At 40.8% G+C, this 144179-nt stretch overlaps 1 protein-coding gene across 1 annotated transcript; it reads right to left on the minus strand.

Annotated features, from left to right (window-relative positions):
- Nucleotides 1-8888: 8888 nt before the first annotated feature.
- On the minus strand, nt 8889-109706 carry CHRNA7 (cholinergic receptor nicotinic alpha 7 subunit). The gene is made up of 10 exons (XM_063091365.1): nt 109652-109706; nt 109289-109428; nt 61265-61309; nt 52347-52456; nt 23149-23228; nt 19883-20050; nt 19075-19269; nt 18056-18142; nt 14085-14194; nt 8889-9407 (listed from the first exon to the last, which is right to left on the minus strand). The coding sequence occupies exons 1-10, from the start codon at nt 109704-109706 to the stop codon at nt 8889-8891; spliced, it is 1509 nt and encodes a 502-aa protein (XP_062947435.1).
- Between the last annotated feature and the right edge of the window lie 34473 nt (nt 109707-144179).

Here is a 144179-nt window from a genome sequence, read left to right on the forward strand (position 1 = left end):
ATATTTTATCTTTTCCCTGTCCTGACTGGGGTTGGATCTAATGACAGGGGCTGCCGAATGCTGCCGGGGAGAAAAGGTTAAAATGGGCGGGAAAAAACACCAATCAACAAAGTCCCCAGATTTTCATGCTGAATCAAGGGATGAGTGATAACGCAGGTGTCTTCCCAGGTATCATCTACCACATTATGGGCACTGGACAGACCAAGGACGGCAGCAACAAGGCAGAGTCTTGGCCCAGGTCCTCCATTCCAGGGCTGACCTCCTGCTCAGAACCTGGCCTAAAAGACCAGGAGGAAGACGGTCAGAGACTTTCCTTTTTAGAGGAAATTGAAGGATCCACACAGAGCTGCCTAAGTTAACTAAGAAAAGATGAAAATGAATGGCAAGGCGTTTGTGCAAGCACGCTACAGGGGGACAGAAAACAAAGAGGGTATGGTGGCATTGTAGAGAGTCAAAGATTCCATCCTGCAGAGAACTGTACCTTAATTAACAGAAGAAAACCTCCAGAATATTTTCTCAGAAGCTAATGAGAAATTGATTTCAGTAAGACAAGAGCTAAAAGAAAAAAAAAAAAAGTAAATTACAGGGCTTTGGAAGACCAAAACCCACCATTTCAGAACAGGTTAAAAAACTGGAAACAGTGGGAAACAGAATAGACAACGCAAAAAAAAAAAAAAAAAATAGTTACCTACAAGAGAAAAGTTTTACATTTGTGTGGGGAAGACGGATAAGAAGAATGAGACACATCACTACACACACAAACCAAAATGAGGGGGAGCAGAAAATTCACTTGCATATATAAATACACCATGTAAATGATGGCAGGAAATTAATTTACAGAAGATAAATGTTATAACTCATGATGTTGTAAAAATAACAAAGATAATTATATTATCAAAATTAGGGAAGACCACATGCAAAATAAATTTTCATATCATTTTCAACATCTTTCAATTTGCTGTCAATGCAAATTGAAATGTCAATAGTAAGCAGATACTATCCCAAATTGATAAATATTAAAGCATGCCGTGTAAAGTTATATATGAAAACTACAGAAGGACTTTAAACAAAAAGATAACTAATAATGTGCTCGGGTTTGAGATGAGAAATGGAGAATTAATAGATACTGTCACGTTGATAAATCATGAAGTATAGGTTCAATTATATTATACAGAATTATATAGGTACCCGTTTAAACACATAGAAAAAAATCAATATTCCATTTTAACTACAGAAATACACATACACTAAAAGGAGAAAAAAGAAAGAAAACTCAAAATGGGATGCAAAAGAAATATTAATTCAAAAATTAAGAAAAAATATTAAAACCAAATATCTCAGTTATATTTAAAATATAAATGCATATCCAAGATAAACCTAAAACAAAGTGACTCAAGTTTAAAAATAAAAAGAGGTATTAAGTAATAAGAAATTGTATATAGATAGATTGATAGATAGACAGACAGACAGACAGATAGATAGATAGATAGATAGACAGATAGATAGATACAAGAACTGGAGGCAGAAATCTATCTATATACACAGGCTCCTAAAACCCTTGTAATTCGTAAGCAATGCTAAGGGGTGCTAGGAGCATCTTTTGTTCTAATATTTGGTCCTTGACACAGCTCTCGGCACAGAACTCCTAACCGCTTGAGATTTCCTACAATAGGAATGTCTTTTTTTCTAACGAGGGGATTCTTGGTGGGCACCTGGGTGAGAACTGGTCACCAGGAAGACCAAGCCATGATTACAAGCAGGGGGTCCCCCATCCTCCGGGTGGCGGGGAGGAGCAGGGAATTGAGTCAGTAATCTATCATGGCTACATGATGAAGCCTCCATAAAAATTCCTAAGGTACAGGTTCAGGGAGCCCCAAGTCACTGAAGCTCCATGCCACACTCTCCCCCAAACCTCTCCCTGTGCATCTCCTATCTGGCTGTCCCTGAGTTGTAAGTAAAGGAGTAATTAAGTAAATGTAAAACTAAGTAAACGTAAAATTAAGTAAAAAGTAAGTAAATGTCATTGAAATGCCCCCAGAATTCTATAAGCTGCTCTACCAAATGACTGGCCCTGAGGGGGCCATGGGAACCTCCAATTTGCAGCTAGGCTGGACACAAGAGTGGGTAGCCTGGGAACCCACCACTCTCATATGGCATCTGAAGTGGGGCAGTCGCGTGGGGTGAGCCTTTCAACTGTGGGGACTGTCCCAACACCAGCTAGTGTTAGAATTTAACAGAATTGTAGGACACCCAGCTGGTGTCAGAGAATTTGTGGGTGTGGGGAAAAACCCCACACATCTGGAGACCAGAAGTATTGTATAAATTAATAGAAGAAAAGCTGTTTTTCTAATACAACAGATTAAGGACATAGGAGGCATCTGGTCCAAAAAAGACATCTGTGGGCCTGATTTTAAAAGTGAAATATGAATTCAAAATAAATATTCAAAATAGAATCAAAATCTTACAGTAACCATTAAATATTACATAGGAAATAGAAGGACAATTAAAAGAGAAGCCCTGCTGACAGGGAGCGCAGCCCTCCTGCCAGGCTCTGACAGGCCAGCGGACAAGGTGGTGAGGACAGGGGCTCCCAGACGAGGTCAGGTCATGCTCAGAGAAGGCCCCGTCTACATAAACTGATTGTATTCAAAAAAACCTCAATCAATTATAAATGTTATAAATACTAGAAATAGTACAGAATACATTATGCTCAAAGCACAATGGGATAAATCTAGAAGTTAATTATAATTTTAAAAAATGTGGACATTTTAAAACTCTCAAAAAAGCTTGGTTCAAAGAAGGTATCAATATCGAATTTATAGAATATCTGGGAAGTAAAGATAATAAAAACACAACATATCAAAACATATGGATTGCTGCCAAAGTTTTGATCAGAATAAAATTTGGAGCCAAAAGTACGTACATGATTAAACAAGAATAAATGGAAATATTAGAATTATGTGTCTACTGAGTAAGTTAGAAAAACAGCCACAGAATACCATAAAAGTGGGAGAGAAGCTACCGCATGATGGACCTGGAGGACGTTATGCTGAGTGAAAGAAGCCAGTCACAACAAGACAAATGCCACATGATCCCATTTGAGTACCCCGAATCTTCAAACATCTTAAAGAACATAGGATGCTGCCTGCCAGGGCCTGGGGGAGGGGAGAACGGGGAAGTGTTGTTTGATGGGGACAGTTTCAGTTTGAGATGAAAAGAGTCCTGGAGATGGAGGTGGTGATGGGTGCACAACAATGTGAATGCCACCCAACTGCACACTTAAAAATGGTTAAAATGGTAAATTTTATGATATATATATTTTACAATAAAAACATGAAAACTTTTAAAAAGTAAAAGAGAAGGACTGAAATGTTAAAAATAAGAAATTCAGAAATTACAAGACATAACAGGAGCATTTGCTGATGGGCGGCAACCGTGGGAAGCTGAATTCTAACGCGGCAGGGAAGGGAGTGGTGACAGGTTGTGAGCAGAAAGTACTAGGAAAGAGTAAACTTTCCAGTGAGACAGTGGAAAGACAGACAGGAAAAGGAGAAGAACTGGGGGACACAACTTTCCCTTTCCTGTGTTTCACTTTCCTGTGATTCCGAAAGTGGATGTGCTGAGGACACAGTGAAAGCTTAACCAAAAAGAGCTGCATAAAGCCTGAAGCTGCAGATGGCATTCCCGAGGTGCTGCAATTCTGGGCCCTCCCCAACTCATGGTAAGCTATGATATCAGAGGGTTCAGCCATACGCAAATGAAGTCAACAGTAATCAGAAAGGGGGCCATGAGTGTGGTAAGGTCAGCATCATTTTGACGAAGGTAAAGGGAGAACTGGGGAGGGTTTGCTCCAGAAAAAAAGGAAGGAATGAGAGAAAGTTAACTTATGTAAGAAAGGGTTACTTCCTGATGCCCACACCTCAAGATGGCTTCAGGTTCAAGCTTTTGTTGGTTTTTCCTTCAACTAACTGTGTCACGGCAAGTGAAGTGACCACTGGTTCCAGCGCCAAGGGAAAAGCAGCAGCCATGTCCCAGGCCCTCCTGGGCCCTGGATCCAGGCTGGAGAAGCCAGCGCCTCCAACGGCCTGTGCTGCCCACCTGCTGCTGTTGCCAGGAAGGTCTGGGTTAGCTCAGGGGTCAACAGGAGTCTGCAGCCGGTTTCCCAAACTGATGAATAAATCAAAGGATCTCGTGTCTAAACACATAAAAAAATTAAACATTTGGTGAGCCAAACACACACACACACACACAAACACACACGAAAGAAATGTACACATTAGAAATGGTGAAATAACCACAAATACAGAGGAAGTGAAAGATCCTAAGTGCCAGTATTGCAAAACCATGCAACTATGTTAAAAAAGGGATAAAATTAATCTTATTTTTAAAAGTAACTAAAATTGACCGCAAATGTGCTTGAGGGCCTAACCTGCGCAATGGGAGAAATCCAGTAATATATTAGAGCTGGCCCAGGCAGCTCCCTGGTAGTTCTTTTACACATAAAGTAACCCGGTAATTGTTGTAGAATATAAAGGTTTTTGTTTTGTAATGTTTCTTTTTTTGAAGTCAGTATAAAATTAAATCAAATCTGGAAAAATATACAAAAGTGAGCTGTATAATGATTAATCTTAATTATAGATACTGATAGCAAAAATCATAAGACCAAGTGGGACCATCTCAGGAATATAATAATGAATTGATTTTAAGGATTCTATCAACATAACAAAACCTACTATTTGAGCAAAGGGAAAAACCTTCTGATTACCTCCACCGATACTGAGAAGGCTTTGACCAAAATCTAATATCTACATTTTCCCATAGAGCCTTAATAGCTTGAGAATACATGGACACTTTTTTTATTGTGACAAGGAAAACACATGTCCTTATACATGTTAAATAGTGAGACTTCATAACATTCCATTAATGTCAAGACAGACGAGTATGCCACCTGCATTGCTGTTACTTAACACTGTTCTCAAAAGCAATTGGACAACAGAAAAATATAATGGAAATATTGGAAAGGCGGAGACAAAATAAATCTTAGAAACAAGAAGAAATCACAGTTATGATGTTGATTATGATATTATTATACAAAACCCAACTATGTTCCATATATCCAGTTATAAAATTAAATGGAATAAATAATTTCACAGAAAAATGGTAGCCAAATGATAGAACATCTAAAAATAAATAATAAATTAAGAGGATCTGTCTGAACAAAACCACAGAATTCTATTGAGTGACATAAAATTAGACCTGAACACAAACCTAGATTACAGTGTCCTTGAATAGGGAAACTCAACTAATTCATAAATTCATTGTGACCTCAATTTAAAAAAAGAGGTGCACATCTCATGATACATATGAGAGAGAAAGTTGAGGAGAACATTAACTTGAAAATATCAGTATTAGCACGAATAAAGCTTTAGAAAGTTAAGGCACTCAGAGAGAGATAAATCAATAGACCAGAAATAGGAGGGGTCTTCAAAAAGTTTGTGGAAAAATCAAATTAGAAAATAGTATGAATCCTTCCATAAACTTTTTGAAGACCACTCATAAACCCAAATTCTCACAGAAACTTAGTTTACAAATAAGGCTGCATTTTTTGAACAAGTTGGGAAAAGATTATAATTGTATTACAGGAATGCATTATTATATATTTTGTTGGCACAACTGACCACCATTGGAAGGAAAAAAATGGATCTCTACCACCACTTCCTACAATAAATAAATTCTAGGAGTTAAAAGATGTAAAGGTAAACAAATGAAACCATAAAGTTTTAGAAGAAAATATGAGTAAGTTTATTTAAAATCTCAGATTGGGAAGGCCTTTTAAAATTGGAAGCAAATCTCTGGATCTACAAAGGAAAATACAAGTAAATTGACAACATAAAAATTTAAACTTTCTCTATGCTAATAAATAAGCAAATCAATAAATAACATCAAAAGACAAATGTAAACAAACAAAAATATTTTCAAGACATAACACAGAAAAGGTCTGAGCAAATCAATTGAGAAAAAGCCAAATAACCCAATTAAAAACTGTGAAAAAGAAATAAATTTACAATTGAAGTTACCAAAAAAAAAAAAAAAAAAACATTTGAAAAGATGTCCAACTTCACTCATAACAAAATGAACTAAAATCAGAATAATATTGCAACATCATTTTTCACCAGATTGGAAAAAAAAAATTTGTAAATACCCAGTGCTAGAGAGCAGAGAAACCAACCCTTTTATGGTACTCTTGGTGGGGGTATCCATTGATTAATTTTTGGAGGATAACCTTGCAATACTTATGAAAATTTTAAATACACATAGCCTTAAATTAAGCAATTCCATTTCAAAGTTGTAATTTATACCAAGATATAGACACAAAAGTATGCCAAGATATACGTACAAGGATGCTAATTATAGATCTGTATATAAATATAAAAACTGGGAATATCTATATGTTCACCAATAAAAGACTAAATCAAATAAATCATAGCCCACTGAGACAATGGAACGCTAAGCAGCTATCAGGAGGAATGAGGTAGCTCTTTATATGTTATTACAGGAAGATCTCTAAGACAAAACACTAAGTGAAGAAAGCAAGCTGCAGAGCTCTTCGCATAGCATATGTGCTGGAAGAGGAATGTCTCTTTCTGAGCTCTCCTGTCTCCGTCTTCACCCCCTTCCTTCCTTCCTTCACCCCTAGAAGCTCATCAGTGGTCCCCTGTGGGGAGAGAGAAGGGGATTGTGGGAGGCTGTGGGAGGCTGTTGTTTTTAACCATTCACTTGTCTAACTATGTGCACATCTATTCCTTATTATTACTTTGTGAAAAAACAAAGTAGTTAGTTGAGTGGTCATAATATGAACTACTTCTATTTTCTTTTTGTTTTTCTGCATAAAATACAAAAAGAAAGGTTTTCTTTATAAAGCAAAAATGCGGTAGGCGTCAATTTTTGGATAACAAAAATAAGGAATTTTTTTATACATTAAAACACTTCTGTCTGTTTCTAAAGACACTTTAACAGGAAAAAATTATTGTGTGTCTCATCCATACCATGTACAATGGGTGAACTCTGAGGATGACCTTGATTTATCAAACTTCTTGTTGTAAATGAGGTCTCCTCTCGTAGTCACAAACACTGGCAGCATGCACACACCAGCACACACCAGCACACACACACACACACACACACCACACACACACACACACACACACACACACACACACACACACACACACACCCCACACACACACCACACACAAGCCCCCATCTTCCTTCAGTGCAAACAAATTCACATGCATTACCCAGAATTGAGTGAAATGGATGGCTGGAAAAATGTGTGAGACTTTTTTTTGCTCTGAAAATCTAATCTTCCCCCATGATAAGCCTATCTCAAGGGTTAGAAGCAAATTAAGCATCTCTAGAGATCAAGAGCCTTCTGCAGTTTTGAGCTCTCATCAGTTACTGGATGATTCTTAGTGAATCACCCTATGATCTCATTAAAAATAAGAATGAGAAGAGGCAAAGTGAGTACTGTCAACTAGATAGTCTAAGCGGACTGTGTCACCAATTAGTTTTAAAAATGAAAATTGGTCTTGTCTTCAAAAACACACATATTCAGTGAATCCACCTACTGACCCTGAGCCAGCTTTCTGGGCTGAAGATGGTGAACCAGCTATGGAGAGGCAGATTCCCCAAAGCCCGAACAAGGGGTGACTGTGCAGCCACTGATGGTCTGCCTGCTCCTTTCTGCTGACTGCCACAGGCCACACATCCAGGAAAGCCATCAGCCACACCGTCTACTCCCCAGCTCCTGCCACACAGGGGGCCAGAAGAGGTCCCAGCCCCTGGCCCCGGCTCTGACACTTTATGTTATGCATTTGTGCGGATGCCCACACCTAAGACTACTCAGCTCTAGTACTCATATGCATGAAGCACCTAATGGATTATTCAAAAACACACATACACATAAGCGGGTTCATTTAGCTTTAGCTAGGCCTTTGGGCTGGTAATTCTAACAGAACTCTGTTTATACTTTGTGTTTTGCAGAATAGAATAGACCTGCCCAACTCCTCAGTGTCCGGGGGCAGCACACAGTTTGCACGCCATCTGAGATCTACAGGAGGCCCCCGGCTTGACTGGGTTTGGTCCTAGTTCGGTCTCCACACAAACCTGTGTCCCTCTAATTCCCTTGACAGGCAGGTTTGCAGAAATTAGTCATGCTAGTAAAAACATAGTTTACAAGATCAACTACATGCCCCTCCCATATATATATACACACACATACATTTTTAAATGTAGAAACAGTGTTAAACTGTTTCTCACTACCAACTGTCTTTGATAGAGAAAAAAAAAAACAGTTGAATTTCAGAAAGAAAAAAAAAAAAAAACAGCAGATAGGTGTTTAGTTTTAGGTTTCTTTTCACCAATTGTTTGTATGGATTTAGCGAGTTGGGTTTATTAGTATTATTAGTTTTAATCTTGGTTTGTACACAGGTAAAAGCATATGCTGAATTTTCATGTAGGCCTTCATGGAAAGTGACATGCAGGCATGCAAAGCCAACTAAACAGATGTCCCCTGGATGTCCGGAGCTACTGGGGCCACTCTGAAGGGCTCTCTGGGAAGCGGGTGGATGGACAGAATGACCTCTCAGTGGCCCTGCTGACGTTAAGGATGTGCAAGGGTATGGATTAGCCCACCAGAGAGGATTAAACAAAAAGGTGCTCAGATCCCACTACCGAATGTAACGAGGGAACCGTGACCGACACTGCTGATGGCCCTCAGAGTACATCGGGTTGTCACGTTCAATGCTGCCGTGGGATTCGCACCCGAATTCTCACCCGCCGACGCCTCTGCCCCTCCACGCGTTTCCACTGCGCATAGCCTGATGCTGTCACGCGAAGTCTTTGGACACGGCCTCCACGAAGTTGGGCGCCGACATGAGGATGCCGATGGTGCAGATGATGGTGAAGACGGAGAAGGCCATGAGGCACAGGCGGTCCACCACGCAGGCGGCGAACTTCCACTCGCTGCACACCGCCTCGCTCTCGTCCTGGCCGCGGAAGCGCCGGGCAATGTAGCGCACCTCCTCCAGGATCTGGGCCAGCTCCGGGTCCCCTTCAGGGGGCTGGCCGCCGCGCAGGAGGTGCTCGTCGTGCGCGGGCGAGCAGGCCAAGCGGCCGCACACCACGCCCGAGTCTGGCGTCGGCGCGCAGTGCACGGCATCCAGGCCGCGGAAGCCGATGTACAGCAGATTCCCGTTGCCGGCAGGAGGCGCCGCCACCGCGCTCATCTCCACGCTGGCCAGGCTGCAGCGGCGCGCCCTGTGCTGGCAGGCCGGCCGCACTTTGTCCTCCCCGGGGCGCTTCATGCGCAGGAACCACGCGCACCAGTTCAGGAGGACGACTCGCGTCTGGGGAGACAACGGGACGGTGAGAGAGTGGGCAGGGCTGATCCCACAGCCACGTGGCCCCACCAGCAAGCCCTCCTTTGCTCCTGGGGGACAGGCCCCACTGCCTCCCAGATGGTTTTACCCAGGCAAGCAGGGTCTGCGTATTACAAAGGTAAACCCCTGCAGAAAATCACCCTGGGAACCAGCTGATTTTGTCTCCGCCACAGGCACACTGTAATCTCAGGGAAGACAGTCTTGTGGAAGCAGAAAGCTGTCTTGGTAAGAAAACCCCTGAGCTTTGTAAACAGGGAAAGTCACTTTCCCTCTCTGATCCTCATCTGTAACCAGGAAACCATGAGACCTGACAACCTGGCTCCCACACGGTGTGTAAGGAGCCCTGGAATGGCACAGTAAACTCACAGGGGCACCGGGGGGATTTTAAATTTTCAAAAGCAACCCGATGACATCTGTCAGACACCACGTGGACCGCTGGCTGGAAGTAGTGCAGGCTTCCAACATTAGCTCTCCACATCTCTCCTGATGACCTCGTATCTTTGCTAACCTGATTTGCAAAGTTGCCCTGATAAAAAGCAAGTACCAAGGAAGTTACCATGAAACAGAAAATGAGAGTACTGGTCTCCACTCCGATCCCAAGATTGGAGAGGATGTGCTGGGCTCCGCAAGTGCAGTGTTGCTCGGGCATAAGTACTTATTAAATTGTTATGACCTATTTAATAAACAGACTGTTAGGTATTATTTCTCATGGCCTAGGAGCTCTGTAAAAAAATTCCTGAGACACTAAAGTCCTGTGAACCATAGAAGTTTAAGAACCTCTAACCTAACATCAGGCTGTAATGAAAACCAAATAAGGTAATATCTGGGAAAGAGCTTTGGAAAGTCAAAAGCAGGGGTTGGCAAACTTTCTGTAAAGGACCAGATAGCAAGTATGATAGCTCTGCGGTCCATAGTCTCTGTTGCAACCGCTCAATTCTGAAGAAGCACACACACAATGCCTGCAAGTAGATGGGTGTGGCTGTTTCTAAAAAAAAATTATTTACAAAAACAGCTCATGAGCTAGATTTGGCCACCAGAGCCACAGTTTGCCAACATCTGGTGTAAAGTACTTTGTAATTGTATGGTGCCTGTATGACTGGAAGAAGCAGGAGAAAAATCACCTGAGATTTGACACTGTTTTGGCCTCTCATGGAAAGAATGGAGACATCTAAAGCCTTCATCCAGGTAAGAAAGCACTTCCACAAGCCTAATCAGGTAAGTGTGTGGAAAGTGGGTCCTTTCCCTGAAATTATCCACATACTGATTTCATTTTCATATTGTTTCATGATTATGGGAAAATTCCATCAACAACCTAGCAGATATATAAACCATCTGTAGGTACAGATAGTAAGCTGTGAAGTTCACGTGTGCAGGGCTTTCTTTCTTGGTCATCATTTTTATGGCACCTTATCAAAGGTAACTGCAGCAACAGGTCTGGAGACAGACGATGAAAAGAACAGGAAAGCATAAGACCAATTTCACTTCAGCTGTAAAGACAATCCTTTGTTTCACAGTGTACTCTACACAGCAGTGGCACAGTGTAAATCCTGGGAAGGCCAACCCTGGAGGGTTTTTCAAGATCAGTAGGGAGCAGGGACACATGGCCCCATATGAATCTTCCGGTGAGTCTGGCCCTCCCCGGAAGGCTCATGAGACATGTCATGTCACTTGGTCCTTTCAGGACTCTGTGTGGTGAGTATAATTTCCCCATTTTACAGACAAACTGAGGCTCAAAACCTAATAGGTTGGCTCAAGGCCACACAGTATTCAGTGGTTAAGTCACTTAACTAAGGTGTTTAGACTTCCCAAGCCACATCTGTAAAAGGTCTACAAGGTTGTCTTCAAAACTGCTGTGACTTTAGGCCAACCCCCTCTCTGAAGGCACCAGAAAGCCTGAGGCAGATCAGATCTCCAGGGAAGCTGTTGGGTGGTGAGTGCATCCGAATCCAGGGGCAACTGTGGGCACCAGCACCAGGCTCTTCCCTCCACGTGGGGGTGGGGATCTGCGCATCCCCTGGGGCGCATCTCACTCTAATACAATCCACGCTGCCAAGTCTATTTTGAATTCCCTGCCTGAACCATTAGCTTTCAAGTTCGAAGCCTCTCAAAAGATGAAATTATCCTCTTGGCACTTATCAAACTGTGCTTGTGACCTCTTTTGTTAAGCTACAGTTTTGTTTCTGGCTGTGCAAATGTCACATAATGCCACTGCACCCAGCAGTATCTTCTTCGTAGCAACAGATCATAATAAAAGTCCCTTGGAGGCTGTTTATGTTTCAAAGACACATTGAACAGAAGAAAAATACAGTGTGCTATATAAAGTGAGAAAGATGTATATGCTTCATATTTCATTTGCAGCCTATTAGTTTTAATAAGTTCTTATGCTGAGAGGTGAGAAATTAGCATATACTCTTAATTAAGATTTTTCTGGAACAGTAAAGGGCTACCAGTTCATTAAAAATGTCTCCAGATCTTAGCCTTCATCTTCCCATCAGTCAAAATACTTATAAGAAATAAGTGTTTATATTTTTGTATCTACATAAATAAACACTGGAAGGAAAAAGATGGAATTCATTAAAATTATTATCAACATTTGTGGTAGAAACAGGATGAGGGTTAGAGATGGAAGAAGGATTTCCTCACGCAGAATTTTAATTGTTTTCATTACCTGCTTCAAACAGACAGAAGGACAGACAGAAAGACACACCAATAAGCAAGGCCCCACTCTCACACCTGGCTTGGCATCTCACCTAAGTGTGTCAGGTTATAAGGAAGTCGGTTAGAAGGCAGGTGAATATGTGCACATGTATCCCAGCTTTTTAATGGGTGGCGGGGGTAGGGGGGGAGGCGTCTCAAAACCAGCATCGGGGGCCACAGAGATGTGACCTGTGTGTGAGATGTCACCATTTAGGCTGATCTCATGCTTTTGCTGGCATCATGAGCTATAAGGGAGTCTTTCTTTAAAATTTGATAAAGATTTTATACCAACTTTAGACATTTCTTTTGAAGACTGGAAACATTTCCCTGTAATTTAACAGTGCTATAATGCAAGAAAAAGTTATAGTTATCAGGCCCATATGTAATGCAAATTCTCTGAAGATGATTTGCAAAGTGGTGAAAAACATAAAAAGAGAAAATATCATCATGGGCTTTTTGTCATTTCTTTGGTTGTCCAGTGTCTAACTCCTCTCTTTGTATGGGAGAAATCCTTTATTGTTTATCATGAAGGTGAGATGTGACTCTGCTTCCTATGATGAAAGCCTAGGTGGGGGGGGACATCTCTCTTCTTTTTTTTTTTAATATTCTTTTTTATAAGCATATTATTATTACAAATCATATTTTCTCTTTATACCCTTTACCTATCCCTCCCCAAACCACCACCACCCCTGCCTCACCCCCATCTTTAGTATTCTAAAAGTTCAAGAAATTGCTTAGGTCTTTTCTTTCTTTCTTAGCACCCAGTTATGAGTGAGAACATGAGGTATTTCTCTTTCCTTGTCTGGCTTATTTCACTTAACATAATTTTTTCCAAACTTATCCATGTTGCTGCAAATGGCAGAATTTCATTCTTTTTTACAGCTGAGTAGTGTTCCATTGTGTACATATATCATATTTTCCCCTTCTTAAACTGTAGCTCTTCTGCAGCCAGAAGCAGGTCATCTGATCTTGGCTTTGCCAGTGAGATACTCCTGCCCAGGACTCTACTCCAGGCAGACAGGGAATCTTTATTAAGTGTTCTGGGAATGTGCCATGGAAAAGAATCTGAGGGGAAACTAACTTTGTAGGGCTATTTTTTTTAAAAGTAATCTTTCCTAAGTTAACTTTTGGGTAACTGTAAATTATTGCACATTGAATGTTTTTAGGAAGTCCAGAAACTCCCTGTTCCTGGAGGGTAACTAAATGCAGAGCCCAGGCTCTGGCTGGACCCTAATCAAAGTTTCCTGACTGTCAGATGAGGGAGGTATAGAGCTTCAGACACTGCCTCCACAGAGGCATGTCTCGTGGGCAGAAGAGCGTCAGTGGACGTGGCCAGAGCACAGTGCATGGCAGAAGCTGGGGGCTGGGGGCAAGGGGTATGTGAGGGTGCTGGCCTGGGCTACAATGACAGGCTGTGGGATTCAGCCCTTTATTTTTTCATCCATTTCCTTTTATCCCCCTTCCCTTCCCCACTGGCGACTACTGACCTTCATTTGAGAGGCTGTGGTGAGAACGTGTTACCATAAGCACTGGATGCCTGTATATTTACACAGCACATACTGTTTCTTACTCTTCATGTTCCTCGCTCTCTCGTGAAACTCCACCCATGTTGCTATGTGTCTAGCTTGTCTGTTGCTTCCAACTGCGGCACAGTACTCCACAGTGTACATGCAATAAAAGTAGTTTTCAGAAACACTGTGCTTGCAAAATGCCTCTGAAAATTGCTCTGGAATGTCATTAAAAAACATTGCCATGGGATACTAAGGATCCCACTCCCAGTAACTATATTCTCTGCAAAGACCTGCAGATAGGTGAAGTCAGACAAAAAATAAAGCTCTTTGTTTAGAAGTGCCGGTTTTGTATGTGATTTTTAAAACAGATAAGCCATACCAGGAGCCTCCTTTAGGGATGGGCTCTGACTCCATCTTAGGGCTGAGAGGAACATACCCACTTGGGCATCTTGCCACCGTCGGGGTCGTGGTGGTGGTACTGCAGCACAATCACCGTCACCACCACCGAGAGGCCCACGATGATCATGGTGCTGGCAAAGTACTGGGCTGCAGAGAGAACAGACGCAGGTGAGATGGCAACATGGCACTGCATGCCACAGGACGGCTGCACCCTGATGTGTGCTCCCAGTGTCAGGGCCTCAGGGTACAGCCCTGCAACTGTGGGACAGAGCTGCCTCCTGCCAGCCAGGCCAGGCCCACAGCCTGCAGCGCACATTCCAGGTAGCCAGAGACCTGACTTCCTACCCACAGAGTGGCCTCGCCTACTCATTCTGCTTCCTTGCACTCTGTAGTCCTCGTCCGTGGATTAGAGTGGATAGTGCCTGGCAGGATGGCGATAAAGCTGTTCCCACAAAAACACATTGGACAGTGAGGGTATAGTCACCATCATGACTGCAAGGCTTGATGTGCTCCAGGGTGGCACGAGGGCAAATCTGGACACCACCTGGCTGCTTATCAGCGCTGGACACTTAGGGTATTAGTTTGGAGAAAGAGGCAGGCTCCATCTCCTGAAAGACCTGGGCCGTGGTGCCAGCTGTCCAGCCTGAGGAAGAGGCCAGTGGAGTGGCAGCTCTGGCCCCAATGGACCAAGGGTGTGTTTCCACACTTCAGCTCAGGTGAGAAGAAGCGGGGGACATCTGAAGGAGCTCCAGCCTCGTCCACCAGCTGCCATCCATGGGTTTCGACAGGTTACTCATCTTCGCTGACCTCAGGTTTGTCAATAGCAAAACAGGGATGGTGCAAAGGACTGAATGTTTGAGTCCCTAGAAAATTCCTTTGTTAAAACTCGTGAACAAATGTGATGGTATTTGGAGGTGGGGCCACTGGAAGATGTGATATTGTGATTTATAATAAGAACACATATTTGGTGTTCCTCCATTTCCTAGCACACAGCTCCCAAAACACTTAAATCTTTGAAGTCATAAGTGCCTTTTTGTATCTAATGAGATGACCCATGACTGGGAGTTCCTGGATAGCATCAGGATGGGGCTGGTTGCCAGGGAAACCAACCATACAGTTACAGAGTTGGAACTTTCAGCCCTACTGTTGACCTCTGTGGAGGGGACAGGGGCTGAAGGTTGAGTTGATCACAATGGTCAATGATGTAATCAATCACACCTATGTAAGGAGACCTCCATAAAAACCCTAAGGTCGGAGTTTAGAGTTTCCTGATAGCTGAGCATGTGGAGGTGCCTAGGTGTGATGCTCTGGGAGAAGGCATGGGAGCTCCTTCCCATATATATTGCCCTAGACATCTGTTCCATCTGGCTGTTCATTTGTATCCTTTATGATATCCTTTATAATAAACTAGTAAACATAGGTGCCTTCCTGAGTTCTGTGAGTCACTCCAGTAAATGAATGAACCCAACGATGTGGTTTGGGGGACTCCCTGACATACAGCCAGTCGGTCAGGAGCAAGGGAGGCCAGTACTTGTGATGGCAACTGGAGTGAGGGCAGACTTGTGGGACAGCGCCCTTAACCTGTGGGGTCTGCACTAACTCAAGGTAGACAGTGTCAGAGTGGAAGTGGATTGTAGCTGGTGTCGGAGAACTGGAGGGTGTGGGAGAAAATCTGCCCATCTGGTGTCAGGAGTGTTGTGTAAGCAGAGAAACAGTGTTTTTCTCAGAGGAGATAATGAGGTCCTGATGGTGCAGCCCTTGTGAATGGGATTAGTGTCCTTTATGAGAAGAGGCCAGAGAGCTAATTAGCTCTCTCTCCTCAGTGTGAAGTCACAGTGAGAAGACAACCATCTATAAACCAGGTAATTGACCCTCACCAAAACCCAACCTTGCTTAAAATCTCATCATAGACTTGCAGATTCCACAACCATGAGGAATAATTGCCTGTCATTTAAGCCACAGAGTTCATTGCAATTTGTTACAACAGTCCTAATTAAGACAGACGAAAACCCATTCCTTGCAGGGTTAATGCAAGCATTAGCAGTTACATAGGCCAAGATGCAGGAGAAAGCCTGGTACAGAGGAGGCATTCTTCCACTGGCAACCCTGATTATTAAACTTTCTCTGTGGCCATTTGTGAAGGGGGCTGAGGTCTGGGTGGAAACCATCCCGGTACAGGAGGCTAAGAGTACAGCCCACATGCCTGGCAGAGAACACCACCCGCCAACCCGCCACGAAGGCACTCCCTGCCTTCCTACAGAGACCAAGGGGCCCCAGGGGTGGAGGGACTTAAAGTCAGCACGAGGGCCCTACAAAAAGGAGGAGAGTGGACCAAACCAGGACTGTTATGGGCTAAATTGTGAATTTTGTCCCCCCCAAATTCATATGTTGAAGTCCTAACCCCTCATACCTAAGAATGTAACTGTATTTGGAGACAGGGTCTTTAAAGAGGTAATTAAGGTAAAATGAGGTCATTAGAGTACTCCCTAATCCAATCTTACTGGTGTCCTTACAATAAGGAGGAAATAAGTATACTAAAGAGGCACTGGGGGTTCCTATGCACAGAGGGATGCCTTGAGAGGACAAAGCATCATGAAGACAACCATCTATAAGCCAAGGAGAAGAAATCAAACCTGCTGACACCTTGGTCTCAGAATTCTAGCTCCCACAGCTGTGAGAAAGAAAATGTCTGCTATTTAAGCCCTGCAGTGTGTGGTGTTCTGTTGTGGTGGCCTGAACACACTAATACTAGGATCTGGGGAGGGATCCAGGACCAAAGGATCACAGAATGAAATCCCACCAACATCAGGCAGCAAAGCTGGTGTCCCTGAGGCTAACTGCCCCATCCCATCCTTCTAGACTCCGGCTATGTGTCCACCAAGCTATTCCCGAGGGCTCATCTGTCAGGGCAGGGCCTGCCTCTTGCCCTTTGAGGGAGGCTCGTTTTGCAAGTCTCTACCGAAAGCCGTGTGTTGGAGGGTAGAATGAACAGTATCAGACCCACATTGAAAGGTGGTTCCTCACTGTCTGGATGGTACCGAGAGAATTAGGACACTCACAAACGCTTTTAATACTAACAGTTTCTTTGGCCAAAATATTGTATCTACAAAGAAGGGCCTTGGCTGCTTGCTTTGGTAAGCCTGGGGCATTTGTGTAAGGCTCTCCCACTCCTACACACCCTAGTTAGCAACACAGGATGGGCCCTTGGGTAGCAGGGACCACAGGCATAATCACAGACTTATTTCCTGTTTCTGACCTCCACCACCAAATGGAAGAGGAGACACTCATATTATACCTAATAGCCCCCGGCAAAATGTTTGCTTCCTGTCCCCACAACTGCCTTGGAGATCTTGGCTGCCTGACCAGGAGCAGAAGCCCGGCTGCAGTGCTGAGGGTACCAGACCCCAAACACTAGAGCTGTGAACCTCCCTTCACATGCTCCCATTCATCCCAATCCAGGAAGGTACACAGCAATGGTGATGCCATCTCCTGCTTCTGTAGTCCCTCCCTGGGCAGAAGGTCATGCCTTATTCCTGCCCTGGGCAAGACATATTTCCCCATTCATATTTCCCCAAACATATGTATTTTAGACAGAGACATGGAGCTATCTCAGGAAATAATGGCTAAGAGTTAAAGTGTGTGCTTTTCTCATTTTAACAAAGGTGTGTGGAAAAATGACGTCTCCGCTATAACAGCAAATCTCTAATGGTAAAATCTTTGGTTCCAAAGCAAGTATGAGGGGAGAAATTATGGGAAGAAGGGGGGTTTCTGCAATTTAAAGCCAAGCCATAAAGCTGGATGCCCCCTTCTCCTTACTTGGGCCCAGGTGAGCAGAGGCCATGTGTCATTCTGAATAGTTACCGCAAGTCACTTCCTCACAGCAGAAAATAGGAGCAGTACAGCTCTCCACAGCCATGAGGACACATTTCTGATCACTGCATCTGCTAGAAATCCTAGGCACTCTCCCACCTGCATCTTAAATAGATTGGAGCCCAACTCGTGCCTTACCTATCAACGGCACTGAATCGGATGTTGCCGGCATGATCTCAGCCACAAGCAGCATGAAGACAGTGAGAGAGAGTAAAACCGTGATCCCTAAAACAGAACACATGGCAGGTTTTCAGACAAAAAAGGCAATGAGGCCCAAATTCTCTCTCACAGGGGTTCCAAGCTGAGTTTCAAAGAACCAGAAGGTGCTGGGAGATCACAGGATGCACGGTTTCTGTGCACAGGGCATGTGCACTTTCCTGGGGATAGTGCCTGTCACTTACTAGAGTCCCAAAGGAGTCCCTGGCAGAGACAAGTTTTGGAATGAGAATTATGGAAGAATCAACAGAAAATGGGTAATTTAATTAACATGATTATCTCTCGTTTTCTTTAGTTCATTATTATTAGTGGGTAGTTTCATGTAGCAGGAAAAAGAAAACATGCAGTCCCAAAACCTGGTTAAGGTCTTGATTTTGCTACTTACTAGCTGTGTGACCTTGGGTAAATCACCTAACATTTCTGAGCCCCACAGTCAGAAGATACAGGTTCGAGACTGATTTCTACCATATACTACATGTGCGCTCCAGTAACTCTCAAATATTGAGAAATTTATTTCACCATCTGAAATCTTAGTTTTCTTATCTTGATATGGGTGCAATGGTAAGGAATCACACTGTGCAAAGCAACACACAGATGGAAACTGATGTCAAGCTAAACTGTTCACTGTGCACAGAGAATGCTGATCGGTTGCCATCTAGGGACGGGTAGGGGTGGTAGCAGAGGAGAAAGTCCAGGATCCTCAGAGCAGAATGGAGCTAGTCCCTCCCTGGGGGGCTCCATCCTCTACGTAGGATCTGAGGATCCTAAGTATTCTTGGGAGGGAACAGCTATCCAACACAGAGCCCAAATCAGGAGGCTCTGTGTCCTGAAGCCAGCCTGAGCTAGAGACCTTGATGGGACCCTGTACCGTGCTGTGCACAGTGAGCCCTTCAGAGCTGACCTCAAGAAAGGGCCTCCAGTCTCAGATTCCAGGCACTTACCAAGGGAGATTTTCTCCCCAGAGTCTGCAGGGAGCAGGAACACTAGCAGGGCTAGGGCTGAGATGAGCACACAGGGGATGAGCAGGTTGAGGCCATAGTAGAGGGTCCTGCGGCGCATGGTCACTGTGAAGGTGACATCTGGGTAAGGCTCTTTGCAGCACTCATAAAACCTCTCGCTCCTCTTGCCCGGGATTCCTTCATGGGATGAGAAGAAAAGGAACCATCGTGAAAGAACAATAAACGACTCTGATTATTTCAATGCATATGTCACACACAAGCATAACCCTGGAGTTTGCTAAGTGCTAAAATATTCGGTAATTAGTGTCTGAATAAACCCTTGCTGCCTTATTACAGAATTGTTTAAGAGTATCTTAGTGATAATTGAGCAAATTGGTAGATATTCCTTTGATGGACTGGAAATATAAAAGTTTAAATAATACATCATTAATTTTAAATCATTATAAATGTAATTATTGTTTTTCAATTTAAAATAATCAAATACCGGTTCCCATCAACCAAAGTTTGCCATCTAACGTGAGATTAGGAATGGAGTGGACACAAGCAATGTAGGGTGCTGCACAGTCCTGACTTGTTTAAATGTGTCTTCACCACAGCTGCAAGTTCCTCCTGGAAAGCACTGCATTTTCAGATTGTTTTCTGTTTCTCAGTAAATTATGGATAATGCTGCAGAGTTTAATAAATGCTTACACTGAAAAAGGACAGTGGAAAATCCCAAATTTTTTAAGCTCACACAAGAATAAAGCCACTTTTTTTCAGGCTGCTAGTCTCGTGTCTTTGCAGGGCTTACCCACGAGGTCCCATTCTCCATTCGGGATATAGCCACTGATGTCTGCCTCCTGCATCTGCAGATCCAAGGACCACCCTCCGTAAGACCAGGACCCAAACTTCAGTTTGCACTGCTGCACATCAAAGGGGAACCAGCGTACATCGATGTAGCAGGAGCTCTTGAATATGCCTATGTGGGTGATGGAAACAGAAGACCAAAAGGAAGCTAAGATGTGCTCAAAATACACAGCAGACACTTCAGCTGGTCCTGCCCCTCCAAACTGCAGCTAAACCTAAACCTATCCAGAACAAACTGGATCTTTCTCTCTCTTTTTTTTTTTTTTTGCAAAACTTCTAGAAAAGAAGCTCAGCTAAAGCATCACTGTCTTTTAAAATTCAAACACAACCCAGACACCCTCTGTTTAAGAAGACTGTTCTGAGGACTTTCTATGCAAAGAATTAGCTCCATAAACTTGCATTTACCATGAGCATTTTCAGACCCTTAACAATAACAGAACAGTAAAGAATGTGAAAAACTCAGAGTTGATAAAAATGATAAAGGGGTTAGAAATAGAATTAGAAACTTGTATGTGTGTTTGGTGAGAAGGGTGAGCATTTCTTTAGGTTAAAAATTGGGGAAACACTTGGTTATCTAGGAATAAAATTATCTAGAAGATAATTTAACTAGTTCATATTCTAGATCAAAAACAGAATGAGAACTGATAGGTTTAGGTTGAGGAGACAGTGCTTAGATACAAGGAAGAGTTTCCATTGAAAAGAGCAATTCCTGGCTGGGACAAGTTGGAAGTGAACTTCCCAGAAGGTCACAGAGAGGAGACCGGAAAAGGCCACTCCAGTTACTTATGCTCATGTGCTCTCCCCTGCCCAGGGAAAGACAGGACCATACTGGAAGGCATGAATAGCCAGTGTCCCAATGCTGGTGGGAAAGAACAGACACTCTGTGAATGTCTGTTACTGAATTAAAGAAGAATGAACAGAGGAAGGGACTCAGCCTTGCAAACACAGACCCTCCCACCCACAGCCAAGCTGGAAAAAGATGGTGAACTTTTTGTCCCCTCAAGTTCCTCTAAATATGATTTACAGCGTTACATTAAGTGTTCCTAAGAATCTGGAAGTCATTAGGACACTCCCACACTCCCCTCCCATTATTAATGGGCTGGATCCCCCATAACCCACATTGTTTACAAGTTAGAAAACTCTATAACTGTATGATTCTATTTCTATGAAATGGCCCAAGAAAGAGAATCCCAAGAGACAGAAAACAGATGTGGGGGTTGCCTGGGGCTGGCTCTGGGAGTGGGGATTAACTGAAGATAGGCAAAAGAGATCATTGTGCAGCGATGGAATTGCTCCAAAACTGGATTGTGGTAGTGGCTGTGCAACTCTGTAAATCTGCTAAAAAATGTTGGATCATGCACTTAAAATGTATGATATGTAAATTCTACCTTAATTAAGCTGAGAGAAAGTAAACACGTGAAATGGGGGTTGGGGGAGGTATGTCATAATCAAGTCTCTATTCTAAAGCTTGCAACCAAAACACTCTATTTTACTCATGTCTCATTAGGCACAGCTGAGCAGCATCCCAGAACCAGTCCCACACAACCCCAAGGCCAGGCAGCTCTGAACTTCTCCTGCCAGTGTAAGGGAAACTCCCACAGTAACAGCACAATGTGTCCTGTCCTGACCAGGATCCCAGGACCACTGAGGTGGGGGCGCAGGGATGGAACCCAGAGGGGGTTGCTGCACACAGGGCATCTGAGGGTCAGGAATGCTTCTCCTATAGCTGAAAATAGCCCCAGCCTTCAAAACAATCTGTAGCACCATTCTTCTACATTGATGAAAGCTGTTTTTTCTAAAATAGCCTTCATAATAGAAGCTGCAACTTACAGTCCTGGTGAAAAGAATGTAGATGTGATGGAAGTCATACCAGGACCCCAGTCTGCAGGGCCCGCTGTTTCGAGCAGATGCATGGGAGTGGTAGCTGGGGGGAGTAGCAGGAAAGAAGATGCTTTAAGATAGAAAACCTGCAGGCTGGACTTCTTTAATCTGTATGGACAGTATTAGAAGGAATCTAGCCTTGACAGGTGCTAAATCATTCATTTATGATGGGCTCTGAGGTGAGCATACACAGTTCTCCCCTAGGATTCTCATCACCTGGGGACAGCAAGTGCAGGTGAGCAACCACCCAGAAGGCCACGCTGGCTTTGCTGTCTGCTGTGAGGGAACCAGGACGCATGAGAGAGCTCACTGCTGGGGGCAGGAGTGAGTGTAAGAGTGATTGTATGTGTATGTGAATGTCCATGAATGTGTCAGATGTGTGTGGTTCTGTGAGTCTCTGCATGTGTGCATGTATGCATGTGTGCTGTGTTTGGCGTGTGTATGAGTGTGTGTGCAAATGTGTGTAAGTGAATGTGCCTCAATGTGTCAGGTGTGTGATTCTGAGTGTGTGCATGTGTGTGTGGTGCCTGTGTGAGTACTAGTGTGGTGTGTGAGTGTGCATTATGAGTGTGTGTGCACATGTGTGCATGTGGGTGTGTGAGAGTGTGTGGGTGTGTGCACGTGTGAGAGCGTGTGGGATGTGATGTGTTTGTGTGTGAGTGGTGGCAGCGAGGCTGGGGGGTAGCTGCAGATCGCCTGAGAGCAGGAAGTTACACAAGCCAACAGCTGCAGTGGGGGAGGTAATCCTGAAAAAGAATATGTAAGAAATCTTCTAAATGATCCCACCCAACTGCCAGCGCCCCTCTCCGTATGCTGAACACCCCAGTGATCCCGCTTCCAGGCTGAGGATTGCTCACTGAGCAGCCAGGCCTGTGAGTGCCGCCCCACCGCAGCGAGGGGCGGTGGGAAAGGAACTGGCCTGGGAGCCGCGGGTGAGCGCGCTCCTGGCGTCTGCCCCTGGGCTCTGCGACCCTCTCCCCCGCAGTCCGGGCCCCACCGCCCTGCGGCACCCGCCCTGCCAAGGACAATGGCCTGGAAAACTGGCCGGCGGGTAGGAGAGGCAGAGGGTACCCGACAGAAGAGACGGCTCTGAGTGTGGGTTAACCTTAAGGAGCCCGGGCAGAAAACAGGCACACAGGACAAGGCCGCGGAGACCGCGTGGGCCGCGATTCCGAGGACAGGAGGGTGGCGTCCTCCCTCGGGGTGAGGGAGAAAGTGGCAGCGCGGGAGAGCAGAAAGGGAGGGTGGACACGCGGAGGGCCCCGCAGGGACCTAGCCCCAGCTCGCCGCCGTGTCCAACCGGAAAAAGACAAAGAAGGCGGATCTTACCTGGAGGGAGGTACTGGCAATGCCCCGAAGAATTCACCAGAACGTTGGTGTGGAAGGTGGCATCAAACCGCTCGTCGGCACTAGGGAGAGGAAAAGGGCTTGGTGAGCCGGCTCCGGCAGGGCTCCGTGTGCGGGACTCGGTGCGCGGCTGCAGGGCTCCTGCCTGTGCTCGGGCCACCGCTCCGGGGGCGCCGCTGGGAGCCGCTGGAGACTCAGAGCGCAGCTTCTGAGGGTCCAAGGTCTACCCCATTTCAAGTCAACTGTTTCCTTTTTCATAATGTACACGAAACAAAGTTTTCAACCAACAGGCAACCTGCAAACAATCTAAGAGGACGTCAGTCCTTCACAGGTGTGAAATGTCACTATATCTGTAGGAGATGGGGGGTGGGGGCGCACTGCACCCTGTCAGCCCCAGGGCAGGGGTTTAACCTGCTGTAGCCAGAGCGCTAGTCCCAGCCTCTTGAGTGGGGCTTAACAAATATATCTTGAATGACTGAAACTGCAGGTGCAGGAGGGAGCTGGGCACCAGCAGAGCCCCAGAGAGGTTCTAGGCTCCAAAATTAGCCATGACAAGAAAAGGGTGGGGAAGAGAAAAATTAAGTGCGAGTTTTAGATGAGTGCACTCCCTGCCCTGCTCAAACCTCCTGCAGCCAGGAGGTACCAACTTGGATAAAGGAAACACATGCCCACATGTGCACGCACACACACACCCCAAAAGAGGAAGGGACAACAATGAAGTGAGCAGCCTGTATGAAACAGGTCTCGTATTTCCTGGATGCTGATGCTTTGACATCTGGGGCCTCGTTGGCCCTGGAGGGACAGCCCTTCCCAGGGTTAGTCAATTCCTAGTGATAGAAAACAACTCGTTTATGAAATCACTTGTCAAATCTATCGACCTAGAGCTCATACCCCCAGCCACCTCCTTTATCAGGCTCCCAGACCCAGGGTCATTATCCACTTGCCCGAATCACCCCAGAGCCTGGTATCACCTAACTAGGGACAATCCCCAGGCCCCAGAGACTGCTGAAATTATTCCAGCTAGCCAATTTTAAGCCTGCTTACCCCACCTTGCCCCTTCTTTCCTGCAGAAACCACAATAAAGGCCCTTATTCAGGTTTTCCTCTGCTCCTGCTATCTCCTGACCTACCCAGTGCTTCCCTGAGTGGCCCTTCGTGTGTGCAGGGCCTCCTGCTTCTAGAGAACTCTGAGCAAAAACTTCCTCCTACAGGAGTCATTTCTGCATCTTCGTGTCTTACCACAGCTGATGAAAACAAACTCTGGGTACCTTTCAAACACAGCTCTACGTGTAAATAAAAATAAACTTCCTCAAGAAAACACAGGCAGCCAGTCAAGGCACCTGCACCACAGAGTAAAGTCTCCTTCATTTTGGCAACCGGGGAACCTAGTAAGGGATGCCCACACCACAGAGCCTTGGCATCCTTTCTGTGTCTGAGGTCCCCTCAGTGGAAAACTCAGAATCACTAGATATTTGAGGATGGTTTTTAGCATGAAACACACAATCAAGGATAGACACAAGAAATGACCCAAAAAGAAACAGTTAATAAAACCAGTGAAAACTTCTCTCTTAAAAAGATATCCTCACAAAAACTCAAGAGGCTATTGCAATTAGAAAAGCAAAGCAATATGGAAATTAAAGATATGGTTTATTAGTTTTTGTTTTTTTTTAAATAAATGGGTGGGAGGTTTGGCTGATAAAAATCACAGAGATGAAATGCAGAACAGAAACAATGAATGCCACAGAGGACAAGCCAGGGGAAGTCAATATCATAAGTTCCATCAGGAGACAATAGAGACAGTGGGAGGGGGAATCACCAAAGAAATAACACGGAGCGCTTTCCTAGACCAGAAAGAAATCACCCAAGCACGAAGGAAAAGAAAGGTGCTTTTGAGAACATTAAGGCCACAGAGGGCTCGGTTACAGAAAAAATGAGGGTGAAAACCGAGAAAGAAGAAATAAACTTTTAGAGTAACCTGGAAATAAAGAAAAGGGATTTCCACAAAAAGCTGTGCAACAGGCCTAGAAAAGGGTGGGTCCAAATTTGAGCAAGATGGTAGGGGTCTCTGAGGAGAGAATGGTTTGGATTCAGATAAGAAATAACAAGCTGGAAAATATCATGGATTTGATTAAGGACACGTTAAAAACAACAATGATTGTAATAAGAAAAAAGACAACCAGAAACTTTAGGAAAAATCAGTACAAGGAGGTCATGATTTGAAAATGAAACGAACAAAATATGATGAAGTTAAAGAAGGAAGAAAAGGAGGGAGGAAGAATAAGCTGTCATCAAGTAGTCCCTTGAGATCAGAAAGGACACACCGCCCCCTACTTCCAAACACGCATAGGGAAGGACAGAGGAGGACGAAGGATCCAGATGTAGATATATTTTGCTGACTGTAGTCTGACTGTGCTAATGAGTCACATTATAAACAATGACTGGGCACACAGAAGCTGAACATGTGGACCTTCACAAACTCACCCTGATAGTACCATGATTTCCAAACTAGATTCTCTAGAACCCTGAGACCTGGTGGAATTGCTTCACAGTTTCTGCAAATGTTTAATTCCAATATTTCCTTTTCTTTGTATTTGAAAGTGGTTAAAAAAAAATCAACACCCTTAAATGACTGCTTACAGAGTCTTAACTTCACACACTGCCAATGTACTCATTTATGTGGTCCATGCAACTCTTTTTTGGGTGGAAGTTAAACGAAAGCTTTTCTTGCGATGAATGTGCATGTATTTGAATCTTTCATGAATGAGTCAACACTTGAGATTTCAGCTTTGCGTGGCTCTTTAAAAAAAAAATTCAAGTGTGTACCTATAGTTACACTGCTGTGTTCCTGCATGGACTTGGTGTGCATCCTCAGCGATCATCACCGGCAGCAACAACAGAAAGCATGGTGTCATGCATGCTGCAGGATACAAAGTTCTGCTTTTTTTAAGCTTGGGTTTCTTCCCGTCTGATTTTTATATTTATAACAAGACTGTGCGCATCTGTTAGGTCAGCGATTCAACTCTGGAAAGAAAAAAACAGTTCCTACAAGCTTTTCCTCCAAACATTTGGATCAATTTAATTGAAGAGACTCTGGAGATCACAGGCGAATGGGTAAAAACAAGATTAAAAAACTGTTGCCATTAGTAACAGCTTACCTGTGTGACTCAGTGACTTCTGAGTATCATTCATCCAAATAGAACACTCAGATACATGGAATTGCAACTCTGTAATTATTATCAAAATTCAGATCTTAATATTTCTGATGGCAGTTTAATGGTACTTTCCCACAGGCAAATTGATTTCATAAGTAAATAATATAAAAGTAAATTTCGTAATAGATTTGTGCTAATACCACTTTATCTGTTTTGAATGTGGCGGTCGGAGATAAGACTTGAGTTTGCAAGCAGCTCTCCAGGGCAGGAAATGAAGCCCCTCTGAAGCGTGAGTGGCCAGAACCACACAAGGCCCACGGTGGCTACAGCAGTAGCACAGTTCACCCCACGGCCTGGAAATGTGCACATGGGGATGGCCATGGAAGCCAGAAAGTGACCACAGGCCACGTGAGAATGTAGCCCTGCAGCTGGCAGATGCTGACAACTGTGGAGTGGGGAGGGCTTCACAGGGATTCATCCACTCCTCTCTCTGCTTTTGGGTGTGTTTGAAATTTTCTGTATTGAACAAAAATGGTCATTTTTTTTTTCTTGACTACTAGAAGACAATAAATCCACAGAGTTCTTGAAGAAGTCCTTGGCCCCTGAGTCCTTCAAAAGTGGCCTTTCCCCATGGCCTGTGTCCTCCCCCAGCTAGCAAGGACCGGAGCCCACTGTTGGTGTGAGAACTGTGCACCCCAACCCAGAGGGGAAGACCAGGGCAACTCTAACTCAGGTACCAGGATGCAGGCTCTCTGGTCAGAGGACAGGCATCTGACAGGGTCTAAAGACGGGCAGGACTTCTGCAGGTAGACTGAAGGTGTGCTCACCCCTGGCAGAGAGGGTGGTGGCCTGATCACACACCTGGAGAAAAACTGGAGTGAGGGAGGCTTCAAGAAGATCAGGTTTGCTTGGGCCTTGGCATGAGTGACATGTTGCCCCGGGCAGTGAAGCTGGAAAGGGTCTTGGGAGCAAGTCCGCAGCAGCTATGCCTGGCAGGGCTCAGGTGTCCAATACTTATGGGATTAATCCTAAGGCAAGAAAGGGGAAAGTGACCATGCCATCCACAGAGAAGGCATCATCTGACCCAGGAGTCCAGCTGCAGTGCCCTGAGAGAAAAAGACAGGGTGGCCCAGCCATCAAGGAAGCCCAGCAAGATCAATCCCCACCACGGCGTGTGTCCACCAGAATGAGACTGTGTCCAGGTAAAAATGAAGAATTAGGGGGAAAAAAAAAAAAAGAAAGAAAGAGAGAGAGAGAGAAAGAAAGAAAGAAAAGAAAGAAATCCAGGTACATTATACTGCTGCAAAGAGGACATTAAGTGAGGGCTCAAGATGACCCTAATTAATAAGATGTCATGTGAAATCAGTCCCATTGCCTCTGATCTCTCATCATCCCCTAAAGACTGAGAAGGAAAAGAAGAAAAGATGAAAATGGAATCTAACTAAAAAAGTAAGGAGAGGAAGGAGGAGCCTATCTATCTCAGAAGACAGTGGATCTAAACTGCCCTTTATTTTAAATCTCTTAAGAAAGAAAAAAAAAAAAAAACACTACCAATTACACGTGAAGTCACAATGTTAAAATACCACTGATGTAAGATATGCTCAGATTTCATAAAGAAAGCAAATCTTCTTAGAATAGATAGATTTTATTAGAGAGAGAAACCCTGCCATGGATATTTTGATTTAGTTCTATATTTTATTATAAAATATTAAGGGTCTGCATCCAGCAATATGGCCTGTCACAGTCCATGACCAAAAAGTCTTGAGAAAAACCGAATTTTCATAGTCATTTCTACCTGCCAGAGATCCCAGGAGGCAGAATTCTGGGACATCAGTAGGAGGCTTCCAGAAAAATCAAGGATCCATTCTTTATCCACTAATTTATGTGTTAAATTGGATACAGAATGGATGTCATTATAACAATTATTACAATTGGATATAACAACGTTATAAATAACATAGAATAATATTATCACAGCACGTTTCAAGTTTCTGGACTCCTTATTTTGCTTCTTAACTTATGTCTATCCCCGACCCAGCACACATTGAGTCCTTACAGCATTATGAAAGTGTATTTGGCAGGGGGAGTCTCCTAACTAGGTCATTTTCTTTAAAGTTGTCTTTCCTATCCTTGACCCTTTGCTTATCACTGTAAATTTTAGGGATCTACTTGGCCAGTCCCATGAAGACTCTGTTGAGACATTAGTTGGAATCAAACTAATCATATTAAATTTAGTTTGGGAAAATTTGAAAACTTCATGACATTGACTTTCCCAAACATAAATATAATATAACTCAACATTTACGTAGGTCTTTCTTAGATTTATTTATTGATACCTTTAACACTTGTGAATATTGGAAATAAAATGTGTTAAATTACATTTTTTAATTGTCTATTTCAAGAATATAGAAATACATTCAATATTTTTATTCTGATTTTGTTTTATATCTAACATGTTTTGTCTAGATAGATTCTAGGGATTTTCTATGTGAAAAAAATAATATAGACTATGAACAATGATAATTTAGTTTATTCCGTTTTAATTCTTAAATATTTTATTCTTTTACTTTTCTTACTATTTAAATTCATATGGTAACTAAGATATTTTTAAAAAGTGATGACAACTGATATCCTTATTTTGTTCCCCACATATAAACTTCTGATGTTTCAGCATTAAATGAGCTTTTGGTAAAGATTTAATATCAGGTAGGAAAGTTTTCTTCTATTTCACAAATGGGTGTTAATATTAATTGATTTTTCTCCAACTACCAGGGTGATCGTTTGCTTTTTCTGCTTCATTCTTTTAATAAGATGAATTATATTAATGGATTTTTCAAAAGTTAAACAAAACTCACATTTCTAATAAAAACCTGAATTTGTTAGGGTCTATTTTTAAATTATTGCTAGATTTGATATACTGATATTTTAGTTAAAATTTATACATTTATGTTCATAAGCAATATTTTACTCTGGGTTGAACTTGCCTGTAAACCCACCTTTTTAAATTTCTTTTAAAAAACATATTGTTCAAGAGAATGAAAAGACAAGCCACAGACTGGGATAAAATGTTTGCAAAAGACAGACCTGATAAGAGATATGTGATGATATCCAAAACATACAAACAACACTTAAAACTCAACAAAAGAAAACAAACCACCCACTTAAAAAATGGGACAAAGACCTTAACAAAGAAGATATACAAATGGCAAATAAACATAGGAAAATGCTCCACATCATGTCATCAGGGAAATGCAAATTAAAATAACAATGAAATTACCACTACACACCTATTCGAATGGCCAAAAACCAAACACTGCCAACATCAAATGATGGTGAGGATGTGTAGCAACAGAAACTCTCATTCATTGCTGGTGGAAATGCAAAACAGTAAAGCCACTTTGGAAGAAAATTTGGCAGGTTCTTACAAAACTGAACACACTCTTACCATTCGATCCAGCAATTGTATACCTTGGTATTTACCCAAAGGAGTTGAAAACCTACTTCCAAACATAAACCTGTACATGGATGTTTATAGCAGCTTCATATATAATGCCAAAACTTGGAAGCAACCAAGATATCCTTCAGTAGGTGAATGGATACATAAACTGTAGTACACCCAGACAATGGAATATTATTCAGTGCTAAAAAGAAATAAGTTTACCAAGGCATGAAAAAACATGGAGGAACCACAAATGCATATTACTAAGTGAAAGAAGCCAATGTGCAAAGGCTACATACTGTAAGATTAAAATTATATGACATTCTGGAAAATGCAAAACTATAGAGACAGTAAAAAGATCAGTGGTTGCCAGGGGGCTGGGAAGGAGGGAGGATGAATAGGCAGAATACAGAGGAATTTTAAGGAAGTGAAATTATCTATATGATACTATAATGATAGATTTATGATGTTATAGGTTTATCCAAACCCACAGAATTTATAAGCGTGAACTCTAATGTAAATCATGAACTTTGAGTTATAATAATGTATCAATGTAGGTTTATTAATCATAACACATGTACCACTGTAGTGGGTTATGATGGTAATGGGGGAAACTTCATGTGTGGGGATAGGGGGTATATGGGAAATCTCTTTACATTCCACTCAGTTTTCTGTTAATCTAAAACTAATCTAAAATAATGAAATCTATTTTTTAAAAAATCCATTCCATTTTTTGGTCTATTTTTCTATTTTTTTTTTCTGTAAAATGTTAAATTCTATCTAATTTCCAAATTTTTTGTCCATACTATTCTTACTACTTTTTAAATGCTTGTCTGTAGTTAGAAACTCCTTTAATATCTAATAAACATTGTTTTTGCCTTCATTTTCTTGAAAATTATTCCCTGGGGTGTGTTTATTTTATAGTTCCTTTTTAAAACCCAACATATCCTTTGTTGATCTCTATTTAATTTTTCTTATTTAACACATCTCTACTCTTATCTTGATTCTTCCTTCTGTTTTCTTTGTATTTAATGCTTTCTACCTCCTTGTGATTGGTAATTAACTCACAAATTTTCCTCTTTAAATCTTTTCTAAGCTAATAATTTAAGGATATGTAGTTCTCCCTACATACATACACACATGCATATGTGTGTGAGCATGCATATGCACAACCACACATGCTCATTTTTTTTTTATTCATTTGGATATTTAGTTCTCCAGATATTTATTTTTTTAGTGGAACAAGGACACAATAGTACTTCAAAAATTTCATGAAAAGATTCATATTATCTTCCAAAAATAGAATTGGAAGATAATATGAATCTTTCCATGAACTTTAAGTACACATATCTATTTTTATAGTTGTATATGTATCTGTGCCTATACCTATATCTTATCTATATACTGGATAAGACTTGTGAACTGCATAGCTCAAAACTTCTATCTCCTTATTTGAGCAATCAATTACTGACAGAAGTATATGAAAATCTTCCACTGTAATTATATATTTACTCTGAATTCTTGAAATTCTGCCTGTTTCTCTTGATCTTATTGTATGCATACATGTGAGGTTTGTTATATATTCTTAGATATTTTTCTTTTTGTCATTATGATCTTCTTTAATCTTAACTGTACCTTTTTTTCCTTACAGTGTGTGTGTGTGTGTGTGTGTGTGTGTGTGTGTGTGTGTGAGGTATATCTTTTCCCTCTTTTTATCTCTTGTGTACATATGGTTTAGTTTCATCCAAACAGCCTACAGCTGGATTTGTTTTAAAGAAATTCTAGTTACAAAATCTTTTAACCAGCTCGCTAATCCACTTACTTTTATCTTGCTTATCACAATGTTTGCTTCTGTTTCTACCATCTAATTTTGTGCTTTTGACTTCTCCCTCCTTTGATTGCATGTTTTCTCTCTTCTTTAGGTTTCTCATGCTTTCCTTTATCCCTTCCCCTACCTTTTTGGAAGCTAAATATGTCATTCCTACGCTATCATATTTTAAACACATGCATTTCTATGGTTTTCCAGAGCTACTTACACCCGAATGTTTCAACTCCAAGCACTGACCAAGTACTGCCTTTCATGTTACCATTTTCCAATATTTTGATCTCACTTTGTTTTTAATACTCCCAAGTTCATCTTTATTATTTCACACATTCAGACCTGCTTAAATTTACCTGAATTTTGACCAATTGCTTTGCTCACTATTCCCTCTCATACATTGTTTCTAAGTGTATCTTCTGGTAGTTTCTTTAGCAGTATTATGGTCTCTGCAAGTAAACTAACTCCTTTAGTCCTTGTTTTCCTGAAAATGTTGTGATTTTGCCTCCACCCACTTTCTGCCTGTGAAGAAAATGGTTTAGCTTGGGACAGAATTCTAGGTTAACAATTATTTTCTTTCAGTACTTAAAAGATACTGGGTTTTTTTGTTTGTTTCTCATTTTTTCTGGCTCCCATTCTTGCCTTTGAGAGGTCTGCAGTCAGTCTAATTGCTGCTACTTTGTCTGTAACCTATCTCTTTCTTCCACAGTCTCTCGGGTCTGCTCTGGCTTCAGGCATTCTGCAGCTATTATGCACTGTATGTCCTGGGCTCATTTCTTATTACATATCTTTCCTCACATCTGTATCTCCTGAATCTCAGGGATTTATGTTTTCCATCAATATTATTAAAGTCTCAGCCATTCTTTTGGAACATGGCTTTTGTAAGGAAAAAGCGCCATGTTTCCATAGCAAACTAAGCTTCCTCTGCAGCACGCAGATCTGAGCTAGCACCTCTCACACTGTTCCTTGTCTCTGAAGGATTTTACAGCCGCTGTTAAATTGGAGGCAGTTGAAATGTGTGTAGATTCTGAGTAGCCTGGTAGTGATTTAGTTGTTAGTAATTTGACTTCTTGCCCCCTATAGATAAATACGTTTCATGTCTATTTATAAGTCATGTCAAAATTCTCTTACTCCATGTACATTTGTATGGGTTTGGGTTTTCCATCGAACTGGCTACAATACAAGCCTGGTTCCCTCAATGTCATAGGAGTAAAATAAGTTATTTAATATGTATTCATTTTTATATCTGTATGTGAGTCACAACTTTACCTGTTTTCTGAAAATAATTTTCTAACACTTCTCCTACATTCTTTCTATTACTGCCTTCTAGGATTCTAGCCAATGTGGGGGGCATACATCCTGCCTGCCAGGCAGGGTTAAGAGCACAATCTCTCCTAGGTGGGGACCCAGCCTTCCATACCTGCTTCCTGCGTGACCTTGGACACCCTGTGCTTCAGCTGCCTTATCTGCAAATAACAGCACTATCCTCAAAAGGTTCCTGATATATGTAAAGCACTTGGAACAGGACCTGCCATACAGAAGCATATGGGCTTTCCTGGGTGACGCTGGTTTTATAAAACCTCAGATGTGCTGGAGGGCCTCCCGCCTCCCATGCTGCCTCTGTTATGAATTCCCACTGAAGACTCCAAACCCTCCCCTTGCATAGTCCCAAACGGTCAAGCTTTTTGACCATCTTCATGTGTGGGAGAGGAGGTTTCTTCCATACTGCAACTTCTCACTGAGAGCTCAGCTGTTCGGGCCTGGCCTCCTCAGCTCTCTCCACCTTATAACAGGCAGGAGGGAGGACGCACAGGGTTTAGTCCTGCCTAGTTGAGTAATCACTTTTGTGACCCAGGATGGTCCACTGACTCCCCAGGGCCTAGTGAGAGAGAGAGAGCTGCACTCTACCCTCCCAAGCCTGTCCGTAGCCTGGCATTCCTTCTTACACAGTTTTACATAGGCTACATACATTGACATGAAGGGGTTTATGAAATGAAAAATCAATTTCCATCCCTAAACTACATGGCCTGTTATGCTCCATCTGGCTCCAGACTCATGAAACAAAGGGAAAAGGGAGAGCTAAGCTCCCTACCAACGGAAGGGAAAATACTCTGATGCTGGTGTTACATGTATTCAAAGACCGTTGACCACACATGCAGATTCACCCGTGTGAGTCATGGGCCACTTGAAAACACAAAGGTAAATGAAATGATGCGGACTCAGCCACCTTGTCCTCCAGTGACAACACTGACCCAGACTCGAGGAACCTTGAGAGCCTCCTACACAACTGGGGGCCCAAAGTCCGTACCTGAGGTTTGCTAGTAACTGACCAGAAAGTAATCTACCTGATTTCTTTTTTAAGGGAGCTTTTCCCTTCAGATTGAGTAAAGAAATTAACCAAAATTAATCTGAATAGATGTAAAGTCTAAATAAACTAAGCACATGCTTTCAGAAAAGTACCACTTGCTATTACAGGATTAATAAAAGGAAAAAATGATAAGGAAGCGATAAGTTTAAAATTATAAGGAGAAGCTAATAAAGGTTAAATGAGGTCATAAGAATGGGGTGCTAATCTGGTAAGATTGGTGGCTTTATAAGAAGCGGAAGAGACAAAAGTTCTTATGCTTGCTTGCTCCTCTCTCTCTCTCTCTCTCTCTGCCATGTGAGGACACAGTGAGAGGGAAGTTGTCTGTAAACCATGGAGAGAGCCCTCACCAGGGAACCACATCAGCTTAAACCTTGATCTTGAACTTCCCAACACTGAGAACTGTAAAAAAATAAATGTCCATTATTTAAAGCTACCCAGTCTACGGTATTTTGTTATGGCAGCCTGAGCTGAGTATTATGTTATTACTTTTACTAAATACATCTAAGATCTCTGAACATGATACGTAAATAGACATAAAAAGACTGTGACAAGGGCAGAGAAGAAGGAATAGTGGATACCCTCGTGACACGAGGAACACTGCACGGCAGTGAGGTCTCTAGGTTTTCTATTTATCTCATATACTCCAAATTGGGTTCTGGAGAAGTTTGCACCCCAGAAATACCAACAGGTGCAGACAAATAAAGCCCTGAGAAGATCCTGCTTTCGCTATCCAGATGATCAGGAAAGGCACAGCTTGACAGACAGAAAATGTTTAGACAACAGCACTATCCCTGTAAAATACCAAAGGAAAAAAACAGATTCCACCAACAATCTCATCATTAAAGGCCTAGTGAGGACCCTTGACTTCTAACCTTGCCAGCGAAAAGGAGATACCCATCCCCATACCTGGATGAGGTGATGTCAGAGAAGGCCAAGTGGGGACTTGGGGCCTAACATTGACCCAACAGTAACAAGCTGCTACCTGCGGTGTCCCTGAAGGACATTTGGGGAACCTGGACCTCTACCCCTCCTCAGCAGTAATGAGGTAGCCCCCTCCCTCCCAGAGGCTGAGTGGGGAGCCTGGACCACTACCTACACCTAACAGCACGAGGTGGCGTCCTCTGCCTCAATGCAGCATCAAAGGAGGCCTGGTTAGAAAAGAAAGGTTGAACTAGGACTCAGAATCTCATAAAATAATACCCCAAATGTCCACCTGTCATACAAAAATTAAGGAAAATCTTAACTTTAATGAGAAAAGAAAATCAGCAGATACCAAAACCAAGATGACACAAAAGTAGAAATTCTCTGAAATGGGTTTTAAAACCACCATCATAATAATGCTTCAATAAGTAATTAGGAACATCCATGAGAGAAAGGAAAAAGTAGAACGTCTCAGCAAAGAAATAGAAGATATATAGAAAAAACAAATGGAAATTTTAGAACTAAAAAATACAATAACTGGGATTAGGAACACACAGGCTGGCCTCAGTAGCAGAGTAAAGATGGCAGAGGAAAGAATCAGTGAATTGAAGACAGAATAGAAATTATCCAGTCTGCACAGCAGAGGACAAATAAACCAAAAAAATAAAAAATAAAAAAAAAATAGCATAGCTATTGGGGCTTGTAGAACCATAACAAAAGACCTAATATTGTGTCACGAGAGTCTCAGGAAGAGGAGAAAGATGAGACTGAAAAATAACTGAAGAAATAACAGCTATAACTTTCCCAAACTTAGCAAAAGATATAAATCTACAGATTGAATAAGCTGAGTGAAACCCAAACAAGATAAACTCAAAGACTCAAGACTTAAAATCAAACATCTGAAAACTAAACATAAAGAGAAAAGCTTGAAAGCAGCAAGTGATAAATGATCTAATAAGATGTTGTAGTAGACCAAACTAAACTAAACTAAAGAAACAAAATAATTCAGAAAGCAGTTTTCATCAGAAACCATGGAGGCCATGGGCCGGCCAGATAGCTCAGTTGGTTAGAGCATGGTGTTAGAACACCAAGGTCAAGGGGTTGGGTTCCTGTACCTGCCAGCTGCCAAAAAGAAAAACCGTGAAGACCAGAAGGAGGTGGCACAACATTTTTCAAGTGTTAAAAGAAAATAACTCAACCTATAATTCTATATCTGGTCAAAATATCTTTCAGGAATAATGAGGAAATATCAAGACATTTTCAGATAAAGGAAAATTAAGAGAATTAGTTACCAGCAGAATTACCCAAAAAGAATGGCTAAAGGAAGTTCTTGTAACAGAGAGAAAATAGAAGGAAGATAAAATTTCTGTTTTATTTGAACCAGTAAGATGTTGATACCAGTAGACCGTAATAAGTTATATACATTAAATGTAAAACCTACAGCAACCTTAAAATAGGTATACAGAGAAACACACTGAAAAACATAATAAATAAATTAAAAAGGAATTCTAAATTAATGATCAAGTTAATGCTAGGAAGGCAGGGAAGAGAAAACTCAGGAGGAAATGTATATATATCCTTCAAACGTTATTCAAAGGAAAAGAAGAGTGACTATATTTTCATCAGATAAAGTAGACCTTAGAGCAAAGAAAATTAGGAGTGACGGATGTAAATTTACATAATGATAAAGGCTCAATCCACCAAAAGGACACAGCAATCATAAACGCTTTTCCAAACAACAAAACAGCTGCAAACTATGTGAATCCAAAACTGATGGAAATGAAAAAAAAAAAAAAAAAAAAAAAGATACAGACAAATCTACAATTATATTTGGAGACTTCAACTCTTCTTCTCTCAGTAATTGATGACAGGGCATCTAGACAGAAAGTCATCAAGGATACAGAAGAACTTAACACTTGATCAACCAACAGTACTTAATTGGCATGTAATAAACTGCCTATCAACAGCAAAAATGCATTCATTTCAAGTATCCACTGTTGGATACACAAATTGGGCCATTCTTGTTATATCCAAACTAGAATTGGCATTGAGGAATCAGGAGGAAAAAGCACCTGGGGCACATAGCACCTGCTCCAAGAAAAAAATTCGGTAAGCCCCGCTGATGAAACAGCCTGCTGTAACAGCCTATCTAGTAGCTACTGAAATAACCTGCCATCGCTGTAAGACTAATTTTTATTTACTGCCATCACTCACCAATCAAAGCTGCCAAATCCCAAAAACTTTGCTAGTGCCAACAAGATTTTTTTCAAAACAATACATAACATTCCTCTCTCTAACACAACTCCTGGACTTTTCTTTGTTCTCTGGACGTACCAGAGACCATGGTCTCTGTGCAGGTCTCAGATTGCAATCCTGTTTTCCCAAATGAAACATTCTCTTAGAGATTCGTCTCTCTATATACATATTTTTGGACTTTAACACCACAGAGCATATACCAAGAAAGAAAACATCCTAAGCAGTAAGACAAACCTCAATAAATTTCAAACAAGTGAAACCACACAGAGTGTGATATTTGCTCACAATGGAATCATACTAGACATGAATAATAGTAAGATATCAGGAAAATCTCCAAACACTTGGAAATTAAATACCAAATGTGTAAATAATCCATGAGTCAAAGAAGAAATCTCAAGGAAACTCAAAAAATACACTGAACTGAGTGAAAATAAAAATACAATGCATCAATAAGCAATGCATGTGAGATGCAGGTAAATTGCTGAGACTAAATTTATAGTAGCAAAAGCTTACATCAGGAAAGAAAAGTTTCAGGTCTATAATCTATGCTCACTCCTCAAGAAACTATAAAAATGGAAAGCCCCATAACAAGCAGAAGGAAGGAAATGATAAAAAGCAAAAATCAATAACACTGAGAAGAGAAAAAACAATGGGAAAATCAATTACACAAAATTCTGCTTCTTTGAAAAGATTAATAGAATTGACAAAGCAATATCAGGAATGAGTCTGGTGTATCACTACAGACCCTGTAGACATCACAAGAATGATAAAGGAATGCTATGAACTGCTCTTCACACTTAAATTTAAGAATTTAAATAAAAACGCACCAATTCCTTGAAAAGCACAAACTACCAAAACTCAACCAAGGATGTAGAAAAGCTGCAGAGCCCTAAAACAATTAAACAAACTGGAGATGTAGTTCTCTGCATGTCTTTTTCAATTTCTTGTAATTTATAATTTTTTCAAAATAAAAAGCTTAAAAAATTGTAATTAAAAATTTCTAAAAAAGAAGTCTCCAGATCCTGATGGTTTCACTAGAGAAGTCTACCAAACACTTAAAGAAGAATTAATAGCAAATGCTATATCTCTCTCCCAGAAATAGAAGGGTTACGTAACACTTATCAACTTAACTCATTTTAAGAGGATAAGATTGTTCTGATATCAAAACCAGACAACAGGAGTACCAAACAACAACAAAGAAAAAAAATGCAAAAATGAAAACTACAGGCTACATTCCCTCTTAAATACACATAAAAATCCTTAACAAATATTAGAAACACAAGTCAGCAGCATATATAAGGAATTGTAAACATGACCAAGTGGAGTTTGTCGCACAAGTGCAAAGCTAGGTAAGTAAGTGAAAATAATCAATGTTATCTACTATATTAAGAGGCTAAAGAAGAAAAAGCATGTGATTATATCAATTGATGTAGAAAAAGCAAGTGACAATATTTCACACTCATCCATAATAAAAATCTCCCAGAAAACTGGAGTATGGGAAAACTTCCCCAGCCTGATAAAAGAAATCTACAAAAAAACCTACAGCTGGCATCATACTTAATGGTAAAAGATCGTATGCTTTCCCCCTATGGCCAGGAATGAGATAAAGATGTCCACTTATTCAACATAATATTGAAAATACTAGCCAGGACAGTACAGGAAATAAAAGATATGGAGATTAGAAAGAAATAAAACTGTCCTTATTTGCAGGTGACATGACAGACTATGTAGAAAATCCCAAGAAATCTAAAAAAAACAAAAACAAAATATCCTCCTAGAACTGAGTGTGTTCAGCAAGCTCAGAGAATATAAGATCAACATAAAAAATTAACTGTGAGTCTCTATACCATCAACAAACATGTGGAAACTAGAAATACAGTACCATTTGCAACTGGTCAAAAATGAAACACAAATAAATCTAACAAAACATGTATAGGTCTTATATGCTGAAAACTACAAAATACTGATGAAAGAAATCATAGGAGATTTAAATAAGAGAGACATACCATGATCATGGATTGGAAGACTCACCATAGTAGAGATATCAATTGTCACCAAAATGATCTGTAGGTTTAACAAAGTTCCTATCAAAATCCCAGCATTTTTATAAAGATATATAAAAATCATTCTGAAATTTGTATCAACAGGCAAAGGAACTAAAATAGCTAAATACTGAAAAAGAATAAAGTGGTAGGAAACAGTCTGCTCAGTGTTAAGCCTTACAGTATAGCTAAAGCAGTCAAGACAGTGTAATATTGGCAGGAGAGAACAATAAATTAATGGAACAGAATAGAGCACCCAAGCCCAAAAGGAGACACACACAAATATGCCCAACTAACTTTAGCAAAGTTGTGAAGCAATTCAGGGGAGGAATATAGCCTTTTCCATAAGTGCCATGGGAGCAAGTGGAAATCCACAGGCAGAAAGATAAATGACCTAAATCTCAGATATTATACAATAATTGATAATAGTTAACTCAAAATGAATCACATATATAAAGGTAAAACTTAAAACTATAAAACTTTTAGAATAAAACATAGGAGGAAATCTTCAGGACTTTGGTCTAGGCTAAGAGTTCTTAGACTTGACACCAGAAACACAATCCATTAAAGTAAAATTTGATAAACTAGACTTTATTAAAATTGAAAAAAAACAAAACAAAACATTTTTACTATGTGAAAGATTTTGTTAAGAGGATAAAGATACAAACTACAGAAGGACAAAAAATATTTTCAAAACACATGTCCGACAAAAGACTCATACCTAGAATATATTAAGGACTTTCAAACCTTAAGAGTAAAAACAAAACAAACAAACAAAACCCCACAACAATCTAAACAGAAAATGGGCAAAAAGACACGAACAGATTTTTTTGAATAGGACATACAGATGACTAAAAAACACATGGAAAGATGTTCAACATCATTAGCCAATAGGAAAAAAACCAAATTAAGAACACAATGGGATAATGACTACACACCTATCAGAACGGTTAAAATAAAAAATAGTCATAACACCAAATCCTGGAGAGGATTCAGAGTAACTTGATCAACAATTCCATGCTTATGTCATTTATACCAGATAAATGGAAACTTGTGTTCACAAAAAAACAGGTACATGAATGTTCATAGAAGCTACATCTGTTAAGTAAAAAACTGTAAATATCCCAAGTGTCTCTTAGTGGATGAATGATTAAACAAACTAATGACTAACAAATGAATGATCAACAAATTAGACAATGGTGCATCCATACCATGGACCACTGTTCAGCCAATCTCAAAAGGTCACAAACCGTATAGTCCATTTATATAAAATTCTTGTAATGTCACAGTTACAGAGAAGGCAAACTGATTAGTGCTTGCCAGGGGTTAGAGAAAAGGGGGACATGGATACAAAGGGGTAGTACGAGAGAACCTGGCAGCAGTGAAGGAGGCTTTTTTTTATCGTAATTGGGGTGGTGGTTACATGAATCATTACATGTGATGAAATTTCTTGGAATTATATACACACACACACACACACACACACACACAAATTCATAAATTTAAAACTGGTTAAATCTGAATAAACTCTGTGGACTGTACCAATGCCGATTTTTTTGGTTTTGTTATTGCACTAGAGTTGTATAAAATGTTAACACTGGGAATATTAGGAGGTATACCAGGTAGCTCCCCTTGAAGGTGTTTTTCAATTTCTTGTTACCTATAATTATTTCAAAATAAAAGTTTAAAAATTATACATTTACCAAATATCCAAAGATGGTGAAATAGAATTCATCTTCTCAATGGTATATTATGTCACCTTTAAAATGATGATTAGGAAAAGCCCATGGAAATGTTTATGATGACTGAAAAATACAGTCGTTATAACCCTGTAAAATGTGGTAAGTGGATGGACTGAAGGAAGATATATCAGATAAAATTCAGCTGTTTAGGGGAAGAGGGACAGGCATTAAGCAATTTGACTTTGCCACGGCTATCAATCCTGGTCTTTTGAAATATGAAGGCTTCTTTTTTCACCTTGCCTTCAACCTGAAGTTAGCTTTCATAACAAATGAGGTAAAGTCAAGATAAAAAGATTGTGACAACATAGACTGGAAGGTCAGAAAAAACTGCAACCTTCAAACTCAGATGCTACCTACCTGGGGTCTTCAGTAAGCCATATGTTTACCAGTGGATACAAAACATTTAACTGCCTCCTTTAGAGGCATCACGTGGAAGCCTATGCAAATGAAGCCCATGCTATGTCCTGCTGCCTAAGAACATCAAAGGAACTATGTTACAGTCACAACACAGCTTGCTTCTTAACTACCAAATGCACAAGGCATCCTGCAATGGTTCACTAAAGCTGTCCAGCAGTCACACATCATAGGAAAAATAACAAGTGCAAACTAGGTGACTGCCAGGGAGAAACATTCAGATGGTTAAAACCAAGCTCCTGCTTGCTCTTTTGCCATAAGCCCCATGGTGAGAGCACCATTCATGGTTCTGTTGGTTTTCTCTGGACAGCAGGAGGGAGAAAAAAATGTAGTTGAGGTTAGTGGATGGGCTGAACTTCAAGACTCCCAGCTACCAAACTCCTCCTAGATTCTACGTAATTAAGGTACTGCAAGCTGGTATTTGTGCCAGCATGGCAGTCTTTTGAAGTCTGATCCAGGAGGACCAATTGCAGCAGATTCCTGAGCTGTACTCCTCACCTGCTGCCCCGGACCCAGGGAGGTAGAGGTGGAGTCCTCACTGTTAACAAGCACTTGGGAGCTTCTTAGACAGAGGAGGTGTCAGAAGATCAAGGCAGATTGGCAAGGTGGGCAGCAGGGTCTCGAGCACCAACATGGGCAGCAAGACCTTGAAGGATCGGTCACTAAGAAAGCCCTGAGCAGCCTGAGAGCTTTCAAAGCTTGCCCGCTTTCCCTCCTCCACATGGTGCAGAGGGACTGCTCACAAGGCTTGCTGAACATCTCCTACCAGGTGGCCGGGACAGAGTGCTTCTCCCCGCTGACCCCAAAAACTGGAGAGCAATCGTGTTGCAGAAGTGGGTTTCCCACCCAGGGTGGCCACAGGGGCAGGAGGGCCAGGAAAAAGGAAGAAAGCATGTGCTGCTTCTGGGCCTTTCAGGTGCTTTGGTGAATGGCTATAATCTTGCTGACGACAGTCTGGTGCACATGCACCAGGTTCGTTCCTCAGTATTTCATGGTTGTCATTACTGTTGCAGATGAGACCCCTTCTTTTTATTCCATTTCACTGTTATTCACTGATGTGAACAGCTCAGCTATTATCGTCTTTGCTTAAATCTCTTTTAGTTGAAAGTTTGTCAGCTGAGACTATTTTTGGGTAAATAATCAACTAGAAGTAACAGCAATGTTGTCTCTTCCTCTATAATATTTAGATCTGTTATTTTTAATTTGCTGTCATAGGGCTCTGGCTGGCACCTCCACCAGGCAGTTTGGAGCAGGGATAGCTGTTGTCTCAATCAGTCCAGGCTGCTGCGACAGGAAACCATAGACTGGGTGGTCCAAACATCTGACATTTACTTGTCACAGTTCCGGAGGCTGGCAGAACAAGATCAAGGTGCTCGCAGATCCATGTCTGCAGAGAGTCCTCAACCTGGTTTGCAGAAGCACGTCTTCTGGTTGTATCCTCACATGGCTAAGAGAGCAGAGACAGGAAGCGAGCTCTGTCTGCTCTTACTAGTCACTAATCCCATCCATGAGGGCTCTATCCTGATGACCCAATCACCTCCCAAAGGCCTCCCCTCCTAATGCCATCGCTTGGGGATTTAGGATTTCAATATACCAATTTCGGGAAGACACAAACATTCAGGCCATAACATCTGTCATCTTGGCCTTATCTCTGACTTTGATGTAGATGCATCTAACTTTTTAAGTTTTCTTATGAGTAATATTTATCTAATTATGAGTTTTCTCATGGTCTTAGCTTATTTTTTTTTAATGTTATTACTTTTGTGAATTATTTGTTGGGTACAAGGAATGAGAGTGTTGCCACATCATGTGACATCCACAAACAAAACATCCTCCAAGGTACACAGTGCCTGGAGAAGGTGACTGTGGCCAGGGGTTGGGGACGGATTCCCAGAGGAGAAGCCTGGCTGGACTGATCTGAACACCTTAGACTATAGTTCACCCTTGACCCTATTAATCTTATTCTTTACTCCTTCCCTTGAATTAACAGCAAATGCTTTGAAGGTCTGGAATTCTGGGTCCCCTGCAGCATGATCCCCACCATCCTCTCGAAGAGCCCCATGCCATGGCCTAATGTATGTGTTTTCTCATGAATGTGTCCTATCTTGCTGGCCACATGCCTTAATCTAACTGTTCTCTCAAGGTAGCTTGCCTGCCTTCAAATGCAAGGACATGGACTATTGTCTAAACTGGGTCACTCTTAAAAGTGAAAAAAGGGGCATAGTTAACAGTCATGCCAGGACCCCAGACACAAGCCAGGACTGACCCACACACACTGAGGTGCGTGGCCGCTTCCCCGCAAACAACTTCTCAAGTCCACTGGCTGAGAACATCTCTCTCACAGCTCCTTCTGCAGTATTGTACCCCGACACATGTCGTCCTCTGCTCTGTAAGATGCACTTTGGGGCTTTTGTCTTAACCCACAAGGAGGCTGTTGAGTGTCAGGAAAAGCATGAGGGTTTGGAGTCAAGGCCTTGCTCCTGTGTAAACAAGCTATTTAATTTCAGAAATGATCTCCTCAGTTGTGAAGTAGAGAAAGTAATTCTAGATTACTTCACTGACAGCCAGGAAATCAAATCAGATGAGAACACCCAGCGTATAGGGATTTGTTTCTGACTGTTAATGCTTTGAGGGCAGTGAATATGTGTCCTCTTGGAAGCCTGGTGTTTTACACATAGTAGGAACTCAGAAAACACCCCTGAGCTGAACTGACAGCATCAGCTGTGCCAGCCCCATGGCCCTGGCCCGTAAGTAAGGCCTCAGCTGCTCCAGGTGTAGATACAAGCCACAGACATATTCAGCTCGTGCCCCACACCCCGTGTAGCTGAGGTCCCAGGATATGAGGGAGAACTGGCTCTCCCCCAATGCCTTGTCCCATGACCTACAACTTCCATGCACTCTTGCCATGCAGGCAGCCGATGAGCACAGCCCTGGTGGGCAGGGGAAACATCAGGGACCACCACAGCAGGCTGGAGAGGAGGCGGAGAGGGACCACCTGCCCCCTCCCCCCTTTCCTTGGGCAGTGCATGATGATGGCTGAGCTGCCCACTGGATTCCTGTCTCACGTATTTACTACACAGACCCTGGACAGTTGTGTTGGCTCTGAGTTCTATGTTACAAAGATGAGTAAGCTCATCTCCAAATCCGTGCTCTCGTGCATGATTGGTTTTTGCAGCCCTCAGTGCAGGGGGTGGGGAGCTGCTCCATGGACTGGCCTGGTACCACTTGAAAGAAGAAAGCCTCACCCGGGCCACCTCAGATGCAAAGCCGTCCCCAGAAATGCCATCACAGCAGCACCTGGCCCTCAGTTTGAATTCTGCTCAGACTCTTGCACAGCGGTTGGCTTTTGTCATTCCGCGCTCACCCATAGGAGCGCTCTGCGCTGGTAAGGGTCAAAGAAGAGGTGGATGTCAGACAGATGCTGAGGGATACCTGGCCAGAAGCAACAGCCTGAGAATCTCACAGCAGCTTTAGAAGAGACAAACTCACCTTCCCAGAAGGTGAAAGGAAAGGCTGAAAGTGGCCCAGAGAAGGTCTGAAAGCAGAGCCAGTTCAGAGGGGGGCAGAGAGGAGCTATTCCACTTTTTAACTGTTAGAAAACTAAAACACAAGAGCTCTCAAAGCACAAGCACTTCCCAGCAGGCCAGCACTGACCCAGCTGGGTGACCTCAGGCAACTGGCTGGGCCTCTCTGAGCATCAGTGTCCTGCCCTGAGAAATATGGATGCTCATACCAACTTCACAGAGTCTATAAAGAAGGGAAAAGCCAGTCCTGGCTCTCAATCCCTGGCCCTGGGTGAGTGCCCAGAAGAGGGATGTGGCTGTAATGTGTTGTGGTAACAGAGCTGCAGGCGAGTGGCCTGAGCCTTGTGCATGGAGCTGTCAGGCTCTTTGCAGAGAGTGCAGAACAAGGCGGGCAGTACTAGAGCTCAGCTAGCCATAGTCCACTCTGGTGCCGACAGGTGGGCTCCAAGTCAGTCTGGGGTGGACCAGAAGCTGGCCTCGCGGTGCTGACTGACAGTGTGCACACCCTTGCTCTCCCTCCTCCTCCCCATCAGTGAGAGGCAAGAGGAAATGAGAGCAAAACATGCCACTCCATATACGGGAGGTGTGCACAGGCAGAACAGGACAGGGGATAACTTCCAGACAAAGTCATCTGATGGGAATCAGTGGGCAACAAGTCAGAAGGAGAATGTAAATAAATATTTTTATAATTATTCAAAGCAAAAATAAAGGAAACAAAAATTCTACGATAAGAATCAGCCTCTCTCATTTCACTCATAGTCAAAGCCAAGATTTCCAACTTGGTCCACCCCACCACCATGTCTCTGACCCCCTCTCCAACTGCAGACTGCCCTATCCCCTGCCCACCCACCAATTCTCTCCAGCCACACGGCCCCTTCTGTTCCTAGGACAGACCTGGATGACACATTCCTGCCTTGGGACAATCAAAAAAAGGTAAATTTTTAAAAGATAAAATCATGACACTTGCATGAATACAAAATAAACACATGTCAAAGACTGTATTTAAGACATTAATTAATGAGGCAACCATTAGGGTGTTAAAATCAATTCAGAAGAGCATCTGAAAAGCAGACACATACATATGTATGCAACCAGCCATGCCAATCTGAATCTGTCAATAGAGGAGTTAGTCCATAGGACCAAACCCATTTGCTCCTCTGTGGGACTAGAATCATTCACTTTACTATCACTATTGAACTCATGGAGTTGAAAAGTGGTTTGAAGACCATGACAGGCACAGTCCACCAGAGTCAGATAACCAGGAAGGTGTGCATAGCTGTGCCCAGCACGCCATAGGACTGAAATAGAGCTCCCTACACCCTCATAACGTACACTATCTGCTTCTCTAGAATTGCTTGCTTAACCTAAGTACTCCATTTTGTCCCCTGTCTGACTGCAGACTATCCCCCCTTCTGCATGAGAAATCATTGACCTTTTCATAGAAACAAAAAACAATTACATAGAAACAGGAGCCATACACAGTGAACTATTATATGGGAACAGGAACCAGACACAATGAAAACTTGTATGCTCGAATGGCTCATTCTCGGCCTCTGTGACCTAGCTCCCTAGCTTGCTTTGTGCACCTGGACAAACCCGTGTGCCAACGGGATGTAGTTTTGCCTTTAAAAACCCCACAAGACCAAAGCTCGATGCTGCTCTTCCTTGGTTCCACCTTGGGAGACGGACGCTGGCCAGCTGGAGTGAATAAACTGCCCTTTTCTGCATGAGTGGTGTGTAAGTACATTTCTTGTGGGAGGGTGCCTCACAACAGGACACCAGGCTGACTTCTTTTTGTTTTGCATTTCAGTCTTTCACAAGCCATTCCGCTGGCCCCTCTGCACTGGCTGTTCTTCCTGCCAGCAGCACTCGCCCCTGATGCGGCAGTCCTTGCTCTGTGGCCTCCCTGCAGCTTGCCGTGGGGCTCCCCGCCCTCCGGCCCCAGCACTAACCACCCTCTTTTCCTGCTTTACTCTTCCTGGAGTAACTATTCCCTGTGCACATGCTCCCCTCTCCTCCACTTCTGTCTCTCTACAGAGCAGGAGTTTGGGTCTGGTCTAATCACTGCTGTATCCTCAGCTCCTACAACAGTGTGTGGTGACAGTGTGGGAGCCTTCGCTAAATATCGTTCGAGCTAATGAACAAATAAGAAACAAAGGGCATCAGCAGCCGGGTGAGATGGGGCTGAGGCAAACAGCTGGGAGGGTGATTTTGCAGATACTAATAACACAAGTCAGCTGGCTCCACTCACTTCTTGAAAACAGGCTGCTGTCCACCCCTTCCCATCCCACAAGATTTAGCAACAGCCTCCCTCCTGATTAGGTCTGGATAGCTGACAGTGCAGGTGCTGCAGCAGCACATCCTAATGCCTGCTTCTCTCAGCCCCACAGCAGCAAAGTAACATTTGCTTAACTGGAGATCCCTGCCACATCCAGGAACTGCAACTGGTGACTTTTCAGAGGCCCTGGGGATCCCTCAGAAACCAGCATGACTGTTACAGGCCTTGGAGCATTAGCGGGACAACCTTAGTTAGGAGCCAGGATACCACAATTTCAGGAGCCATTAACTGCAACAACACTGGCTCTAAGAGAGTCACTCGGCAAGAACCCAGTCCAGTCCACAAGTAATACCACAACAAACACAACGCAGCCCACAGCAGAGCCAGTGCCACTCACTAGGACACAGGCCTGGGCTCTTCTCCAGCCCAGCTGCCTTTACTACCTGCCTGCCTCCTCTAGCCACTGAGAACACCCCACCCCACCTGCTCCTAGGACGCTCCTACCAGCCCCACCGCTGCTGTCCTCCCACCAGAAGCAGGGAGTGGACCTACCATCTCACCAGGGTAGAAGTGACAGGACTTGACTGAACACTGTTCATGGTGCAGTGGTCCACAGCGGCAGCTGTCCTCACTGTACCCAAGGCCCTGGCATCTACCTGCCCACACACCTGCAGCTCTGCCCTTGATCCATGCATAGGGCAGGCCAGCCAGAGGTGCCAGGGAGCCAACACCCCTGCAAACAGCTCCCAGCCTATGCCTAAAGGCAGCAGGTGGACAACACCCCAATTTCCTCGGGACAGCTCTGAGACATGCTACACTCAGTCTCCCAGAGGCACGCAGTGGGAATGGCCTGCTGCCCACAGCACTAGTTTTCTTTTCCATGTGCCTTATACTGTCTCCCTCCCTTCTCTGTCCCACTTCCTCTCCCCTAACAGTGCTCCTCAGTGTCACTCCCAAATAAACCATGTACACTGAAATCCTCATCTTGGCTTGACTTTGGGGGAACCTAAAACACTTGGCAAGAGAATAAATTCTACTTTAATGGCAACTCACTGATTAGCACAAGTACAAGCCCTTATAGGCGGGATCCCACCACACTAAGTGTGTCCCGCACACACTGCCCCTCCCCAGGCTCTGCCATCAGCCAAAGGGTCATGGGAACATGGGAAAGACAGGCATGAGCCTGCAGATGTGGGGACGTAGCTTTGCACAGTCTGTGAGAAGGGAAGGTGGACACCCTGTGCTGTTCTAAAGTTCAGAGTCGACAAAAACCTTTTTAAATATACTCATCAAAAAAGATTTTCATCATGGCTACAGAATTTTCTGACCAAACAACCCAAAAGTGGAGAAGCCCAGGAAGGCTGAGACGGCTGCTGTTGTGGCCCTGGCGCAGGGGTGGCTGTGGCGTCTCTGGGATTCAGACTTTCCTTCTGCATGCCTGCTGCTGAGACCAGCAAGGCCTTTAAGTCCATCCAAAGGGGGAAATCGTGACAAGCCATGCATAAGTGCGGCTCACTTGGAGCAAGATTGTGTTCAGAAAATCCTTGAGCTGCAGGCTTGAAGAATAAAGCAACGAAGAAATGACTGGGATCAGCACCAGGCACAGAAGCTTTCATTAGCACCCACCCTCTCCTGGAGCAACCAGCCAGCTGGTTGGCGGCACCACATTCATCCACCATCCGTCACGGAAATGATGCAGAGATGGCTGCTTTGTAGTGACCCAGCTCTTCAAAGCCCAGAAAATGAATTACATCTCAAAACTCTTAGTGACTCGTGTGGATTCCAGAACCAAACTGGAATAGAGCAAGAAACGACATGACTGGGCGGCTTCACCTGGGCCAAATCAAGGCTCGTCTAACAGCCATGGCTTATGCAGAATGAGAGCATTTTAACCCCCTCCTTCAGGAAAAGCCCTGATACCTCCATTCATACATTAATGAATCAACAGACAAGTCAACTGAACAGAACACATGACTTTGAGTGCCTGGCAGCTGGCAGAAAGTCTTAGGTTCAACATCTCTCAAAATCCCCAATAACAGAAGACCAGAGTCTTACTAAAGTCAAGCCTATTATTGCTACTTCCTGTGTCAGTGTTTGGACTCAGTCACAGTGAAATGTTTTCTAGATTGTCAGTGTGATTTCTTTCCTTTTTTCTCTTGCTGTTCTTGGCACACTGTAGCATGCCGATCCATCCTATTCCCTTCTCCTCTTAATTCCTGCATCTCCCTTCCTCCCTCCATCTTGTCTTTGCACAAGTATGTATTGAGTGCTCTGGTAGGTGCCTGTAAGAGGTGGCAGACCCTAAGTGTTATGGGGGACAGGAGCCCCTTTCTATGAGAGCGTGTGGCAGAGAAACAGGCTTGCATGTGTAGGGGCGTCCTGGGAGGTTTCCCTGGAGGGCTGGGATTGGAGTGTAGCTGAGGATGGAAGGGGTGACAGGAGGGGTGGGCATCTCTCACCCAGAGGGAGCTCATGTGGACGTCCTGTATGGGAGAGAGCCCCCCCCCCAGATCACATGGCCTAGGGAGATGGGGCTGGTCTCCCTCCCTGGACTTCAGGTGGGACCCTACCCACTCTCCCCAGCAGAACATGGTGAATGGCTGACCTGAGACTGCCATGCTCACCTGGTGGTACCCACTCCCTGCCTCTCAGACCACTCCCAGCCACCAAGGAAGTCCTGCATCCCACTTCTCAGAAAAACTGAAGCGGAAAACAAGGCAGAAGTCTGGGGAGAAGAGGAGAGAGGAAGATCGCTAAGCAGAGCCCAAGGAGAGTTGTGACAGGAACAAGGTCTGGGCCATCACCTGGGTCAGGCATGGAGAGGGTGGCCTTATTCCTCAGGGCCTTGTCCCTGGAGACATTTGTTAGGTAGAGATTGCTGTATCTCTGCTCCTGAAATTCAGTTACCACTTGGTGATTCTTCATTAACCAGAATGTTGGCACTATCACACACTTCATGTTTTGGAGTTAACAGACATCTCTCATTATTAAGATTCTACCATATTATAATATTTATTCTTGATTTCAGATAAAAAAAAACTGAATTGGGAACTACGGAAAACACGGATATTTCTTTTTAAAGTGTTAAATTACCATATTACTCTAAGCAGAAATCCTCTTCATCCTGCCTGTGAGCACACAGCTGCCTTTACTGAATGTTTACTCTTGGCTGAGTAACCTGCTACAGGTGTACTCTGCAGAGTTATCCTTCCAAACTCTGTATGTTTGGCATTTCCCACATGTTGCAAAAGAGAAATCTAAGTCTCATAGGTGCTAGAGACAGTAAATATTATGGCTAAGATTTACAACCAGGCTTGTTCAACCCTGACCCTTCATTTGCCCTTAAGCATCACCTGCAGTGCGCTTGTTATGATCTAACTTGTTTCCCCCCAATCCACATATTGAAGTCTTAACCCCCAGTACCTTGAAAAGTGACTGTATTTGGAGATAGAGACTTTAAAGAGGTAATTAACGTAAAATGAGGTCATTAGGATGGGCCCTAATCGAGATAAGGATGCAGACACACACAGAGGGACGACCCTGTGAGTACTCAGTCAGAAGGCGGCCATCTGCAAGCCAAGGAGAGAGGATCACAAGAAAACAGCCCTGCCGACACCCTGATCTCAGTCTGCTGACCTCCAGAATTGTGACAGAATAAATTGCTGTTGTTTAAGCTCCCAGCCTGCGGTACTTTGTTACAGCAGTCTCGCAAACTGATACAGCTCCTGAGAAACAGGTGCCCCAAAGTCCAGGCACGTCAGTGCATGCGCTTCACCACTCAACAGATATTTTTCCAAGCTCAGTTTGAAATAATTTAAGAAGCAGAAGAGTTACAGCAGATCAGAAGGGGATACTCTTCTAGAGATAGGCCCAATGATCCAAGGAAAATGTGACCTCCAACAGCAAGGACAGAGAAAGAATTAAAAGTTGATACGAGAAATGGAATCACGAGCCTCCTGGAAGTAGCCATGTGGGAGGAATATGTCAGCTGGTCCTGGAGATCACTGAGTGACCTTTGAGGGCAGTGGCAGGTGGTCCCACCGTGCCCTGGGCTTCCTTCTCCCTCCAGCTGGGACCAGAGGCAGCAGCCATCATCATGAAATAACTTTCTTTTATATCCCGCTGCTTATCACATTTGAGTCCTCATTGGGAACCAATGTTCTTGGTTCTCTTATTTTACTACATGGTTTAACAAATAATTTTATTGCTTCTAGAAATGTACTCTGCCTACATTCCTGCCTTTTGGGCATCTGGTCTGCAAATCAGACTGCCTTGATTTCCTAACAAATCCTATAGTAGTCTGTTTCTGTTGATTATAAGAGAATACCTGAAAGTGGGTAATTTATAAAAAAATTTAATTGATTTCTTACAGTATCAGAGGCTGGGAAGTCCATGGTTCAGAAGGGTGCATCTGGTGAGGGCTTTTCTTGGTGGGTATCACATGGAAAATGGCTGGTCTCTTGCTTGCTCTCCTCATAAAGCCATCAGAACCCCATGAATGGATCAATCCATTCACGAGGGTACAGTCCTCACAATCCAATCACCTTTCCAAGGCACCACCTTTCAAATACCATAATCGGATTTTCCACCCTCTTAACACTGTTACCATTGAGATAAAGTTTCCAATATGTGAACTTTTGGGGGACACATTTGACAGCAGATCCCTTATTTCTTGCCTTGTGAGAAAGACGATCAGAATGCAACTATTATCCACCTTTCTTCTTTCTGTCAGGTACGCAAGCTCTGCGTTCAGTTGGAGAGGATGGTCCTAGCACACTCAGTCACCTCTGCTGCTGATCTCTCCAATGCACAACAGGGACATATCAAATGAGGACAGGGGGCCAAACCATAGACTCCAGCCTGTGTCCCATGGGCAGGCGCCTTGTGCTGCAGATCGTAACCACTGCCAGTCAAGTAGCAAAGGCACCGCCTTAAGCAAGAATGCCTCATGTGCCAATATGAACAGAAGCAACACTATGCACCTGACCCTTTGGACAGGGCCATCCCAGGAGGGGTGTTGGGCAACTTGAGCCAGCACGCCAAAGCAGAGAAGACTAACAGTGGGGCAGAGCTGCCTCTCAAATGGCCACACAGAAAGCTTAATGGGGAGCACTGGTTCCAAATTGCAAATAACTTGCCCAGCATTTCTGTAAAATATTCAAATATGCCTGATTGCTACATGTATGTGAGCAGATAACCACTTTTCCTTTTGTCCAGTGTGCTTACCTGTTATAGAGAAGAATGTCTGGTTTCCAAATCTGGCCATCTGGGAATCGAACAGTCTTCACGCCTGGATACTCTGACATATTCCATTGTAAATAGTGATCTGTCCAAGACTGACACACAGACAATGACATTAGCAGCACTCTGCTTCCTCACCTAACAGTATTTCTTGTGAGAGATTATTGGGTAAGTTCAAAGCCAAAAAGAGTTCTGGACATTTATTTACATAACTGAATTGCTATCTATAAAATAGAAAACTGGGAATTAAATAATCCCTTCCAAAATAACCATGAATAGCATAAAAATCACATTTAAGGTCTTGCTGTCACCATGACCACATTCAGAGGGTGGCATTAAAATTAATTCCAATCCACAACATGTCCCCAGACTTTCTCCTCCTGCAGCAGATGGGTTACTTCTAGCCAAATGAATTACCGCTTTGCTTTCAAAATTTTCATTGTAAGAACACTTTGAAAAAATAAATTCGCTTATTTCAATTGAAGTAGGAACCAGACGGTTGAAATATAGAATATTTAAATCCATGAAGCAATACTGCATAACTGCATGGGAATCTGTCAGAAATTTCTAAGGGAAGGTTTTCAGATTTGAATTCTTATCATCTTGTTGCAGGGATAGTGCTTCTGACACTACAACCCAGCAGTGCAAACCCTGAGCCTGAAAGGTGGAACACTGAGTCAGTACACAAGGACACAGGTGAGGACCGAGGAAGGATTGGTAAACACACAAGCGTGGGGCCAGGCCCTAATTTAGGCTGTTTAGGCTCTTAAGTAACTTCTGCCAGAGGAAGGCCATGCCTTGGGTCCTTATTCCCAGGACCAGGTGCTCAATAGCCCAGGGTTGTATGTACACCCATGTTCACAATCCAGGGGTGTCAGTGTGATCGCTATTCTTATTCACAAGAGGAGACTGAAGCACGTAGAGCTAGAGCTTTTTGACCAGTCACAAGGACAGAATTCATAGGTGCATTACTGGACTTCACACAAAGCAATCTCTGAGTTCCACCAGAGACATTTCTTCCTCCCAGTCTCTGCGCTGGCAAGCCTTCTGCCATGACTGCATGCCGTCCTGAAGGTATGCACACTGCCTACACTGTCCCCCCTACTCCAAAGCCAAGCCGACCCTCGGGGCAGAAAGTGGGGGTTGCAGGGAGCTTTGGAATCAGGCAGACCTGGGTTTGCACCAAGGCTCTGGCAGAGACCAGCTGTGTGAGCTTGAGCAGGTAAATCACCTTTTCTGAGCTGCAGTTTCCTGGCACGTACCTACCTCACAGGATTAGCTGTGATAATGAATGTGGCAGCAGGTAACAGTGGCCCTGGTAGGCAAGTAATAAATGATGGCTTTTAAAATCAGAAAGAAAGGAAAAAAGAGAGGAGAAAGATTTTCTCACTTTACAAAATCCCACGGGACATGAGAGCTATAATAAATGAGCCACAGCCTGAGGTAGCGAAGAACAGGTTTTAGGAACCGGGGCAGGAGCAGGCTCAGGGGGAATGGGTGTGGGATAGGCCTGTAAACAACAAACCTCTAGAAAGAGGTCTCTGTCCTCTCCGAGCATGGCTTCTAGTCAGAGCCTAAGTTCCTTGAGTCAGGGGTAAGGGGCGAAATCTTTGTAGACAGCATACAGAGTGTCTTCCACACACAGGAACCTGAACAGAAGTATCCATGAGCCTAGGCACGCTGGCACCCCCAGGTCTTCACACTCAGAAAAGCCTTTCCTCCTCTCCCTGTTTCTGAAGGATTCCTTCTCGTTACATCTTCAAGAGACGAGCATGTGGGTCGTAGACAGATGCACAAGGGGGAAGGTCACTGATCTCAGGAATCCCAGTTCTTCTTCGGCTCTGACTTCTGGGCCCCGATGGAGCCTGCCTCGCACCACAGGAAACTCTTTATGTGCTTGAGCCACACTCCCTCCCGTGGGGATGTTGAGGAAGAGGGGGTGTTAGGGAGGGGGTGGAGGAGGAAAGGGAAAGTTTCCTTTGCTGTAAAAAATACATGATGTTGAATCTTCATAGGGCATAAAAAATCATGTACATATGGTACGATAAGAAACATGTTTGGGCCGAGCCCATGGCGCACTCGGGAGAGTGCAGCGCTGGGAGCGCAGCGACGCTCCCGCCGCGGGTTCGGATCCTATATAGGAATAGCCGGTGCACTCACTGGCTGAGTACCGGTCACGAAAAAGGAAAAAAAAAAAAAAAAAAGAAACATGTTTGGTTTTCCTGGCACAGAGCTCCTAAAACCCTCGGAATGTCCTGAGTGATAGGAGTATATTCTGTTACTCTTAAAGAGCCTCTTTTGACCACACCTGAGTTTATGCTAATGATTGGGCTCCTAGGTCTTCAGGATTGGGGCTGGTCACTGGAAAGACCAACCACTTGATGAGCGGCTGGGAACTTTCAGTCCCCCATCCCCCATCTCCAAGGAGGGGCAAGGGGGTCTGGAGATCGAGTTATGAAAACTCTGGGTGAACATATCAAGGTCCTGGGCGGGTGGCCTGCGGGAGAAGACAGGGGAGCTCAGTGTCCCTGCCCCCTTCCCGTGCCCCCATACCTTGCCCTGTGCATCCCCTTTCCATTGGGTTGTTGAGTTGTATCATTTAGAATAAACCAGTAAACGAGTGAAGTGTTTTCCCGAGGTCTGTAGCCTTCCTAGAAAATGACTGAACCTGAGATGGTGTGTTGTGGAACTCCCAAATTTGTAGTTGGCCAGGTAGAAGTGCAGGTAGCCTGGGCACCCCAACTGTATCTGGTATCTGAAATGGGGGCAGTCGTATGGGACTGAGCCCTTTAACTTGTGGGATCTGAGGTCAACTCCAGGTAGATGGTGTTACGTTGAACTGAATTGTTGCACACCCAGCTGGTGCTGGAGAACTGTTTGTTGGTGTAAGAAAAGACATCGTGCATTTGGTGTCAGAAAACACCACACACACATATTTTTCAAAAGTTCTTCTATTGGAGCGAGCAGGACCGAAGCCGTATTGGGACCTAAAACCACTTGGGCTACGGCGGTGGGAGGGGATTTTAAAAAGGGCAGGTTTTTTTGTTTTTTTTTTTTTACTCTCCACTCTCTCTTTCCCATCTCCTGACTTGTCTCATTTGCTAAATAGAAAAACAAGCCTGAGAAGCTAGTCAGTACTTTGAAAAGCTAACAGTTCTCTCCTTGAGACTTGTAGAGTTTTGAGAAGTGGTTGAGGCCCAATGACTGGAAGCTGACCTTGGGCAACAGCAAGTCCACCAGAGCTCTGTGAAGGGAAATTGTGAAAAAGACTGCAGAAAAGATGATCCTACACCAGAGCAAATCAAAATCTTGCAGGGTCCTGAGATAACAGCAAAGATGAGAACAGAAACCAGACGAGGCCTTGGCAAGACCTTGCACCTGACTCGCAGACATGGACCCCTCATAGCTCACGTCTCATGCTCTCCTGCTTTTCACCTCCCACATTCCACTCCCTCAACCCCTCCTTTAAAAAACCATCGGTAAATCTAAGTCTTTGAGATGGAGTAGCCTACCATCTCCTTCAGCTGAATATATCTGCTCTTTTAACACGCACCATTTGACTTTTGAGTCTTTTTTCTTTCCTTTTCAAGGGAGCAGGCAGCCAGACCTGAGTTCAGTAACACTTCCAGTCAACTATTTTGATCTCAGAGGAGGAGAGCAGGCCTCCTTCCATCCCTTGTCCCTGAAACTTTTTTCTCTCAGTGAAACATAACGATTAAAACATCACTCTTAACCTTCAGATGCTGTCATGGCCCTAAGCAAGCCACTGGCTGGCCTACCTACAAGCAGGAAATGTGGAATTTCTATGTGTCAGAGATGAAGCAATAATGATTGTAGAGATTAAAAAGGTAGACATTTGGGCTGAGCCCATGGTGCACTCGGGAGAGTGCGGCGCTGGGAGCGCGGGTTCGGATCCTATATAGGAATGGCCGGTGCACTCACTGGCTGAGTGCTGGTCACGAAAAAGACAAAAAAAAAAAAAAAAAAAAGGTAGACATTTTAGAAAAAAAAATGGTTTGCAATCCAAATGCTATGAATACCATCATTAGAATTAGGAGGTTAAAAATAGAAATAAACATAAGAAGGCTGAGAAAGATAAAGCCAGAAAAATGGTCAGGATTTCACAAAAGAGGAAGCAGATTTATTAAAAGCCAGTGCAAGGAGAGACTGGATGGATCAAATGTCTCTTCAGAAACTGAAATGGCTTCTGTCACTTCTTCTCATCGATTAAATCAGATTATGTCTGACAGGCCTCCCAAAGTGATAACACTATTCTGCAGAGAAAATACACCAATTGCTTCCTCCTAGGAATATGAAGATGTGACAGAGATGGGCGACTTTCTCTTCCTTCAGGTTATCTGAACAATCTGAAAGTCTCAAAAAAAGTGAGAGCAACTGGCAGCAAGGATAACAAAATCAGCAAACTGTAGATCAATGAGAATTTTTTTTTTTAATTTTCTGCCTCTTCCATCTTGAATGCAAAGATATGATATTGATGGAGGGGAGAGAGGGAAGGGGGGGGAAGGATTCGGTAAAGGGACACAAAAATCAACCACATTGTATATTGATTAAATTAAATTAAATTAAAAAAACAAAAACGAAAAAACACCACCAAAAACAAACAAACAAAAGATGTATAGAACATCTACTACTTGCAGTAAATGGATCTGAGTTTAAAACCCTGGAGAAAAGATTATGTGGATTCAGATTTTCGGAACAGGAATCCAGCAACATGAGAGTCTGGAAGACAAAACCCACATCGAGCGCTGTTCCCAGGCTCTCTGCTTCCTGTCCACACTGCTGCTGTCCCTCGGGCTCTGGCCCTGTTAGCCTCCCATATGGAGCTTCGCTTGTATATGTCCCTTACACAGGCTGGTCACCAGCCGGGGAACACGAAAACAGGAATCAATGGATGGTTGTTTAGAAATGGCCCCTGGGCAGCTTCCAAGCCTGCCCTGGGTGACACCTGAGTTCCCTGTGTTCATGCTTTGGTCACGTAAGAACACCAGGGCTTCCAGACCAAATCACAGGGGCAGAGGGCACAGAGGCACAGCTTTTGGTTAGATAACTGTTAAAGTTTGTTTTAAACCCCAAGATTCCTGTGATTCCTTAAATATTCAGTTGGGAGACAGTGTTACAACTTCTACATAATCTGCAGGTGCCACCTTTCAGATGAATGCCATCACCCAGCTTTACAAGAGCACATGCCGTGAGGGAATCCAGCATGCTCTTCATATGGCAGGCATCTGAACATAAGTGTTAATTAGTGATGAAACACCTAGAAATACCAGTGCTCCAAGATCTTCCCATTTAGAACAGTCTGTGCCTTTCCTTCTGTCCTGCTGCTGTAAAGCAGAGGTTTCTTCCACCTGTGACCCTGCTGCCGACCACCTGCCTATCCCCCGCAATATCTCTGGGAAACTACTTGGTCTTGCTATTTTAGCCTCTTTTGTAATGTGTTAATTACACAGCCTGATTGTAAATGACTTAAAAGTAGAAAAGGGTCTCATACATCTCTAGGTCCCTCATGTGGCCTAGTTCAATGCCTTCATGTAGTAGGTGCTCCAAAAGATGAGGTGTACAGGTAAATGAGATGAAAAGGTGAGTTTTCAAACAAATGGAGCTGCAGCTGCTTCTGCAAATTTGTCTTAATTAGAAATAAGCTGTGCTTGAAAGAAATTTAGAAGTCTCCAGTGACATCTGCCAAAGCAAGGATGTTTATTTATGGTGCACCTGAACTCAATACAGTAAGCTATAATCCAGTTACATTTTTCTTGGAAACCAACACCCTTTTTAAAAAAATTGCCGAATAATATACATTGCTGAAGACCAATCGCTCCCTGAGGGCTAAGGCAGGTAGGCTCCAGAGAGACAGACCCGTCCATAACACGGGTTTCTCTCCGTAAGAAAAATGCCAACAGTAGCTCTGGTCCTTCATGGGCATAGGAAACACCCAGCTTTAAGTACAAAGACAAGCATGTGCATCACCCCTCAGAGCTCCCAGAGCTTTACCTTATACTGAAGTGCTCCAGTGTTGTTATGGAGTCGGCTTTATTTGTATCATACTATCTTAGCTCCTAGGTTCGTCCTGAGTTTTTGTTTTGTTCATTCCTTCAACAAAAGTTGCACAGTGCCTGCTACAGGTGAGGCAGTGGGCTAAGAGCTGGGGGTACAACCATGAGCCGACCCACCCGGGGCCCTCCCCTGCTAACGTCCACATTCTAGTGGGGGACAGAGGGACTCGGAGGAGCAAAGAGACAAGTGAATACAAAGTATGTCAGATGGTGAGAAGCACTTTGGGAAACAAATAATGGAGGAGGGTAAAGAGAACAGAGTAGATGGAGGTAGAGGGGAGGGTCTGGGACAGAACAGGGAAGACATCACTGAAAAGGTGACCTTTAGGAAGAGACCAGTAAGGAGAGAGGGAGAACATCAATTGGTTCTTGGGGAAGAGTCTCCCAGGCAGGGAGCAGGAAGTGCAAAGGCCCTGGGGTGGGTGCACGTTGGGTGACAAGAGGAGAGGGCGCAGGGGACACGAGAGGAAGGAGGTGCCACACAGGGAGACACTACAGGCTGCTTCACTTCGAGGACTTCAGGTCTCATGCTGCTTAGGGAAACAGCACCCCTGGGGGATCTGAGACTTCCTGTTCTCTTTCTAGGACTGTGCTGGCTGCTATGCAGAGAACAGACACCATGAGGGAGGCAGGGGCTGAGCAGGAAGACTGGTTGCAAGACTCTGTAACAACGGAGGTGAGAGATGACACCAGTTTACACCAGGGGGAAGCAATGGGTTAAAGCCCAGTGGTTAGATCCTGGATCTGTTTTGAAGGTGGAGCTGCCAGAGCTTGCTGATGGATCAGGTGTGAAAGTCAAGAGTTAAGGATGACTCAGGTTTCTGGTCTGTGCAAATGGATGAACAGGTTGCCATGTACCCAGATGAAGAAGATGGAGGACAGGGACAGAGTGAGAATGACCCACAGACACCATCAGGCTGCTAGAGACAGTGGGGACAACTGTTAAAGTGAGGTTCTCAGCAGACACTAGCAGACAGGGTGTCCACTGGAGAAAGGGTCTGTGCCTTCCGGGGCAGCATAGATCACACATCGGGGCAGAAGGAGGAAGGAAGCTAGTGCAGGTGGGTGCAGGTGAGGGGCGGGATGTGCCCACTGAAGAATGTTTCTTCAAATCCTGCAGGGGAAAACTCTCAAAGGTTTCTACCTCATTCATTCTGGGTAGGTTCTGCAAGGGTCTCACGTGTAGCTGAGTGTACCGTGGGACACTCAGCAGATGGCTTTAAGAGAATCCATTTCCTATCCCTCAACTCCACGTGTATCATCACAAAAACTTACCTGCCCAGGAACCGCCAGAGAACATCCTTCGCACCCACTTTTACTACTCCAGTTCCACTTTACAAAAAGGACACATTCCTCTTATTTTACCTTGACTCTTATCTTGGGACACTGACCCAAGAACCAAACAAAGGGTCAATTCAAAATATCAGTGTCTGTGTGAATGACCTTAAAAATTGGGTGGCAAATAATTTCAAAGGTCAAGGGGCATTTAATTCTTTTAATTTTTTGCTTTCCACAAAATTGAAGGAGAAACTAATCAAGTTGTCATTTGGTACATTTAATGAAAAACACATTACTTCTGTCATATAATCTGCAAGAAATTCAAAAAACTGAATAACATTGATTTAAGAAAATGCCTTTCCGGGCCGAGCCCGTGGCGCACTCGGTAGCGTGCTGCGCTGGCAGCGCGGCGACGCTCCTGCCGTGGGTTCGGATCCTATATAGGAATGACCGGTGCACTCCCTGGCTGAGCGCCGGTCACGAAAAAAAAAAAAAAAAAAGAAAATGCCTTTCCATGTTACACTTACAGAATTAATGGTGAAAACTGTATCATTCTCTCATTTCTGGTAATAAAAGAGTCATCTGCAGATACATTAATTTAGAACAAAGCCTTGTCCTTGGCATAGACATGTATTTCCAATAATAAATGTATGTTTAATAATTATTAAAATTGGTAATTTATGTCACCTTGATGAATTATGTACCAATAACAGTAGCAAACTTAAATCAATCCAGAAAAAAAAATTTTAACATTATGGTCTGAAAGAGTATTTTTATGTAAATATTTACATTCAAGTAAACAAAGACAGAGGGATTAACAAAAAACTTTAAAACATAAAATTATATTACATTCGGACAAAATTCTGCATGAAAAGTGGGATAGAAATGCAGGTGCAAAGAGAAAAAGGGACTATGTAAAATATCAGACAGTTAAGGAAGGGTTTGTTCATATGGTTTTTTGAATGATATGTACATCTAAATATTGCGGTATTTAAATTCTACTTAAAACAGTGACTGACAGTTTAATTTTTAAATGTCGATATTTATAATCTGATGGAAGTGACAGCACTTGCAATTAACTAAATTGAGGTTAGATTTGTAGATGCCAAGTTAAAAATCACGAATGGAATACAATGTTTCAAGATTCTCACAGAAGTCACTAGAGCAAGACATGGGAAGACCTCTGGCTTAGGAGCACTCCATGGGAATAAATGTGCAGCTCTAGAGTATATACAGGGCAGGGCAGTCACTCCTGAGCTCTGTGGACTGGTTAAGGTGTAGGTGGTGGACATCTAAATGCAGCTCTGCATCTTATTATTATTTTTGCACGAAGTGCTTTTGAAATGTCCCCAAATCACCCCTCATGCCTACACCAAGTGCTGGAGGCTGCAGCACAATACATCCAGCATTCACTGTGGCACGCGAGGAGTCAGACGTCACAACCCTGGCTTTTCTCATAGGACTTGCACTGTACCTGCAAATCAACCACAAGCATCTGGGAAGCCAGAGCAGGTAGACCCCTGGGTGAGGGCTGCCGTTGTCTTAACTTACCATGTGCAGCCAAATGTTGGTGGTTAAAACTTGGTTCTTCTCATCCTTTAAAAAAAAAAAAAAAAAGCAGCAACATAAATATGGTTTACAAAAGAAGGATGATACAATTATTCATGTAGGACTGTGGGAATCTTGTCATGTATGTTAATTAGAATGCACCAAGCACTTCTAAATATATGCAAGCAGCATTTCCCCAGAGTTAAGCTTTTCTATTTATTCTGAAGTAATACACACTATTATAGAACGCTTACAAAAGAAAAGTATAAAGAAGAAAATTAAAATGCTGCAAACCTTAGCATTCAGAAATGAAGCCTACTAATGATCTAGCTATTTTTCTTTGTGTATATTTTTTTATAATTTACTTTTAAAAAACCCAAAAATTGGGTGCAAATTCCAATTTTTTTAAAGTGAGATTTATTACCAGAATCTTTTAAACAAATACAAATATTTTACACTTTCCTCTCCCAGGAAAGGAGGTGTGGCCCTGCGTCGGGCTGCCAGGCCACACGCTGGGGGTCTGTGTGGGCTCGGTCCTGCCTTGTCCTGCAATCAGACTGTCTTTTTTTATCCTCTACCTCATAGGCAGCATGTCAGGCCCTTGGCACACACCTGCAGGTGAGTTAACTAAGGATCAGAAAGGTGAAGTGACTTTATGAAGGAGCCATTCAAACTTAGATGTTTCTGAGTCCAGAGCCCATTTTTCCACATTTCCAAAACACCTGAGTGGGGGATCCAGCAGGGTGCTGGATCTGTGCACTAACCAGGGAGCTCAGGTTAGTGTATCAACTGTGGCTGTGGGGGGCACAGAGCATCTCAAAAAGAGTCTAATCAAAATTGGCCTTTCCATCAAAGATGCAATCAGTGTTTTCTCACGGCTGGCCAAACCCAATATGGCCCAGCAAAAAACCCACAAGGAGGCCCATGAGCACGTTTTATGCAATCATTATACTGAGAATGCTGTTATTCTGTATTTAATATTCAATTCCAGCCTAAAGGGCTCTGTTAATTAGCAATTGACGCCCTCTCCAGGGAAAGTATTTATTAATGTCTGCATGAACACGTGCCTGGAAGCTGAAGCATAGGAACTACTTGGCCTGGTTCACTATGGACGATCATCAAAAAAGACTCAGCAGCAGAAAGACCATGGCACCTGCTGGGGAGTAGTCAGGGACAGGGATGCGAATAACATATGAATGCTGCCTCTCATTAAAACAAAAATGTGCTGAACGTATAATGAGTTGGCAGGGACGCTCTGATGCCTCAGAGCCCCTGCTTTGCCACTCACATGCGGGCACCTTTGAGAGCTGAGAAGAGGGTAGAGGGATCCTACAGAGAGCACAGGGCTGCCTGGAGAGGGACATGGAACATTGTTCCAGGGGATTCCCAGCCAGGGGCTATGTCCAGAAGAAGCTGCCGATTCAGCCACTAGAAAAAAATAGATTCCACTTTCCAAATAAAATGTGCCAGGACTTTTTGGTAGAAAAAGCTGTAGAGCTAACATTTCTCTGTGCTCTGTACTGAGTAAACAATCCCCGATAGAGCCATACGTTTAAACTGCAGGAGTACTCTAGTTCCAGTTCAGCCTCCAATACTATTGGCAAGCACTGCTAAACTCTTCAGGACATATATCTGTTGCCTCAATTTATTAAGGAGTTGTTGTTTTTAATGGACTTAAAATTAGCATGGGTTCCATTTAGGTGCCTTTGCTTCTTCTAATTGCATTTGTGTCTTCATCTTCTGAGAGAAAGCCTTCTGTGGTTTGGGAGCTCAATTACTACCAATCTAATTAAAAGGCTTTCTTCTTTCCAACATTCTAACGGAAACCTCATTAGAGGAACACTGAATTTCTGAGGTGTATGGCAGCATGGGACCAAAGTACGGCATTTCAAACTGTAAGCAACAACAAGAAGCAGCCAGCCACCCTCTGACAGTGCAGCAATGCCAGCTAGGGAAGCCCTCCACAGAGGTTCCAGGAGGAAAGCCCGCAGGACCGGGCAAGAAGCTGCCATCTGCATCCCCTGAACGGATCTCCTTCCTCCTTCCCCATCCAGGGCCACGCACTGGCTGAGTCTCTCAGCTATCTCAATCTGCAGCACACACACATGCACACACAGACACACACACACACACACACACACACACACACACACACACACAGAGTCTGTCCTCAACTCATCTCCAGACGAGACCTTCGGAACACCAATATCATCAGCTCACCCTCCTCCAATGGAGCACAAAGAATCAAGTCAAAAGTCCTCAGTGCGATTCACAAACCCTTTCTACAAACTGTAGTCTGGCCAAGTTTTCAATCTTTCATTCATTCATTCATTCATTCAGCAAATATTTATGGAGCACTTCCTGTTTCACGAATAATACTGGCCTGGTATGTACAGTGGGAACTGAACATTGTTCTTGAGCTTGTGGAATACACAACATGTGTTGGGAGGGCTGGGGATTACACAATACAATAGCAATACACCTATGATTAAAAATGATGACAATGGCCAGGAAGGGAAGAAATGGGGCCTGTCAGAGAGGATAAAGGGGAGACTGACTTCACCCAGTGACAAGGGCAGAGTCTGGAGGATGGGGCTTCACGTCCATACTCTGTGATCTTACAATACCACAACACATGGACCCCTGATGCCAACCATGTGCACCCCAACCCTGAGCCTTTGTGGCCCCCACTATTAGCCCTTCTGGCCAAGGCTCCATCCAGGTGCGACTGTCTCCACACCTCCCTCACCTGTGACCAGAGGTGAGGGGTGGTGTCTGCCGGCCTTGGTCTCCTCACCCGCCAAATGGTTCCTGGCCAACACCCCTACCTCAAGGGGAGGGATCTTTGGGGAACCTGGCAGTGAAGGACCTGCAGGAGCCTCCTCTCCTGTAAGACATTGACCTGATGATAGATAAATACACCTCCCCTTCCCTGGGGCTGCTCCAAAAGTCTCTCCTCCTCCCCTTCCTCCCACATCCTTCTCTTCCCTCAGCCCCTCCCAAGCACACTCCACCCCACCCCACTACACCTGGCTCAGTGCCCTGCATCCCGACAGGACTTCTGCACAGAGGACGCAGGCGTGACTTCTGCTGTGCGGCCCGGCAGGCTGGAGGGGGAGTGGGAGAACTGGTGACAGCTGGCCAGCCTCTGAAGTTGAAACATCTGCAGACAGCACTGCAGTTCATGCGTGTCCTCCGACCTTGGGCAGAAGTGCATCCGGGTCAAGCACACAGCCACTCCACTGCCATTGCCCAGAATCTACCTGGGGACAAAACCTAGTTTCTCACCCCAGTAAGGAAGCTTCCTTCCCTTTCACCTAAATATCTTACACTGACACCAAAGCCACCAGACTCCCACGCAGCACTCAAGCTTGTTTAAAGCCAGGAATCCGCAGACAGCCTGCATCCAACAGTCGCTTACCTCAGGAGCTTGATGCCAGACACCAGGATTCTGGCAGGGGAGGGAGATGGAATTTCCAAGCCTGAGCCCCAGGGCCTCTGAATAAATGACCAGATTCAGCCCCCTAAAAACAACATTCTATGGTCCTGGGGCACCGGTGATTAGCACACAGTGCAGGCTGGATGTCATAGTCTATCCAGGCTGTTTTAAGAGAATGCCATAAATGGGTTATTTTCAAACAACATAAATTAAATTCTCACAGTTCCGGAGGCTGGAAGTCTAAGATCACGGTGCCAGCATGGTTAAATTCTGGTGTCTGGTGAGGGCTTCCTGGTTCATAGATGGCGCCTTCTCTCTGTGTCCTCACATGTTAGAACGGGCAAGGGAGCTCTCTGGGGTGTCTTTTATAAAGACATTAATCCCACTCATGAGGGCTCTGCTATGGGTCGCATGTGTCTCCCAAAAGATCATGTATTGGAAACTTGATCCCCACTGTAACAATGTTAAGAGGGTGGGAAACCCAATTATGATATTCAAAAGGTGGGGCCTTTGAGAGGTGATTGGGTTGTGAGGACAGGGCCCTCATGAATGGATTAATCAATTTATGGAGTAAAGGGTTATCATGGATGTGGACTGGTGGCTTTGTAAGGAGAGCCCAAGAGAGAGCTCTTGCTCATGCCATTTTCTCTATCACCACGAGACCCTGTAGAGAGTTCCCCCCCCCCGCCGAAGAAGGCCCTCACCTAAAGAGCCCCCAGACTGTGGCCTTCCCAGCCTCCAAAACTGTAAGAAATAAACCTCTTTTCCTTACAAATTACCCAGTTTCAGGTATTCTGTTATAAGCAACAGAAAACTAATACAGCCTCCACCCTCATGACCCAATCCCCTTCCAAAGCCCCCCCCCCCCCCGCTAATACCATCACCTTAGGGGTTAGGGTTTCAACATATGAGATTTGCGGGAACACAAATATTCAGACCACAGCACTCTGGAAATGGATTTCAGTAATTCCAGATCCTCAGGACACTGCCTGGCTGTTCCTGCCCTGCCCACCCTCTCGGGCAGGTGGGCTGGCATGTGCTCCAGGTAGGCAGAAGACCCCTGGCTCCACTCTTTGCCCCCCAGTCAGCAGGCACTCGGTTTCTGTGGGGATGATAACAGCTACCCTCGCTGCCTCCTGCAGCAGGTGGGACACAGGCAGCGTCACAGGATCTGTGAGATGTCCTTCAGTGCCAGAGGCTGTCACTGCGAGGATGCTGGCACACACAGCTCTCCTGCAAGTCTACACTTGTTTCTGCCTCTGGGCCCAGACAGGAGGAGATGGGACCTATAGCCCACCATGGAGTCACAGGAGGCCAGCGAAGCCACATACCCAAGGTCACCTGCCTACCTCTCATTCTTTCTAATCTGGATACTTCACTTAGGAGTGCACTCTGATTTATGCGAATGCACTTTTTAAAATCAGTCTCTCTGAACCATCGTTATCTGGCTTAAAGCACAACTATTCTGATGATATGTGACATACTATCCTGTGTTTCAACAGCAGTTCTCTTTTGGAAGTTATTAAGTGACATTACTCAACATTATTTTACAGAGCTCCCATCACTTTTTTTTTTTTTTTGGCTTTTTGTGTAGATGCTGAGAAAAATATACACGTAACTATAAATCTAGCCATGTCTAAATTCTTGTTGGCAGCGAAAATGGCTGGATAACATAAATTCACAATTGTACAGCACTCTGTGATGTGTAACAAGGCTGACTTCTTTTATCCAATTTAATTTTTACACCAGCCATATTTTATCCTAGTTTTACAGAATAATGAACTGAGGGTCGGTGATTTTCCCTGACTCAGCGAGATATGAGGTGTGACAAAAGATTCATATCCCAAATAAGAAATAAACTCCCAAAAAATCAATCAGTAAAAGGCAGAAAACCCAATAGAAAAATGGGCAAAGATGAACATGCACTTCACTGCAAAGGTCCACGAGTGAGGTCTGTAACCAGCCTGGCTCATCTTTACAGAGCCTGCCCTCTTCTAAACGTCCCATGCACACTCTTTAACCCATTCAGGGTTAAAAGACAGCAACAACCTGACAACAAACCAGCTAAGTCAGTACTATTATTTTTCTCATTTAATAAAAAGAATGAATTCCTAAATTTAATTTTATATGTCTCTGTTTTGTTTTGATGCTCTGCTGTGAGAGGGGTCTTCAAAAGGTTCATGGAAAGATTCATATCATCTCTTAATTCCATTTTCCACAAACTTTTTGAAAGTACCCTAGCAGTTGCCTTTATAATAATGGGCGAGTGGATGCATGCATATGGCAATTATGAAACAGAACAAAACAAGACCCCCGCCACGGGCCACACAGCTCAGAGTCCCCCCCTCATCTGTGTGGCTCGACACATGTGTTTTGAACCAGGATGTCATCCTGCACCCACATTGCAAGTGAACTTTGACTAGGATCATGGAAATAGCTCTCAAGCCATCCCTCTTCCACCCTCCTTTCCTCATGAGCGTTTCATAGAGCTGCGCAGAGGCTCTGTGACATATGAGATCAGCAGTGGACTGACCTCAGAAGCAGATCAGGGCTCACCAAGGCATTAAAGAGGTTGCAAAAATAGAAAACATGCCACCCTTCTCACTTAATATGTTTTGTTTGGGAAAATATAATTATTTTTCATGAAATAGTTATGTTAACATGCAATGGGTTTATTATACTTTTAAATGAATGAACTTTAAAATGTTTTCTTAGCTTTTATTTATATCATGGTAAAATATTGATAGATGTAACCCATGTAAACAAAATGTTGGGAATCCTCAATAACTTTCAAGAGAGTAAAGGAGTCCTGGAGCCCAAAAATTTAAGAGCCACTGGCGTCGCAGTTGGCATTCCTAAGACATCCTGGTTCTCGTGCCCTGGGGCCTGGTCCTCTCCAGCAGGGTGCAGAGAACTGCTTCATCTCTGCTTTCATTTTGGAGTTGCTCAGGGTCTGTGTCTTGGGGGTTCAATATGCAAAGAAGACATCACAGGCTCTGGGCTCTGCTACTCAGGCTGTGTGGACTTGGGGTAGTCACTAAACTTTTCTAACACTGAGTTTCCTTATTTGCAAAAACTAGAGTAATCACTATGTCATTAGCATATGTTTCAAGGATTACATAAGTAACACACAAAAAAAGTGCCTAAAATAGTAATGTTCCCTGCTGTTCAATTATCAGAAAAAAGTTCTTCTGATACAAAAATATCAAAAAGGCATAGAGAACTGGCCCCAAATGGCAACATCTCCTCTTCACCTATGACTGCCTACTTTTAGGAGTGGCACATAATTACTGGTTAGTTTTATTCTTACTGAAATAGAGGCTTAGTAATTAAGTGTCTAGAGGTCATCATTTAATTTTCTTAATGACCGAATGGTTATTCTGTGATGTACGAATGCACAGAACTGAATCTTTCCAAAGGGACAGCATGTGGCCTGACTTCCTTCAAGCCTCTCTCCACCAGCTGTCCACCGTGGCACAGGAACTTTACTGTTTCCCTCTTAAGATTCTGGAAATCCTAACTACAGCTGAACTGTGTACAAATGTACACTTATTGCAGACAGCACTGTTAAACACTGACAAATAAAGAAAACATGCTTTCCTGCAGCCCTTTAAAACACAGCACCCTGGAGAGACTGAGACAGGAGATGCTGCTGTAAGACCCCACTGAGACAGAGACTGCAGGCCTTGGACAAACTTCTGCCTCTGCAGCTCCCCAGACACAGTGATTGTGAATTCTATAATTCTATTTTTAATTACCAAAGCTAATCCTGCACAGCTCTAGAATACTGTTTTTAGGAGCAATGCAATGAGAAAGGCCTAAGAGATTTGTAGAAATCAGAACAGAGTATAACACATATATATTTTTTTCCCTTTCCCAACAGGTCAGTGCGTAATTCCTTGCTGACACAATAGCAGGAAAGACACGTGATAACAAACTGGAAAACCAGCCAATCAGACTGACTTCTTTGGGAATGAGAAATGCCAAGTGAACAGGGGCAGGTGTGTTTACTGTGCTAGGGTCCTTGATCCAGGCAATGTCAACTGACTATTCTTTGTCCTGGGAACCTACCGCCGGTGCCAAAATGAAGGGGGCATCACCAAGGCACTCCAGCTGCCTGTGTGTGTGGGACAAGAGAGTTCTCCTGGGGAAGGGCCCCCACCTGCTGTCCATTGGGGGGGGACGACAAGTTCAAGGACACACTTTTATTTGCATCTGTAAGAAGAAGGGCCTCCTTCGCTCCCCAGAGGACCTAAATATGGAGGAATGCCACCTGGGTGATCCTGAGAGCAGAACCTACCAGAGAGGAGATCCTATCTTGACTTAGCAGATCTGGTGAGAGGCAGTGCCAACAAGACTGCAGAGTGGAGGAGAGAGGGGGAGAGAGACAGGACTCCAGGCATACAGGGTGACCATGAAAAAAGCCTCACCCGAACTATCCCTGTGCAGAAACAATAAATCTCCATTTACATTCAGTCATCATCCTAGCGAAATCAGTCTCCAGGTATTTCCTTCACAACAAATTCAGCACACAGGACAAGTATATCTGAGTGCACTAAACGCACACAGCTGCATGCACACCAGACCCCCACAAACATCTTATGTACAGAAATCTGCGCAGCTTCAGTATCAGGCTTTTCCAATGAATTCTGTCAGAAAAATAGTTGCAACCTGTCCCATTAAAATTGGGGTCCTCTAAAGACCCAAGCTAGAGATAAGAGGATCCCAGCAGAGCCCTTAGCGTGGAACTGGTGCAAAGTAGACTCAAAAGGCCAATGGGAAGGGGAGGGAGGAAAGGGTGTGAATGGAGGTTAGGAGCAGGATTTACAAGCAATAACTTTTTCTCTCTTTTATTTGATGTTTCTAGTATTTCTACAAATAATGTATACTATCTGGTTTAATAAATAAAGAAAAAATAAATCAGGCCAAAAATAAGAAAAGAATGACATGAAAAATAATTTATCCCTATTATAACAGAAAATAAAAATTATGAGCAGAAACATAGGACATGAGCAAAATGAAAAAAATGTGGAATGTCAGCTACGTGAATACAGTATGGTTATAAATGAAAGAACAAATATATATGTGTTTTTATATATAATTTTTAGAGCAGCAAACGCAATGAAGAAAAGAAGGCAGACAGGCAGAAAGGCACAAGGAGTACACCAAGTGTAGTCTGGAAAAAAGCCCAAACAAGAAGGACATGTTTGCCATGATCTTCGTACTATATAACTTTATAAAGCCTTGGATCCAATTAAACATGATTTCAAAGATGAGATAACAAAATAACAGAATGAAAGGAAAGGGAAAATTGCAGAGCTAAATAAATAAGCTGAGAACCAAAACAACACTGTTATATTGTTAATAAATTAGAAACAGAAAGGAACAAAACAGACACAGATAAAAATTGAGTTACTGGCATGAGATAAGGCATGAGATAATCACGGTTGTGCAGAGGAAAAACACAGAGAGGTAAGTTCATTAGAGAAGAGACTGGATGAAACAAAAGAGACACAACCAGAGCTGAAGTGGAACACACGGCACATGGAAACAAGTCAAGCATTCCCGGATACTGCACAGACCTGCTTCTGGTTCTAGCCAACCAGCAGACTCCAAAGCCTGAATACTACCCTGCTACAAAGCACCTAAAAATGCTGGAGGAAATCAAAGAAATGTCTTTTTAATGCAATCAAAGCTCACAAGAGAGCAAGAGAAATCCTTAAAAATAAGAAATCCAAAAGGAAACTAGAAAGAACATTCTAAGTGCACGAGCTGGCACAATAGCAGGGCTGTGGGAGTGGGCATAACTGTGGCCAATCCCCTTCACAAAGAGTTTGAACGATGCCTAAGTGGGACTGAAGCCAAGGCTTCCTTACTCAGATGAAGGGGAGGTGAACAAAACCCCTACCCTACATCAACCCACATGGCACAGGGATCTTGAAGAGGCCACGAGCAGAAGAAAACCAGAAAGAGGTCTGTCTGTTTCAGTCTGCTGAATATGGAGAAACAAGGGTGTACTGTGATACCTAAAAACTATGTATGGGTCTTCTTTCAGATGGACAATTCAAGTACAGACAATCCATAATGCCTGGGAACTCTGCAAACTATGGAAGTAGCATAAAAGTTGTTCCAGGCCAGTGAAGCTTGAGGCACCAGACAGAAGCAATGAGAACAAATTAGTATGCGCACACACACACACACACACACACACACACAGATATATGTATCTTTTTTTTCCTACCAGAGTATCTTATTCTTTTATTATGTTTTTGATATATTTAATACAGATATATGTATGTGTGTGTGTGTGTGTGTGTGTGTGTGTGTTTCCCCAGAAAACACAATAATTATGTCTTCTTGATTAAAAATGTAAACCATGTAAAATGAAAGTTTTCCATGAGTGAGAGACAGAAAACCAGATGAGCAGGAATAAATTCCCAAACCTGAGACAAGAGAAGTATTAGAGGGATAACACTGAATAAGTATGTTTACAATTATTAAATGCATTAAATATATCAAAAACATAATAAAAGAATAAGATACTCCGGTAGGAAAAAAAAAAAAAAAAAATGGTGGACTTGAAAAAACCAAAAGGAAGAGCTTCACAAAGTGAAAAATTTAGTAACTGAAATAAAAACTCAGTGAATGGGTTAAACAGCACATTAGAAAGAACAGAAATGATAATCAGGAAGCTGAAGACGGCCCAACGAAATGACCTACAATGCAGATCAAAAAGTAAAAAGATGGATAACATGAATGCTTAAAAGACATGAAGGATACAATAAATAGATTCAGTATGATATTAAAAAGTTTCAGAAAAAAAAAAATTAAAGAAATAATGGCAGAGGAATTCCCAGAATCAGCTAACTAATCCTCAGATTAAGGGAATACAAGTTTCTCAATAATAATAATAATAATAATAAATATAACGTATGAATCAAAAACTAATCAAAGCTCAATCATTTCTTAGCTCTGACATGTAAAGAGCATAGAATTAATCACTCCCATACTTACAACAGGAAAAAAACTGAACAACTGAAAAATCAATGACTTTTCTTGGACCCAGGAAGGACTGACATGGCAGAGTAAAGAGCCACACCGAAATCTAGAGAGACAGGAGAATCCAGAGTCACAGCCGAGATCTGCTTACTTGAGGCAGAAGTCACTGGAGCCATGAACTTGCAGTGATGCTGAAATGGTAATTTGATGAGTCTCTGGTTGCTGAGTGTGAACTCGAGTGAGAGTAAGAAACCCCTGAAGGCTACAGTCTGTGGATACCCTTATACTTTTATGTGTTTGAACTCCAGGAACCCCACCAAGTTCTCATGGTAAATATGTAAGAAAAATCCCCTTGTGGGTTGGGCAACAGGAGGGGAGGAGTCACCATTGGGAAATGGGGCACCCAGAGCCCTGTCTACACACAAACCTACTTTCCAGGCTTTACCAGACCCTGGTACCTCCTAGCGAAAGGGTGTTTCTCCCACGTCGGCACCCTGCAGGCTTCCTCTCCACCGTATGGGGGAGAAAGGCTATACCACTAGAGAAACACTTGTGAACGTCACAGTGCAGAGAGACAGGCTCACCAAAACACTGAGATTTAACACAGGATTATAGAACATTCCCCTCACCCACACCTTACCACCACACCACCAGAGCTCCAGTTAGCTAAGAGCCAAAAGAGCTGCAGACTGTCTCTGAGGAAGAGGAGGGAAGGAAGGAAGGCCAAAGTCAAGAGAGAGGAGAAAAACAAGGATGCCAGAGGAATGTGGAGCCTCTGCACATAGGGCTACAGCAAGCATGAAACAAAGCCCAGAACTAGCCAAACTGGCATAAATTCTCACACTAAAATTGCATTTATCTTAATTTCTATTACCTTATAAGACATTTCTGGTTTATGACAGAAAAATTACAAGGCAACTAAATAAGAATAAACAGTCTGAAGTGACAAATCAAACATCAGAATAAGACTTAGATATGGCACACATGTTGGAATTATCAGACAAGGAATTTACAATAATAGGATCAATGTTAAGAATGCTACAGGAAAAGCAAACAACAGGCAAAAACAGCTTCATAACGTCAGCAGGAAGATGGGAACTCTAAGAAAAAATCACAAGAAAATACCAGAAATCAAAAGTACTGTAACAGGAAGAAAGAATGCCTATATGCAATTTAAATGTATTTGTCAAAAATGTAAATTAAATTAAATGTACACATTTTAAATTTTCAAAATGAAAAAGAAAGAAAGAAAGCTTTTGATGGGCTCATGAGCAGACTGGACTCAGCCGAGAAAAGAATCGGTGAGCTTGACCAAATGTGGATAGGAAACTCCCAAAACTGAAATGCAGGCAGAAAAAGGAATGAAAAAAGAGACAAGGAAAAAAAAAAAAAAAACAGATTATCCAAGAACTGTGGGACTATTTTGAACTACATATGTGTAACCAAATCACCAGAAGAAGAGAGCAGAGCAGAAAAAATACTTGAAATAATAAAGGCTGAGAACTTACCAAAATTATGGACAGAGAGAAATCATAGATCCAGGAAACTGAGCAAATACCAAGCAGGATAAATTCTAAAAAACTAGACATGGACTTTATAACTGTCACAGAAATGAAATCAAAATGGATCAGAAGCTGGACTTTATTAAAATTAAAAACTGCTGCATGAAAGACACTGTTACCAGAATGAAAAGACAAACTACAAATTGGGAGAAAATGTTGCAAAACACATCTATGATAAAGAACTTGCATCCAAAATATAGAAAAAACATAAGAAAATAAATATACTAGCTAAAAATTAGGCAAAAGATATGAACAGACACCTTACCAAGGAAGGTATACAAATGTTAAATAAGTACATTTAAAAAGCTCCACATCATATGTCATCAGGGATATACAAATTAAAACAAGGAGATACCACCACATATCTATTAGAATGGCTAAAACCTAAAACACTGACAAACACCAATTTCTGCAAGGATGTGGAGCAACAGGAAGTCTCTTTCGCTGCTCGTATGTAAAATGGTACAGCCACTTGGGGAGATAGCCTGGCAATTTCTTACAAAAGTAAACCTAGTATTATCGTATAATCCAACAACTGCATTCCTAGGTATTTAGCCAATGATTTTAAATTATATTTACATAAAAACCTACACATGAATGTTTATTACAGTTTTATTCATAATTGCAAAAACTGGAGGCAACCAAGGTGTCCTATAACAGGTGAATGGATAAACCCACCCACTGTGGCACATCCGTACAACGGATTATTATCCAGGGATAAAACGAGATGAGCTATGAAGCCGTAAAAGATATAGACCAGTCTTATATACATATTGCTAAGTAAAGAAGCCAGGCTGAAATGTCTACATACTGTATGATTCCAACTACATGACAGTCTTAGAAAGGGAAAACTGTAGAGATTGTAAACGGATCAGTGGTTGCCAGTGGTGGAGGATAAGGATGAACAGGTGGAGCAGAGAATTCTGTATCATACTGTAATGGTGAATACAAGATATTAAGCATTTGTCAAAACTCATAGAGGTTTATGGCACAAAGAGTAAACCTTAATGAGAATTTTTTTAAAAAATCACTTACAAGCCAGGGGATCAGGATGGAATGCAAATGTGACAAAGAACCTAAATGTAATACAGAGGTATGAAACAACCTCACTGAAGAGGCTGGGTAAGACGTGCTGACCTAAGTAACTTTGTAACTGAGTGGAGTCTGTGAGCAGCTATACATAGGCACTGTCCTCTAGCTGATGAAGTTGTTTTCCACAGAGGTGTGGGAAGCCTGACTCCTCCCACGTGCCATATTTACTTGTTGGCTCAGTTCCAGAACACCTGCACAGTAGTTTCAAAATCAGCACCATACAGGTGTGCTGTAATTGAACTCCCAAGTAAATGCTGGTACGTGGTAGAGTCAGGCGTCCCACTAGTGGAGCGGGAAGAGATTAGAATGATGGGTATCATAATGGATTAAAGCTGGAGATGTAAGGATGAATTCATGTTTAGCTTCATAAAGATACAGACGGCCAGACATGGAAATATTTATAGACATGTGTATATACATAAGGATTATTATATACATGTATCTCTTTGCTCTGTCAGCTGAGAGGGCCCAGAAATGAAGACACCCCAGGATCAATGAACATACCCAGCACCCAGATCTTGTTTTCTAATCACCCTCCAAGAAAAAGAACCAGGGATCCTTAAAAAATGGTTATTTCTAGGCAGGAAATATACAAGATAAACCTGGAGCATCTTGTAGTGCCAGAAAGTAAGAAAATAAGCAAAAAATAAAAACAAAACCACAACAACAGTGGTATGTGGAAGAGATAAAGAAGCAAACCAAATGAGTAGCCAGTAGCCAAAGCTAGAACAATTTGAGCAACAAAATAAACTAAGTTGCTTACTCAGAGTACAGTAAATGCTCAACTCAAGCAGAGTAGACTAAGGAGTGTCCTACAGCACCTGGCCCAAAACATCCTCCTCTCTGGCCAATTCTGGGACAGAATGTCACCACCAGAGATCCATGTTTATTAGGGACTTGCTCTCTAAAATAAAAAGTACCCAAGGGAGAAGCAGGAGCACTGAGCGTGATGTGCCAACACTTCAGTCCTCTACTGGAGCTTTCCAAAGCAAACTATGACCTACAGGTGCTCTGCTCATGGCCCAAGTGTTGCACACAGACTTCAGGTTCTCCTGCATGTTGCTGCCCAGGCAGCCCCAGCGCTGAGCTCCAAATCCACAGTGGTAGGGAGACCACAAAGGAAGTCCACCCTGTGAAACCAGGTGGGGGCAGCCTTGAACCTGGGGGCTAAGAGGGCGCTCCCCAAACAATGCGTGTTAGTGAAGAGGAAGCACAGAAGAATTCAATTAAACTTGTGGCTCCTGAGTGTACTGTTAGGACCCTTTTTGTCTTCTGTGTAAAATTTACAGATAATCAGTTCTCCACAGATCTTTGCACTCTAATACTTCTCTTACAAACTTGTAGAAAGCTAATAAATTACTGGTGTCCAGAAATGTCTTGGCAATTCATTCTAACTAATCTCTACAGTTTTAACCCTAAGAAAAACTCTACACCTCTCCCTTGTCCAGCCCAAAAAACCATTTTCCATCCATCCAGTGCATATGCTGATGTCTTCTTTTACTCACAATGAAGAGCTAAATAAACCAAATTCAGACTATTCGTAGACCTCCTTTTTCCTTCTAGGAAGTACAATGAAGTAACTCATGTCATAAAGCACACGATAGCAATTACCAAGAAAAATGTTCCTATCACAAAATCAGGAATGGAATTACTTTGGAACCTTTTTGTAATTTGGGTGATTAAATAGTTTGCATAAATTTCCAAAGTAATTCCATCCTTCATAAATGACCTTCTGTTATGTGTGAGCCACTTAATATGTCAGGAAAGATTTTATCATTATAAACTTGAACTACCTAAGAAGAAATTGCTCGGTAATTCCTGAGTTTAAATCACACGACAGTCACAGCTGAGTTTCTGTCCCACAACCCCCACCTCCTCACCCCATCCCTTTACATGTACACCAAAATAGATATGCACATATTTTTATATTCTTATAACCTAGAACAACAATCTGTTTCTTTTCAACTTGACCAAGGAATGCATTTGCCTCAATTTAGATTTCATAGACAGGTTATTACAGAGAATCATGTTATGAAATAGGGGAACCAGGAAAGGAAGAACCCCCTTGGAATTTCATGATCTAGTCCAAGAACTTTTACTGAACTTGAGGCAGGACAGAATAAGGACACACCCCAAGGAGGCTGCTCATAGAAATTCAGACTGGATTGTCATGAGCGCCTCCTTGTCTGGCACTTAATAGACTCATAATGGGCTGACGACAGCTTAACCACCCCACCAATCAGCATGCTACACCTGGAACTTTATAGATTAAAAAAACCCACTGCATCTGTGCACTAGGAGGAACAAAAGTGCAGACGACCTTCCACCCATGACATTAGACAGGGAGGACAAAGGTAACAGGAAAGTGACTTCACTGCACATGACCAGAAACTTCAGAAACTCAGAGACGCACAACAGGAAACTGATACAACTTCATATTAGCCTTTTAAGCCCTAATGACCCTAGATCCTCCCCCATGGCTGAATATTCCTCCCCTTAGTTAGGACAGAGAAACATTCCCATCCCAGAACAACATATAAATCCTCCCCTTAGAAATCCACCTGGCAGTGCTCACTTTTGAGGCCACCAGCGCATACTCCTGCATGTACTTTTGGCTATACAAAAAAAGTCCTATCGTTTGAATATTCCATAGGTCTGTCCCTCTTCCTTTTTTTCCCCAGTTGCCTGGGTGCTTGCAGTGATGCAGACTCCACTCAGTCCTGGGAAAAATTTTTCTTCATGGTTTGACCAAGAGCCTGGAACTGTCATCTGGTGACAAACTGACCTAATGAGATTGTTCTTTACTCTTTTTTTTAGCCCCCAAAGACATTACTCAATCTTCTAACTACCCTTCTGTGCCACAAGACTCCCTCCTCAGAAGAACTTTCCAAGTGCCACTTAAGTTGTTCCGCTTGGAGTTTAAAGTCCTCACGTTCCCAAGAGCTCTGACAGTAGACAACTCTATCAGAAAGGCAGAAGCACACGAAGGATTTATGAAAAACGTTATGTACCACGACAAGCAGGGTTTATTCCAGGGATTCAAGGCTGATTTAATATTTAAAACTCAATCAATACAAATATTAGAATACTAACAGGCAAAAGAAAAACATGACATAATCATGTCAATAGCTGCAGAAAAGACATTTGACACAATTCAATACCCATTCATCATAAAAACTCTTAGAAAAATAGGCATAGAGGCAAACTTCCTCAACTTGATAAAAAGTACAAAAAATTACAGTTAATATCATATTTGGTGGTAAGACAATCAATAACTTCTCCCTAAAATAGGAAACAAGGCAACGATGTCTGCTTTCATTACCTTGATTCAGCATAGTGCTAGGAGCTCTAGCCAGTGCAGTTAAGTTCAAGACAAAGAAAAACAGGCAGATAGGAAAAGAAGAAATAAAACTGACTGACGGCAGAAGACATAATTGCATAGAAATTCTCAAAGAATCTACGCAAATGAAAAACAGACAAAAAACATCTAGAGTAAGTGATTTAAGCAAAGTTGCAGGTTACATAATTAGCATATCATGTGCAAACAGAGTTTTACTTCTTTTCCAATCTGGATTTCTTTTATTTATTTTTCTTGCCTAAATGCTTTCAGGATAATGTTGAGTAGATGCAGTAACAGTAGATATCTTTGCATTGTTCTTGAATTTATGGAAAACCTTACAGTCTCTCATCATTAATGTAGCTGTGCATTCTTTTGTAGATGGCTCTCAGGTTAAGGAAGTTTCATTCTGTGGCTAGTTTATTGAGAATTTTCATCAAGAAGAGGTGTTGGAGTTTGTTAAATGTTTTTTTCTGTCTATTGATTGATCTTCTGGTTTTCATTCCTTATTCAATTAACATGGTATATACTACATTAATAATTGTAATACATTGACCAAACCTTGCATTTCTTTGATAAATCTCACTTGACAATGGTGTATAATCTATTTTTTCTTTGTTGCTGAATTCAATTTGCTAATATTTTGTGGAGAATTTTTGTGTCTACATTTATACAGAATATCGGTCCTTAGTTTTCTTGTGTAATCTCTCTTTTTTTGTATTAGTGTAAAAATGGTCTTATAGAATGAGATTAATTCAGGCATGAACAGCTCTTAATTTCAGTCTGAGAACTGCTTTTGCTGCATCTGGTAAGTCTTGATATGGTAATTTTCCTTTTCATTCAAAATAAACTATTGTCTAATTTCCCTTGTGATTTTTTTTTCTTGAACCCTTTGTCATTTTGTTGTATATTGTTCAATTTCCATATTTATGAATATCCCAAATTTCCTTGTTTTTGACTTCTAGTTTCATCCCATTGTGGTCAGTGAACACAGTGCGTATTTATCATCTAATGTGCGCTCTATCCTGGAGAATGTTCCATGTGCACTTGAGAAGAATATATACTCTGCTTTGTGTGGAGTGTCCTGTAGATGTTTCTATTAGGTCTAATTTAAGTCTAATGGTTGTCAACTCTACTGTTAAGTCAAATTTTAATTATTACTTTATGCAGTTGTCTTCTGAGTTAAATAAGAGCAAAAAAGTATTGCAAAAAAAAGACGTTAATTAAATAGAAACAAAAGGAGTTTAAGCCCTTTATTTCCTTGTTGATCTTCTGTCTAGTTTTTTTTAATCCATTATTGAAAGAGGGGTACTGAAGTATCCAACTACTATCATTTGTCTATTATTCTCCTTTAAGTCTGTCACTTTTTGCTCCATTCATTTCAGGACCCCATTGACAGGTACATATGTGTTTAGAATCATCATACCTTCTTAATGGATGGACTTTTATTACAATAAAATGTCCCTTTTTGTCTCTATGAATAATTTTTAAGTCTATTTTGTCTAATATTGGTACAGCCACCTAGCTCTATCTTGGTTACTTTTTGTACATCTTGGTTACTTGTTATGCCTTTTTGCATCTAGTTATTTTCAACCTATTGTGTCTTTGAATTTAAAGTGGGTTTCTTATAGGCACATAACAGTCAAGTCAGATTTTGTTCATTCTGTCAATCTCTGTCTTTTCATTGGAGTGTTTAATCCATTTAAATTTAATGCATATTCAGACAAAGTAGGATTTACATTGGTCATTTTGCTATTTGTTTTCTATGTGTCTTATGAGCTCCCCAATTCCTCTCTTACTGCCTTGCATATTTGTGTTGAAAATTGGGCATTTTAAATAATATAATGGGACAACTCTAGAATGCATATCCCGCCTCCCCAGGTTTATTGTTTATTCAGTAACTTTTCTGAACTAATTCTGTGAAGTCTGTATTCTCTGTTGCACATGGTCACTGAAGTTTCTTTTTTGTTAGCTTAGTTGCCAGCTAAAGATAGAACAGAGATTTCCTTAAATGTCTGGAACTACAAGAGCTCCCAGTCTTTGCCCTGTGTGTGTGCTGCTGCACACCTTCAACACACAGCAGGCAGCAGACAGCTCTGCCTTGGCACTCACTTCCTGACTGTGCACAGCTCAGAGTCATCAGAGGTGAGAGGCCAGGGCTCTCTCAGGTCCTTCCTTAGCACATGCACAAACTTACACATGCTCTTTGGAGCTTTTAAAAGACCCTACAGACATCTAATTCCCAGCCTTTTCTTTTAATCTTTTCTATTCATTTATTGTTTCTCTCAACTGATATCCACTGCTTCAGGCAGCCCCAAGTTCAAGCAGTTACTTCTAAAATTTTCAACAAATGCAGCCAAGAAAAAGGCTTTCTGAACTGGAAAAGCTCTGGATTAGGCCAAATAAAGATAGTTCACAAGTGGGGGCTTCTACTCAACCACCAGACAGATGAAATATTGAAAATTATCTGGCAGTGAGACTCTGAAAAAGCTCTAACCCTGTTCTTTCCACTTCAGTGATAGATAGTCTGACATCTCTCGCCGTGATTGCAGACTGTTGATTTTCAAAGCTACCAGGGAGCTGGAGAAAGAAGGAAAGAAATAGGACAAGTTAAAACGTCACAGAGCTCATTTTTCTTACAAATGTTCAGCCTTTTTTTGAAAAATAAATGCTCTCCAGATTGCTGAAATCTTTTCTTTAATTTCCAAGTTGTGAAAAATTTGCTTCTGGCAAATTTGACAGTTTTCCCCTTGCTTTTATGGGGGAAAGAATTTTCAGAGGTCCTTATTCCACCACTGCCACCCATGTACCTCAAGTACTCATATCTGTCAATATATCATGTCTACTGCATATTCCTGGTCAAGAACCACCATTCAGGGGGTTCCTATTAAAAATGTGGTTTTTACATAAGCATAATTCCTCTTCCTCCCAAACTTCATAAAAATGATAAAGAAATTTGTTAAGACATAAATCCACATTTACAAAAAAGTTTGAGAGAAGACAATGTGAACAACAATTTGGAAGATGAAAAATACATGGACAAGGCATGATGACTTGGCAGAGACAGAAAGTGCAAATCTAAGTCAATACAGAGGAAGCTGAGACAAACCAGAAAGGCTTACAAATTGGAAGAGGCAGGTAACTGCAACAGTGGAAGTACAGATGGGGTTAAAATAAAAGAATTGGAAGGAAGTCTTCATAAGAATAACTTAAAACCTCAAATATTCTCACATGTACAGCTGGGAACTGCTCCTACTTGCCCTGGCAGAATATTAGAATTTTATTCTCTAGAGAGAAGAGACCAGAAGGACTAAATGTATGACAAACACAGGCACAGCTAGAAGAGAGGTGACATGGTGACAATAGAAGTGGGGTTAAGAGAACATGACCCCCATCCCAACTGCTCCTCCATCTTGGCTCCCAGAACTCTGACTGCCAGGGTCATACTGCCCAGGTGGCATACCAGAAAAATTCTCTGGGAAATCTAATCAACCCAAGAGAAAACATCTAATCATACTAAGGTCCCCATAATATCCTCACACCCAGATCATGCTATAATGAAGTCCAATCCACCAGTACCACACAGACATATGGGGACAAACACACACACACACACACACACACACACACACACACACACACACACACACACACACACACACACACACACACACACACACACAGCTTGCATCAAAGACCACTCATCATTCTGAAAAAGTCTCTAATATGAAAAACGGAAACCAAAATAAGCAAGGAACAAAGGGACATCTACAAAACAGGAAATACAGGAGCAGAAGAAAACTTTAAAAACTTAAAAAATAACAAAACCTTCAGAGATGTAAGAGAAGCTATGGCATGGATACAAAAAGAAAAAGGTCAAACAGGAACTAGATACCACCAACAGGGAATATTTACTGGGCAAAACAGAGACCTTGGAAATTGGAACATTTGAAGAAAAAAAGAAACAAAAAAACTCAGAAAACAGTATTCCACTTATTCCCAGCCAAACTATCCATGTATAAGGGTAAAAATAAAGACATGGAAGTCTTCAAAAACATATCCTTCTATGATCCCTTTCCCAGACTGCTACTGAGGGATACCCTCAACCACAATGAGAACAGAAGCCAGGAAACAAGACATAGGCCCCACATAACTGAAAAATGGCAAGGGAAATTTTCTGAAAGTTGTTGTATAATAACCAGTCTTTGACCCTATTTCCTGACACAAAGACGGAAAACCCCTTGAAATTTCCTGAGTGATAGGAATGTCCTTGTTATGCTAATGGTGCAACCTCTGGCAAGGTTCCCCAGAATAGTTTCAGAATGGAAGCTGGGTCCCAGAGAAACCAGCTAAGTGATCAGAGGTCTGGAACTTCATCTTGACCTCCAGGGAGGGAAGCTGGAAAATAAGTCCAATCATGTGGCCAATAATTTAATCAATCATACCTAAAAAATGAAACTAATAAAAACTCTGGATTACAGGGTTTGGGGAAGCTTCCTGGTTGGTGAACATATCGATGTACCAGGAGGGCAGCACCACCCGATTCCACAGAGACAGAAGCTCCTGCGCTCAGGATTTCCTAGACCTGTCTATGTGTCTTGTCATTTGGATGTTCATTTGTATCCTTTATAATAAAATGATAGTCATAAGTAAAGTGCGCTCCTGAGTTTTGTGAGTCATTCCAGCAAATTATCAAATCTGAGGGGGTTGTGGGAAGCCCTAAATTTGTAGTCAGCTGGGCAGAAGTGCAAGTAGCCTGAGGACCCCACTTGCAGCTGGTCTATGAAGTAGGGGCAGTCTTGTTGGGGACCTTGCCCTTTAACTTATGGGACCTGGTACGCCCTCCAGGAAGTTAGTGTCAGAATTGAGTTGGATTGTACGACACCCTGTAGGTGTCAGACAATTGTTGATTAAAGGCAGTTGTAAAAGAAAATACCACTTTGACAGCTGTAGAACAGGCTTAGGAACAATGAATTTGTTTCCAAGCAAGAAAACAAAATGCTTCAAAAGATGTCTCTGAGAACATAAAAGATATAAATTCACATGTGTTTGAGCAGAAGGGCATAAATTTACATTTCTATTGAGAGTTTGGGGATGAAATGGTGATTATTACATGAAAAATTCAACTGGAAAAAGATAATAGCACTAACTCTAAGGAACATAAACATAACCATAGTCTACTACATGGCTCTGACATGAATAGTGATTTCATAGATTTTAACATAAACAGTGTATGTTAATTTCACCAAAAATAGTGATGTGATTTCTTTAGGAGACTATGGAAAGGGGAGGGGAAGTGTGCTAATTATACATGGCTGTGGAGGTAGAGAGTCAATGGAGAACCAGATCCTCACCCTCAGTACTGGGAAGTCCTCAGATGCTGAGCATAACTCTAAACCCAAAAGTGGCAACATAAGCATTTTATTTATCAATATGGATGTAAATCTGAAAGAAACAGGTAAGAGTTGGAATTGGTTGGCTGTAAGAAATATATATGGAGGCAGAGGTATAATAAGCCTCACAGGCCTGCCTCCTAATTTTTGCCCGAGTATCTGTGATTTAAGTCCATCTCTTGAAAGCGGCAAGCAGGTGGAACTTTTAAACTGAATCCAGGGTCCCATGCACAACACAGAGACCATGGACAACACTGGGTTTGTTCCTGCTGTCATGACGTGTCACCTGTTCACAACACTCTTGTTGTTTTCTTAAACCAACTCTTTGTTTTATCGGATTGTTCAGGTTTTTTGTTCCATTATTCCCCTTCATAGTTTGAGATTTTTATATCCTATTTATATTCTTATAGTTTTATTTACAATTTTTGAAAACATACAATTTGCTTATTTTTTCTATATATGCCTATATAAATCAGTACATATATATATATATACACACGGAGATATATGTGTGTATGTTTTTATATATATATGGAGAGAGATCTTAGAATGCATTTCTTCCCTGCTTTTTCTACCTCTGAAATACGTATATCTACCTCCAACCCCACCACCCCATCCCCAGCACTGTTTTTACAGTGAGCTGTAAAATTTGGGTTATAAATTGCTGTTGATGTTTCAGGGATTGTTTGACAACTGACAGGCTTAATGGCAAATTTTCTGGACTCTGACCACTTGTATTTGTTATACCTCGCTTACTCTGCTTAGGATTCATTTTTGTTTTTGCATAACAGGAATAAATTATTGTAGCAATTCTTTCAGATAATTTGTGGGTGGTAAACTATGAATCCTTGCCTATTTAAAAACATATTTTTTGCCTTTCTCTTGGCCTTGCAGAAATCTTTAGGATAGTAATTAGTTTCTTGTCTAAGCTTTGACATTATAACCCCACTATCTTCTCAGATCCTGAATTTTCTGATAAGGAGACAGATGTCATTATGCACTCATACTTTTCATCTATTCTTCTGGATGAATTTAAGATTTCTTCCTTATATTTGGTGTCCTAGAACTGAAGTATGCAGTGGGCCTTTTACATTTACAAATCCCCGTCTTCCATCAACTCCAGAGGCTTTTAAAGAAAAATCATTTCTCTATATTTGTACCCTGCATTTGCTTGTTTGTCTCTTTCTGGAACATCTATTTGCCTCCCATACCTGCTGTCAGTCAGTGGTTTCCAAATGTAATTTCCTGCTGAAGCACTCCTTAACGAGAGCAGATTTGTCTTGGGTAGTAGGTGTACACAGTGAGCCTGGGACACCTCATTTTATTTTGTGCCAGAAAATAGAGAAGCAATCAAGCATCTTGGTGACCACAGCAAAAGGATGCAGAGACCAACCTGACAATTCAAGCATCAGATAGAAGAGTAACTACCAGGGAGTGAAACACATCAAATGAAATTTAAAAAAATCAGTAATTCAAAATAAAGACAAAATCTCATTGGCCACCTAGTTAAATATCTTGACTTTGCATTATACACATTAAAAAACTGAACAAATACAAAGAGGATCTGGGTAAAGTCCCAAAAAGTTCTCTGTCCAGACGAGATGGACAAATTGATGTAACACCATCTCACATGATCATCAAAAAGACAAAAATAAGTGAGCATGCTTTGAAAACTTTAATGTTGTGTATATAGGTGATGTTATTTTAAGGCTCTTTTTGAATACAGACATGAGATACACCCAAAATCACACAAGGAAAGTGACATATTAGCAGGGCAAACAGGCCCTGAATGCCACCCCACTCCAGCTCCACATTCACAGCCCCTTCCAGATTTCCTGGCAGATATAAAAATAAAGTCAGAAGGAAACACATTTTCCTCTAAAAGAATGGCATTTCTGAAGTAGGTGCAATCTTCCCCAGCCAGAGAAAGCTACACTGTGTATCACACTTTGCTGTTCATTCTCTCTATTTGAGACTAAGTTTCAAGTACTTTAAAATTACTTTTTGTCTAATTCGCTGTGCTTTTCAAGTGATATTTGGAAAAATCTAGGAAGCCAGTGCAGAGCTGCCTTGCACTGACATGTCAGTGACCAGCAGCTCTTTGCTGATGTGAAACACCACCAGAGGGAAACGTTTCCTGTCATGAATACTCCTTTCAGTTTTTACTTGAATCCACAGCCCATAATATTCCCTGTCCCAAACAATGAAGGTATCATCTGTACACTGCTGTCTTAATGCATGCCTGATGATTACTGTCAAAGGACTGTCCTAAACCATGGACTCTGTGTTAATTGCTCCATGCACAGAGCAGGATGGAAGGTCCAAACTGCCCTGACTCACTGGAGGGAAGAGAGTAGAGGAGGAACTCCCTGCAGCCACGTACCACAAGCTGAATCAAATATACTTGTTATTCTGTTATTCTTTAATTTTCAATCAAGAAGTTGTATTGATCTTTAACCTGCAGATATTTTAGGCAAATGTAAAATATTGCTCTAAATGATTCAGTCACAAATTTGCTAAGTAACTACATTTGATGAAAAATTTAAAAGTAACACTTTTTATTTTAAAAACAAAACCTTGTAAAGAAGTTTTTAAATGTTGTTTTTTAAAAAGTGTTTTTAAAGCTTTTGACCAATTAATTTTTTAAACCCATAAAATGATTCATTCAATATATGTTATGATTATAAAGGCAACGTTTTTCAAGTTAACATACCAAAAAGTTTATTACCAAATTAAGGGCTACCTTTAAAAACAGTCAATGTAGAACGGTTTTAACTTGCTTGGATGGTATTAGTCCATTTCTATTATTTATAACAAAATACAGAGAACTGGGTAATTTGTAAGGCAACAAGATGTATTGCTTACAGTTTCAGAGGCTGGGATATCCAAAGTCCAGGGGAGGGGACACAGCTGGTGAGAGTCTTCTTTGGTGGTGGTTTGACAGCAATGCAGGGGTGTCACATGGCAGAAAATGGTAGAGCAAAGAGAGAGAGAGTATTTGTGTGCTCTCCTTGTAAAGCCCTCAGAACCACAACCCTGACCATCATTATTAATCCATTCACTAGAGCACGGTCCTACAATCCAATCACCTCTTCAAGGCCCCACCTTTCAATTGATGTATGTATGATACCATACACACTAAACACAGAATAAAGGATTTATAAATAGGGCCACACTAAAATTGATAATTTTTGTTCATCAAAAGACACCATTAATCTGAAATTATATTATACCTCAACATATTAATCCATTTCTATTGCTTATAACAGGAATTCCTGAAACTGGATAATTTTTAAGGAAACAATATTTATTGCTTACACTTTTGGAGGCCAGGAAGTCCAAAGTCCAGGGAATACATTGGGTGAGGGCCTTGCTCTTCACAGCAATGCAGGGTATCATATGGCAAGAGTAGTTTGGCAAGAGAGAGTGTCTCATGCACTCTCTTTTTCAAGCCATCAGAACCACACCAATGACCACCATTAAACCACCAATGGATTAATCCATTCACTAGGGTATGATCCTCACAATCTCATCACCTCTTGAAGGCCCCACCTTTCAATTACCATAATAGGATTTCCAACCCTCTTAACGTTGTCACAGTGGTGGTTAAGTTTCTAATATCTGGAACTTTGGGGGACATAATTCAATCCACAACACTCAGTTAAAAGTTTAAAAAAGAAAAAATAAGGAACACCAAAAACGTGAAAGTACAAGCCAAAGAGTCTGAGAAGATATTTGCAAAACATAACTGACTGCCATGGTTTGAATGTTTGTCCCCCCAAAAACACTGATGTTGAAATTTAATTGCCATTTCGACAATATTGAGAGGTGAGACCTTTAAGAGGTGTTTAGAGCCTGAGGGCTCCACCCTCATGAATGGACTAATGCTGCTTTCATGGGAGTGGGCTCCCTCCCTGTTTCTCTTACCCCCTTTTTGTCCTTCTGCCACATGATGACACAATAAGGAGGACCTTGCCATATGCCAGCACCTTAATATTGGACTTCCCAGTTCCAGAACCATAAGAAATAAATTTCTACTTTTTATAAACTACCCAGTCTCAAGTATTCTGTTATAGCAACACAAAGCAGACTAAGACAATGACTAAGGGATCTTGTCCTTAACATAGAAAACTCATACAAATCAATAAGGAAAAAATAACAAAAGAACGAAAAACAAAAAAAAGAAAAATAAGCAAGAGACATGAAGAGACACTTCTCAAAAGAAGATATCCAAGTAGAAAATTAAACAATGAAAATGTCCTCAACCTTATTAGTAATTAGGGAACTGCTAATTAAAATTACAAGAAAATATCAAGCTACACCCACCAGAATGGTAAATTTAAAAGATGGAACACACCAAGTATTGGTGAATATGTAGAAGAATTTTCATATACTAATGGCGGGAATGTTAATTGATATAACCATTTTGAAAACTGCTTGGCATTACCTGAAAAAGTCAAAAACATGCTACCCTATGACCCAGCAAGTCCACTTACATGTACAGACTGGACAGAATGCATATGCCTGTGCATCAAAAGACATGTACGATAAGAATATTCATGGCAGTGGTCTTCATACTGGACAAAATCCAGAAACAATCTAAATATTTGTTGATAGAATAATAAATCTTGTTACGTTCATAAAATAAAAAGCAATAAAGTAGAGCTACAGGCAACCACATGGGTGACTAACAAACAGAACTGAACAAGAGAAGCCAGACCCAAAAGAGCACTTACAGTGTGCTTGTGTGATTCCACTTGTACAAAGTTCCAGAGAAGGGCAAAACTACACTCAGAGTTTAAAGTTAGGCTAACAGTTTTGCTCTGAAGGAGAAAAGAGCTCTGTTGGGTGGTACTACTCTAACAGAGTTCACTTTGTGAAAACTCATTCAGTTGGTTTTGATATTGTGCCACATTTGTGTATATATATTAGACTACAACTCAAAGTTTTAAATTGGGATTAAACAATAATTTCAAAAATAAAACTCGTGTCTCTATGAGCTAGCTGATGTGTTAAAGATTATCTCGAATATCAACTGAACTTCTTCAGAGAGAACAGTAACAAAGTCATGTTTCCTGACTAGTGATTTTAATTGTAAATTTTATCAATCTTACCTTAATCAAATATACTCTAGCAATCAGTGAGCAGCCTTGGCCTAATGTGCTTAATCTAAATCCCCAGACATAATTTATTCTATGAGCTTCTTAAGACAGATACTTTAAATTGAAAACTCGTTCCATAATTCTGAAATTTAAAACCAACTCAAGAGCCACCCTAACACTTGCCTTCTCTCTGCAAATTAATGCAAACAAGTTTTCTTTCCTCGGTATGTCCTCTCCCTGGAGTAGAGATACCACCTTTCTTACCTAAGACAGGAATCTTAACAGACAATTTGCCTTCAGTGATCTGAGAAGAAATTTCCCACTTTGAGAATCTCTCACAGACATTCATTAACCATGACAGCTACAATTTCTCCCTTTCTGCCCAGTGCCACCTGCAATTGAGACATGTCAGCAGCTCTTTCACCTACAACCTTCCTCAGAGCTATGGTCAGCCACATATCCAAGCCTTTCCCCTAGCCCATTCTCCTGCACTGATTTTTAACCCACAATGCAGGATTTTATACAATTCCTTACATAATTTCATGTTAGTTGCAGTCAATTGTTTTGGTTTGCTGGGAGCTGTGTCTCCAAGACTTCTGCTCTATATTCAAACTGATATCCTGGCTATCCTGGGTACTTAATAAGCATATTATGTAATGCCTTATCTTTAGATATCAAAAAAAAATGCAACAAGGAGAGCTATGGGAAACAGGGGTGTGTCTACGTGTGTCTGTATACGCTTACACACATAAATATCCACGTATGCACACTATTTTACAATACTTTTGGATTTTTTTTTTGCTAAAATAGTTTATAGTTGATGTTGACTATGAGAAAGGAAATAACTGAAATAAAGAGTATGGGAATTGCTATTAGAAGACACCAAACGACCTTCTTCCTCTCTGAAAAGGAGTAAAACACTACCTAATCCAGATTTCAAAAATAAATCTATAAGAGAGCAGAGATTTTCACTGGCTTTCCTTCATGACAAGTCTATTCCTCTTCCTTTAGCAGCATGTCAGGGATGAAACAGGAGCTCTGAGAGAGACTATTCCTTTGGGGAATATCTTCAGTGGTAAACCTGAAAGGCAACATTTATAAGAAAGTTTCCTTTAGTAAAAGTGCCCATAATTCTCAGACTATAAAGCTAAAAGAATCATGTAGGTTTATGTCCCAGAGCCATAAAGAGGTTTTAGAGGGGTAAATTTTCTGCCATAATACATCTGCATCAATTATAAAGGTGCATTGTAACCAAGTTTTGATTTAGAATTTCAGTTCTGCTATCGACAATGACAAACTAGGTGGTTCTCACCAATCCTCCAATGAGAACAATTAGTAAAATTGGAAAAGATACAAAAATCATGTGCTTGAAGGCACCAGTAAACTATCAGTACAAGGAGAAATTTCAGAGACAAGATCTACAAAGCCCTGAGAGAATAACAGGTTTGGGGACCAGTTTTTCAGAGCCATGTGGTGATTCCTAAAAATATGCCTAAGGGGCTAAAAATTTAAGCAAACCTTGACATACTAAAGGATTAGAGGGACAAAATAAAAGTGCAGGGCTCACTGAAGAGATAGAAGACTCTAGTAAACTCTCTATATTCCTAGAACATATACGCAAGAACCAGAAACAAAACAGCCCTTACAGGATTGAAACCCAGCTTCTCAGGTTTTCAGCTACTAAATAGGTTAAGGTAATGTGACGTTGCCAGTGCTCACAGGCAGGCTGTTGGTCAGAAACAAATATAAAAATAGGAGCTCTTGCTCCTGTTATCAAGACTCTCAAATGATCTCTACAATTTTTCACATACATCGTTTGGGACAAACTATAAAAACCATTAGGCTTGGAAGGAGCACAGAACAGTGACAGAAAAGCAAGAGGAACAATTAACAATGGAAACAGAAGCACAAAGTATCTAAAGAATGCAACAGATGGAGGGTGTAAAATAATTCCTATTAACGTATTTGAGGAATTTGAGGACAAGTTTAAGATCTACAAAATATGATAAAAACCAAAAGGAAATTCTGAAAGTAAAACATGCAATATCTGAAACTTTAAAAAGAAGTCAGTATATGGGACTAATAACAGATAGACACAATGAAAGAATTCATGGACTGAATATAGGTCAACAGAAAACAGACTGAATGAAGCATATAGACAAAATAATGGAAATTCTAGAAAGGAATATGAGATGTAGAATAAAGCAGGTTTCTCAATCTCAGCACTACTGACATTTTGGACCAGATAACTCTTGATTGCAGGAGGCTGTCCTACACACTGTAGGATATTTAGCAGTATACCTGGCCTCTTCTGAGTCAATGCCAGTAGCACTCCTCTCCCCAATAGAGGCAATTAAAAACGTCTCAAGTCATTGCTAAATATCCCCTGGGGGACAAAACTGCCCCTGATTGAGAATCACTGAGATGAAGTGAAAAGTTGTGGCAAACAATTATAGTCCCATAAAGAAGAGAGAGAGAAAAAATGAGTCAGAAGCCATATTTGAAGAAACAATTGGAAATCAAAGAATAAATTTCAAAAGTGGCTGAAAAATAAGGACAGAGCAACAACAAGGCATACAACTGACCCCTGACAAGAAGCGATGGAAGTCAGAAAACAAAGGGGTGATACATGCTGAGCACTGAAAGAAACTAATGGCCAACCCAGACTCTCTATTTCTGAAACACGAATCAAGAGTGAAGGTAATAGAGATATGTTTTGAGATTCACAAATATGGAGAGATTGTACTAGGTCCAGAACCACATGAAAGAGAACACTAAAGGGTAGAAGGAAAATTATCTCAGATGGAAGCTAGGAGATGCAGGAAAAAACAAAAGTAGCAGAAAATGTTAATATATGGGTAAATCTAAAAAAATATTGACACTGGAAAATAATGATAAACTTACAGTTTAAAATATATTTATAGAAATAAGATATATGACAATAATAGCACATAAATTAGAATTATGTAATTGCAGTATAAGTGGAGTTAAAGTGTTATAATGTCGTCAAATTGTACAAAAAGGGTGATGACTTTCACTAGACATCAGTAATCATACTAAAGATAACCAAAACACAAAGATTATCAAACTCAACTTTTAAAACATACAACCATATGTTGCTTACAAGTAGCATCAAAACCTACTTTTTAATAAAAAAAAATTTTAAAGATTTCTAAAATAAAAAAAGAAATAAGGATTGAATATGCAGTGATGGTGAGAGAAATATATTAGAGAAATAATTTTATTTTATTTTAAAACATATTTATTTACTACTTGGCCTATTTGTATCTTTAAAATCAATGTCTGTTCATATTGCTTAAGGAACCGTAAGTGGTGTAATACCATCTTAGTTTTTAAATATTTCTCTACACATCTATAAATATAAAGAAAAGATAGCATGAGCTGAACCAGAATGCCATGGGTATGGAGATTTTGCCCTTCTTTTTTGTTTAATTTCCTTTCCTGTACAAAACATATATTACTTTTATAATATTAAGAAATGTCACTTTTAAAAACATTATTAGGTTTGGTTTCTGGTTCTTCATATGAAGAGCTTGGAAGTCACCACTGTGTCCTAACAAGCAAAAAGGTGAACAGAGTGAAAAAAAATCAACAACTGTTCTTGGAGCCAAAAGGGAGTGGAAGACACAGGGCAAACCACTGCCCTCGAGGTTGTAGACTAACAGGAGAAAACAGGGAGTCAGGACTCACCATAGCAGAGACTAATAAGCAGAAACCACCACAGGAAACAGTGCCAGGTTAAGAAAACATTAACCATAATTGAATTGCTGAAGGCTCAGGACGTGAAAGCTAAAAATTTCAGAGTGGATCCAGTCATGGGGGGTGCCTAAAAATATGGTGAGATTTTTCTCAAGGAGCTTGACTAGGTTCCCACAGTAAATATTAGAGAAAAATCCCCTCATTCTTTCAGTGGAGGGAGGTAACAAGGAATTATTTTTAAATATGCCAGGGCACTCTGTTGTTCTTAACAAGGCCTGCCCTCAGTAGAAATGAATTAACAGAGTCTTACCTGCTGGGGTACCATCACAGCCTAACTGACTTAGGTGAAGGGAAAAACCCAACTCTATCACACTATAGCCTTCCACGTGGAAGATGGGAAACACCCAAGTCCAGGTCATTCTAGCCATCCTCTCCCACCTAAGTGGAAAAATAAAAACAAGAAACATTCGGAAGCTTACAGTCCAGAGGCATAGGCTCAATAGAAGACTAAGACCTAATCTTAAGAGTATGAAATGCTTTCCCTTTCCCCACACCTCACCACCACATCGCTAATGGCCTATTTACAGCAGTTCCATTCACCTGGTACATCATGTCTGCCTATCATGAAAAAATTATAAGGCATACTAAAAGGCAAAAAACACAATTTGAAGATACAGAGCAAGCATCAGAACCAGACATGTCAGGGATGTTGAAATGATCAGGCCAGGTATTTAAAACATCTATGATTAATATGCTAAAGGCTCTAATGGATAAAGTAGGCAGCATGTAAGAACAGATGAGCAATGTAAACAGAGAGATGAAAGTCCTAAGAAAGAACCACAAAGAAATTCTAGAAATTAAAAACCCTGTAACAGAAATGAAAAATACCTTTGATGGGCTTTCTAGTAAACTGGATATGGCTGAGGAAAGAATCACTGAGCATGAGGATACATCACTAACAATTTCAAAAACTGAAAAACAAAGGGAAAAAGACTGAAAACAACAAAATAGCATATCTAAGGACTATGGTAAAACCACAAAAGGTGTAACACACACATAATGGGAATACAAGAAGGAGAAGAAACAGAGAAAGTAACAGAAGAACTATCTGTAACAATGACTGAAAATTTCCCAAAATTAATATCAGATACCAAACCACAGATTCAGGAAGCTCAGAGAGCATCAAGCAGGATAGATGTGAAAATAATAATAATAATAATAATAATAACTACAAAACTATACCAAGGTATATCATTTTCAAACTATAGACAGTCAAAGATAAAGAGAAAATCCTGAAAGAAGCCAGAGGAAAAAAGTACCTTACCTATAGAGGAAAAAAGACATGAATTATATCTGACTATGCCTCAGAAACTATGCAAGCAAGAATGGAGTAGAGGGAAACATTTAGTGTTGACAGAAGAGAACCCATAAACTTAGAATTCTGTATCCTACAAAATTACCCTTCAAGTGAAGGAAAAATACATTCTTAGAAAAGCAAAAATTGAGGAAATTTTTTGTCAGCAGACCTGCCTTGCAAGAAATGCTTTAAAAAAAAAGTTCTAGACCATGTGCCCCGTGGTGCCAGCACACGATCCAGCAGGTAGGCTTCGCCACTGCTGGACTCCATTCCCAGCCCAGCCGAGTGTGCACTGACCAGAGAGGTGCCTCCTCGGAAAGGCCCAAAACCTGAGGTGACCATGCACATGAGGCATCAGTGGATGACTGAGCAAACACTGAGGCAGCCATGCCAAATTGGTAGCCCCAGCAGCATCCTAGCCAGAGAATACTTTCGAACCAAGGGCCTGTGAAATCCCTTGCCACAATGACTAAACATCAAAGGAAAGATACCAGAAATATGAAAAATCAAGGAAGTACACTACCAAAGGGTAATAACTCTCAAGGTCTAGATACTATAGAACAAGAAGCCCTTGAAATGGTCTGACGAGGAATTTCGAGTGACAATTCTAAGGAAACTAAATGAGATACAAGAAAACTCAGCTAGATAACACAATGAAATGAGGAAAAGTATACAGGACCTGAAAGAAGAAATGTACAAGGAAATCAATTCCCTGAAAAAGAATGTAGCAGAGCTTGCCAAGCTGAAGAATTCATTCAATGAAATAAAATACACAACAGAGAGTTTAGCCAGCAAGCTTGCAGAAGCAGAAGAGAGAACTTCTGACCTTGAAGATGGGCTGTTTGAAACAACACAGGCAGACAAAAAAAAAAAGAAAGAAAGAAAAGAGAATTTAAAACATTGAAGAAAATCTAAGAGAGATATCAGACAACCTTAAGCGCTCAAATATCCGAATCATGGGTATTCCAGAAGGGGAGGAAAAAGGAGATTGCATTGAAAACATATTCAACAAAATAGCAGCAGAAAACTTCCCAGGGATAGGAAAAGACACAGATCTTCAGATTTAGGAAGCTCAAAGATCCCCAACTGTATTCAACCCAAAAAGATCTTCTCCAAGACATGTTATAGTCAAATTAGCAAAACTCAAAGACAAAGAGAGAATCTTAAAAGCTGCAAGAGAGAAGCATCAAATCACCTACAAGGGAGCCCCAATCAGATTAACATCAGGCTCTTCATCACAAACCTTAAAAGCCAGAAAGGAATGGGATGTTATATTCAAAATACTAAAAGACAGAGATTGCCAGCCAAGAATACTCTACCCCACAAGGCTATCATTCTGAAATGAAGGGCAAATAGTATATTTCTCAGACAAACAAAAACTGCGGGAGTTCACTACCACACAACCACCCTTACAAGAAATTCTCAAGGGAGTACTGGGTTTGGTACTTGGAAAATAACTACCACTGCCATAAAAACTCAAGAAAAATCAAAACCTACTACTAAAATTAAAATGCCAACAATGAAGAGAAAAGAAAAAAGTTTATCTACAACCCAAGGAGCCAACAAATACAGAAGACAAACAGTAAATCAGAATGAAATAAACAAAAGACAGTTAAGACATCCAAACAAAAATCAATAAAATACTAGGATTAAATCAATGCTTTTCCATAACAACTCTTAATGTAAAAGGATTAAATTTGCCAATCAAAAGACACAGACTGGCTGACTGGGTTAAAAAAGGAGGACCGGGCTGGCCCCGTGGCTCACTCGGGTGAGTGCAGTGCTGTTAGCGCCAAAGCCACGGGTTCAGATCCTATATAGGGACGGCTGGTGCGCTCACTGGCTGAGCATGGTGCGGACGATACCAAGCCAAGGGTTGCAATCCCCTTACTGGTCAAAAATAATAATAATAATAAAATATAAATAAATAAATAAAAAGGAGGACCCAAGTGTATGCTGCCTTCAAGAGACCCACCTTACCTATAAAGACTCACATAGACTAAGAGTGAAAGGATGGAAAAAAATTTACCATGCAATCAGAAATGAAAAACGAGCTGGAGGATCGATTCTTATATCTGATAAAATATACTTTAAACTAAAACCATAAAAAGAGATAATGAGGGCCACTACATAATGATAAAAGGATTGATCTATCAAGAAGACATAACAATTATAAATATATATGCACCCAATATCAGAGCAGCCAGATTTATAAAGCAAACTCTATTAGACCTAAAGAAGGAAGTAGACACTAATACCATAATGGCAGGGGACCTGAACACCAACCTCACTATCAATACTGGACAGATCATCGAGGCAAAGAATCAACATAGAAACACAAGATGTAAACAACACTCTAGACCAATTGGTCTTGGCAGATATCTGCAGAACATTCCATCCAACACCCTCAGAATATTCCTTCTTCTCATCAGCACATGGATCATTCTCCAGGGCAGATCACATGATAGGTCACAAATCAAGTCTCAACAAATTTTTTAAAAATGGAATTATCCCATGTATTTTTTCTGACAACAATCGATTAAAATTAGAAATCAGTAACAAATGAAATTCTGGAAACTATACAAACACATGCAAATTAAACAGCATTCTACTTAATGACATATGGGTCTAAGAAGAAATCAAACAGGAAATCAAAAAATTCATTGAAACTAATGAAAACAATGATACATCATACCAAAACATGTGGGATATTGCAAAAGCAATACTAAGGGGGAAATCTATCACATTAAATGCTTACTTCAGAAGAATGGAAAGATGACAAGTGAACAACCTAATATTTCACCTTAAAGAATTAGAAAAACAAGAACAATCCAAACCCAAAATTAGCAGACAGAAAGAAATCAAGATCATAGCATAACTTAATGAAATTGAGACCCCAAAAATGATACAAAAGATCAATGAATCAAAAAGTTGTTTTTTTGAAAAGATAAATAAAATTCACAAACCATTAGCACGGCTAACTAAAAAAAGAAGAGAGAAGACCCAAATAACAAAAATTAGAAATGAAAAAGGTGATGTTACAACTGATACGTCTGAAATACAAGGAATCATTCGAGACCACTATAAACAACTATATGCCAACAAATTTGAAAATCTGGAGAAAATGGATAAATTTCTGGACACACAAAAACTACCAAAACTGAGCCAACAAGATGTAGAAAAACTGAACTGACCAATAACAATAAAAGAGATTAAAGATGTTATTAGAAGGGTCCCAACAAAGAAAAGCCCAGGACCAGATGAATTCATAGCAGAATTCTACCAAACATTTAAAGAGGAATTGACACCAATTCTCTGCAAACTATTCCAAAAGATTGAAACAGAGGCAATTCTTCCAAACTCATTCTATAAAGCAAACATCACCCTGATAGCAAAACCAGGTCAAGATATAACTAAAAAAGTAAACTATAGGCCAATATCCTTGATGAATATAGATGCAAAAATCCTCAATAAAATACTAGCTAACAGAATACAGCAACACATACACAAAATTATACACCATGATCAAGTGAGATTCATTCCAAGGATGCAAGGTTGGTTCAACATACACAAATCAATAAATGTGATACACCATATCAATAAAATCAAACACAAGGATCATATGATCATCTCTACAGATGCTGAAAAAGCATTTGATAAAATTCAAAACTCATTAATGATAAAGACTCTCTACAAGTTAGGTACAGATGGAAAGTATCTCGACATAATTAAAGCCATATATGATAAACCCACTGCCAATATCATCTTGAATGGGGACTAAAGAACAGGAACTAGACAAGAATACCCACTCTCACTACTCCTGTTCAACATAGTGTTGGAAGTACTAGCCAGAGCAATCAGAGAAGAGAAGGAAATAGAGGGCATCCAGATTGGAAAAGATGAAGTCAAACTGACCCTGTTTGCAGATGACATGATCCTATATATCAAACAGCCTAAAGCCTCTACAAAAGAATCTCTTGGAGTTGATAAATGATTTCAGCAAAGTAGCAGGATACAAAATCCACATACAAAAATCAGTAGCATTTCTATTCTCCAATATTGAACATGCAGAAAGAGAAATCAAGAAAGCTTGCCCTTTAACGATAGCTACCAAAAAAATAAAATACTTATTAATTGAGGTAACCAAGGATGTGAAAAATCTCTATAATGAGAACTACAAACCACTGCTGAGAGAAATTAAAGAGAACACAAGAAGATGGAAAGATATCCCATGCTCTTGGGTTGGAAGAATTAACATTGTAAAAATATCCATACTGTCCAAAGTGATATACAAATTCAATGCAATCCCCATCAAAATTACAATGACATTTTTCTCAGATATGGAAAAATCTATCCAGACATTTATATGGAATAACAAAAGACCACACATAGCCAAAGTGATTCCAAGCAAAAAAAGTAAAGCTGGAGGAGTAATACTACCTGACTTTAAACTATATTACAAAGCTATAATAACCAAAACAGCACGGTCCTGGCATAAAACCAGACACACCAATCAATGGAATGGAATAGAGAATCCAGAAATCTATCCACACACCTTCAGCCATCAGATCTTTGACAAAGGCACCAAGCCGATACACTGGGGAAGAGACTGCCTCTTCAGGAAATGGTACTGGGATAACTGGACATATATACACAGGGGAATGAAACTAGACCCACAGCTCTCATAAAACCAACTCAAAATGGATTAAAGAATTAAATATACACCCTGAAACAATAAAACTTCTTAAAGAAAACATAGGGCAAACACTCAGGAAGTAGGATTGGGCACAGACTTCATGAATATGACCCCAAAGTATGGGCAACCAAAGGAAAAATAAATAAATGGGATGATATCAAACTAAAAAGCTTCTGCACACCAAAAGAAACAATTAACAGAGTTAGAAGACAATCAACTGAGTGGGAGAAAACATTTGCAAAATATACATCTGACAAAGGATTAATGTCCAGAATATACAAGGAACTGAAAACAACTTTACAACAAAAAAACAAGTTACCCAATCAAAAAATGGGCAAAAGAGCTAAATAGGCATTTCTCAAAGAAAGATATACGAATGGCCAACAGGCACATGAAAAAATGCTCAACATCATTCAGCATTCGGGAAATGCAAATCAAAACCACACTGAGATACCATCTCACCCCAGTTAGGATGGCTAATATCCAAAAGACTGTGAATGATAAAAGCTGGTGAGGTTGCGGAGAAAAAGGAAGTCTCATACATTGTTGGTGGGACTGCAAAATGATGCAGCCTCTATGGAAAATGGTATGGAGGTTCCTCAAACAATTGCAGATAGATCTACCATATGACCCAGCTATCCCACTGCTGGGAATATACCCAGAGGAATGGAAATCATCAAGTCAAAAGTATACCTGTTCTCCAATGTTCATTGTAGCACTATTTACAATAGGTAAGAGTTGTAACCAGCTGTAATGTCCATCATCAGATGAGTAGATATGGAAACTATGGTATATCTACACAATGGAATAGTACTCTGATATAAAAAAGAATGAAATACTTCCATTTGCAACAACACAGATGGACCTAGAGAGAATTATATTAAGTGAAATGAGTCAGGCACAGAAAGAGAAATATCACATGTTCTCACTTATTTGTGGGAGCTAAAAATAAATAAATACACCAATAAACTGGGGGGTTGGGGGAAAGAAGACACAACAATCACAATTCCTTGAAGTTGATACGATAAGCAAACACATATGGGGTTGTTGGGAAGGAGGGCAGAGAGGGAGAAGAGAGGGAGGTTTTGTTAATGGGCCACAATAATCAACCCCATTGTATATTGACAAAGTAAAATAAAATTTTTAAAAAATTTAAAAAATAAAAGAGCATCTTACCATTTCCCACAAAAAAAATAAATTGTTTTTTAGAAAGAGAAAAATGATATAGGTCAAAATGTGGATCTGCATAAATAAAGGAAGACAATAAAAAAAGGAATATGTGAAGGTAAAATAAAAACTTTTCATTTTTTATTCTTGATTGATCTAACAGATAACAGTTTGTTCAAAGTAATAACAGTAATAATATATTTATTTGATTATGTATACTTATGTGTACACACACACAATTATATAAAGATCAAATGAATGACAGCAACAGTACAAGGGACAGGAGGATGGAATTAGTATTATTTTGTATTATAAGGTACACAAGCTACCCATGAAGTGGTATAATGTAATTTGAAAGATGACATGGTGTATTAGCCCATTTTGTGTTGCTTATAACAAAATACATGTAACTGGGTGTTTTATAAAGAAAAATGACATTTACTGCTTACAGTTTCTGAGGCTAGGAAGTCCAAAGGCTATCTGGTGGTGGCGACAGTGAGTCAGGGGTCTCACATTGCAAGATGGTGGAAGCGGAGAGAGGAGAGAGAGCTAGAAAGACAGACTCTCCTCTTCTTTTAAAGCCCTCAGAACCATGTCCCGACCACCATTTTTAATCCATTCACTACCTCATGGTCCTACAATCTAATTACCTCTTCAATTATTACTTTTAATTACCATAATAGGATTTCCCACCCTCTTAACAGTCACAGTGGGGGCTAAGTTTCTAATACATAAAATTTGGGAGACAAAGTCTCAGTAAGTTTTGGGAGGACATAATTCAATCTACTACACATGGGTTAATTGTAAATATATATTGCAAACTCTAGAGCAACTACTAAAAAAAGTTAAAATAAAAAAAGCATAAATGATATGCCAAAAAAGGAGAGATAATTGAATCATATAAATTGCTCAGCTAAAACCAGAAAAGGCATAAAAAGTGTGGAAGACAAAACAAGAATAAAATAAACAGTAGCAAATATGGTAGATAACAATACAATTACCTCAAAATCCCTTTGAATGTTAATGATGTAAATGCATCAATTAAAATAGATTGTTAAGGTGGATTTAACAAAGAAAAGAAAAGAAACAACTAAAACAACTCTATGTTGTCTACAAGAAACTGATTTTAAATATAGACATATAGATTAAATGTAAATGGACAGAGCAAAATAGACCATGTGACACTAATCAAAAGAGAGCAGGAGTAGCTATTTATTTATTTCATTTCAGACAGCAGAATTCAAAGCAAGTTAAGTTTCCAGGGATAAAAAGCACATTGCTTAATAACAAAGGGGTTAATCCTCCAAGAAGGCATAACAATCCTTCGTGTGTTTGTACCTAACAACAGGGAATCAAACTAATGAGGCAAAAACTAATAAAACTGGAAGGAGAAATAAATAAATCTACAATAATAGTTGGAGATGACAACTTCCCTCTTTCAGAAATGAACAGATCCCCAGGCATAAAATCAGTAAAGACATAGTTGGACTCAAAACACCATCAATCATCTGAACATAATCAACATCTATCAACATCTGTGTTGTTCCCTTCATCCAACAACAGTGGAATACACATTCTTCTCAAGCCCACACAAAACATTCACCAAGATAGACCACATTGCCAAAAAACACATCTTAACAAATTTAAAAGAATAGAAATCCTCCATTGTCTGCCCTCAGAACACAAAATAATTAAACTAGAAACCAATAACAGAAAGATAAGTAGAAAAGCCCAATTATGTGGTGATTTAACATGCTTCTAAACAACACATGGATTTGAGAAATAAAAATCTCAAGACATTAAAAATATTTTGAACTAAATGAAAATAAAAACACAACTTATTACATTCTTGGGGGTGCATCAAAAGAAGTGCTTAGAGGGAAATTTACAGCATTGAATGCACTTGTTAAAATCCATAACTTAAGTTTCAACCTTGGGAGAGTAGGAAAATTGGATCTAATTAAATCCAAAGTAAGCAGAAGAAAAGAAATAATTTTAAAAATCAATAAAATTAAAAACAGGATATCAATAGAGAAAATGAACAAAAATAAAATTTAGTTTTTTGAAAAGATGAATAAAATCAATAAGCTTCTAGCCAGGTAACTAAGAAAAAAAGAGAAAGGACACAAATTACTGATATCAGAAATGAGAGGGTTATGATCCAATGGACATTAAAAGGTTAATAAAGGAATGCTATGAACAACTCTGTGCCCACAAATTTTATAACCTAGATGAAATAAACCAATTCCCTAAAAGACATAATTTGCTAAAATTCACACAAAAAGAGACAGACAATAGGATTAGGCCTTTCTCTATTTAAAAAATTGAATCAGTAATTAATAACCTTCCAAAACAGAAAGCACCAGGCCCACATGGGTTCACTGGTGAATTCTACCAAACATTTAATGAAGAAATTATGCCAATTCTCCACAATTTCTTTCTGAGTACAGTAGCAGAGCGAATATTTCCTAAATCATTCTATGAGGCCAGCATTACCCTAATACAAAAACCAGACAAATACATCACAAGAAAAGATAACTATGGACCAATATCACTAATGAACATAGGTGCAAAAATCGTCAACAAAATATTAGCAAATCAAACCCAAAAATGTATAAAAAGAATTACACATCACAACCAAGAAGAATTTATTCTAGATATGCAAGGCTGGTTCAACATTGGAAAATCAGTTAATTTAACCCATCATATCTAAAGGTACGTGATCATGTGAAACATCACATACTCACATCAACAAGTGCAGAAAAAATATTTGACAAGTTCCAACACCCATTCATCATAAAAATTCTCAGCAAACTAAGAACAGAGGAGATCTTCCTCAACTTGATAAAGAATATTCAAAAAAACCTACAGCTAACCTCACACTTAATGGTGAGAAATTCAAACTTTTCCCACTAAGATCAGGAACAAGTCAAGGATGTCCCCCTCACCACTCCTTTTCCATACTATATTGGAGTGATAGGTTATGCAATAAGACAATAAAGGTAAATAAAAGGTATACACATATATTGGGAAGGAAAAAATAAAAGTAAAAGTGTCTTTGTTTGCAGATGACATGACTATCTATGACGAAAATCTGAAAGAATCAATGACAACAACAAAAGACTCCTGGAACTAATTAGCAATTATAGCATGTTTACTGGATACAAGATTAATATACATAAACCAATTGCTTTCCTATATATAAGCAATAAACTAGTGGATTTTGAAATTAAAACATAATACTATTTAGCACCCCAAAAGTTAAATACTTAGATATTAATCTGACAAAGTATGTACAAGATCCAAATAAGTAAAACTACAAAATTTTTACAAACAAAATCAAAACAGAATAAATTGAGAGATATTCCACATTTATGGATAGGAAGACATAATATTGTCAAGATTTCAGTTCTTCTCAACTTGATCTATAAATTCAATGCAATTGCAATCAAATTCCAGCCAAGCTATTTTGTGGATATTGGCAAACTGATTCTAGAATTTGTAGGAAGTGGCAAAAGACTCATAATAGCCAACACAATATTGAAGAATAAAATGGGAGGACCAATACTACACAACTGCAGGACTTTCTGTAAAGCTACAGTAATCAAGACTGTTGTACTGGTGCAAGAATAGACAAGTAGATCAATGGAACAGAAGAACAGAATAGAGAGCCCAGAAATAGACCCACATAAACATAGTCAACTGATCTCAGACAAAGAATCAAAGGCAATGCAACAGAGCAAAGATGGTCTTTACAAAAAATGGTGCTGCAGCAACTGGACAGCCACATGCAAAAAAAAAAAAAAGAGAGAGATAGAATCTAACTACAGATCTTACAAACTTCACAAAATTTAACTCAAAATGGATCACAAACCTAAATGTAAAATGAAAAACTTAAAACTCATAGAAGATAACAGCAGAAAAAATCTAGATGATCTTGGGAATAGCAATGACTTTTTAGGTACAACACCAGAGGCATGACCCATGAAAGAAATAACTGGTAAGATGCGCTTTATTGAAGTTAAAAACTGCTCTACAAAAAAGTAATGTTAAGGGAATGAAAAGAAAAGCCATAGGCTGGGATAAAAATGTTTGCAAAAGACATATCTGACAAAAGACTATCATTCAGAATACACAAGGACCTCTTAAAACTCAACACTAAGAAAACAAACAACCCACTTAACAACTAGGCCAAAGACCTTAATAGACACCTTACCAAAAAAATATACAGATGGTAAATAAGCATGTGAAAAAAATGCTTCCCATCTCATGTCATCGGAGAAATGCAAATTAAAATGAGATACCACTGCACACCTATCAGAATGGTCAAAATCCAGAACACTGACAACACCACATTCTGGTGATGATGTGGAGCAACAGATACCCTCATTTATTGCTGGTGGAAATGCAAGTGATAAAGTCACTTTGGAAGACAGTCTGGGATTTTCTTACAAAATTAAACACACTCTTACCATACAATCCAGCAATTGCACTCCTTGGTATTTACCCAAAGGAAGTGAAAACTTATGTCCACATAAAAACCTGCCCAGGATGTTTATAGCAGCTTTACTCATAATTGCCAAAGTTGGAGGAACCAGGAAATCCTTCAGTAGGTGAATGAATAAACAAACTGTGCTACATCCAGACAATGGAACATTATTCAGTGCTAAAAAGAAATGAGCTATTAAGCCATGAAAAAACATGGAGGAACTATAAATGCATATTACTAAGTGAAAGAAGCGAATCTGAAAAGGCTACATACTGTATGATTCCAGCTATATACCATTCTAAGAAAATGCAAAACAATAGACAGTAAAAAGATCAGTGGTTGCCAGGGGTTGCAGTGGGGGTAGGGATGAAAAGGTGGAATATGGAGGATTTATTTTAGGACAGTAAATATACTCTGTGCAATACTATAATGATGGATACATGTCATTATATATTTGCTCAAACCCATAGAAGGTACAACACCAAGAGGGAACTCTAATGTAAATTACAGACTTTGGGTGATGCAACATGTCAAATGCAGGTTCAGTCAATTGTAACAAATATACTCTGGTGGGGCGTGTTGATAATTGGGAAGGCATATCTGGGGGCAAGGTATATATGTGATATCTCTGTATCTTCCTCTTAACTTTGCTGTGAATATAAAACTGTTCTAAAAAAGTAAAGTCCTTAAAAAATATTGCTAAGATAATTACTTCCATAAAGTTGAATCTGCATTCCAAAATCCACAAAATACCAAAAATCATTCCCGCATAATTATGTGTTTTACATTTGTGTATAATTATGTGTTGATTCATATTATTCATTTCTTTTTTTTTTTTGTCTTTTTTTGTGACCGGGAAGGGGATCGCAACCCGTGGTGTGGTGTTGCCCGCACCGCGCTCAGCCAGTGAGCGCACCAGCCAGTCCTATATAGGATCCCAACCCGCAACCCGCGGCGGGAGCGTTGCTGCGCTCCCAGCGCCGCACTCTCCCGAGTGCGCCATGGGGCCGGCCCCATATTATTCATTTTAAACACCATGCCTTCTGGACATGTTTTCACAACTGTGAACATTTATTTTATGCAAATCAGTACTTGAATAGCCTTTAGACATCTGAATACAGGTGATGAACTAAACAGCATGAATAAAAGAGAAATGTTACGGAAACTGCTGGCAGTTTAGAACTTTGCACACACATCCCTTCAAAGTGATTTCTTATATATTACTCATTCTCAGCACAGTTACAAGCCCATGAAGTAAATTAATAATCACTATATGTCAGAGTATGCATTTAAGAATAATTTGGGCACTTTCACTTAACAAATTTATCTATGTAGGTGCATGATATTTATGTACACAGTAATATATCACAGATGATATACTCAAAACACCTCTTGAATCTATCCCCTTATCTACATTCCCACAGTGGGAATCCTAGTTTCGACCTCCTTGTCTCTTACCTACATTTTCCCTTCTCTCTTACCTATCCCACCCTCACTCCTCTCAGCATCATTTGTCTAAACAGATCTGATTACTTTCCTTTCCCACTTAAAAATCCACCATCTCTTCTCATTCTCTACCTAGTGCTTCACCAAGGGGTCTGCTGAATAGCTAGGACAGACCACAGCAAGCAAAGCTATTCCTTTGAAGATTTGTGTTTGTCTTTAAAATGTATGCAATTCTGTAAATTCTAATCTATAATTTATAATTATTGGACTTAATACAAGTTTTACGGTTTGGATTGTTTCCATTTCTAGGAAAATATGCTATGGCAAGCTGGTCTTGCAGCTTTACAAAACCCCTGCACACTACCTCCTCCTCATGACCTCAGAGATACCCAGAAAAGGGCCAGGGAAAATGGGAAATCTGCAGAGGTGCTCAGGATAACACACACATACACCATCCACAGACTCATCTAGCACCTCCTACCAAAAAAATTACAACCTCCATCTTTACACTGTGTTTCTAGAACATAATTCTTACAAAAGGGTCTGTAAAACTGTAAGTAGTTTGGTCAGTACTACAGATTGAGCATCCCTAATTCAAAATCCAAACTTCAAAGTGCTCCAATGAGCATTTCCTTGGTGCAACAAGTTGGTGTTTGAGAAGTTATGCATATGCAAATATTCAAAAATCCAAAAGTATCAGAAATCTGAAACACTTCTGTTCCCAAGCATTTTGGATAAGGGATAGTCAACCTGTATATCCCTCTTTTAGAACTTCCCAATAAACATAAGCACATTAAATTTTCTGAGAAGTCTTGCAGCAAAACTGCAGCAAAGATCAACTGGGAGCCAACATCGCACAGAGCACACTTTGTTGAAGGTGTGCTGTCCTCCACTGCACTCCCAGTCTTTCCTCGTCCTGTTCTTGTTACATGGAAAGCCTTTCCTACTTTCTCCAACTTCAAACTCCTACTCTCTGATAGAAATCTAACCACCTCCTCTTTGAAACCCTCCCCAACCAACCTAGTTGGAAATACATGCTTTCCCTATGTGGATATGCAGCTCTCTGTGTAGGCGTGTATGTTAAATTTCATCACATGTAGTAATCTCAGCTTTGCTTGATAGTCTCCCTAGCCAGATCACCAGATCTCTGAAAACAGAAACCATCCACTATTCATCTGTGATTTCCCAGAAAAACAGCAAATTCCATAATAGGAGCTCAGGGAGTATGTATGGTATAAATTGATGAAGAAGTAAATTATCTTTCATGAGAGCAAAATATATAGTTTCACATGCCATTTCCCTATCACTCCAGCCAAGAAATCTCTGCTAACAAGAAGGGGAATGATGCTAAGATTCGGGGTGGGGGGCAACTACTATGGTCTCTAGAACAGCTCAGTCAGAATGGTCAAACAACCCCTGGATTGAATTATAAAGAGAATCTGTACCAGCCAATTTGCCACATGAATCCCTTTTAAGATCTATTGTGCCTCTGTCCAGGGTGCTGAGATTTCAGCTGGAAAAACCTGGCTCTGCTTCAAAACAAGGCAGAGCCAAGTCAGTCTGGAATACAAATGTTTGCATATTTCGTTACGTCTGATATAAAGACTTCCTTTTCACCCAGGAAAGTCACATTCAATCAGTTACAGTTCAGCCAGTTTAACTTAGTTAAACTGAATTTGTTGTACAAAAGAAGCTACCAAGTCTAAAAGAGGCAGCAGATACAGGTACAAGAACTTGTGAGCCAGATGCAGATGTCTCTAATCACTGAGTGACCTTGGGCAAGCGACCACACCTTCCTAAGCATGGAATTTCTGATGTCTCAGTTGAGTAGCTACTTAATTAAGATGGAGCAAACCTTCAGTGTATTACCAGTGTGTGGCAGACACTTTCTCTTATTTAATCCTCGCAAAACCCTGTGAAGCAGGTATTATTATTATTCTCATTTTACACATGAGAAGACAGGGCTTAAAAAGGTAAAGTAGACTGCTCAAGGCCACTCCATGAAAACACTGTATTGCCTGGCTGAGAAGTTCAATGTCTTCAGAGCTAGATCCACTGCTAAGGTGAGACCAAGACTTTTTCCCGTACCGCCCTCCCATGACCCCGCCATCTTCTCATGCATTTCTCTAACGCTGGAATGTCAATGACACACACCACTTATAATTTCTTTCGTCTTTTTAAATTTTATAACATGACAAAAGTTTTGTGTTTTAAAAAATTTTCACATCACGTAACTCTAACTTATGTCTAAACTTCTCCTAAGACCCCACATTCCTCAGATTAACCTGATTCCTTAAGAATCTTTTTAAAAAGGCAGAAATGCCCAGGAAAAAAGTTTGCAGCTTCTCCATGAGTGGTCTCTTCTATAGAAGGGGCTGCCACGGCCTTAGAAGGCCTGATGCACTGGCTCACTCCTGCTCCTCGGATGAACGGCCACCCCACTGTCACACTCAGCCAGCCAGCACAGGACCACCCACCCCTGGACCACCCACCCCAGAGAGGCAGCCTGGCTGCAGCCCACTCTGAGCAAGTGGGGTAGAGGGGGCTGTCTCATCTTTCCCACCCTATCATGTGCCACTTGTGGAGTATGTGAGATAAGCTGCCTAGTCCTTTTTTATGTGGTTTCTGTATGAAAATGACCATAGGCCTGTATCTACCTTCGGGGTTTCTTAACGTTGTCTCCACATTCTTGAGCTCATCATGATGACTGATGAAGTGCTACAGTGTCCATTCTATTAAAGGAAAATAAAGGCTCAGGACACTTAAGAGACTTACCTAAGATCAACCATCCAGAAACTGGCAAAGGATTCCAAGTACAAATCCTGAGTTCCCAAAGTAATACAGGTGTTTCTCTGTAAAGTACTTGCCCCTCAAAATGCCCTGGAGCTTTGTGCCTCCCCCACTCCACTGTCTCAACACTTGCACTTCCTTCCTACCTAGTGTGACTCAACGCCAGAGCTTCTTTTTCAGCTTCTGTTCCTCATCCATTCTCCTTCCCTGTGGCCCCAGCTCTGTACACAGCAACTTTGCTATTTTGTAACCCATGGGAGAGCAGCTGTCTTCCCCTACAGCTCTCCTCTCCTGATAACTTTTACACATCATCACATATACATTCAATATTTTAAAGCATGTTTCTGCCTGCAGGTGGAAGTACACATTTCACACAGGTGTAATGCTGGGAAGAAAGCCATTCATCACAGCAGTGTTAACTAGGTTAAGGGATCCAGCCTGTATTGGCACCGGTAGTGTGGGCACCTCTCTGTGTGTAATCTTACACCACTTTCCCTGAACCACTTTCGTGGCTCTTAGCATTTTCTACCTAGAGTTGTGGCTATTCTCACACCTCTTTCCTGCCTATTCTTTCCTCCCAGTGAACACATTATCCCTTTGTCTCACGCCACTCTGCTCCAGAACAGAGCCCAATGCCTGGTACAGAGCAGACACAAAAAACCCATTTATAATTAATTAAACACTTTGGTGTTTGTATTGTAGGAAGTATGTATCAATGAAAATTGAATATTCAAAGCAGTCTAGAGGAACAAAAGAGCAAACACAGATGTTACACAGATTTGCCAAGCGAAGTGGGTACTGAGCAGGCAGCAAGACAAGAGGCCCGTGCAGCTGCCGCCCCAGGAGACAGACAAGTATCTCCGGTGTGGCGCTTGAGTCCTCAGAGTGGGACTACCGGTACCTGTCCTCACCAGGAAGGTAAAAATGTCCATTACTGGAATTGGGGGGAAGGAGGCATTTAAAGCCCACAGCTGGCGCTCTACCTGGATAGATTCCCCAACCACAAAGCCCAGGACCAGACGAGTGGCAGAAAAGTCTAGAAGTGGCTAAGTTGACACCAAATGCCAGACTGCATGCCAACACTTACACTATAAGGGACACTAAAATGTCACCATTCGTACCCTGTTCTTGCTACTGATTCCTGGCTCAGGATACTTTCGCCCTGAGTGTGTAAGCTGAAGGAAAGGCGGGACCAAGTACCCACGTACAGGTGGCCAGGGCGACGGAGCGAACTTCACCTGTTCCCTCCTCTGTGGGCGGGGAGACTGAGGTACGCCGCAGAAGGCAGGCTGGGGACCGGGTCAGAGCGCCGCCCGCCTCCCCCGGAGCCAGCTAGGGTGTCCTGGCCAAGCTGCAGCGCCTGCCTCCCCACGCTTTCACAGCCCCTCGGAGCCCACGGCGAGGAGGAGGGCAGCCCTGTGGCCGGGCCGGAACTCACCACGTCCATGATCTGCAGGAGACTCAGGGAGAAGTAGACGGTGAGTGGCTGCGAGTCGTTGGCCACGGGCCTCTCCAAGGGGTTGTAGTTCTTCACCAGCTCTTTGTAAAGCTTCCTCTGGAACTCGCCTTGCAGGGACACTTTAGGAGAGGAGAGCCAGGCAGGCTGCTCAGGCAAGGCCGGCGGGGGTGCGCCCCACGCCCCCTGTCTGCGACCCCCGCCGCCCAACCTGTGCAGCACCCCCGCGGCCCCTCGCGGGCGGGAAGACCCCCAGCTGGCCCCGGCGCGGGGGGCACAGAGCCTTCCGCGACGCGCCCGGGATCCGGCGGAGGAGTGGAGGGCGGGGAGCCGGCGCTGCTTTACCGTGCAGGAGCGACGCGGCCAGCGCCAGCCAGACGCCTCCCCGCGAGCCGTGCATGTCGGGTCCGGAGCTGGCGCGGGCCGGCGCGGCGTGGGTCTCGGCTGTCCGCCCAGGCCTGCGCCTGCGGCCACGGAGCCGCCTCCCCGCCTCGGAGTGCGCCTTTAAAGAGGCGAGCGCGCGCCCCGCCCCCGCCCACGTGACGAGCCCCGCCCCCGCCCCCGCCCCCGCCCCCCGCCAGCGCCCCAGCCTGGGCCCGAGCTTCTCCGCGGCCGCCTGGGGAACTGCAGCCGGCGGTGTAAATGGTCACGCTCTGGGCACCTCCACCTGCAGCCGCCACCGAGCGGTCCCTCCGCATCGCGCCTCTGGCGGTGCTATACAAGGCCGGCCGGCCTCTGCCTTTCCCTTCCGTCCTTTGTCCCCACTCCTTTCTGTCTCGCTCTCAGCCAGAAGCTGCCCGGGACAGATGGGAGAAAGCTGGGACAATTCTGGAGTCCAGTCCTCCAGGACTCCCTCGCCCACGCCAGCAACTGGCTGATAGCGATCGGGGACCAGGCTTCGGAAGTCTCTCCAACCAGACAAGATGGACCAGAGGGGAAGACCCTTCCCACATCCTGCAAGACCCGGGTGTGCTTTCAGCAGCCGTTTCTGGGCATCACCAGCTGGATTCGTGGCTGGGTTCTGTAAGCGCCTGAGGTATTCTGTGCGAGAAGAGATGCTGCGAACGCGTGCGAGGGGATTCCCAGTAGATATCCTAATTTATGTGTCATTCTTTTTAAAAGATTCCAAGGTTGAAAAGTTAACTCCCAACTCGTTGCTGGAAGGACAGCCAAAACTTGGCGCTCTCATCTAGGCCTTTCTGAGCAGAGTAGAGTTAATGGGTAAGGGGAGACTCTGCGAGGACACCAGCCAGAGGGGTCTAGAGGGGACGGAGGAGAGTCCTTATGTTGAGGAAGAGGCGTGGCCTGGAAAGACGAAGGGAGGGAGGAAAGTATTGAAGAGGGGCTTCAAGAGTGACAGCTCTGTCCCATTTGGTCCCAGAAGCAGGTTGCAGAAAGCCGAGTACGCAGGTTCTGTGCGTCCGCGCGGGGGCGCTGTCGCCCGCCTTCCCGCTGACCCTAGAGCGCCTGAACGCACCAGGTCAACTCCTGTGGACCAGGAGGCAGCGGCAGTGCCACGTTTCTGAACTGCCTATGACACAAAGAACTAGGGAAAGGCTCAACAAACGGCGACTGAAATTGAATGCACCCCAGTAGCAGGAATGGGGGCCTGAGCCCAGTTATTTGATTTGGAAGAACAATGAAACGCAGCGCACTCGCAAAGGAAGTGGTCCTGGAGCCAATGGCTGCGTGTTACTGATATGTGCATAAACGAGTAATCACCACAGCCTTTGATGACTGCAGAGCTTAGACGAAGGAGGATGAACCGCTCCTGGAGAAGGGTTCATAGAAGAGGTGACAGCTGACCTGAGCCCAGCTCACAGGAGAGCGGGTGTTCCGCCAGGAGAAGGGGACAGCAGGGCAGGGATCCTCTCGAGCAGACAGGCTGCTCTAAGCTTCATCTGCCTCCTGAGTCCCCCGCTCTCGTCCCACTGTCTCCAGCAGTCCAGACTCCACACAGCAAGCAGGCAGGGAGGGAAGGAGCTACAGGGTATTGGCTGCTGGCGAAGGGGAAATAGTAGAAGGGAAGTAAAACCCAGTAACCGGATAGAAGAAGCACCTGAGGCATCCACTGGAAGAGTCTCACTAGCATGCCGCCTCCACTTGTCACCTGCACGCCGCGCTCACCTCCTGCTCACTTTCAGAAAGTGCCTAAGAGCCCCGCCTTCCATTCTAGAGGCGCACCAGCCCACAGGGGCCAAGGGAATTCATTTATTTCTTGAGTGTGGCCGTGGGGTCACGTTCCTGAAACCAGAACTGCTTCCTTACCCTTGTTGCAATCCGTAATATCAGAAACGGAGAAATAAACCACTTTCAGGTGGGACAAGCGGTTGCTAAATACTTAAATATGCCCTGTGCTCTGCTAGGCACCTGGAAGACCTACAAACGCAGTGCACTCTCACTCAGTGTCCAACTTAGAACTGATGTGAGTGCGGGGTGTACATTGTGGGCTCCACTGTGCCAAGAAGTGAGTCAGTGAGTTTGGCTGTATTCACTCCCAACTAAGGGACTTGGTTTTGTTCATTGGTAAACTGAGGAAGGGAGTAGAAGATTCTCTGAACAGAGCTGATGGAGCTATGCAAGACCCACCCTCACTCCCATTTCCAACATATAGAAATGGTAAATGAATCATAAAAGAAAATTAGCACATACCTGCGCTTATAATGACAGGAGTCAGAAACAAATTCAGAGTAGTTACAAGCTGAGGTGCCTCCCATAGCCCAAGGAAGAGGCATATCAAAGACATGGGCGTCCAAAGACAAGAATGTGGAATTTTAACTCATTGCAGGGAGGCTGTCTAACCCTGGGCGTAAGCTTAGGTGTGGAGTCCAAATGTGTGCTACCCGCATGGCTTAGAATTCAAGAATTCTTCGAAGACTTCCATAACTTCACACACATGGTTCTCCAAAATAAATCACAATGTTTACGAAAAATGAGTTCAAAATAAAAAATATAAAGCACACAAGACAATAGTTTAATAGTGAGGGAAAATCTGCAGGCAGAATAAACCGGAAAATTTGTGTCCTACAATTTGAGACAATCTGGAAAAAAACTATGAAATTAGTAAATTTAAAATACTGAAGTTATCGATCACGGTGAGTAATGTCGAATGCAGTAGCAACCCGTAGTTCTCTTTGTCTTGACACCATCAACGTTTCTTCTCCCTCACACCATAATGAAGAAGTTAAGTGACTTTCCCGTGCAGTGTGGCCACCCTCCTCACCAGGTCATTCAGGGCTACACGAGCCTTTCATCAACTGGAGGGTGAATAGGGGGCAAAAGCAATATTCAAAGAATAAATTCTGAGAACTTTTCAATGTTGACAAAAGACAGCAAACCACAATTTCACTTGATCCTGGATTTGGTTACGCTGAATTTAATTCTTTAGATTTTAAGGAATTTTCCATCTATATCCAGGAGGGATGTTGCTCTATAATTGTCATTTCTGGTAATGTCATTGTCCGGATCTGGTAGAAGAGTTACTATGGCCTCACAAAATAAATTGGGAATTTTTTCACCCTTCTCTATTTTCTGAAATAGTTTGTGCAAGATTTTCTTTCTTTAATGTTTGATAAGACTGACTAGTGAAGCTATCTGTGCCTGGAATTTGCGGCAAGTTTTTTGTTTTTTTGTGGTTTTTTTTTTTTTTTTTTTTTTTTTTGTCTAACACAAACTCAAATTTCAATAGATATAGTAAAACTCAATTTCTTTTTCATGTTGGAAAAGTTTTGTTAAGTTGTATTTCAAGAAATTTGTCTATTTCATTTAAGTTATTGGGTTTATTGGCATAAGGTTGTTTACTATATTTTTTTATTACCATATTTATGTCTGTAGGCCATGCAGTGATACCTCTTCTTCATTCCTGTTTCCAGGAATTTGTGTTTTCTCTTTTTTGTTCTTGATTGCACTTGCTAGGGTTTATGAATATTATTAATCTTTCCAGAGAACAACGTTTTCCTTTGCTAATTTTCTCAATTTTATTTTTTTTATTTCAGTAATTTCTATTATGTTTATTATTACCCACTACTTATTTGGGATTTAATTTGCTCATCTTTTACAAACTTAAGTTGTAAACTGAGATAGTTGATTTTATACTTCCTGTTAAATGTAGCATTTGAAGATGTGAATTTCTGTCTGAGTACTGCCTTAGTTGACTCCTAATGATTTTGATATGTTCTATATTCATTACCTGCAGTTCAAAATATATTCTCATTTCTTTGTGATGTCTTCTTTGGCCAACAGTTTATTTCAAAGTGTGCTGTTCACAAATAGTTGAATCTTTTCTAGATATCTAATATTTATACATTTTTAACTGAAGTCCTTTGTGGTCAGAGTACATTCTGTATCATTTCAATTCTTTTAACTATATTAATGTTTAGTTTTTAATCCAGTGTAAGATAAATGTTCTATCCTGATGAACATCCACGTGCACTTGAAAAGGATTTGTATTCTGAAGCTGTTGAGTGTAGAGCCCTCTAAATGTCAGAGAAGTAAGTTGATAGGATTCTTTATATATTCTATGTCCTCACTGATTTTTTAGTTTTTAAAAGAAAGACTATCTTTGATAGTTATTCTAATTCTCTTTTTAGGTCTGGCAGTTTTACTTCATGTACATTAAATCTCTCTTATTATGTGTATATACATTAATGATTGTTATGCTGACAAATTGACCTTTCCAGCATTATGAGATTTTTCCTCTTTAATTCTGATAACACTCCCTGTCTTGTGGTCTACTTTTATAAGAATATAGCCACATCAGGTTTCTCACGCCTACTGTTTACAAGGCCACGTCTTTTTTTTTTTTTTATAATCTTTTACTTGCAACTTGTGACTTCATACCTAAAGTATATTCTGAAGGTAGTATACAGTTGGGTGTTGCTTTCTTCCAGCCTGAATATCTCATTTTTTTCCTTTTTTTTTTTTTTTTTTGTCCTTTTTTGTGACCTTGCTCAGCCAGTGAGCGAACCGGCCATCCCTATATAGGATCCGAACCCGCCACGGGAGCGCTGCTGCCCTTCCAGGGCCGCACTCTCCCGAGTGAGCCACGGGGTCAGCCCTCTCAGATTTTATTTAGCTTGTTTAGTCCACTTACAGTCAATGAACTGTAATTATTGGTTTGGTTAGGTTAAGTCTATCATTATGATCTATGTTCTCTAGTTGTCCAATCCATTTTTTGTACCTCTGTTCCTACTTTGCTGCCATTAACCAAAATGTTATATACTATTTTACCTTATTTTTTCTTTTGCATTTTTAATTATACCATTTTGCATTTATTAAGTGGTTTCTGTAGGGACGGTAATAGGCATAATTAACTTGTGACTCTCTACTTTGGTTACTATTGTACTACTTCCTTTTTTTTTTTTTTTTTTTTTGATGCCAGTAAGGGGATCACAACCCTCGGCTTGGGGTTGCCCACACCGCGCTCAGCCAGTGAGCACACCGGCCATCCCTATATAGGATCTGAACCCGCGGCCGCGATGACCCCAGCACCGCTGCTCTCCCAGCGCCGCACTCTCCCAAGTGAGCCACGGGGTCGGCCCTTACTATTGTACTACTTCCTACAAAATGTAAATGCCTTATAACAGCAAATTCCATTTACCATTCCCATCCTTTGTACAATTATTACCATATATTTTACAATACATGGGTAATAAATTTCATAACACAATGTTATTACTTTTTATTTAAAGTAAGTTGAATTTTAAAAAAAATAAGATTAGGAAAAACCAATAGCATGTTACACTTAGGAATATTAACTATTTGTGGGGTCTTCATATTTTAAAGATCTAAGTATCCCTCTCATTTCCTTCTGCCCTGTAGAACCTCCTTTGGCATTTCTTGTAGTAAGTACAGTATGCTGACTTAGTTATGGTCACTTTTTTGTTGTTTTTTCATGTTCATGCATACTTTTTATTGTATGCTCAACATTGTGAATGTGACATTATAGGGAGTACTTGAAAGAGTACTGAGTTATCTTCTGACAGGCAGTAATTAATAGGACATTGTTCTGGTCTAGTTTAGCTTGGTTTTATTATTTGCTTAGGTTTATTATTTCAGTTATAAACTTAGTTCAGAGCCTAGCCCTTACTCTAGGGTGCAATCCTTAATTCTAGGCCTTGTCTTTTTGGGGATCTCAGCTGTATGGCCAAAGTACTTAGCCAAATCTCTCCACTCTGGCTGGTCCAAAACACCAACAGCACGTAAGATAAAAGAACACTGTCTGGCATCTCTGTTCAGGTGTTATTCCCATGACAGGCAATCTTTCTCAGGTTCTGTGGAGTTTCTTCTGTGTGTGTGTGCAGCCTAGTTCCTGGTCAAAGATTCATGGTTCATTCACTCACAAATGTCTGGACTGTCACCCTCTGCGTTGCTCCTTCTTCAAAGGACATGTAGATTCCAGCCACTTTCTGTAGCCCGGACATCCCATATCTGGCCTCCTCAACATGGCAACTTTGCTCTGCTAGAGTTCCATCTCTCCATTCCACCTGCCCAAAGGCTTCCCCAGGCAGAAAACAAAGGTGAGCTCAGGGATCACTATTATTTCTTCTTTCTGGAACCATGGCCCTATATTGCCTGTTGTACAACATCTAAAATGAGTTGCCTGATATATTTTCTCAAGTTTTATAGTTGTTTATGGTGACTGTTACGCCTTCATGGCTTGAAGCAGATAGCTTCCTTATCTATAACATTTAAAAGTAAATATTTGATACTCCATAGTTTAAAGTTCAGTTTTATGTTTACCCTCCTCCAACCCAATACAAGAAGCTTAGGGCATTCTAATTGTGGTCGCGCCCTTTGTTTCTTTCTTGCCTTTTTTACCCCTGATATCAGTAATCATTATTGTTTAGATATTATTGTTATTGCTCAGTTAATGTTTATTTATATTTCCCCAATGTTTACATTTTATTTTAAATATACCATTTTTCTTTTCATATCAAGCTCTCCTCTGGAATTATTTGACTTTTTCAGAAACACCTATCTATGATGTTACCACACTTAGGATCTGATGGTTTTAAAATCATTCCAGCTCCTATTTTCAAAAAGTGCATCACTATGGCCCCATTTTAAGATAAAAGTTTTGTTGAAGGAAGACATGCATACAGCAAATACACATACAGCTCAAAAAATTCACAGATTTAAAACACTGTGTATTCCACAAAAAGTAATGATTAACCTGACTTCTAATACTAGAGATTAGGTATGAATTTTTTGTACTCATATAAATCAAATCTCACAGTATGTATTCCTTTGGGTCTGGCTTTTTTATTCTACGTTATGTTTATGAGATCCATGATGTCAGTGTAGCTCTGGTTTGTTCATCCTGATTGTCACGTAGTATCTGATTGTAGTACTGTATCACGGTATTAACTGTGGATGAACTGAGTTGTTTCCAGCTATGCAACTATTATGAATAGTGCTGCAATGAACATTCCTGAACATGTGTTTTGGGGAACATGTGTATACATTTCCATCAGATATTTTGATAGTTAACTTTTTGTGTCAATTTGACTGGGCCACAGGTGGCCAGATACTTGGTCAGACACTTCTGTGAGCATGTCTGTATTTTAGATGACCTGAATAGAACCAAAGGGCTGACCCTCCCCTGAGTAAGAGAGACTTCCTCTTGCCTGATGGCCTTCGAACTGTGACATCAGCTTCTTCCTGCCTTCAGACTCAAACTCAAACATCGGCCCTTCTTGTGTCTTGAGGCTGACAGCCTTCCAGCTGCAGCTATACCAGCAGCTCTTGTCATTGTCAGGCCTTCAGACTCTGACTAGAGCTGCACCATCACTCTCCTGGGTCTCCCGCCTGCTGACTCACCCCGCAGATCTTGGTGCTTTTCAACATCCATAACTGTTGAGAGTCAATTCCTTATAATAACTCATATATGTATAAAGATATATATCCTTATGATAAATTTCTTTATATATAATAGCATGTACATATCCACATATATCCTATTGGTTCTGTTTCCCTGGAGAACGCTGACTAATACAGATATATATCTGGGAATTGCTGGGTCCTAAAATTTGCAAATGTTCAGCTTTAATACATATTGTCGATTTCCCAAAGCACTTGTTCTAATTACACTCCCGCCACAATTTATGAGTGATCTGGTTGCTTCACATATTCATCCACTTGGCTTTGATTTAATTTTAAACATTCTGGCTGATGGGCAATTTGATCTCATTGTGGCTTTTAATTTGCATTTTCTTCATGACTAAGGAAGTGGAACAGCTTTTCATATATTTATTGATATTTCATATGTTTATTGAGATCCTCTTTTGTGAAGTGATTTTTCAATTCTTTTGTCCATTTTTCTATCAGGTTGTCTGCCTTTTTCTTAGTTATTGGTAGGAATGTATTCTTCATTCAGGATATGAGTTCTTTGTCACACACATATGCTGCAAATATTTTTACAACTAAGCGGCTTTATTTCCACTTTCTTAATGGTGTCTTTTAAAAAACAGATGTTCTTAATCTTAGTGTAGACCAATTTATCAATATTTCTGATCATAGTTTGCATTTTTTTGTGTTGCACTTTAGATCTCTGACCACCCCGAGGTCATGAAGATATTATCCTATGTTTTCTTCTAAGAGCTTTACGATATAACTTTTTCCACTGGTACTTTTACCCATCTGAAGTAAACTTTTGTGCATGCCATGAAGTATGATAGAAATACAGTCATGATTTTATATGGATATTCAATTGACTTAATAACATTCAATGAGAAAGTAATCATTTTCTCCCAGCGTTGCTATATCAAGGTCACCTTTTTTGCATCAGAGGGCAGTGTGCATGAGAGTCTGGTCTGCTTGCTTACATTTGCACTGATGCCACACTCTCTTAATTACTATAGCATTGAAATAGGTCTTTTTACCTGGCAGTGTGAATTTTCCACCTTTTCTTCTATTTCTTAGAAATTGTCTTCAATGTTCTTGACTTTATTTTAACATAAGTATAGTATAATTCATTTTGCAAAACTTTTATTGTGGTTCTATTGAATGGTTAGACTAATTTGGGGAGAAATGATGTATTTACCATTCTGAGTCCTCTAATTTATAAACATGATGATCTCTTCTATTTATTTAGGTTTTCTCCAATATCTCTTAAAAATATTTTGTAGGTTTTAGTGTAGATATTTTGTGAAACTTTCATAAGAATTATTAATAGACATTTGGTGTCTTTTGATACTATTATAATGATATATTTTCTTAATTTCATTTTATAAATTGTTGCATGTATAGAAATATATTTGATCTTTGCATATTGATCTTATGTCCAGTGAAGCTCTAAACTCTCCTATTAATTCTAATAGATTATTCTTGCAATCTTTATTCATCTACTTCTTTTCCTTGGCCTATTTCACTAGCTATGATGCTGACTAAGACCATCAAATATTGAATTGAAGTGATAGCACACCGCTTTGTTTCATTCCTGGCCTCAGGAAAAAGGCTTTCAATAATTCACCACTGTATCAGTTTCCTAGGACTTCCATAACAAAGCACCAAAAATGTGGAAGCTTACAACATAGAAATTTATTTTCTCACAGTTCTAGAGATTAGGAATCTGAAATCAAGGTGTCAGCATGCTCCCTCTGAGACTTTGGGTGGAATCCTTCCTTGTCTCTTCTTAGTTTCTGTTGCTGGCTGATGATCCTTGGCTTACAGCTGCTTCTCTGCCTCTGTCTTCACATGTCATTCTCTCTGCATGTCTGTGTCCAAATTTCCCTCTTCTTTAAGTCATATTGGATTGGGACCCACCTTCATGTCCTCATCTTAACTTGATTACCTCTGCAAAGACCCTATATCCAAATCAGTTCACATTCAGGTTCCAGGGGTTAAGATTTCAACATATCTTTTTGGGACACATAATTCAACCCACAATAACTGAAAGAAAAATGTTAACTGTAAATGATTCTTGTTCTGCTTTGCTTTATTTATTTATTTATTTATTCGTTCATTTTTAGATAGTTCTTTGCACAAAAAGGAAATTCCTTTCTATTCCTACTCAGATAAGAGTTCTTTAAAATCTCAAAAGGGTATAGAATTATCATTTTTTAGCATCTATTAAAATGATACTGTTTTTCTCCGTTTTTTAAAAAATATTTTGAATTATAATGACTTTCTATTGTTAAATTAACCCTACACACAGTACAAACACCCACATTATCGATCAGACTTACATGAAATGCAAGTCTTGTTCAGCACCAAGCCTTACTAATGATCAGTAAAGCATGCAATGCAGGAGCTGCAGCACATGCTATAGCAGTATCTGTGAGGCCCTGAGCTCCTTAGACTGAGCTCTCTGAGTCCCCTGTCCTACTCAGAGTGAATTCTGCTTTGACAGTGAAGAATATGAAACTGCACAGGGAACTACATAGCACAGGAAAGTGAGTGAATTTGCTTATCGCTCAGCTTTTATATCTTACAAATCAGATAGCTTGTTCTGGCTACACGACTAACGTCTACTGTTCAATGCAGACCTACAACCCATAAATTGCAGATATATTTATAACAAACATTGTAGACAAACCAGGTATATCATGCTAAAAGTGCTCCTGGGTCAGTAGTCAGTACCTAGCAACCCCTGCTGAATCCTTATTTATCTCATATCTACTATATTTCATCAGCCATTCTTTGCTAGAAGTTTTGGTCAAAATTAAAACTGCCTCAGAGTCAGGAAGAACGAGTTATAGACATACTGTTCACGCTTTCCTTTCGGTCTTGCTATTCCGGAAAACAAACAAACAAACACACACAAAAAAACACTTGGTTTTAGTGTATTGTTATATTTTAACACATTGTTGAATTTGATTTGCAGATATTTTCTTTAGAACTTTACATCCATGTTTATCAAAGAAACATACCTGAGATTTTCTTGTTTTAATAATAAGCTTGTAAGGTTTTGGTATCGAGGTTATGCTGACCTCATAAAATGAGTTGGGAATTATTCCCCATTTTCTATATTCTGAAGGAGTTTGTGTAAACTTTGTGTTATGTGTATATTTTCTCCTGTAATCATTAGAAATATTAACTGATGAAGCCATCTAATTTGATGTTTCTTTTGTCAGAAGGTTCCACTTTGTAATTTTTTATGGAAGCATAATTTGTAAACAGAAAAATCAAGTCATAAGTTTGCGAAACTTGAATCAAGATCAAGGAAAAGAAGACTGCCAGCTCCCCAAAGGCCCTTCTTTTGCTACATTTTGGTTTCTATTTCTCAAAGAGTAATATCACCTTGACTTCTATCATCATAGATAGTTTAATCTCTTATTAAACATCACATAAATGGAATTGCATGGTGCACTCTTTTTTGTGTGGCTATTTTTCCTCAAATTTAGGACATCTGGCTCCTGCAATTTCCCATTGCTGGCTGCTTTTGCTGTTGCTGCTACCCCCATTACACTATTGCCTGAGGCCTAGGGTACAAGAACTGAGAAAATGGAGAGAAAACAAACGGGGGTTTCCCGCACTCTCTCTGCATTTCTCTTTTCTTGTCTTTGAACCTAAACTCAAGGGCTTCTGCTGGAGTTCTCTGTGTCTGCACCACAGAGCTCGATACTGGTTTTCCAACTGCATCAAATTCAGGCTGGGAAATATGCAAGAAAGAAATGTTAAGCTCACCAGCCATTCATCAATACTTTGAATTCTAGTGGTTTCCTCTGATTTGCCTACTGATACTTACTCTTCAGAGTTTCCCAAATTTCTGCCCATGTGTTCTGTTCAGGTTTGATAGTTTCATTCCCTGGGATAGAAAGGTTGGCATGTGTTTACTCCATCTTCCCTGGAACTGGATCTTAAAAGTAACTTTTTACACCTTCTATTTAGTTGAGGTTACCAATATAGTTCTTATAGGTAATATCTAGTTAATTTTATCAACATGCTTTTTCCTAATTCACTCTCCTTTCCTCTATGTGTACTTTTCTTATGAACATACATCTTTAGTATTTATTTTAGTGAGTGTCTTTATATGGTAGACTCCTGTTGTTGTAATCTACACATGTCTTCATTTTCTGTTCGAATTTTGAATTTTTTTATTGTCAAAATAGTATGAATACAGAAAATAGTTTAGAGCAAATGTATGACTTAAAGAGTTATTATAAATGAACATCCTTTTAACCTCATCTATAAAGCAAAAAGAACTTGACAGCAGCCCTTCCCAGGTCAAGTACTGCCCTCCCCTGACAAGAGTAACCACTGCTCTGGCTTTTATGGAATCCCATTATTACTGTTCATCATTTTATTATTTCCTAGTTGAGGAACCCTAAACACTACAGTTTAGCTTAGCCAGATTTTAAAAAATATGTCTTTTACCCCTCTGTATCTTTTTAACCTTAAACATTTTTTTGTTGTTGTTGAAGAAACCAATCCTGTAGAGTCAAGATGCTGATGTTTCATTTTCATCGGTCCTCTAGATTTCCTGAAAACTAGTACTGGAATCTATAAATGTAATCTCAATCAGATTTCACTTTGGGAGGAAGATTACTTCATGGTGCTGTTGTATTCATTGTCAAGAGGCACCTGCTGTCTACTTATCCTTCTTTTTGGCAGCCATATTTTCTGTCAGCAGTGTTTAGGTCTTTAATTTATAGGTGCTGCAAAACAGTGATGCTCCAATTCTGTCATTCCTTCTTCCTTTAAATATATCCCCACATCTGCTGTTTAACTTCTTAGCAGTAGTTTGCATAGGAAAGGCAAGATAGATGTTCCCTTTATTTACACTATTTCAAAACAAAGAAGGAGCCCCTTAGTATCCTATAAAGTTAACTAACAAGGGGTGTGTCCATGCAGACCTCCAACTTCAGGCAGCAAAATTCAACAAGGGTCTCAGCTACAGCGGTATGAAATCCATCTCTCTGTTTGTGCTGAGGCCACGCCTCAGACAGCTTCGTGTTCCTGGGAGACCTGTTCCTAGAGGTGCTGAACTCCCTTCACAGCCAGCATTGGCTGGAGGGCTCCCAGTGCCCTCGCTTGAACCTTCCTGCATGGCAGTCTAAGACTCTTCCACCTGACCTCACCTCCCTGCCTCCTTCACTCGGGATCATTACAGTCTGATAGCTCTCCCAAACTTCTCTGGCTCACTCCTGTTTTCTCTCACATTGTTACTTCCTCCAGTAAAATCCTTGCACATTTAATCCTATCTTGGCATCTGCTTCTTGGAAGACCTGAACTAAGACGCTAAATCATTATGAGCTCACAGATTTACACCGATTTGATATGTTTCAATTATAGTCATTATTTTCATTGATGTTCAAATTGCCCTATCTTTGGTGGCTTGGAGATTCTTCAGGTTGATTCTTAGGTCTCTTTAAAACAATCCTACTAGTGCTGATTGATGCCCTTGCTGTCTTTTCCAAAATGATAATCTGAGCTCATCAGCTCATTTCCAGCCCCGGACCTGAAATCAGCCATGTCAAACATTCCTGTAGGAAACTCTAGTCTCTTTTAGTTGTAAATGTTATTTTTAGGCATCTTCAGTGGACAGATTTAGGATATCTATATATGTATCTATCTATGATAAAATACCTTATAAATTCAAATGCAAATTAGAGTGCTTACTTAAACTTTTCTAGCTTACATTTGTAACTTCTAAAAATCCTAGTTCTCAAAGGCTCTGGGGATAATCAAATTGGAATAACACATATATTGCTCCTTATATTTATCTCACATTACAAGCAAAACAAAGACTAGAAATGTCAACATTGTCATTAAGCTGATTGTTGAAAAACATTTTAAAATTGTTTTATGTATGTTTTCCATATACTCTTCCCCCTTTTAAAAAAGTTCTACCATTATGTCCATTGTCAAAACACATGGCTATTATATGCTATGCTCTCTCACATACCTCATATTTAATCCTAGTTCTACATAGAAATATATATTTAGTGCTCACCACTAGGCTTAATGCCAATGTCTCTACAGTAATATTTATTACCTACAGGTCATTTCCAGCACATTCCTAAGAAAGGACTCATGGAAAATATTCCCTATATTTCTGCATATTGATGACAATTTCCTCCCTTTATATTTGAAAGTCAGTTTGCCTGAGTATAAAATCTTTGGCTTACCTTTTTAAAAGTTGAGTATCTTTGAAAGTGTTATTTTCTTCTGGCATAAAGTGCTGTGTTTGAAAGGTCTCATGATACTCCAATTTTCTTTTTTTACTTTTTTCTTTTCCACATTCTTTTTATTTTTCCTGAATACCCAGAAGACATTTCTCTTTTTCTTTGTATACAATACTTGATTGAACTCTGCGTCTCAGTGTTAGCTGTTATGGGTTGACTTTCCCGGGTGTGCAGTATATTCTTTTATTCTATTGCTTCAAATTTCTTGTTTTTAAAAGATTTATTTTTCAAAGAAATATCACCCTTAGTATTTGTTTTATTCTCTTGTTTTGTATTTCTTCTTTGATTTGTGTGTTGAGCTTTTGTTGTTGGGGGAGGTTGCTTTTTATATCATGACTATATCTTCTTCTTTCACTTTTCTTAAGACATTACCTCTTGTGATTATTTGTATTTGTGCTGTGTTCATTTATAAAATGGTGTTCCTTTATAATTTCTTTTTTCCTGAGTTTTCTCTCTTAATTTTCATTGTTCTCTCATCTTTTCTATTTTCTTAGTATGTTATTTTTAAAATTTAGGATATAGATTTAAAAGGGTATACTTTTTAATCCTTTCATCCAAATCTTTCTGGCAAGCTTTTAATTTCTAACTTTCTGTCAAAACTTTGTATGACTCTGATCCTTTCCTATCACTAATTTTACATGAAACTAGTTCTTCTAAACTTTCAGAATGCAGGCCTGATTTAGAAGGTTTTCTCATATCATGGCTCTTGATACTGTGGTAACTTTGCAACGTGCCTACTTGACAGGGCCAAACTATCTGCCCCAGAATTCCCTTCACTGTATTTTTTCAGACTAGAGAGGTTCTTGTGGGAAATTTGGAAGGAGGAAGTGTTAACAACAGCCATTTCATAGCTCTCAGGTGGTGCAACTGATCTGCTGACTCACCCGTTGGCGTGAAGCCGTGGCTGGGCTCCACTTTCCGCTGGATTCTCCTTCAGCTTCTGTGGCTCCTGGACCAAGTGTGTATTTAGCTCTACAACAAAGAACTGTGGGCTTCTGCAGGATACCAATACCACCACCATCAGTGGCAATGAGACCTGACGTGTTTCAGTGCATCCTCATGAGGTTCCAGCATGTGCTTGTAAATTCCAGCTTGTTCCTGCTCTTGCTCGTAAACTTCAGACCACAGCAGCAGACGCAAAAACAACAGCCTAACCACAGCTGCTTATCCAGCACCCAGGACCTGACCTTACACAATTGCACACACGTGCGCATACGTGCGCGTGCGCACACGCTCACACACATACAAGTGGTTCTGTTTTTCTGATTGAACTCTGCCTGCCAGTACAAAAAAATGTTTCTGTTGTTTTCAAGAAGCATAGAAAACATGGCAGCTTGCTTTCTGAAAGAGTCTGACTCTATTCCCCCAGCCCACTTGTAATGGGACTTTCTCTTTCCTTTGTCTCTTGTGTCCCTCTTCAGCTCATTTTGGACTCTTCTTACAGTGTCATCTCAGTATGGCTCTCTGTCTTGGAAGGTAGGTTTGCTTATTAGCTCTGGGAGTTTGTAGGGCCTAGTCTCCTCTGGCCCCTTCAGACCTTGTGCAAACCTTCCCAATTCCAGCTGTTTTCAAAAAGTTGCCATGCTGGGTATTTACAGAAATTACATATTGGCAGGGCTTGCCACATAATTTATGGTGCCTGATGCAAAATGAAAATGTAGGACTCTTGTTTCAAAAAAAAAGCAAGCAAGTAAGAAAAAGCATTCCCTTTCTTCTGCATTGTCTCTCCCCTTTGTCATGGTGGTCACCCTGGCCTCCCACTGCCAGGTCCCTACTGGAGCCAGGTGGGGTCAGGCTAAGAACCCATCCCTGGAGACAGGAAGACAGTGAGACATGGCTGCATGTGAGCTGAGCCTTCAAAGACCTGGTGCATGCTCCATTGCCTAATTGGACAAATTCAAAGATAAAAATCATCTAGAATTTCTAGATCATAACTGCATATCATTAACAGGGGCCACTTGTGAGCGCTCCTCACACACCCATGAAGGCATACCTGCCTTCAGCTGTGTTGAAGTCTCCTACTCAGATACCCATGCTTCCTTCTGCTAAAGCTGTGCATGTCATTGGGTGGTCAGTGGTGGGCCCCATACTCTTGTGTTCTGGGCTCTTAGGGATACTGGGTCACCTGGCTTTACTGTAGAGGATGTCTGTGGAGTGTGTGTTCTGCTATGCCTATTTTTATGTGTTCATGGGGGATCTAGAGACATTCAAAAATGATACTCCTACTTGCACCATCTTCCCAGAATCCTTGAAAAAATATTTTAACTGTATTTAAAACTCTATTTTGATAGGTGTTTACATTCTGCCCTTTTAAAGATATTATTCCACAGTGCTCTGGCAAGTGTTTTCACAAACTCTACAACCACTCTCTCTCATTCCTAGGTAGCTACTTTATCTTTTCTATTCAGAAGATTTTGAGATTATTTTTTCTTTGATTACCTTCAGTTTCACTAGGACATGCTTTGGTGAGTGTGTTTTCATTTATCTTGCTTGATACTCAGAGTCAATTTTAACCTGAAAGCTCCCCACCTTACAAAGTATTTCCTGACATTCTCCATTCTGAAATTGCTTATCTGCCATTTTCTCTGGTCTCTTATTCTGAGATCCAGTCAGATTTATATTGGAGACTTTCATCATCTCCTCCATTTCATTAAGTCTTTTTCCCTCTCTAACTCTAAAGTGAATTATGGGTTTGTGGACCTCATTTTCCAATTTGCTGGGGACAGTCCTGGTTCATGTATGTTACCCCTGTGAAATTACTATACCTTTTTTCACTCTCAAAAATATCTATTTGGATGGTAAATTCTATAATTCTCAGCTTTAACCTCAAATTCATTAATTATCTAGAACGTATTCTTTCAACTGAGGTTTTATAAGTGTCATTGTCTATTTTTTTTTTTAATCTTTAGTCTTCTAGTCCTTTTAATTGTTTGTGTCCACTTGATATCATTTCATCTGCCTTTTTGTTTCATAGCTTCCTGTTCTTTTAAATATAGTATTCCTTTCTTTATATGCAGATCCTATACCTGCTTATAATTAAGATAGTCAGCCTTTTTAATTATGAATAAAGCATGGACATGGAAAATTCATGATGCATAATCGCACATCTTAACCAGTTATTTTAAATGCCAGTTATCCATCATTCAATTCAAACGAAGATGGAAATCCAGGGTCCCTGTTTGGCCTCCTTCAGGGAAGTGCCTTTTTTCTGCTGGGCTGAGATGGAATTCAGGGTCCCCACTAGGCCTTCACTGGCTCCATCCTGGCTGGGGACAGCAAGGATGCTCTGGCACAGTGTGGTTGGGGTTGCCCATTACCACCGGGTGGGGTAGAATTACAGGATCCCACGTGACCCCCACTGGCACTGTGAAAGGAGCTTCTAATTACTGTGGGTGGGGGTAAAGGTTCCAGATTCTTATGTTTGTTTCACAGATAATATTCAGGGTTTAGCTATACACAGCTGGAGGAATAGGGACAGGTGCAGTGCTGCACTGTGGTCCAGAACTACATGTCCTTTCTGTGTATCTTTATAATGCTGTTATTTCAATTATTTTCTTCAATGAAGACATTCATTTGTTGGTGTTGCGTGGAAGGAAAGTTGACTTTCTAAGCTTTGGAATTCTTTACACGTGGAATTTTGTTTTGCAGGTTTCTGTCTCTCTCTCTCCATTTTCTGCTATACTGAACAATTTTACAATTGCCAATGCCTGCCTCCTTGTACCCTCAGTCCAAAACAGCGTTTTGTCTTATTGCGTCCCAGCTGATGTTTCTCTGTGAAATTGGAGACACAGCATTTGCCATCGCCAGGTCATCAGGTGCTAAGCCTATGTCAGGGTTCTGGGTTCTCCACCTGGGTCTACACGTCCCACTGCCCCAGGCAGCAGCAGCCCCCCAACTCCCCACAACTTCCTCCACAAGCAGGAGGCTGGAGGGCAGGTGGTCATTTAAGCACTTCTCCCTGCTTTTCCCTGCTTTTTCCTGCTTTTCCCTGGAGCAGGAGTTCTATCGGCTCTTCAGCTTCTGCTTTTCTGGGTTTCTCAGCCACAGGTAAGGTTTTTCTGTTTTGCGGCCTGGCTGCACATTTTTAAGTTTTTATTCCCATGTATATTTTATCTGTGTGTTTGGGAAAGAAAGAGACTTCAAAATATGATCTTTCAATGCTGCCTTGACTTGAAGTTGAGATTCCACATTTAGCCTATCAAATTAGTGAAGGTTAAGAATTCTGATGAAGTCCAAAGTCTGACTGAGCAGTTTGAGAAAAGACACACTCTCATCCACTGTTGTCAGGACTATAGATGGTGCAGCTGTTTAGGAGAGCAAGTTGGGAATGTCTGTCAAAGTTGTAACAGTCCTGCTATTTAATACAGTAATTTCATAAGTTATCCTACAGAATACAATGAGTAATATGCACACTTAAATTGTATGTTAAAATATTTATTACAGTATTGTTTATATTATTGAAAAAGAATGACAGACTCCCTGAAAGACCATCATTAAGAGCCTTGTTGAATAAAGGATGGCATCTCCATAAACTAGAATGCTACATAGCCTTAAAAGGAATGAGATGGACATGTACATACAGGTAAAGAAACAAATATGAGAAGCTACCAGGAAAGAAGTTATTCACATATATAATATGATCCCTCCAATAGAACAGCTCTGGAAGCCAGGAAAATAGCTGTGGGCAGTCATTGACTGTCAGAATTAGAAAGGAGGTAAAAGGCACTCCTACATTTGCTCCCTTCCATACATCTGCAGTTTCATTAAAATACTCCCAATCCTGCTTGTATTTTAAAAACTAGCTGGTGGGAGTGTAAAATGGTATAAGTACTCTGTAAAATAGTTTGGCAGTTTCTCATAAAATTAAACATATGGTTGCCACATGACCCTATCCCAGATAAACGAAAACCCATGTTCACAGATAAACCTGTACACACATGCTCATAGAACTTTATTTTTGATAGCTCCAACTGAGAAACACACAACAACCTGGACAGATCTCAAGAGAATTTATGCTGAGTTTAAGAAAAAACAATCCCAAAAGATTACATATTTTATAATTCCATCTACACTCATATTTCATTCTTTATGAGGGGGAGGCAGGTGGGTGTAGCTATAAAAAGGGCAGCATGAGGCATCCTTGTGAGGATGAAACTGTTCTGTGCCTCGATTGTAGTGGTGAATATGTTACTTACCCGTGTGATAAAATTGCATGGAACTAAACACACACACAGAAATGAGTACATACATGTAAAATTGGGAAAATCTGAATCAGGTAGATGGTTTATTTCCTGGTTGAAATATTGTAATGTATTTTTTCAAGATGTTACCATTGGGGGAAACTGAGCAAAGGATACACAAGTTCCCTCTATATTATTTCTTGCAATTTCATATGAATCTATAATTATCTCAAAATAGAAAAGTTTAATGACAAAGTCCAGTCCTTTAGTAGAGTGATTTTTTTTCTCCATACAGATGTCATGAATCACAGCTGCCCAGGAACAAGACGACATCCAGCTTGTGAGAGCCAGATAATGCCCGTGTCCCAAGAATGAGTTGAAGAGTTACAGGACTGTCCGTGACATAACAAAATCTGGTAGTCTTTCAGATTGCACATAGCAGCCTCCTGATGGGAATAAACTGCCTTTTGTTTGTCACACTTTATTTTTCTAGTATTTGAATTTTATATTTTTTTCCCACAGAATAAGTCTTAATACATTTAAAAAGATTAACATCATAGGAAACATCTTCTCTGACCACAATAATAGAAGGAAGTTTAGAAAACTCACAAATGTATGGAAATTAAACAACACTCTCCTAAATAAACAATAGATAAAAAGAAAAACCACAGGAAATTACAGAGTACTTCGAGATAAAAATAAAAGCACAACATATCAAAATTTATAGGATGCAGGGCACATGCACTGCTTAGAGGAAAATTTATACTTGTAAACACCTATATTAAAAATAAGAAAAATCTCAAATCATCAATGTAATCTTCTACCTTAAGAAAATAAATAGCAAACTAAACTAAAAACAAATATAAGTATAAACAAAGATTACAACAGAAATATATCAAATAGGGTATTAAAAAAACAATAGAATCAACAAAACCAAAAGTTGATTCTTTAAGAAATCAACAAAATTGCAAACCTTTATCTAGACTGAACAAGAAAAAAAGAGAGAAGACCAAAATTACTAAAATAAGAAATAAATCAGGGGCATTATTACATTGTCATTATGTTTTTTTGTGGTGGTAGGATTGAGTTTCATTCTCTTTCTTGTTTGCATTTTTGTTCTATCAGTGGGTTTTGTTCCTTCTTGTATATTTGTGGTAGTGATTATCATTATTCAGATTCCAGATGCAAGACTTCCTTGAGGATTTCTTGTAGGGCTGGTTGTGTGGTGGTGAACCCCCACATTTTTTGTTTGTCTGGAAAATACACTATTTTTCCCTCACTTCTGAAGGAGAGCCTTGCTGTCCAGTATTATTGGCTGGCAGTTTTTTTCTTTCAGTATTTTAAATATATCATACCATTTTCTTCTGGCCTGTAGACTTTCTGTTAAGTGTGCTGTTAGTCTGATGGGGGCTCGCTTACAGGTGACTTGAGACTTTTCTTTTGCTTGTTTTGAAATTCTCTCTTTGTCTTTAAGCTTTGACATCTTGACTATAATGTGTCCTGGAGAGGATCTTTTTGGGTTGAATATGTCTCAGAATCTTTGAGCCTCCTGGATTTGAAGGTCTATATCTCTCCCTATATCTGGGAAGTTTTCCATTATTGTTTCACTGAAGAGTTTTTCCATGCCTTTTCCTTTATCCTCCCCTTCTGGAACACCCATGATTCAAATGTTTGTGTGCTTAAGGTGGTCTGCTAGCTCTCTCAGATTTTCTTAATTTTTTAAATTATTTTTTCCTTTTTTTTATTTCACCTGGGTTATTTTGAAAAGACTATCTTCAACATCAGAAATTCTTCCTTCTGCTGTTCTAGTCTGCTGCTTAAACTGTCAGTTGTGTTTTTTATTTTGTTGAGTGAATCTTTCAATTCTGTGAGTTCTGCTATATTCTTTTTTTAAGGTATTAATCTTTTTGTAAATTTCCTCCTTCATATCCTAGATTTTTTTTCTCATTTCATTATGTTGTCTAACTGAGTCTTCACATATCTCATTGAGTTTCCTTAAGATTGTTGCTCAGAATTCCTTTTCAGTCATTTCAAGGGTTTCCTGCTCTATTGGGTCTAGTGTTTGAGAATTGCTATATGTTTTGGTGTTGTCATACTTTGCTGGGGTTTTGTATTTCTAGTATCTCTGTATTGATGTCTGGTCATCTGATAGAGCAGTAGCTTCTTCTATTACACTGGATTAGGCTTTGAAGAGAGAGACTTCCTCTTCATTTTCCAGTCTCTGCTGATGTCTCTCCTTGTGTCAATGCAGTTGAGTGTCTGGTGGGCCACCTTCATGGTGGCTGTGGCTACTGCTGTGACATTGAGCCACTTTTGCAGCAGCTGTGGATGTGGCAGGGGATGTTGTGGACCACTCACGTGGAAGTGGTGTTTTCATTGTTCTCTCTTGCCTGCTTCCAGGCAGAGGGTGCTGCCCTTGGCTCCTGTCTAGTATCCTGGGTATGCTCTCTTGCCTTCTCCTTGGCAGAGGCAGCTGCCCCTGGTTCCTTGTTTCTCACACTTCTCCTTTTAAAACCCTTGCTGAAGTTCCTGAGCCATTGAGATGGTTTTAGTTCAACTGTTTCCACAGATGTGCAATAAGAAAACTTCTTAAATTGCACGAATATTTGGGACTGATGAGTCTTACTTGTGAGTAGAGAGCAGCTGAACTTCAGGCACCAGTAACATTTTCTTTTATCATTAGTATGGATTGAATTGTGTCCCTCAAGTTTTATCTATTAGAAGGTTGATCCCCACTATGACTGTTAAGAGGATGAGAAATCCTGTGATGGTAATTGAAAGGTGGGGCCTTGAAGAGAAGATTAGATTGTGAGGACCATGCCATAGTGAATGGTTTAATGGTGGTCATGTATGTAGCTCTGAGGGCTTTAAAAGGAGAATACATGAGGAGGTATCACTTTCTGCTTCCCCACTCTTCCATGTGAGAACCCTGGGTCACTGTCACCACCAAAAAGGCCTTCACCAAATGTGTTCCCTGGACTTCCCAGTCTCTGGAACTGTGAGCAATAAATTTCATTTTCTTGTAAATCACCCAGTACAAGGCATTTTGTTAGAAGCTACAGAAATGGACTAATACAATCATTCTAGGGAATTTTTTACTTGTTTTCTGAATTTGTTTTTAGATCCCACTGACCTCTTTCATTACTGTCACACTATAGTAGAGCAAATACTTCTAAGACAGGGTGCACAGCAGTGGGTGATCCATGCTTTGAGAACTTACCATCTGAAAGAAATCTTCACTATATCCCCATATGAGATTACTTGTGTTATATAGAATTCTGTTATATAGAATTCTGGGTTGAAAATCATTTTTAGTAGATAGGTGAAGACATTGTTATTGTATGTATCATTTTGTGTCCGTACTTTACCCCTTCCCACAGTGTTCTGAAATGTCACAGTGGTTGGTTTCATGTGATTCCCTTTCTGACATCATGTCAGACGTTCAGTGGGATCTTTCAATCTGGAGACTTATGCCCTATTATTCTAATAATAGTATTTCTTGTATTATTTTGTTTTTAATTTCCTTCCTTCCTTTTTATCTGTTCTTGGTTTTCAGAACTCTAATCATTTGGATATTGGCCTCCCATATCGGCTTTTTTTCCCCCTTATAGTTCATCTGTCTGTGATTTTGTTCTACTTTCTGGGAGAATGGCTCTACTTTGTTTCTGGCTCTTCAATCAAATATTTTGTTTTTCCCATCATACGTTTAATTTCTAAAAGTTTTTGTTTTCTTAATGCTTCTTAAAATCATTCTCTTTTTGTTCCATGGATTCAATATCCTATTTTATTCCTTGGCTTCAACCCCCATAGGCACTTAGCTTTTTCTGGACTGGTAACTTGGACAGTGTTAGCCCATCTACTTTACCACTTTTAGAAGTTTTCAACATCGTTTAATGGATGCCATTAAATTGTTACTTGCTTTATCCTTTTGCACTGATGCTATGATTTTCCTCTTTAGTCTGATTTCAGTGGAATTTTGCATGTAGAGTTCAATCTGCCATGTTTAAAAGAAATTCCTTCAATTAAAAATATCTAGTATATTTTTTATTCCCCTTTATTTTATATCTTATTTGCATTTTTAATTTCTTGGAATAATATTGCTAGATATTAGTTTATATAATCAGTTTCTTTCTAATTACCAGAATTTATTTTTATAATCATTTTCTTTAGGGAAAAATAAGAAACAGATTCTAAAAGTTCATAACTTGACAAACAAATTCTGAAAATGAAGTGCAAGATGGGGTAGTTATCCTACCTTAATATAACATATAGTACAAAACTATTCTAATAAAAGACAGTATGCTTTTATCACAGGAGCAATGGAGTAACCTAGACAGTCCAGGCAGAGCTATGTATGTATTTGGGGATATAGTATGTGATAGTGGTTACATTACTGTCAGTGAACACAGACTGAGTACCTATAGAGAGTAAACAGGATGAGTACCTATAGAGAGAAATAAAGCTGCATTAGTACTTACACATGCACAAAAAATAGTATTGACTAGGTTAATATTCTATAAAGAAAGTAAATCTAAAGCCAATTGGAGAAGATGCAGAATGTCTCTGTGAACTCAGGTGGGGAAGTCTTCCTAAGTACAGGTCAAAAATCACACACCCTAAAGATAAGGATTGATGCCACTTGATTCATTCAGAATTGATGATTTCTGTTTAGAAAAGATAAAGTTAACACATGAATGACAGATTGAGCTCTTTTTTTTCTTTCAGTTTCTAGAACATACATAGAATTTCTGCACATCAGCAAGAAAAAAGCCAACAATCCAATAGAAAAAAAAAATGGGCAAGAGACATGAGAAAGCTCCTCAGATGGAAAACCCAACAGAATACCTGCCAATTGAATGAATATATGCTTAACCTCAGAAATAGTAATAATATCTGGAATATGCAAATTTAAACATCATATTACCATATTGGCGTAAGATTGGCAAAAGTTAGGATATTTGATCATGTTAAATGCTGGTGAGGATGTGGGGGAATGGAAATCATCTTTGCTTACTTTGAGAACTGAAAACTGGTGGAGCCACTGTGAAGGACAAAAATCATGAGCAGTTATGTGTGTACCTTCTGACCTGAGAATATTCCTCCAGGGCAAATCCCATGAAGAAAGTCTCAATGATGTGCACAGAGATACCAATACAGAGACATTCAGACTTAGTTATGAGAGAAAGGAGGTGGGGCTAGTCTAAGTAGCCTTCCTTACAGAAACAGGTAATGATGTGTACGTACACAGTAGAGATTCCAGCAGCAGTCGAAGAGTTAGATTTACATATTTCAGTAAACATGTGGTCAAGAAAACAAAGCATTATTTGCATTAATCATATATATACATAACTTTTCTCTATTACACATATATCTAAGTGAATGTGTAAAAATGGTTTGAAAGGACTCTCTTTAAGTACAATGTATGTGCACCATGAAGGTCAGGATGGGCAGTGCAAAGGGGGATGGTGGATAAAGGGGAAAATTAATAACTAAAAGAAGGGAAGGAAGGAAAGAAAGAGAGACAAAGAAAGAAAGAAATAGGGAGGAAAGAAGAAAAACGAAAGAAAGACAAAAGGGACTTTGTATAGACTGATGGTGAGTTGGTGAGTGTGCCATAAACTGAGGGATATGATTGAGTTTGTTCATCTGTGGTTCTAGAAAATAAAACGAGTTAAAAATCAGATGCCAGTAATTGAAGTCATCCCTGGAGAAACAGTTCAGTTGGAGAATTGGGTAATGCAGCTACAGAGATGACTTATTTTCAGGAGGACAGTAATCTCACCACCCAACCGAATATTACTACAAAATATGACAGAAAATCTATCAGGGGAAAACAAGACTGTGACCTTTTAGTGATCTTACAGGGAAAAGCGTTTTTCTATATTCCATTAGCACTGAGATTGATGATTCGTGTTTAAGGTATAAGGTCTCTCTCTGATCACGTGCTTGGATTACATAAGAGACTCGAGACTGATGGAAGGCTGTGGGATGCCCAAATCCAACCAGCTTGTGCTCCATCCTAAGCCCAACCAATTGCTGATTGATGAGCTCTTGTGCTGTGTCATGGTGCATTGCGATGGCTGAGGACAAAGAGGCAGGAGAATGAAGTTTCCAAGTTCGTTTTGAAACTAGTAGTTATGAAGCCCCTGTCATGTGCCAGGTGCTTATGCAGGCTTCATGACAAACACATGAAAAAATAGGCAGATATTCTCGCCTTACATTTTACAGATGAGATCAAAAGAGATGACACAAATTGTACGAGGTCAACTGATAAAATCAAGCTGAGGTCTAAACCCAAATATCGCTGATTGTTTTCAATATATAACACTTTACCTTCACCTCTAAAAAGCTGGAGTTGCATTCCATTATCCACATGGATTCATTCAGTGCTAAGATTTTATCATCTTATTAGGCATGCAATCACAGGGTTTCCTACTGCTTCTAAGATGAACTCTGTGCCTACAGTCCTTTCTGAGAGGACAGCCTGAGGCAAGCACGTCATGACCCCCACAAGGGGGTGATGAGGGCCTGAAGGTAACCACTCCAATGATCACTGGTCAAGGTGTGTCCCAGAATGAAAAGAATTTCCCTGGCAGGTATTATGAATATCAAGGTAGGGTCCACTTCTCTGGAATTTAAAGTGAGGGATTTGGTAACAACAACCCCATCAGTTGGTGAAGGGGAGGTAGGTCCACACAGACAGGAAGGAAAAACCGTGTCTAGTGGAGCAGTCTTCCCACTGAGCCCTGGTGTGGATGTCCCTGGATTCCTGCTCCTGAGGATGCCGTGCTCTGTTCTGATGCTCAGGTGCACCCCGTGCAAGTCTTCCCAGTGACCAGCTTGGGATGTCTGACCTTGGTGTGGAGCTTGGTTGCTGAGCTTTCCCTGAGTTCCTGTGAAGACCCACTCCATGGTTAACATTCCCGTTTTGCATTTTCTTAAATGAATCCTTAAGATATACTTCCATGTACATGGACTGGTGTGAGAAAATCTGTTTTATGAAGGAAAAAAGCCCAAATGAATCATTGGTTTGCTTCTCTAACTTTCTAGAAGGTGGCCGTCAACTTTGACCAAGGAGACCCAGTCAAGTGTAAGAACAGATAGCTGGAGGGTGGCCTTCAAGCTTCAGTGATCAGTGGCTATGAGCTACCCATGGCAGGGGAGCCAAGTTCCCCTAACATGACTTGTGTAGGCAAAGTTGAGGGTGTGCTCCTGACTTAGAGGTGTCAGTGAATGACGAATTGTGTGGAGTGAGGGACAGAAGTGAAGAGGGAGTTGTGTGGTGAGCATGGGAACCAGTGACGGTTGGGATGGCAACACAGGTATGTGGCAAACGTACTCAGAGTTATGTGTGTTTATGATAAATCATGGTGGAGGTTCATATATGAGCCCTGGTTGGGAAAACAAAGATAGAAAATCTCAGGAAATCCAGTAGAAAATAGCCAGAATGCATAGATCATGAGTAGAGTGACCAACCATCTCTGTTTGCCTGAGGCTGTGGGGTTTCCTCAGATGTAAGACTTTCAGAGGTAAAACCAAGACAGTACTGAGCAAACTGGGATGCTTGGTCAATTCTAGAACTTGCAGGTGACAGAAACCCAACCCTCACTAGTTACACAAAAATAGGTGATTTGTTGACTCACAATGTCAAGCCACAGTGGGAAAAAAAAGCCCTAAAACCCAGTTTGCAAAGTCCCAGGAAAAGAGTATGCAGTTCAGAAAGCTTCTGTCTTGAGCTTCTTCTGGGATTTGGCCTCTCTATCAGCATGAGAAGCTTTTGCAAGACACCCATGCCCACCATCCTCCAAGAAATTTTAATCCTATTGTTTTGGGTCTGGCCTGACTATTTTTTTGAAAACTTCCCTTACTTGATTCTTATATAAAATCAGTGCCTTCCATACACAACAGAATAAGCCCATAGTTCCCAAACCTTTCTTTCCATTGCAATCACCTGGAGAGTTTAGAAAAAATCCACGCTGGCATTCCACCCTCCCAGAGAGTGTGGTTTAACTGGCCTGGGCGTGGCCAGTGCTTTGGGAGATTTTAAAGATCAGCATTTGATTTTAACCTGCAGATCCACACATTTGGGATCCACTCCTGCAGAGGTCCCAGAATAGCCATGGGATTTGAGCAGGGAAAGAGTAAGGATGTGTGGGTACTTCAGTCATCAGATAAGTGGACAGAAAGTCATTTGCAAACCTTGTGAGTTAGCTGAAATCTGCCCAGATGGAGAGGGGGTGCAGACAACTAGTAGATGCTGCAGGCAGCTGGGATGGGACCTGACCAGGCAGAGGCTGACACCTCTACCATCCTCTCACTGCTCTCATGCTGAAATGACCATCTATGAAGGCTTCTGGCAATGTGTCCCAGCTCAGCATCTGTCAATAAACCTTTGGCTTCAAATCATTCTCAGCTTTGGTTTCCTCACCCCTAATATGGGGATAACACCACTTGCTATAGATGATCTATATAAAACAACTGTTATGTGACTCATGCAGAATAAACTATTAGTATTTTCCTCCTGCTCACCACTTTGAGTACCTGAGTCCCACTCACCCAGGATTTCCTTTAATAACGGGGCATTTCTGCTGCAGAAGACACACATTCTCAGCTCGCTTATGCACACTGCTCCAGCATTCCCAGCTGCATCTTTAAGATATTATGTCTCCATGACTCTTAATTGATCCAGATTTATAAATTTGCAGTCACAGAATGTTTGAATCAAAGCCGAAGTTTTCAGGGAGAATGACTGTCAGATTCCGCATTTGTGACTTTAATATTCAGCAAATGCAAATGTAGGCCTGTGTGCAAACATAATTTTCAAATATCATGACTCAGCAGATTTCAGATTCCACAATTCATAGATATTCAAAACCCATGACTCAGTGATTCTCTGATATTATGGCATTGATTTTCTATTTTGGTGACCGACACAAAGAAAACATAAATCTGAACTTACAGGAACTATGCAAAGGATAACCATTCTCAAATCCATGCCTAGAGCCAGTTCAAACTTGTTTTCCATGAAAGAACAGGGCTATAACAGGCTGCAAGGCTCTTGCAGCCACGAATTTTGTAGCCCATGAGCCTTGCAGCCCGATTCCAGTACATAAGTCTTCTTCAGAGGATTTGGTTCTGAAATGCCTGTTCATTGAAGAAATGTCAGCTGCCAGAACAGCTGAAATTTCAAATTAAGATTAATGTTTATTTGTCATTTTGAAAGAAAATGGATACTGGTTAAGTAATAATTTATATAGCCAAGCACTTAGACAGTGAGCACAGAATAAGGATAAGATAATGGTGATTCTCAGACGGACTCAGGGATCCTTGGATTTAAGAGCGTGATGGTTTTAAGATTGCATGACTTGGCAATCTTTTCAACAGACAAGAAGACACTAAAAAATAGAGAAAAAAACATTAATTCAGCAATACGAAAATCCAAAATTCATAAGGCAAGGAGACCCCAAAACACACTCAACAAGAGACATGACCATGCTGGAGATAATCATAATCCCCTCCCTCTTCTCCCACACACAGAATGAAGTCCTGCTGTACCTGGCTTCCATTTTTTGCTTAGCCACTGGACACCTAATCCAGAGGAAAACACTTCACTGTCCGGCTAACCCCAATCGAATTCCCTCTCCTGCCATCTGTCTAGGGATGACAGTGTGCTTAACTTTGGAGCTGGACAGTCAAACAAGCCAGAGGATAGGAAAACTTATTGTGAAGGACTATACCTGCTGATGGCCAGGGAGAGTATGATTTGTACAAAAAGGAACAGAGACAAAAGGAGATCCCATATCTTCCCCATATGTATTTTCTTCTCTCAAGTTCCAGGACACACTCCCCGTTAACTTTTCTTCTTGGATTTCTCTATGCATTTGTTTATTATTAGTCTTTTTCTTTCAAGATAAAACGTAAAAACAAACCAAAAACAAATGTAGAGGTTAGTTAATGATGATAATAAGGCAAATATCTTTGTCACAACCACTTAAGTCAAGAAATGAAACTTTGCATCAACCCCAAAAGCCCTTCCTCATGCTCCCTCTATACCACAGCCTGTCCCTTCCTCTAAATGTAACTTTGTTGATTTTTATAATAGGTGCTTCTTTGTATTTCATCATGGTTTGACTATCAAGTGTGTATACAAGATATTATACTATAGTTATGTCTAATTTGCTAACTTGCTATGTTACATAACTGTCTTTTAATTTAGAAGTTACTCCTTATTTTATTTTATTTTATTTATACATATTTTTAAAATGTATCTGTCAAATGATCTGGGCTCTTTTACCTGTAGAGTTTCCCACTGCCTGGATTTCAAATTTGTTGTGCAGCTCAGCATGTTTCCCTGACCTGTCTATTCTCTACAAACTAGCAGCTAGATCCAGAGGCTCACACAGTTGTTGAATCCCTTTAGCAAGGATACAGGTGTGTTGTGACCTTTCATCCAGAAGCACATCATGGTTGATTTTCACTCTTTTGTTGTCACCAACTAATAATACTCAGTGCCTGGATCCATTAATAGATTGAGTGTTGTAAAAATCTAATATAGTATGTTATCACTTTGTTTTCATTTATCATTTTAAATGTAAGGTATGTTTTATGATCCAGAATATGGCCTGTCTTGGTGAACGTAAGCATGTGGATTTGAGATTGTGTATTCTGCTGTTGTTGAATGAAGTATTCTATAAATGTCAATTAGATCTCATTAATTGATGGCATGGTTCAGTTCAACTATGTCCTTACTGATTGTCTTCCTGTTGGATCCCTCAATTAGTGATAGAAGGGTGTTCATGTCTCCATCTCTAATAGAGGATTTGTCCATTTCCCCTTGAATTTCAATCAGTTTTTGTCTCATGTATTCTGACACTATTGCTAGGTTCATATACACTAAGGATTGCTATGTTTTCTTGGTGAATTAACCTCTCCATCATGATGTAATGTCCCTTTTCATCCCTGCTAATTTCCATACGCTGAAGTCTGTCCTGCTTGAAATTAATAAGGCTAGTACAGATTTATTTTGATTAGTGTTAGCATTGTATCCCTCTATCTATTCCTTTACTTTCAATCTATCTGTGGTTTTAAAGTAAAATGGGTTTCTGGTAGACAACATACAGTTGGGTCTTATTCTTGGATCCACTCTGACACTCTTTCTTTTAATTGATTCATTTAAACCATTGACATTTAAAATGATTATTGATATAATCAGGTGAATATCTACCATATTTGTTCCTGTTGTCTATTTAATGCCCTTGTTTTTGTTTCTTTTTTGTCTTCCACATTTTTTCTGACTCCTCTCATTTTAGTCAAGCATTGTATATGGCTCAGTTTTCCCTTCTCTTTTAGTATATCAATTATACTTCTTTTTCATGTTTTTTAGTTGCCCTAGAGTTTGTTATATACTTTTATGACTTTTATGATGTTCAAGTTCACCTTCAAGTACTCTGCTCTGCTTCAAGGTTCTTGTAACAGTGCTCACAATTCCTCTCTCCCGTCTCTTACAGAGCTGCTGTCTTTCATTTCACCTGTCTCTATGCTATAACCACACAATCATTGTTACTATTATCTCTTTGAACAGATGGCAATCTTTTACATGAATTGAGAACAATAAAAATGAGATTTTATTTTACCTTCATTTATTTCTTCCCTAACACTCTTCCTTGCTTTACGTAGATCCCAATTTCTGACATGTATCATTTTCCTTCTCTCTGGAAAACTTCTTTTTACATTTCCTGCAAGGCAAACACCTTCATTTTTGTATGTCTGGGAAAGTTCTTTGTTTCTAGGTAATTTTTCTAGGTACAAAATTCTAGGCTTTTTGTTCTCCTGTCCACACAAATGGTTCAATTCACTGTCTTCTCACCTGTATAGTTTCTAAAGAGCGGTCAGATGTAATTCTTACTCTTGCTCCTCTGGAAGAAAGGTGTTTACCCCCTCTGCCTTCTTTCAACATGCTCTCCTTGTCTTTGAATTTCCGAAGTTTGAGTGTGATATGCCTAGATGTAGATTTTGGGGTATTTACCTTGCTTGGTGTTCTCCGAGCTTCCCAGATCCCTGGTTTGGTATTGGGCAAAATTCTCAGCCATTATTACCTCAAATATTTCCTTTGTTCCTTTCTCTCTTTTTTCTCCTTCTCAATATTACCATTACACATGTGTTATTCCTCTTGTAATTATCCCATAGTTCTTGGATATTCTGTTCATCTTTTTTATTCCTTTTTCTCTGTGCATCTCTGCTTTGGGAGTTTCTGTTACATTTCTTCAAACTCGCTGATTCTTTCCCCATCTGTGCTTAGCCTGTTGGTGAGCCCATCAAAGGCATATTTCATGTCTGTTACAACATTTCTGATTTCCTGCATTTCCTTTTTATGTGTTTAATTGACAAATCAAAATTATATATATATATATATATGGTATACAACATGATTTTTGCTGTATGAGTATGTATATATTGCAGAATGGCTAAATAAAGCTAATTAATATATGCATTAGCTCATATGCTTAAAAATCTACTGTCTTAGCAATTTTTGAGTACACAATATATGGTCATTAACTATAGCCAGTATAATGTACAATAGAACTCTTGAACTCACTCCTCCTGTCAAACTGAAATTTTGTATCCTTTAACCAACATTTCCTCAACTCTACCCTCACCCACCCGCACCCCCAGCTTCTGGTAACCACTATATTCTCCACTTCTAGAAGTCCTACGTTTTAAACTTTGTACATATAAGTGAGATTATGCAATATTTGTTTTTCTGTATCTGGCTTATTTCACTTAGCATAATGTCCTCCAGCTTTATCTATGTTATTAAAATGACAGGTTTTTTTTTTTTTTAAGGCTGAGTAGTATTGCATTGTGTACATATACTACATTTGTTTTATACGTTTATCTACTGATAGACACTTAGGTGGATTTCACGTCTTGGCTATTGTGCATAACGTTACAGTATGGGAGTATGGATATCTCCTCAACATACTGATTTTATTTTGCGGGGATATATACACTATGTTCCCTTTTAATTTTTTCTTAAAGTTTCCATCTGTCTGCTCACATTACTGTTTGGTTAGCCAGGGGTATAGCTGATATAAGAAAGGCAGAATAAATGCTTTTTTTTTTTTTATTTACCTAGGTTCCCAGATAATTAGTTGTTTCCCTATCATCCACACAAAGTAACTTAATAGTATTTTCAGAGAATTTTACACTTAGAAAAGGGTTGAAAAAATAGTACAAAATTACAGTATACCCATTACCCCGCTTTCTTTATGTTAACATCTGAATAACCATAGATTACTTATTAAAGCTAAGAAATTAACACCGGTACAAAACTACAAACTAACGAACAGATGTAACTGTGTTTCACCAGTTTTTCCACTACTACCTTTTATTCTGTTCCAGATACATCCAGGATACCACAATGCATTTAGCTGTCATGCTTCACAGTCTTCTCCAATTTGTGATAATTTCTCACTTTTTCCTTGTCTTCTAGAACTTTCACCTTTTTGAAAAACACTGGATAGGTATATTTGTTGAATGTACCTCAGTTTGGATTTTTCTGATGTTTTGTCATAGTTAGATTGCCTTTATTAATTACTGGGAAGAACACCACCAAGTGATGGCCCTTGACACACAAGGAACGGGCATGTGATGTTGATGATTTATTACTGGTGGTGATGACCTTGACCCCCTGACTCACACGGTGCCTGCGGTGGTGCTCCAGTGCGAACTTGCTATTTTCCTCTTTGTAGTTACTAAATGCTTTGGGAAAGATACTTAAAATCATATACACTTTCTCTTTAACATTTGCCCACTCTCTAACATTTATCAATGCACCATGTCTATGGCAATTATATCTGCGTTGTTCCAATGGTAATGTTTTCTTATATCCCCTATTCCTTCTGCATTTACTGTTTGGAATTCTTATATAAGGAAGAGATATCATGTCTCTCTTATTTATGTATGTATTCAGTTATACATTTATATTTAGTATAGACTTACAGGCATTTATTTTATTCTCTGGATTATAGTCCAGTACCATTATCATCCATGTTTTAGTCCATGTTGTTCACTGGGAACTCTTTGGTCACTGCTCTTTAGACACTGAGAGCCATTTCAGGTTTACTCCTGCGCTCCTTTGATAAGCCCCAATCCTTTTTGGCTTTTGTTTTGCTTGCTTGATTTGTTTTATTTTAGCACTTCCTTACTGGCACCACAGGACATTCCAGGATCATCATGTACTTTCCTTACCACGGGCCTGTAGTCAACCACATCTCCAAAGAGCCATGTTCTCCTTTTGTTGGAGAATGATGGTCAGAAACCACAAGATGAACACAAGGCATGATCATTGATACTGGGGTGTCATAGCATCTAGTTCCTATCAGTGGATGGGGCTGGGAGATAAATGTACATGTGCTAACTCATGTGTACACACATCTCTATTTATTTCTGTGTCTATTTACACACACACACACACACACACACACACACACTCATGAGTATGCATTAATTCTCCAGCTTCAGTGCAGTATCACAGAATTCATTTTAAACTTCCCATTTTCCTTATTTCTAATTTCTCTCTCCCACAGTATGAACCTTGGTTCTCATTACCTACAATATACTTACTTTTTTGTTAAACACGAGTATACAAATAAATTAGTTTCAGAATTCTTAACCCTACTCCTCTGGGAAACCAATATACCAACAAGAGTAAGTGTTTGTTAATTGTTCTTTTTGTCTTTAGCCTTAACGTATCCAGTTGAAGCACTGCTTTTTGAACTTATTGGGATCAGCTCTTTTCTTCCTCATGCCGTCAGTGTGCTTTTGTGATTCATTTGTAATATAGGTTGACTCATTCATCATAGTCTGGATTCAATCTTCTCCTCACACCCTGGTTGATTTTTCAAAAAATTACATTAATAAAATTCTCTTTTTGTGATAAATAGTTCTGTGGATTTTGACGAATGAATGGAGTCTTGTGTCAGTCACCACAGTTTCACATAAAACATCTCCATCACCCAAAAGCTCCCCTGTGCTACCGTGATAAACACGTCCCCTCTTCCAATCCAAGACAACCACATATCTGCTCTCCTTCCTGCAGTTCTGCCATCTCTCGTCTCCAGTGGTGTGTAAACTGAATCACACAATATGTAGCCTTCTGTACCTTGCTTCTTTCACTCGGCAAAATAAATTGAAGAGTCATTCATATCATTACATGCAGGAATTTTTTATTTCTTTTTGTCATTATATAGCACTTCATTTAATAGATGTATCATTGTTTATCTACCCATTCATCATTGTAAGGGCATTCATGCACAGGCTTTTGTGTGAATAAGTCTTCATACAGAGGAATAGGACTTGGTCACAGAGTACATGTATGTTTAAGTTCATACAAAATTTCCAAATTCTCTTCCCCCATCCAGACACAGGGACAGACAAGTGAAAAGCAAAACAGGATCCAGTCACATCAAACAATCTGGTTTCGGAAGCCTCTTTGTCTCTATGGGACCAAGACTTTCCTCACCTACCCAGAGACATCGAGAAAGTGAGGAGAGGGACCCTTCC

The sequence above is a fragment of the Cynocephalus volans genome, chromosome 3 (assembly GCF_027409185.1).
Source record: "Cynocephalus volans isolate mCynVol1 chromosome 3, mCynVol1.pri, whole genome shotgun sequence".
Taxonomy (NCBI): Eukaryota; Metazoa; Chordata; class Mammalia; order Dermoptera; family Cynocephalidae; genus Cynocephalus; species Cynocephalus volans.

Coding starts and splice junctions, on each gene's coding strand:
- CHRNA7 (XM_063091365.1), bottom strand. CDS start 109,706: ATGCACGGCTCGCGGGGAGGCGTCTGGCTGGCGCTGGCCGCGTCGCTC. Junction 52,457..61,264: donor CCAACATTTGGCTGCACATG/GTAAGTTAAGAC, acceptor TCTGTGTGTCAG/TCTTGGACAGATCACTATTT. Junction 9,408..14,084: donor GTGGCAAGATGCCCAAGTGG/GTATGTTCCTCT, acceptor TTGTCTCCCCAG/ACGCGAGTCGTCCTCCTGAA.